General features: G+C 38.7%; 3 protein-coding genes across 6 annotated transcripts; 2 read left to right on the top strand and 1 right to left on the bottom strand.

The window, feature by feature from the left end:
• Positions 1-2,536: 2,536 nt before the first annotated feature.
• On the bottom strand, positions 2,537-23,489 carry CASP8AP2 (caspase 8 associated protein 2). The gene is made up of 9 exons (XM_084284306.1): positions 23,423-23,489; positions 23,082-23,162; positions 21,152-21,252; positions 19,911-19,985; positions 18,617-18,732; positions 13,667-16,191; positions 8,261-11,219; positions 6,482-6,581; positions 2,537-5,499 (listed from the first exon to the last, which is right to left on the bottom strand). Exons 1-9 carry the CDS (start codon positions 23,460-23,462, stop codon positions 5,443-5,445), a joined length of 6,054 nt encoding a protein of 2,017 aa, XP_084140432.1. The 5' UTR covers positions 23,463-23,489; the 3' UTR covers positions 2,537-5,442.
• Positions 23,490-24,138: 649 nt separating this feature from the next.
• On the top strand, positions 24,139-117,996 carry MDN1 (midasin AAA ATPase 1; the record flags this gene model as incomplete). 4 transcript variants are annotated; one of them, XM_084284878.1, is made up of 102 exons in its annotated part: positions 24,139-24,237; positions 27,852-28,078; positions 28,698-28,922; positions 30,024-30,131; positions 30,218-30,413; positions 32,248-32,457; positions 33,731-33,862; positions 35,362-35,465; positions 36,056-36,170; positions 36,887-37,080; positions 38,193-38,274; positions 40,153-40,248; positions 40,997-41,109; positions 41,700-41,848; positions 41,983-42,043; positions 42,567-42,775; positions 44,217-44,320; positions 45,316-45,460; positions 46,196-46,292; positions 47,184-47,297; positions 47,941-48,088; positions 48,273-48,383; positions 49,229-49,380; positions 50,044-50,222; positions 50,573-50,781; positions 51,314-51,460; positions 52,279-52,420; positions 52,561-52,695; positions 52,780-52,918; positions 53,852-53,990; positions 54,084-54,214; positions 55,733-55,877; positions 56,906-57,035; positions 57,606-57,836; positions 58,561-58,758; positions 60,141-60,349; positions 60,866-60,988; positions 61,501-61,698; positions 61,790-61,897; positions 63,079-63,267; positions 64,083-64,172; positions 64,282-64,542; positions 64,688-64,958; positions 65,309-65,468; positions 65,737-65,853; positions 66,986-67,194; positions 67,825-67,970; positions 69,720-69,922; positions 70,989-71,209; positions 72,207-72,320; positions 74,028-74,160; positions 75,152-75,261; positions 75,808-75,941; positions 76,653-76,813; positions 77,184-77,304; positions 78,408-78,618; positions 78,760-78,991; positions 79,660-79,786; positions 80,752-80,922; positions 81,055-81,269; positions 81,368-81,749; positions 81,890-81,999; positions 82,210-82,906; positions 83,397-83,558; positions 84,391-84,664; positions 85,660-85,895; positions 86,297-86,392; positions 86,633-86,727; positions 87,324-87,448; positions 88,551-88,697; positions 88,979-89,088; positions 89,516-89,589; positions 89,822-90,017; positions 91,301-91,457; positions 91,622-91,768; positions 93,690-93,816; positions 94,722-94,827; positions 95,943-96,058; positions 97,301-97,786; positions 98,245-98,471; positions 98,839-98,985; positions 99,203-99,375; positions 99,753-99,914; positions 100,055-100,192; positions 101,156-101,297; positions 102,164-102,336; positions 102,567-102,710; positions 103,407-103,545; positions 104,110-104,435; positions 104,669-104,830; positions 105,181-105,282; positions 105,476-105,677; positions 106,320-106,490; positions 107,715-107,872; positions 109,657-109,746; positions 110,722-110,837; positions 111,433-111,607; positions 112,275-112,348; positions 112,441-112,555; positions 113,509-113,572; positions 115,393-115,535; positions 116,984-117,996. In XM_084284878.1, 102 exons carry the CDS (start codon positions 24,139-24,141, stop codon positions 117,170-117,172), a joined length of 16,725 nt encoding a protein of 5,574 aa, XP_084141004.1. In that variant the 3' UTR covers positions 117,173-117,996. The 4 variants fall into 4 exon arrangements, with proteins under 4 accessions (XP_084141004.1, XP_084141002.1, XP_084141003.1 ...); XM_084284876.1 differs by having other exon boundaries at positions 99,197-99,375; XM_084284877.1 differs by having other exon boundaries at positions 91,298-91,457.
• Positions 117,997-119,169: 1,173 nt separating this feature from the next.
• Positions 119,170-121,130, top strand: LYRM2 (LYR motif containing 2). Its single transcript, XM_084283791.1, has 3 exons — positions 119,170-119,224; positions 119,439-119,579; positions 120,525-121,130. The coding sequence occupies exons 1-3, from the start codon at positions 119,180-119,182 to the stop codon at positions 120,603-120,605; spliced, it is 267 nt and encodes an 88-aa protein (XP_084139917.1). The 5' UTR covers positions 119,170-119,179; the 3' UTR covers positions 120,606-121,130.
• Positions 121,131-121,896: the final 766 nt, after the last annotated feature.

The raw sequence follows: 121,896 nt of genomic DNA, 5'->3' as shown, positions 1-121,896 counted from the left end.
TGACAGCAGGCTGCTTTGGGACAATTTACCATGTTTCTGCACAGTAAGTGGTGTTGTTAAAGGACTGTGCATATGCGAGCTCGTTCATGGACTGTAGAATTAATTGTACTTGAAAGGGAAGTAGGGCCATGACATGGGGAAACGTGGCAAAGAACAGAAGTGCAGGTAGCCCTTTGCCTTTGGATGTGAGCAAGAATTTGTGGTGGCTGAAGAAACTTCCTTGCTATAAGCATCTGTTTTAGGTGAAAACAGCTTACAGTGTGAATGCTAACATGCAGCAGATCTTATATGTGTGCACACGCATGAATCACTGAAGCTGAACTGTTGAACTCTCAGGCACAAACACGCCACTTGCCTGCTGCCACTTGTCAAGCTGGCAAAGCAGAAGCAGCAGGTCTGAAACTTCCAGGAGATGCAAGACAGAAGCACCACCAAGGAGACTGGTCCCCCATCGTGCTTCTGCACCTGACTATTAGAATTAGGAAAGGTAAGGGTTTGGGTGTCAGAAAGTGTGCCGAAAAGATAGGTTCCTAAAAAGTAGTTTTGGAAAGACAGGAGCCTGGAAAGAAGTTAGGAGAGTATGGTTGGAGGAAAGATCATGGAGGTGAGAGACGTGCATGGTGACAAATGCTGAGGGATGCCTCAGGATCTTGGCCAGTGATGCCTGAGATGGGAAACTGCGAACAGTGGCACAGCAGGAGCCAGGGCCTCCCTGCCAGGAAGTGGGGACCCAGTGAGCATAAATGCAGGAATGTGAGGTAGCCAAATAGGGTGAAAGCTGTGATCTTGGTTCTGCCACAAAGCCCAGTATTCAAATCCAGAATGGAGAGTTTGCTTTGTCTTACCCATGACAGCACCTAAATCATTGGTGGCAGCTACTAAAAATAAATAAATCAACAAACCTCAAAATATAGCTCAAAATATTAGGTCCAAATGCACTTCTTACAGCATTGCAACTTTTGATATGTGTGTAGGAACTGACTTTAATCTTCTTATAACACAGACTGTGTTTTCTTGTACTAATATACTGCTGTGAAATTGAGCCTGAGAAGAAGGAGGGCATGGAGGGAAGGTGGGTTTAATTTTGTTTTTATATCTTACTACCCAATTGTCACTAATGAGCAATAAATTAATCTTCTCCAAGACGAGCCTGTTTTGCCAATCACAGAAATTCACCAGCAATGTCCATGTTTTTATCTCAACCTTTCTTCATCGTCTTTCCCCTGTCCAGCTGGGGAGGGCAGTAAGAGAGTGTGGGAGGCACCTGGTGGCCAGCAGTGGTCAACCCACCACAACACTACAAGCAAAGCATAACCCCCTGAGTTAGAAAACTTTGAGTTCACTAACAGTCACCTCACTTAAACTTGAATATTTTTTCCATTTTACTACAGACAAGCATTTACCAGCACTAGATTTGTTCCTTTTGGGGCAAGTTACCTGTTACCATGCAAAATAAAGCAGGCCATTGGTATCTTTCCAGCCCTCAGAACTGGCAGATCTAAACTCAGCCTCCACGCCAGACAATTTTAAGGACAATTATGTTCCAGTTCTTAGATTCAAACCACGGACCTCTTTATTTTAACAAGAACTATGCATCGTCCTTTCTGTTAAGGTATTTACCCATTTTGTTTTGTGTATTATCTCTTGTGACTCAGATGGGTTTGCTTTCGGTGGCACACCACAGTATGGTTAAAATTCTGATGGCAGATGAAGTGTCAGCCACCCCAGAAAATTCATCCCTCTTTCACATAAAGCCAACTTTGGTCTTGACACACCTCTTGATTGATTCCATAGATTCCTCTAGGAAAGCTCAGAATTCCTTAAACCTGTTTCTTGATGTGCTTTAGCATTGCAGCCATACTTTATGAAGACAAATCGGTAAGGATTATTCTCCAGGTGCCTTTAGAATGAAGATAATGAGTGCAAAAGCAACGTAAGCAGCTATCAATTGCTGGATTGGCAACTAAATGACTTCTCTGGAGCCCAAAGAAATGACTTTTCTCCAGTCTACAATTAACCTGTATGGATGGTTAATGGGCAACAGACTACGCCTTAGAAAGAACCCCTCAAAATTCAATACCTGATCCCCATGATTTCACTGATGACGTAGATCTGTGACTCCTCCATAAACCCTGCTTTCTGAATTTCCATGTTGGAAAATTTTCCAATACCTGTGCCAATTAGGATTTTTTAAACCAAGTCCTGTAAAAATTTGCATGTTGGCTAAAAGCAAACATATGCCTCAACAGCGAAGTGCAGAGGGACTCTCAAAGGGCTGCCAGCTACCCCTCCATTAAAAAACCTTGGAAACAAAAGTGTCTTTGCCTTTGTGATGGTTCACTCAACAAATAAATAATGTTTTGGGGAAAAGAGAATCAGTGAAGACTGTAATTCATAAATAGAGGATGGTTTTATATAGTTGGTTAAATTGTTCAGTTTCTGATCCAGTCACGTTCCCTAAAAAATAAGCAGTCTGCAATAGGAGCAGTAATTGTATCAGAGCAGCAGCTGATTGCTTCCATGTTTATTGGCCAGGACATCAACAGAGCTACTAATTCATACAATCTAACAGAAGTCAATTTTAATGCTGCTTCACAGCATTTGTAGTTGTCAAGCCATTAGAAAACAGTTCTGGAAAATGTTTTCATTTACCTGAGGTTTCACAAATAAGACTGTAGATTTACATACAGTACTTTTTGCATATATGTACCAAAACTCTTACTGAAGAAATAAATTACAAACAATGGTACAAAAGCACTCCAAGCCAACTTTTGTTCAACAAGAACGTAACTGTGGGGATTTTACAGATTTATTTTTTGCATTACTCTTACAGTAAGCAAACTATTCAGTTTATACAAAATAAACCTGGAGTTTTATATAGTTAAAAAAAATCATCTTTGGCTAAACAAAGCTCTATATTTATACATATATTTTTATATATACATATACACACATCAGATATTTTACATGACCATGTAGGAACCTGTACAAATACTTACAGTAGACAGAACATTAAAAAAAAAGTTTCATAATTTACAAAATAGGAATCCAGGTCAGAACCAGAACAGTCCCATCCCCCCCAACCTGTACAGATAAGAAAGTAAATAAACACAGACAAGGAATAAACAATTTCATAATAAAATACTGTCTGCTTTTCTGAGACAGAGAGGAAGCACTTAAGTAGTGAGGCTACTTCCCTCAGTGCCTTCGATATTGTGCACTTTTTGATCTATAAGGATATGATTAAAAAAATACTCTTCGTAGAGTCTGATTTTTCCACAAACATAAAGGCTGCTCTGCCAGCTGACCATTCTGAGAACAAATTTGGTTAGATCTAAATCTCAAGTAAGTAAACAATTGTCACAAACGTTTGTTAAGAACAACCACGGATAGGTACAGAAATCCCCAACGATATCACTAGGCCTTGCCTACATAGCTCATCCGATCATCAAAAGCAAATGTTATAGAAGTATATGTGATGGAAGACTGCCAGAACAGGCATCATAACTTACTCAAGTAATTCCTTTTAACAGTTTCCAAAGTGCTGCCTAAAATGAGACTATACACTGTCTGGCAGCACGACAGTCGGTTCCACCGGTCATGTTTACAGTATTCCAGAGGTGTCAGTGGCAACATCACTGATGAATTATCTGATGGTTTATTAGAGTGAAAAGTTGGTCCCGTTAGTTACTACGTCTCAGGAAGGGAGCCAAAAATCATTACGCTGAAACTGAAGAAGTGTTCATTGGGTTCTGGAAAATATAATTTAATCCAAGTTCAGAGGCAGTGTGTTTAAGTGAGCTAATCTCAGCAGCTGCCCTGACTGAATAAAGACTACAGCAGTTCTGATCCTCAGCACTGACTAAAACCTCAAACATCAATGAATCCATAATGAAAGCATGACCTGTGCAACCCTAGAGGGGTGGAAAAAGAAAGCTTTTTAGAAATTTGGGAAAACCAGCAACATGTATATGACGTGTGTGTTTGTGCATATAGATACATAAACACACTTTCAGTATGTGCTGGTGAAACTGGAAGCATTTATAAGAGTCCTTTAGAATCAAAAAATACCACAAATTTCCAAACAATTTGTAATGATAGATACAACTGCTGTCAAAACATGTCTAATTGTCAAGCTTTTGAAATTGCCTGTTTTTACAAAAAAAAAAAATTCTCCCAATTAATTACTATAAAATAACATTTTGTAAGACTGTAAAAGTCTGTTTCTAAATTAGTAATAATATATATATATTTAAACAGAACAGAATGTTCATTATGCAGAAAACCTATGCACTTAAATTAATTTAACTTAAGCTAACTTAAGCACCTTTCCCAGATGTAGTTTGGAGAAGATAAATCAGCCTTTTCCAGATCAAAAAAAAAAAAAAAAGAAAAAAAATCCTTTATTTTTTTCTGAAAGAAAAAAAATAATCTGCTATACAAAATTCAATGCTAAGTCTTTTTGAGTATCAGCAGAACTGCAAAGTCTTTTAAGTCTTCAAGATGGTTCTTGATAAATGAACACTCATCAGTCTATTTCACAGTTTAAAAGAAACTGAGGAACCGGTCACTGCATTAACGACTGGCTTCATCGTCTCCCAGCAGCTGGGACTCATTTTACTTGACTTCAAAAACCCAAATGTTAGGAGTCTAATCTAAGCCAACTGTCTAGACTTTCTCCATTGTCAATGGAGACAGATGGGCACCCTGAAGGAGAAATTCATTCATCTCTTTCTGTTGAACAGGAGACAGTAAGAAGCAGCTTACAGAGCATGCTTGAAGTTGAAGGCAAACCCTACACTCTGCTAGATGCTCCCCTTGAAACCCACTAATGAACAACTGACAAACAGTAAAGAACCACCTAACCTTACCATCAGAATCTGATTACTGAATAAGCAGCTTCTGGAATTACTGAATTGTTGGAATCAGTGCCTTGACTTGTTTTAAAAGAAAAAGGCCTAACTTCTTAATGTACCACTTCTTGTGCTTCAGCATAACCGTAGCCTATCAGTCCCCAGGATTACCTACCAACCGGATTCCAAAGAACTCAACTTATTAAAATCATGTTTTGTTATCACCATATGCAGTACTTCTGCCAAGATAAGCAAGAGCCACCATTTCTATTTGACTGCATTTGCCTACGGAACACATAGAACCAACAGATGTCACGCCCTTGAAGTGATATTGCTCCACTTGTACGTGCACATTCTTTCTCAGCAGTTTGTTCCTGACGTTTCCTCTGCATTACTCTGTTGCTCTGACAAAACATTTCAGAGGAAACACGGACAGGGAGGTAATAATTAACAGTGCATCAGATTTACCAAACTTCGTACTCTGACTTGGATACCTCCCGCTAATCCCACCACACGAACGCAGTGGCTCTGGTCCATCACTGCTGGTAACAGCTAAACCCTGCAACCACAAAGCAGTTGGATGGTACATTTACTTGCACTTGGATTTCTTGAACAGCTTCATTAACTGCTTGAATCTTTCTGAAACCTAGTGGAGGACAAAAAAGGCACATTATTAAGGCCCTGGAATTTCATACCAAGACAGACTGATCTCACAGTGTAAGGTTAAAAAAAACAAACAAGAAAACAAAAAAGAAAACTTATTTTGTGCTTCTTGTTAGCTTCTATTATGTTTTAAGGGGAGAATTTTCAGAGCACCACACCCACATTAACTGGATTTGTACTCCAAAGGATTTAGGAAGTCTTCCTGCATGCACCTTTGACATCTGAAATAGCCTCCAGGTTCATCCCAGAGGCTACTAGTGGTTTAACACACATTTCTTTCTTACCAGGGAGAGGGTTTGAAAGGCAAAAGACAAAGGCTTCAAATCAATTAGACCTGAATTTTGCTTACTCACTTAACTATAGGATTCAAATGAAAAAAAAAAAAAAAAAAAAAAAAAACATTTTGTGCTACACAAAAAGCACACCTTGTTGGCTATTTTCTACCCTCTTGTAGAACTGTTGTTTCAGGTATTTACAGCCCATGGTGGTGCAATTTGCCTCCCAAAAATTTTACAAAACTGGTCTGCAGGTGAGAATCCAACATTTCTGAAGAATGCCATAAACACACAGACATCACTGTTTTACATATGCCAACCATCCACCTCAACAATTTCTAAATCCCTCAAAGCCATGTCAAGGCTATTGGTTTCTCCAAATTACTTTTCTTTATCTTATTGCTGCTTCAACACCAGTGATAGGCCCCTAGCCTATCACTGAATGCAGCAGTATCAAGGTGCCAATCAAACAGATACTGATGAATCCCAGGACCATAATACTCTGTTAATGTGTATTTTTAAAAAGCGACATCTGGGAGAATCAGAGATTGATTTTTCAAGAATTCCCCAACAAAAGACATGAGGAAAAAACAACTCCAAATTAACAAAGATCTCCAGAGGTCTCTGTTCAACCGCAATCATAAAAATATCAACGTAGTTGTTATCAAGGAGAAGAATGGTAATACCTACCTGATTGGGGCTTTTGTTCAGCCTGGTGGCTAAGGAAACAAAGGTTTTACTTGATGGTCCTTTTCTCTGACATTCAAGTAAAATTTCTCGGTCGTCATTTCTACAGCAGAAATGGATTTTTAAAGTTTTAAGACAGATTTGAGATGTGCACAAACAATAAAAAAAAACACACCTACATGAATATATAAAATTCTGAATACTTCCAAACTACAGGACATGAATTCAAATAGCAGCAATGAACTGATGGAGGACTCCCCCCTCTACTGGCACAGAACAAGAGTCAGTGCGAACAAGAAAGTGGCGGTGAGATTACGTTATCCTGTCAGGAAGGGCAGGATTATTAAAGGAGTTAGCCCCAAACCAACATGATTTAAAAGACTTTTATGCTTCTCAAGCAGAAACTTAAAGTTCAGTTGTAAGGAAGTCCTGAATTCCACAGGGGCCAGTAGTTTGAGGCAGACTTGTCTCAGTTTGCATGGCGAGGCAGCACCTTTCACCAAAGGCCCACAGAAGTTCAGAGACTAAACAGAGAGGTGTCTGCCTTCCATACATGGCCTCATACAACAAACACACAGAGTGCATCTCCAGTTCATATGAGAAAAACAGGACCAGGAGTCTATTCGTAAATGTGTCAATGATTTGCTCTTTGCCTTGTTTATCAGTTCAGGTATTTGTAAAATGTGTACAGATACTGTTGTTATACAGTAGCTACCATGGATCTTTTGGTGAAACATGCCACATTCAATGAAATGTATTTAATTTCCTTCATTTCACAGAAAAACATAATGGTTAGCCTAAAAAAAAAAAAAATCTATTTAAATAGCGTAGCTCAAAGATGGACAAAGACTGAGACAGAGAAACCATGGTCATATCCACAAGGGAAATTTTAACAGTATCATCCTCCCTCACTGGTTTGCATGTTAAAAATCATATTGGCTTTTAGAGTCTTTTTATCCTGAAGGATTTTATTTAAAAAAGCTACCTCAAAACTTAGTACACGTCTGAAGTTTACTTCAGAAAAACATCTGTCCTGAATCTTTTCAGAGCCTCTATATACGCTGTATGTACAGCACGTGTTCCCACACAGTGTCTGGGCTGAATACTCCACGAACAGAGCACACTGCTGCAGATGGAGCAGCAGAGACCCCAAAGCAGCAAACTGTTGGCTCTCGTGCCTTTTATCAGTGGGGGAAATCTGCAGCCACTGTCCTTTGTCCAGTCACCAGCGCCCCCAGGACTTGCAGGAACATCAAAGGCTTCCAGCCCTGCAGAGGCTGAGTGCAATTTTGGGGCAGGAGACCCAAAAATTACAGACAGTACAATATAGTAAAGGTCTTGTTACTTGAGCATATCAGCTTTAAAAACAAAAGCAGAAAATACCCATGCTTTGGTAGATCTGGGTAAGTGAAGGAATTAGTTATGACGTATGGAAGTCTGACTCTTTTTATGGCAAATCCAATTTAACCTACCCAAGAAATAATGAAAGATCATCCTCTTCCAAAGGCTGCTACATGAAGTAAATTTGTTTCTTATATTTGTTTTCCACAGGACAACAAGAGTGAAACAGACCGTGGTACCTTTCAATGGTACTCTAAGGGAAGAAATCATTTCCACAAAGCCATCCTGCACAGGCAGAAACTCCTACACCGCTATTTGGAGGATATAGAGCCGAATAACTTCAGCTGTCAGCTAAATATCCTCTTTTTCCCACTTTCCAGTGTATTACATAGCTTAAAAAACAAAAGGAAAGAAGAAACAGATCAAATAGGGAATTATTACCTTGTCCAGGAAACTACTACTTCTCCCTTTTTTTTAATGATGTTTTTGGCATACAGACTAGGCGATGTCGCACACGAAGCCAAAGGAGAAGACTCTTTGTTTTGCTGCAGCTCATTGTTCTTAACATAACATTGTTTGTGTCCCAAATTTATCTCTTCAGATTTTGTGTCACTTCCCTCGCTCTCTTCGCCCACTTCTTCTGTCTCTTTTCGTTGCCTTTTTGAGTTGGAATTCTCTCTGACAGCCTCCTTTTTACGTTTTTTATTACTTTTGTCATCTATACTTATCTGGGAGCCCACATCAGAATTCAGAGTGGGTTTTTCTTCAAGATTACATTCGCCTGTGACAGTCTCGTTGGAAAGCTCTTCTGTTAAGTCTATGAATCCATCAGAGCACTCTTCCAGATCTTCTTTCCTATCACAGATTTCTGAGTTTCCTGTAGGAGCTTGCTGACTCGTGTTCTCTGCAGCAGATCCCTCTACAAAGCATGAAGTTTCTTTAACAGCATCGTCTGTTAAGTCTATGCACGACCCTGCACTGCATCCAACAGGAAACAAAGCTTGGGATTCAACACCTGCTTCATTTAAGTTTTCAGATACTTCCAATTTGTGTGTCTGAGACTGCTCAGAGCCTTCATTTGAGCTTTCAACATTGCACTTATCTGCGTTTGAAGGTTTTCTACAGGGCCCAAGCAAGCCAGGAGTTGCTTCCCTTCCAGTGCTACTGTGAGACTCCTTTGGAGGCTGAGGCAAGGCAGAGTTTTGCTCTTGTCCAGTGCTGCCATAAGGCACCTGATCCGCCTTAATCAGATTGGGTTTGACAGTTTCCAGCATGGTGGCAGCTACGGCACCCTGCCTGCCCCTTTCTTTTTCAACACTTCTCACCTCTTTTTCACTCTTGGCTGAGGATGCCCGTGCCTCCTTCACTGAAGCCACCTGCTCAGAGGCTGCTGCGACGGAGGGCACCGCGCGCCTGATCTTCACGATGAAGTGATCGTTGGATTTCTCCATGATCACCGCTTGCATCGGCAGGCTGGGGCGGCACTGAAAGCCAGGAACAATCGGACGGCTGGTCCACGACGAAGAACAACTTGACCTACTGCTCGAGTTATCAGATTCTAAGGCCAAGTGAATGTCTTGTTCCGTGGCATCCTCCTCTTCAAGAAGCGCATCCTCGCTGTAATGTGCGCTGAGGACACCCTCGGGAGTTGAGCCAGAATTACTCTCAGGCTTCAGGAAGCTCAGGTGAGCATCTGATTTCAAAGGCGATGGGATAGTCAGGGAAACAGCCAGGTCCTCAAGGAGGATGGAGGAAACAAACGATTTGCTCTTTTGTAAACTGCATTCATCTTCTTTGCACGAAGTGGCGCCTGTAGGAACCTCAAACATGCAGCTTTCATCCAGCACGTCTGGATCGACAGACATCTGAAGCCTCGTGGTTAAAGAAGGAGCTCTCATGGGTGAAACAACAGGCCAGCTGATATCCTCCACCGATCGAGACTCCACAGCAGCCTCCTTCGGAGCAGCCTCTTGCACTAGCTCAGCAGCATTGCTTCGGCACTTCTGACTATCTGGAAACTGTTTTTCTGGTGTCCTGAACTCCCACTCGTGTCTGTCAATGTTGCTACCGACGTTTTTTTCCAAGAGATCAGAACCTTGCAACAAGCTTTTGAAAATCTCGCCCATCTGAGCATCACTTACAAGATTAAACGTAAGACTGGATGCTTGCTGTTCCGTGAGCAGCTCGTAACTCAGATCAGACTTGTTAGCATCTCTGGATAGCTGGAATCCTTCTTTGTCGTGTTTTACACCCTTCAAGGGAGTGACAACGCCTTGCAAATTATTCTCTTTAGAGGGCTGCACTTTGGTTAGGGAATTCCTTGTGTTATCAATGGAGTTGAGACATTTTGTAAAGGCGGTTTTTGCTGCATCTGTTTTATTCTTCTCATGGTGACCCTTAGCTCGGTGATAATCCACAATGTGCTTTGAAAGGATAAATTCTTCAGGTTTTTGAGATCTGGCTTTCAGAGACTTTTTTCTAGATCTTTGTACATCATTTTTATGGCCGATTTTGTGCTTTTGTTTTCCTGTTCTTTCATGCTTCCCTTCCTCACTCTCATTCCCCACCTTTACCATGTCACACTGTTTTACAATGATTCTCTTTATCTTGTCAAATAAGTAGTCAAGCTGTTCGTCTACAAATTTCCATAACTGTTTTTTCATATCTGATACCTGTTGTTCAAAGAGACGGTCCACTATGGCATTCTTTTTAACTTGCTTAAGTTTTGCCTCTATAATATCACATATGTTCAATTTTAACGCCTCGCCCGATGTAGACATTTTGGAAAAGTTCAGGTATTTTATTAACGACGTAAAATTTATGATAGCAGATTCGATAATTCTGTGAAAATGCTGAACTGGGAAGTGTACCTTGAACTTCATGTAATTTTTCCTCATCTGCTTTCGTATAGCTCTTAGCATCTGCATGACTTCTTGCACGCTCGAAGGTTCAACTATAACTTGAACTATTTTTTCAAGACAAGTGATGCTCACTGTTTTAGTTTTCTTCATATCCTTTGAGGATCTGAAAGCCTGGTTTTTATGCCTCTCTCCGTTCTTCTTTGTACTTACTTTCACAGAAACAAATTTTCCGTTATCTTCGCTGCAGCACACAGCTTTGTTCTTTTGATTCTGCGGACTGCTGGTCAAATTCCGTGTTTCAGGAGTTTTTGGTCTTGAAATTTTGGGATTTTCAGAGCTTCTTTCTGGTTTAGATTTTCCTTCATCTTCATCACTACTTATGATTTCTCCTTCTTCTATTTCATCCGAAGAGATACTCAGCTGGGACTCCATCTCTAGATGCTCATCAGACATGCTAACTGGCTTTTGATTTTCTTTATTTACCTCCTTTGACAAATTCTTTGAGGGGCAAACAGCAACTGTGCCTTCAGGAATTAAATCTAGAAAAAGAAAACAGTTTGCTAATCACCAGCAAGAACACAATTATAAATAGATGTTTTGAGAAAAACAGGATCCTATTCTGTAAAGTGACTCTGTCAGAGTTGTTAGATTGAAATCGCCACTGACAACTCAGGAAGCTTCAAAGGGCAAATAAGGACTTGCCATTTCACCAGAGACGCACGATCTACCTTACAAACATATCCATTGAGAAGAGAACAATCTGTAAGTTTCCATCAGTTTTGAACTTCTTTCCACTCCCTTTAACAAGTTTTATGAGCACTGCACAAGCTGAATTAACGTTGACATCGTTAGGGATCAACATTTGCATACAATACTTGGTTTTCTCTGAACAGTCTCACAATGAAAACAAAATGAGCAGTATGAATACCCTATTAGAGTCAGCATTCAGCTAACTTCTCCCCCACTGACAAAAAGATCTACTTAACCCTGCAAGTCTTCCAATGCACTAACCTACTAAACAAAAAGAGAGGACCATTATATAGTAGGTGCCGTACACACGATAAACTCCTTTCGCAGTTTTTGATGCATTTAAGATTGCCAGCACCACAAAGAAGCAAAGTTTTTGTTTGTTTGTTTAAATTAGGAGAAAGCCTCAAGTTCAGGTTCCTGAATGACAGAAATAGGGAATGAGATACATGAAAGGAAAAGCTGATAGTTCTGCCAAAGGTAGAAATCCTTCCTGTAAGTTTACGTCCCCCCTATAAGTTTATTGTTTTATATTTTTGAGATCATTAAATATGCATTTAATAATTATTTAAAATTCAAAATGCTTTTGTTAAGAAAACTAAGCAATTGCAGTTAGCTACAAAGCAGCATATTGCCAAAGAAGAAAAGGCAAGCGAATTGCCAGTGTACAAAAAATCCACTGAAATGCCTGTGTATTGGTTAATGAGTTTTGCAGCTAATTACAGGCTTGTCGGACACTCTAGTTAATAAAACTCCTGTGTTCAATCTCACATAGATTAGACTGCTTAACGACTTCTAACAAACATTTCATCTCTTTATGATCCTATCTGAATTTCTTCCCATAATAAAACAAACTTGTGATTAACGCTTTTGAGCAGTATTTGAAAATGTTCACACGGATTCTGCGGGAGCAAAAACGTATTTCTTTCCTGCCTCCATTCCAGTCTCACAACGATCGACACCTTCCCAAACTCATCAATGTGATGCTTTGACAAACTAAAGCACAAAATCAAAGTGGTCAAAAGGCACGATGAAACGTCCCCCTTCCTGCTCAACAGTAGAGATGGGAGTGCTGAATAGCAAAGCCAAGAGAAGCCAGAACCTCCCATCAATTCAGCAGATGCAGAACATTTGACAGGCATATTGCTAGTTAGATCACAAAGGAAACGAGGCATCTGACTTCACAGATGGAATCACTGCTCTGTGATACGGTAACAGGTTGTGGACAGGACTGGCTCCTCTAATAAGCGACCCAGGGAAACGGCACAATATGAGAAAAATACTTTGATGTGATGTTCAACTACTCTGCTCCCACACCGCCCCAGCCAGTTCAGAGAATACAAACCACTGCATGAATGAAACCAACCACTACAGCAGCTCACACTTGAGAGTGTAGCTTTCTGAAGTACAAGGGAGAGAATTTGAGACTACCCCACACTAAGATTCACAAAACAAAGCAAAGCAAAACAAAGGTTATGACCTGAAACATAAGAAAAAGGCTTTCAGTGTAGCTCTCCCATTCCTCTTCTACTAGGAAGTCAAAACTTCCAAGAAAACTTTTTACTGGTTGCAGAGCATTACAGGAAGCTTTAAGAATCACACAAGGAAAAGATTTAAATGTTGAGTTCAGCATTTTCTCTTCCTTTTTGTGCTGCCACCATATTTTCTCTCTTTGACATTATGTTTAGGAGTCAGCTCTTAATGGTGTATCCTAGTGTTCTCTGATTTGTTCTACTTTTTTGCCCCTGACTGTCTCACAGTTATAAAATATACCTTAAAATTCGGAGTGAAATTCACCCAAATGGAGAGTTCTCTTAGCTGACACTCTCAGGTACTCTTTCCAGTTTTCACACAAATAAATACTTGAAAGAATAGGATCCTAATTAACTTTTGCCTCTAAAATTTCAGAGAAATACCTGATGAGATATAGCCAGAAGTGACCACAATTAAGAAACATACATATATGATTTTTGAGAAGTTTGTAAATCAACTTATTTCAACCATTCAGTGTTAAGCAGTAACTCCAGTTTTGCTTGCCCTACAGTTCCATTGGCTACAACCTTGACTGTAGCATTACATGGTTCCATATAAACCAAAGGATCGTTATGACTGACACAGCTAAAGAAGCAACCTGTACTTCTGAGAAAGCAGTTAAAAAAAAAAGCCATTTCTGCTTTCCATGAATGCCTCTTTTAAGGCTTTATGGCCAAAACAAATTAGAGCACATATGTGTGAATACCTTTGTTATAACTCTTCCCGAGACCTTTGCAGGGACTCTCCATCCTAAGTGCTTTTGCCAGAGGGCGCATCGGGCTGTTGAGCGGGCTGATAGCTTTCGGAATGTACCTCAAGTGATTGAGATCGATGCTCAGTATTGAGCTGTCATCATCAACGGGTACCGGGTTGGTTTCTCTCTCTTTAGTTCTAGGGTGCACCTCACTGCTCAGAGATGTTGTTGGACTGATTTCAGTGAAGCCCGGCCCCAGAGCACAGGGATTCTGGTCGAGCAATGGTGCATCTGGATCAGTTGCTGCAGTTCTGTCAGGTGACTGAGACGTGCTCATGCTCGTTTCACAGACAGTCTTCTCCTCAACAGGAGGCTCCAGATTTTCTGCAGCCAAGTGATCGCCATCCTTCACTACTTCCATTAAAGAGTCTGGTTTTGTTTCACTGATGTCACCTGCAGACTCCTCACAGGACTCCAAGTCACCAGAACTTTGGGCTTCCAAGTCCCCTAAGCCAAGGTTTTGAGAGCCATGGTGGTCTGCTGAGTTTTCCATGTCAGCAGCTAGCCATGTTTGATCTTCCTCTTCTTTCCCTGTTGCTGACTCAGGAAGGGCTCCCAGACTTTCACTGCCCGGTTCGGACTGCACCACTTCTGCTGCTGGCACGTTATCGTCCTGCATCACCCCCACTGCCACGGGCAAGTTCTCACATGGTGCCACGCTCCCTGCCACCTCCAGGGAGGGAGCTTCAGGGTGATCCAGATCCATCTCAGCCACTGCTGAGGCTTCTGATTCAACCGGACCACAAGCCTCTGCTGCTGCTGACAAGGTTTCAGCCAGCATCTCCTCAGGAACCAGGACCTCTGCTGCTCCTGGCAAGGCCGGGGACTCTATCTGGCTCGCTACCAGATCTGGTGAGGTTTCTGAGCTCACTTCATCAGTTGTCACTGCTGGCGGTGCTTCAGGCTGTGCTGGATCTGCTGCTGCTCCTTTCAAGGCTTCATTTTCAGAACTGACAGAAGCAGGCACTGCTGGTTCCACGCTGATTTCAGCTGTGCTGTCCTGAACTTGTAGTGTTGAATTAGCCTGCTCTGCAGGAGCACAGTTAACAGGGTGGGCAGTGTCTACCATTTCTGCCTGCAGAGTGAGCTCTGCAGTTCCCTCATCTGTGGCCTTTTGGGAAGATGTTTTAAGTCCATCAGGTGGAGAAAGGCATTGTTTTTTTGCAGGCGATAGAGTTAAATTCAGCTTTTCCATAAAGCTAAGTTTTAAGTCCTTGCTTTTTGTCACAGTGTGATCTTTAGTTTTGGAAAATTTATGGTCTTTTAAACCGTCTGCTACTCTTGATGTTTCTTCTGACTTAGAGGACTTGTTTCGTTCACTTTTTGCAATGTCTGTACCCTTCTTGAATTCCTTTGTGTACTGGTGAGAAATCTCTTTTGTAACTTTTCTTTCATTCCTAGAATGTCGATTTTCATCCTGATTGTCCCTCTCTCTTTTCCTTTTTTCTTCGGTTCTGTGCTTCTCTGATTTGGAATGTGCTGTTTCCCATTCATACCTGCTACTGTTTTCCTTGAAGCGTGCATGTTTATGCTCTCTGCTGCTGGAATTAGAAGGTGAGGACCTCCCTTCTCGAAAGCTGTGATCATTTGCTCCTCTGTCTCTCTTGCAGTCAGTGTCTCTTCCTTTTCTAGACTCCTCCACGCGACATTTACGTGATTCATGAAGAGTCTTTGAATGTTCACTCTTTGAGTGTGGACTGCTCCCTCTACCAGACCTTCTTGGCTGCTCCTGCAGCTTCTCATTTAGTTTAATTTTTTGGCCAGAGGTTTTTTCGTCTTTATCATGTGTTTTAATGTCCTTTTTAATCGCATTTGGTGATCTCTCATCTGCATACAATTCTCTTGTTAGACATCTGTCTTTACCAGTAGCTTGTTTCTCCCAAGAAGAAACGCCCCTTTCTATTCTTCTCTCTACAGCTGGGCTGCTTTTGAGTTTTATGCTCTGACTTTTTTGTTGCAACTCATTTTTACTAACCTTCTCCGGAAGGGTCTTCAGCTTTTGATGAGGATCTGAATTCCCCTCTTCACTTTCAACACCGTTAGAGTTACCACTGTTACCAGTGCTCTGATGTACTTCTCTTTTGTACTTGGTGACAGTTCCCCTACTGTATTGTTCATCACTTTTCATTTCTTTTTTCTCCTTTCTGTTATCCTTGTTGCAACTATGGTCATGGTTCGGTAGACATAAATGAGCACCATCGCCACACAGCTCTTCAGGAGGGTATCTCAGTACGTACGGAGTGTTTCTTTTTTCGGAGCTAAACTTCCCGTTGTCCCCATTGTGAGATGAGTAACTGTGGTGCGTATCCTTTGAGCAGTCATTTTTCACTCTATGTTCCGTCTTTACGTTGTCACCTAAGTCAGAAGGTCTGAATTTGGATTCTTTAGCTTTACACATCTCCGAACACCGTCCGTTGGTTGATCCAGGAAGATACGCTCTGGTGAAGCTACTTCGATGATTGGGAAATTCCGATAGCCTGTTTATACAAAGAAAAAACACACCTCGTGTTAGTTTTGAAATGTATTTAAAAATAACTAAACCCAAATTACAGCGGCCAAAAGCCAAATTACAGTATCTCTCTACAAGCTTGTCATCCTTTCTTCCAGCTCCAAGTTGAAGAAAACATGGGATAAAAGGGAAGTTAAATAATTTCTACTAATACACAGTAAAATCGTATAATTTGTACACATATACCCCAAATGAAATTTGTGTAAGGAAAAAGCAAGATCTGTGGAAAAATACTGTATTAGGTCTAATTAACGCTTTTAATAATTTAAATTAATATTTCACTATCCAGCAAGAAAAAGAGTCTTTTGTTAGGAAAAAGTTGTTCTTTACATACCCATGGTTTGCAGTATCAGTGATTAAAAACAAAAAAAGAGCAATTCAATAGTTTACTACCCTGCAGACTGGCAGCCACAATAGGCACAAAACCGTGCTTACTCTACCCACCGAGAAAACAAACTACTGAGGTTGAAACTTGCTGCAAGCTATGGGAAGCAAGTAGTAAACTACAATAATCAAGCCTCATCAAGGCCACGTGCTACTGCTGCAAGGTCATCATAAGAAAAAAATACAAAATTAAAAAAGCACACGTAATCTGTATAGCCTGAACTCTTACTCACTACTGCAAGTACTCATTAAAGTTACCTCACCAGAACAAAAAACAAGACATTCCTGCCAGGTTCAACAAATTGCTTCGTAACAAGGACATGATTAAAGGCAGTGGTGACTTTCTTAAACACCTTCTACTATTCTCAAAAGAATCATAGATTGTGTCTAATCCATGCAGAAGAAAACAGAAATAGAAGTGATACCAATAAATGATGGCAGCAAACCGCCTTTTAATTTAGTCAAGCATAAAGTAGCAGTGTCCAATTGTAAGAAAGCAGTTCTTTACCTCCACTACATAACAGAATTGGTTTTGCTTTTTAAAACAGCACACTCCTTTTGGAATGAAGCAGTAAATTTAAATGTGTAACAATCAGCTTAACTACCGGCTATATTCCAAAATTGTGCAATTGCGTGATGAGAATGGAGCTTCCCATTGAATAACGCTGCTCCTGTTGTAATCCAAAGCCCTTTCCTATATTTTTGTTTAATTTTGAACTGTACTGTCAAGATTTTGCCATTAAATCTGTATTCATGAGTGGTGAATGTAATTGTGTAGAACAATTTTTTTTTTTGAGATAAACACTAACAATTTTCCTGAAAGATATAATCTTTGAAGCAGCCTTCACAGACAGGCTGCTGAAGGTGAGCTCATTTATTACAGATCATGCAACAGGCAAGGCGTATGTCTAAGACCTCCACGTGCCACTGTCCTTATGATTTTCCACAACAGATGCCTCCAAAACAGCTAGGTTAAGTATCTCATTCAAGAGTTTTCACCACCATCAGAGGGTACTGCAACAGAGTCTGAAAAATCTTTAGTGACAGTGAGTATTCAAAACAAGAATATACTTTAAAAAAATGTAATTTGGAACACTAAATACTATGCTCAAGGTGTGAAAGTGACGGTTATTGTTTCACAACCAATCAACTGAAAGAATTACACAAGGCAAAACCTCTTGGCTTCAATCTGATAACTTCTCATTTTCTTGATTTGGAAAAAAATGGCACAGTTAATACACATACAGCCTCTAGCAGGATAATAGTAAATAAACATTTTTATGACACTTTTGGTGCAAGAAAGCGTCAAACTGAAACACAGACAAACTGATGATGTGGCTGACGTCACACAAGTGACAAGCAGGTGACCTTGCAATAAGCTAGGGGTCCTAAACTGTGGACTATTAACTGTGGTTTCAAGCAGTCTAAAAACCTTACCCTCAATTACTGCATACTTAAATATTTCCAAACCTTCCTTACAGTAAGATTAGTAATACACAGAAATAACCAAAAACCCAAAAATCCTCTAGCTGCTGTCCTCCATCACTGGGAAAGAGGATTTTCACATCTTGCTTTAAAAACATTATATAGTTTCCTTATGTCTGTTCATTGACTATTTGAGAAATTTCATGGAATTCATCTGTCTGCGACTATAAAATAGAGCAGTTCCAAAGCTGAACCATGCAAAATATCCACTTTGAAACATGCAAGGTTGTTAGATAACCCAACACAAATGGGTGATTAAACAAATCAAACTAACAAAAAAAAAAAAAGAAGTGACTGACAAGGCAGTCACTCTTTGCATTGCTCCTTGTTTTTTCAATCAGAAACCAAAGATCTCACCAAGCAAAAAAAAATAAATACCTGCTTTCTCAGACACACTATTGCAAAACTAGTGTTATTTACTAGCTAATGATTTTACTTAGAATGCACACAAAGTTTGTAAGAAGTATATCAAGGTGATCACACAAAAAGCATGTTTGAAGTTCCACTGAAGTTCCTAGCTGTACCTTTGATGGAGATTACTGATTTCTTCATCCTTACGGTTAATTTCCACTCTTGCTGTTTTGATAAGTGCTGAAATATTCTTTTTAAGAGCTTGGTTCTCATTCTGTAGAATGATGTTCTGTTTTTTAAATAAATACAAAAAGAAAGTGAGAAGGGTAGAGAGAGCAGAAAAGAGAGAGAAAATGAGAATTAGTTTAGGAATCCAAATACATAACAAAACAGTACAAGACAATTGTTAAAAAAAGACTTATCATATGTACACTGACAAGTGAACATTAAAAAAAAATGTTTAGAGAAGTCAGAATTACTGAGATTCAAAGGATTTTTATTTTTTTTAATTATTACTTTTTAAACATCATTCATATTTCTGCTCCCATTTATGTTCCAGGTAGTTACTTAGAAAACAAAACAAAACAACAGAGCTAAAAACCTACAATCCTCCCTTTTGCTTCATTCGTTTACTCAATTTGTTGCTTTCATGGTCACTGCATCAAATAACAGATGTAGTTTTTAACAGCTTTCAAGAGATTGAGGGAAGGTATCAAACACAACTTTGGGTGCTCTATCGTTCTCACATTTCTAGACACTTTGTTCCAGAAGCCTGTCTGTCAATTCCAGAGACAGCCCTTCTTTTAATAACTGTCTTAAGCAAAGCCAGAATAGAGCACGTATGCTGTCCTCAGAGCAGCATACAGATTTTGCAGGAAACAATACAGAGGTGCCATAGAGCAGAAACTGCTTACTATTTCAAAGCATAGAATATTTGGGACTTATCTGTAACACACAGTAGAGCACGTAGCAGAATTGCCCAAGGTAACCGAATTATATGGGATGGCACAGCACAGGGACACCAGCTCAAGCTGAAGATAAGTTCAGCCTTATCAAAACGGCACTCTGCTGAACGCAGCCATCCTCTTCCAGCTCTAATGACAGCTTGGGTTCCTTGCAACCTGCTTCCTACTGCATTACAGACAGATTTTTATCAACCAGAAAACCATGGATTTTTCTGATAAACAGTTATTTAACATGCTTATTTTTTAATTAAGGAGACAGAAGGTAACTTTTTAAGCAATTCAAGTCTTACTGCATGCAACTCTGTAAAACAAGTCAAGTTACCTGGTGATTTTGTCACACGATATCCTAACAACTCTCCTGGCACCTACAGAGGTGTTTTACAATCCATCCGTGTAATGAATTAATTCTAGAGAGAATATGAAATGAACTCTCTCTCTTTCTAAGCAATATTCAGTTTGCTTCACATAAATCTTAACAATGTTGCCCTTTGAACTACTGTACCTGTGCCTGTATTTCCTTAAATTTCTTCATCAACTCTTTAATTTGCTGTTGACATTTTCCATACTCTGCCTGCAACTGTCAAAGAGAGAAGAATTCACAATACAGAAGTGGACTTAATCACATAAAAAAGCGACTCCTCTAGACTTACAATGTGCTAACACAGCAATTTATGTTACGAAGCTCTGTTTTTCCAAAAATACATTTTCAAAGCCATATTAAAACAAAAAGCTTCAATACACTCCAACAGGCATAAAATTCACTAAAACGTCACAGACATTCAGATAAGAGGGAACCTGTATGTGCTTGCCCAACAGTCAGGCTAGAGAGTAACAGGAAGTCAAAGTATTGTGAAATTAAAGACAAGATTATTGGGAAGCAGGAACTCTCTTAGCCCTACAGATGGCAACGTGTTTGTCAGATTATCTATAATACAAAATAGGTAAGGAAGAATATGACACAGAGTTAACTAAAAAACAGACTGCCAAGGACACGCTCTTGTCGAGATCACAACATTAAGTAAAAAGCATTTAGTGTGAGCCCTTCTTTAAAATTAGATAGCAATAAAACTTTCACACAAGAAGTGACGACTTCCTTATTTGCTGTTTTTGACAGTCAATTGTTTTCAAACTTTTGAAGTGGCATTTTCATCATTTAGCAGCTTACTGGATGTTTTGCTCCTGCTTCTCCTCTAGTGTGTATCTGTGGACTCTTTTCCCTTTTACTCTGAATCTTGAATTTATAGTTAAAATGTGTCTTATTGACCAGGATGCGTGATGCTGCATGAGCAAGCGTTCTGCTCATTTGCTAGAATCAGTCATCTACTGCATAGCTGTCTCCAGTCCTGAGTACATGAGTTCGATTCATGCCCTATTTGCATTAGACTGCTAAAATTTCTTGGGTGAAACATCAAGACCAGCCTTGTATCAGAAGGCTGAACAAACATTTACTTAGAAAGAAACCCTGGTAAATTTCTCTGTCACATAACTGATACAACTTGCATGCAAAAGGATGCTAAACGAGGACAGACCATGCCACAGAGACAGCGAAAGATTTACCGATTCTGATAAACTTGCTGACAACAGCTTTATGAACAAACTCTTGGTTTTATTCCTTTACTTAAAAGCAGTTTCCCTGTTTTCCCAATAATGTGAGCATACTGACAAACATTTTTGCAAGTTAAAAATGAAAATTGGGAAAAAAAACAGAAACAGTAAAATTATTTTTGTCATATTAATACCCACCTCATTGTAAGATGCTTCCTTTGCAGTTCCTTCTTCAATCAAGATCTCATCAAACAAGTTTAAACTGTTTCCAGCTGGTGTAGAATTTGGAGCAGAGTTGTCTGTAGAAAGAAAAATAAATTACACAAAGGAATTTTCCCAGCTAGACTGCACTGTGTCACCAAGGAGAAGACATGACATTATCTGAAGAAATTCCCATCCTGAATTTCAGCATTTCTGTTAGTTTTATTGGAATTATGTGATCCAATTTACATCAACATAAAAAGTAATGATGAAAATTAAAGTTCAACTGAAAGTACCACGTTAGAACAATTACAGAATACCCAACAACAAAGATGGGTGCATTTTGTGACTCACTGATAAGTTGTTTTGAGTCAAAGGAGAGCTTCCTCGCAGTAAAACTACCTCATTTACACAGCATGAAGGGCTACACCTAAGCAGTGATGCAAGGTTCCACAATTCTAGAGCTACCACGTAGCAGAAAGCTAGAATAAATATGCACATCCTACAAGTTGTTCAGCTTTTGGCCAGACTTGTCTTTGAAGTATTTGCAGTTGAAAAGCATTTTTGAGAAAAAGAAAACTCAGCTGCCAACAACCTACACATTCACAAACACAAATTAGTTGTTCAGAATAAAATGGGAGGAAGAAAGAAGGAAAGGAGCTACTGTGGAGTTGGTGTGGGGTTGAATACCATGCTGCTTCTGCTGAATAAATGTTCTGTGCTGCTTTATGGTCCCTCACAATGTAAATTCCCTTGTTTTAGTTCCAAAGACATTAAAAGAAAAAGAAAAAATACACCCAAATTATTTAGATGACAGTGCTCTTTCCTCAGTGAGCCTGTGCGCTCTGCTCACCTAGCACACATTACTGACAGGACCTGATTTACAACACCTCTGAAACATGGATGAATTTACAGCCAAATAAACGAAGTAAGATATCAAACCTGCGCTTCAATCTTTGGATGATACTGTAATGCAAGAAGTATTAACGCACTGCAAGAAGATGTGCAAACATGACGTGCTGTCATGTAGCAAAAATCTCACCCACCTTTTTTAAATAATAAAAAAAAAATCCCTCAGAACTAGACTGTATCAAATAATTTGTACCATGGGAAATGTCTGCATTTTGTTACCTCAGTGCTCCCTGCACCTTTTATTTTTACACAACAATGTATTTCAGTACCTGAAATATGGACTTATATATCTTAAACATGCTAACAAATATAAAATGGAAACTGATGTACAGATGCCTTATGGCTACAGGACGCAGTATAGTCCTTCCATAAGGATTAAAGGAACTCACAGAATAAGGTCATCACTTGTTCAAATACTAGAAACTGCATTTAATGAAACTGGACTTTACGACTCCTAAAAAAGAACACATTATGGGTCCATTTCTTTCTTACCTTAAATGAAATTATGGTGACACATAAAAGAGGAAAATAACCTACATTAGCACGTGAAATTACCAAGAATGTAGCAAAAGATCAAAAGGACCTACTGAATGTACTCTATCGCACAGAAAAAGTATGTCTTGGAGCTCTCACTGCTGATTTAGTGATCAGTGACTGTTGGCTCTGGTCCTGAAGCTATTTAGAAAACACAAAAGGAAGGTGCATTTTTCACAGTAATGCATCTTGTAGCGAGGCACAGAGTTGAAGTTTCTCTGCACCCTTCTATATGCCCCAGGTCTCTTAAAATAACCATCATCACGTGAAAACTGCCCCATAATTTAGCTAAAACATTTAAGAATTCTCAGCTGTATTTACACAGAGCATAACGTGGATGTCTTCAATTTAAACAAGTAGAACACTGAAGCATATGCCAGCCCAGCTAAACCTAAACCTGATGCTAACTGCTGCCTTGCTTGAAACCAGCCTGGAAAGCACGGTGGCTACGATTCTTGGAGCGAGATGCGCCCGTACCCACCAGGAACCGTCAAGCCGTTGTCCAACCCATCGTAAATATCCACTGAGCTCTCATCGCCTTCCTTGAAGGGGGAAGCTTCAGCTAAAGAGAAAAAAAGATAAGAAAATAAAGCAGACAGCGTAGCAGCGTAAACATTTAACACATTCTGACTTCTAACTTTGTTGTAGTTATAGCTCTGACCCTGTAAGAGCGCCAGCAGCAGTTGCTATGGAGAAAAAGGCGAAACCTCAGCCCCCTGCGCCCGGCCGGCCGTTGGCGACCCCCCCCCACAAACCCCTCACAGGCAGCACCCCCCCCTCCCTCCCCTCCTCTCCCCTCCCCCCCCTCCCCGCTGCCCTCACCGTCGCAGCGGCTGCCCGGCCCGCCCTGCCCCGCCGCCATGGCCCGGCCCGGCCCGGCCTCCCTACGGCCTCGCCATGGGCACGGAGCCGCCTCAGCAGCCCCCGCGGCTCCGACCGGGGGCGACACCGGCGCCCGGGACCCGGCAGGGACCTGAGGGGACCGGGGAGGGGAGGGAGGGGTGGGAGGGGTGGGGGGGTGGGGGGGCGCTGCCCGCCCGCTCCCAGCGCTCCGCCGCCGCCGCCGCCGCTCCGCAGGCCGGGCGCTGAGGGGCGGGGAGGGAGGGGTGGGGGGGGGGGGCAGCCAACGGCGGCGGCCGACGTCACGCGGCCCGCCCCCAGCCCCGAGCGCTTGGCGCCAAAGCGGGGCCTAGCGGAGTGGGTGGGTAGATGGTGGTGGGGGGAGCGCCTACGTTTCCCAGCGTGCAACGCGCTGCCGGGATCGCTGATTACAGGCGGCGGCGCGGCGCGGGGCATGCTGGGAGGTGTAGTTCGGAGCGCGGCGGTGGGCGGGGCTGCCCCCGCTCCCTCCCTCCGTTTCCCGGCACGTGACGGCGCGGCCGGGTGACGCCAGCGGGCAGCGGAAGCGCGCGCGGCTCCGCGCCGCACGTGGCTGCCGCCGGGTGCCGGCGGTTGGGCGCGAGCCCCCCCCGTGCCGTTACCGTTACCGTTAGTTACCGTTACCGTTAGTTACCGTTACCCCCCCCCACAACAAGAAGATGGCGGCGCTGCGGCTCCCCCTGGCCCAGCCCCTGCAGCTGCTGGCGGCCAGGAGCGACCGGAGCGGCGCTGAGCTCGGCGGGTTCCTGGCCAAGCCGGTGAGCGCCGCCGTGACCCCCCCGCGCCCCCGCTTCCCTCCTTGTTGCCCTCGTTTTCCCCCTCGCGACCCCTTTCTCACCCCCCTTTTTTCCCCCCATCCCGTCCCCGCCGCCATTTCGCGGCAGCGGCTCTCCCAGCCCGGCAGCCCCAGGAGGAGGAATTTGGGGAGGGGGTAGGGGTTTCGTGGGTGGAAGGGGGGGAGCTGCTGAGGGTTTGGACCTTTTTGGCCACGGTGTTTGAAGGCTGAAAAGCGAAGTTACCGTATTTTTCCGGAATATTGACGTTTTCACCCCAAACCGCCGTCTCTCGGTACCAGCTGGGGAAAACTTTTCATGCTGCTAATCCATCAGCAGACAGGTGGCTTTTCCCTTTTTCCCCAAAATCACGGGATCGGAGTAGCATTGACTCAAACATTTCTTCATGCCTGTATTTGAGAGCTTGTGCTGGGTGTGAACGGGGCCGTGCCCTCCGGCAGCAGCTGGCAGGGAGGCGCTTGGGGTTTAAATGTCTCCACAGCTGGAAACTGGTGCAGGCTGATTACCTGCAGAGCTTCCAGAACAGCAACGTATTCATTTGGAAACCAACATGCTCTTTCCAAGCTTTGAAGCTACATATTTAGTTGTACAACAGTCTTGTTTTGCTGCTAAACAGCTAGAGGCTCCGGTTATTTTTACCTCATTTTCCCACCAGTTGCTTTGTACGTAACTTAGCTCCAAATTTCCAGCATGTGTGTTTTCTCTTAACTGTGTTTTCCTGTCTTTTTTACTCAATATTCTACAACTTGCTCCTAATAGAACTTGCCCACAACCAAATTAAGGAATAATCCTCTGAGATTTGTGCTAAGATGCTCTTTGTGTGATGGAAGAGTATCCTATAGTATGTAGCAGAAATAGAGCCTTTTACTTAGGATATTAACGTGCCACTAACTCTGCAAAGGTGCAGCAAATTTCTGTGTTCTTAATGAGGAAAATGGGACAAAAAGTTATATAGAACAGCCTTCGTTTGCTGGCTTTCTGTCTTGGGATAATTTAAGCAAACTGTCTAAGCAGAAGGATTTGTATGCTGCAGTTTTTCAGAAATAGAACTGCAATTTCTGTAAATACCAGTGGTTTATTCACACATATTGAAACCGCTCAAGTAACTACGTATTGTGCTGCATCTCTTCAAAAGCTTGTAAGTAAACTTCCAAAAAAAAAAAAAAAAAAAGTCATACTGTTAATTCTTTTTACATGCGATCTGTTCCATTAGCACAGCTGCAGTAATGGTTCAGTATTTTACTGTGGCAGATATCCATATGCCAATATAAATTTCTGTACCTCCTAGAAAAACTGTTGGACTGTGCTTTTGGCTCTGTGTGGTACCAGAGATCTAACAGATTTTTTTTTTTTTAAAAAAAAAAAAAAAAAAAAAGAGGTGATGTAGCTGTCCTACATTTGCCCAGTTACTCACTGGTCGTCAGAAAAATGTCCTGGTGTCCTGACAGCTAAGGCAGCCTGGTCCTGTTTTTTCCTAAAATGTGGCTTCAGCTTTTTGTTTGAAAGTTTAAATAAGCTTTAAGATGTAACTCTTTTAAGATGTAGCTTTATAAGCAAGGCAAGGTACATTGCATTTGTCACAGAGTGTATTCTCATGTCCTGTTTCTAGTTTTTGAAGAGCTTTTTTTTTTTTTTTTTTTTCTGAGGCAATCTGCTAATAAGCACATTGATGATGCAAAAGCCTCGGAACATTTTTGCTGTCCTTGGCAATCTGTGCAACTGTGCTGACTGCGCAGTGCTGGAGGAGGTGTAGGAAGTTCTCTTTGGTTTTGCAGATGGCTGAAGTTATCACCACTTTCTCCTTGTGAGGCTGTATTCCACCTGCCTTTTCTCCCTCCCTCCCTTCCTTCCTTCTCTTGAGGCTTGTGGATTCAAGAGGAGTGCAGGTTCCAGTTTTCCTTTATCTTGCTGACCTGGAGAGCTGCCAAAATAAGTGGTCCAGCTCTGTTTTCTCTTGGTCTATATCCACATCTCTCTGTTGCTGCTCTTATCCTGGATCTAGAGAGCGTGCTAATGCGGAAAATCCCTTCAATTTTCCCTCCCAGTGGAAGACTTTGGGAGGGGGATTAGGTTGAATCCTCTTGCCAAATGGACTGCTAGACCTGATCTGAGGGAATGTGGCTTCTCTGTATTGCTTCTTTGGGTAATAAGACGTGACACGTGCATTTGTTGGGCATTTGGAGGGTCAGGCCTTTGCGATGCTTTCGTAAATCAGCTGCTTGGAACTGTGGGTGCAGGTCCTGGACTTGAACACTGACATTAAACACTTTCTAATCAGCTGTCCTTTCTTGCTCGCTAAAAGTTGTGTATTTCAGGAAATCACTGGTAGTTAAAATTCCTCTCTGACAGTATTACTCTCTTCCAAAAAGTTTTGATTTAAATTCTGACAGGCTGTGAAATCCAACAGACCGTCTCTTTATAGAATGAGAATTTTGCCACTGTGATCAGTTTTTTTATCAGTTTTACTTGTCCTAAGGGTGCTGTACAGAATGATTAAAAATTGCTTGCTCTCCCAAAATTCCTAATGGATTCTGTGCCCGGTAGTCATGTAATTACAGAATGTTTCTGAATCAGACTGGCTCATTTACGTTTATTTACTGTTTTACTGTGATTTGTTCCTTTTATTTCGATGTGGGAAGCTCTGGTTAATAAATTAAGCACCCTGTTGTGTGCTGAATGAAGGATTGTTTCTTTTCAAATTCAGGAGTAGATGCAAAAGAACTTGAACAAGTGCATACATGCTCTAAAAGATGTCAGTGGTGGTATAACCTTTGAAAAATGGTGTGAAGGACCTCTGGTAACAAGGAAACCATCCTTGCATAGCTGCAGGTTTCACACAGATAGTAAAAGTCTGGGTAAGGCAGAAATTGACAGCACATTTAGCTAAAATGTCACCACCTGAATTGTAGAATGTTTCTGTAGGAGTTTGGTAAGTGACTATTTTGTTTGGAAAGCTACCTTGCCTGGTTGCATTTACTGCTGTTTGCCAGGAAACACAAAAACATCTTGATGGGATGAGCACTTGCTTGGTCAGTGAGGAAGGGGAAAGTGGAGGGTCAAAGTTAGGAGCAAAACATGTAGTTCAGATCTTTAATCCTTATTTTTCACAAATCAGAATTACTTGCACTGAACGTCATGGGAGTGGAACGGTGCTTACATAATAACATGAGGTCAAAGACCAAAGACAAGAGCATAAAGGTACAAAAAATACAGAAAAGTAAGAAGAATGGGGAAAAAAAATCTCGACTTCAAAACTGTAAATACATGCATCTTGTCATTATTCACCATAATTGCATCTGATATGGAAGTAACAGCTCCCCTTTTTTGACAACGTGAATTTATAATTCTTTGTAATTCCTATGTATTGACATTCTTCATATCATATGTTCTGTTTCCCTTGTTTCTTAAACTATGGAGAGCTGTATCAAGTAAGTACTTGCACTGTGAATTTTGCCCCTTCTCTTTTTTTTGTTTTTCTGTAAGATTTGTTCCTGTAAAATTCACCGTGAATCCTGTATGAATAGTTAAAAGTCTAAATCATTCCATGTTTAACCTGTTCCTACCTTCCTTTCCTCTAGACTTGGACTCAGCATGACCGGCAATGCATCCTGGATACTTTAGCACAGTTATTACTGGATAAAGAATGTACTCTATTAATTGGCCGTCAGCTCCGACCAATCTTGTTGGATTTGCTGGAACGAAATGCAGAAGCCATTAAAGCTGGCAGCCAAATCAACCACGATCGGCATGAAAGGCTGTGTGTAGCCATGAGCAAGCTGGTGGCTGACCACCCGGATGTTTTGCCGTAAGTAGCGCAGAGCCGCCTTGCGCGGTGTTTGAATGTACGGGGTGTGTGAACGTCAGTGTTTGCTGGTGAGGAGGTGGTGTGACAGGGCTTTGGGCTGTCTCCCCCAGTAGCAAAGGTCTTTTCAATTGAAAGAATTACCTAGAAAGCACAAGTCTTAAACATAGCTTATTTAAACTGTTTGGTAATACCTAATGTTATTTTCATCATTATTCGATCAGAATGAGAGCAAAACAGAACAGCTGACTTGAAAACTGCCAACAATCAGAATGTCTGTATCTTATATTAGACGTGTAGGCCAGTAGAATGCAAAGTTGCCTGAGTGGAAATCAGTATTACTTTCTCAGTAAACAAGAGAAATCAAAAAAGATTTCACCAAAAAAACAGTTCTTGCTAATCAAATAATGATCTCTAATAAGGTAAAGTATCTGTTGACAGCTGATTGCTAAACTGGTCATCTTTCCTAGGCATGGACAAAGTTAAATACAAACCTCAGTTCAAGCTATACCATCAATCAGTGTTTCAGGACCTCTGAAATAAAACATCAGTGACTATTTTCTTTTGCTCTGGCTTAAATGTCCATATTCCATCTCTCTCTCTCTTTCTCTTTCATATGAAGATTTGCTTTAAGATATTTTAAGGACACATCACCAGTTTTCCAGAGGCTTTTCCTGGAGAGCTCAGATGCAAACACAGTCCGATACGGGCGCAGACGAATGAAGTTACGCGACCTCATGGAAGCAGCATATAGGTTTTTACAAAAGGAACAGTCAGTTTTCCGAGAATTATGGGACTGGAGCGTGTGTATCCCACTCCTAAGGAGTCATGACACTTTAGTCCGTTGGTAAGTTTAAAAAACCCAGATCATTTACAAGGAAAAGACATAACGGTATCTTGAATTGTACTGAAGTGTTTATGTGCAAAGAGAAAAGATCCAGACAAAACCAGAAAAATCTGTGACAATGGTATCTTTTTACAATTTGAATTATCCTTTAAAATAACTGCAGTTTACCAAAGTTGGATTCATGAGAGGTGGTGAATTTGGTGAAACATCACTTCAGCGCTGCTGGAAGAACAAAACATTGCATTAGTAACTCATTATTTTAAACTAAGATACTTAATTTAGGAAGGATAGAATGAAGATTGTCAAATATATCAGCCAGGATAATGTGAATTTAGATACTCTTAGAAAAAGAAATAGAATGACTAATATGGCTGGGAAGGATTTCCCTGGTATTCAGGTAATAATCTGAAGTGAATGAGCAGACTTGTAAATTTTGTCCTGAACCAATCTTCTGGGAATGCTCTACCACCCTGCCCCTCTTCCCTCTAACCCTCCCAAGCTCATTGAAAGCTTTGTTCTTGGAAGGTAAAAGCAGTGGTATAATAAATGAAAAGTGTATTTATGATTTCTATTAAATTTTCTCGTATTGCGAGACAGCTAGGCTCTATGAAGCCAAGACTTGGGATTTGTTTGCTTCTTTTGGCACCGAGTCTTGAGATCTGTGTATTAAGGTTATTTTAGAAATATCATGAAATAGCAAATAAGAAGAGAAAATGGCAGGAGAAAAATCATGCAAAGAAAACTTGGTTTTCACTGTCTTACACATTTACTTCCATTTGTTTGGGAAAGTGCTGTTTTTTTTTTTACTGTATTTCTGTTGAATGTTCAGTCATTCAAAGGAAAGCTAGCTAGTTGGTGTGTTAATAACAAGACAGTATGCCATGATATAATTGCTTTTATCTGGAAAAATATATCAGAAAGATCTTTTTAAAAAAAAAAATAAATAAAAATTAATACCACTAACTTTAAGCATACCAATTTCTGCAGAGAAAGTTTTCTGTGTGTTTTTCCCAAACTGGTGTTTTGATTTGCAAGTGACAGTTGTCAAACTAAAATTCTTAAGATTGTTTTGACATGTTTTGTTCCAAATAAAATTTTTAGGTATACTTCGAACTGTCTTGCTCTGGTTACATGCATGAATGATGAACATAAGTTGTCTTTCCTGAAGAAGATCTTCAATCCTGAGGAGCTGACGCATTTCAGGCTGAAGTAAGAACTCTTTAAATATTGAACACTACTTGTTTTTGTGGATTGTTTTCAGCTGAATTAATAAACATGGATATGGATTTTGACAGGCTACTAGAAGAGTCTCAAACGCAGAATGTGGAACAAGCCCTTGTTTTGGCCAATCCAGACTCCTCATTTTGGCAAAAGGAGAAAGAAGTGCAATATAAACAAGGACATGTTGTATCAGATGACCTGTCTGCAAATGTAGTAGCTGTATGTGGTATTGTGCTGCCTAGACTACAGCTTGTTTCAGAAGAGCAGCAGGTATGTAACCCAGAGTTAAGCCTGTACCTTTTTTTTTTTTTTTTTTTTTCAGGATTCGTAAATGCTATGAGCTGACTTTATCTTTATTCCTGCTTAAATGATACTGAGATGGGTGATTTGTATCTACTTTAATGTGTGTTGTTGTCTAGTGATGTATAATATAATATTGGCACTACGTACAAGTTGGAGTGGCAGCGGAATGAAGCAGTAAATATATAGTCCTGGTCATTTAATTTTGATCGTAACTGTTCTTGAAAACGTGCTATAAGAGAATAGTCAGTCTTGTATAGTGTCTCCATTCCAAGTTAGGGTGTTACTTCCACAACTGAGTAAAGCAAGGTTCTGACACGGTTTTTACACGTGTGAGGTAGTGTTTTGTGCTACAAGGGGATCTTATCAATAGCCTTTCTCCAAAGTTCACTTTTTAAAACACAGGAAAACGAGGCTGCTGCTTACTCTTCTAGAAGGCAGAAAAACAGGTGAAGAGGTAAGCAGGAACTTACTTTCTCCACTTCAGTGGAGTGAAGTGTAACACAGAATGTAGTGCCTTACAGTTTTAGCAAGTTGATCAAGTGCATAAATATGTTTCAGTAAGTAGCTTTTTTTAACCTCTTTTCTCTTGAGATGCTATTCATCTCAAACTGTTCAGGTTCTTCTTTGTAGCTGCAGTCAGTGTTCTTCACTGGTTCCCTCGCTTAGACAAACTTCTAGCTCTTAATTAGCCAGTGTATTGCTATCCATTTTTGCAACACATCTACAAATGAATGACAAAGATGGATGAAAACTACTAATATTGAGAATTTCTTGAGTAACAGAAGAATGAGAGCAGTTTCCTCCCAATTTTTCCATTTCCCGCCCCAGCTTTGGTAATTTAATTTTTTTTTAACCTATAGCATTGACAATATGGTTTGGAATTCACTGCAGCAAGGGAAACTGAGCTGTTTAGCGAGGTTTTTATTTGCATGGTAGTGTCACTGCTGCTGCAATTGCGCTGTCAAGAAAGATAGGTACTCTTTAAAAACTAGCATTGTTACAGGAGAAATATAGTTTCATGTATTTGAAATGAAGATCAAATTTAAAATACAAGAGATTGAATTTGGTTTCAGTACAGGATATATTTGGATTTCTTCTTTGTGCCTTTTGGCAAGAAAGCACAAGTTTTTGTGCCATATGCTGGTATTTTTCTCTCCTACAGTCACTAATATATTTGAGGCATGTCTGTCATATTGATAAATTACCGTTCAATGAAGTGTATTCATTGCAATGTGAATAAAGCAAAAATTCTACCAAACTTGTCTCCCCTGCCCTCTATATATTGAGTTTAATGATCTCAGTCTTTGGCCTGTGCAGAAAGAAGAAAATACAACATTAGAGTATTCATAAGTGCATCATTTCAGTCTAATTGCTGTTTGAATATTTTTCTCTGTGATTGAGATTCATTCTGACTTAATTTCATTTATATTGTGAATTGTATTTGACTGATGTGAATGCAATGATTGAGTAGTTACTGTGTCTGTACTGTCAATGTAGCGTGAACTCCCTTTGGGGACAAATTGTGCGTATACTATATTAAGTGTTTCACCTATAATAGGTTGTTGATAAAAATCTATTTTAATATCAGTCGTTAAATACGTTCTTTATAGTCCATAGCTCTAGCATTCTTTATTTTATTTGATGTGTGTTGACAGATCTGCAGGCCAAAATTTTCAAGTCATCTTACTCACTTTCCTAATTGTTCTGTGTTGTAAAACTGATATATATATATATAAATAAATAAATAAATAAAGGAATTCAGTGTAGTAACTCAAATTTTATGAATTTTATGTTTCAACAGGAAAGCACTAGCCATTTTGTTCTGGTTGAATCTGCCTGCACAAATCTTCAAAACCTTGCTATTGCTGTAGCATTTCAAAGTCCTGTTTTATTAGAAGGACCAATAGGATGTGGCAAAACTTCTTTAATTGAATATTTAGCAGCTGCTACAGGAAGAACAAAGCCTCCCCATATTTTAAAAGTCCAACTTGGGGATCAAACTGATAGTAAGGTAAGTGATGAAATGGTCCAATGATCAGACATGCTTACTTGAAGTATGGACTTGCTTTTCTAATAATATGAAATTTAACCCTTCCCTGAAGGATCTCACAACCCTCAATTCTTTGTAGTACTGCTCTGGCTATTGATAAGAATAATGAAGCTTAACTGGTTTTTCTTCAAGTGAATGATGTAAATTCTGCACGTAATTGTGCTGTATCTGATCCATTTTAAGATACATTTCCTCAGGGTTTCTCCTGTGTGCAAGAGCTCTGCTGATTTTGTATTTAAAAAAAAAAAAGCTTTACAAAAATTGATTTGAAAATGATGGAAGCTGCTGCCAAAGACTGTATGGACACTTTCATTTCCATGTTTAAATGGGTCATTGTCAGTTTAATCTGATCCCAGTTACTTTTTGGTGAAGATAAAATGAAGAAAGACCCTTTGAGGATGCTTGCAGTTATAGAATAGGGATCTAGATTTACCTGTAGAAATATCTTCACTTCTGGTGTTAGATTCACAGTCTTTTGGATTTGCATACTGAGCTTGTGAGTTTGAGTTTATTAATACTGTTTGTCTCAATTTATACTTAGTTTTCTGAGGTGGTTAACAGAAGTGCTCTCTGAAGGTTTTTATTAGCTATACAAAATCACCTCCTTTACCTGCATAGAGCAGCTTACTTCACTATTCAACAGCTATTCTCCACAAAAGTATCTTTTCATATACATGTACATGAGAGAGACAGTCATTTTAAGAAAAAGTGATAAAAGTTCAAGGTACAAAATGTGAAATAGTGAAACCATAAACTTAATTATTTACGGAATGCTGAAATGTGAAAGTTACCACTTCACAAAATGTAAAACTTGATTGGTTTTGTGTCTTTTGAAAAACTTCCTTGAGAACTCCTCTTATGTTAGCAGCTCAGTCAGAGATGGTTAAAATGCAAGATACAGTGCAGTGCAACTCCAGGCAGTTTAGCGTGTTGTGCTGTTGATTTTTGTTCATTAGTTATGGCAGTACAGCTCTGTAAATGCTATTCCAATGATATAGTTCGTTTCAGTTACTGTGCTTTGGTTAGGTTATATATTTGGAGGGGTGAAACTTAAAAATAAATAAACAAAATGCTGGGCACATATTACTGGGATTATCAGATAAACTGTTTAGTAATGTGCAGGCTATGTAAGTGTTTATGTGCCAACTTTGGTCATTTTCATGAGGTTTTTACTCTTGAGTTACGAAAGCATGCAATGAACAAGTCTCTCATTTGCTGATTGTTTCTGTCACAGACGCTGCTTGGAATGTATCGTTGTACAGATGTCCCAGGGGAGTTTGTATGGCAGCCTGGAACCTTGACGCAAGCTGTTACCAAAGGGCATTGGATACTTCTGGAGGATATTGATTATGCTCCTCTGGATGTGGTATGTAGGTTATTATTTGCTATAGAGTATTTGTCTTAAGAGCCATACTATACTAGCAATTTTTGGAGTCCAAGCACCGCGAGTTCTGCAGCAATGTGCTGAAAATACTACCCCTGTAACAGTGAGTTAAAAAGATTTAACCTGTCTTTGTTCAGAGACTGTTACACTGCATTTGTTGTTGTCATTGTTTTAGAGCAGTCATGACACTGGCTCTGATGCCAGACTTCAATATGAGGATTTGAAGTGACTCTGGTAATGAGCTATGTGTCTTTTAAATCGTGTTTCAATATTTGAAAACAAATGTGGCCACAGACACTGCAGAATACTAAGTTACTGTATTACAGCAGTGTTGATGATAAGATCTTCTAATGATTTTTTTTTGTCATTTAGAAAAAAAAATATTTCTTCTGTATTGGATATCAAAAATGTGTTGTTGTATTAAGTCGTTATATAGGTTATAGCTGGTTTCCTGTATTGAGCTCCAGAACTAGTACTAGTTAGATTTATTCCCCTTTGAAGTGATGGCTGCTGAAAGAACATCTCCGCCAAGAATGATGTCATAAAGATGTCTTGCTGTATAAGCCTGCTGGACATTCTGCAAAGAGTTTTCTTTCATATCTGTTTTGTAAAGCATCCTTTTCTGAGACCCACAAACCTTGACAGTTTGTTTATGGGATTCTACACTTCCAAAGTATAGGGAGTTTACAAGAAAGCCAAGAAACATTGCCTGTGTGTACTGGACAGTTTTTCATTGCCAGAGCGTTATGCAGTTGTTCGCTTCTGTGGACTCTGTTCGTTGCACTCATCATAAGCATGCCCCTAGTAGTATCCTGCATTCATCTCACCTTTCCTTCAGGTCTCCCCTGCAGGCATCCCATATTCTTTCTTCATATCCAAGTCTCCATGCTTGCCTTCCTCTGTGCCAAGGGAGTGTTGTGGACCTCCCTCCCTGTTCTCATTCCACCATTTTCACCATCCTTCTGCATGGAAGGATAGATTCTGTAAATCCATACCTAATTCTGCTAGGGTGTAGCAGGCTATATAATGAACAATGATAATGTTTTCAAATGAAGTCTTCTAGGTGGGTATTATCTTTGTTAAGGTAGAAGGAAAACAAACCTTCCATCTCTGCTGAGAACAACGTGGTAATTTGTTTGACAGCTCAAACACAATAGTGTTAGATTGGACTTACAACGTAAAGCCTCATTTCCATTTTCTTATTAAATCTGAATGTAGGAGAAAGTAGGGAAATGTTATACCTGCAACTTTCATTGCTGAGTAAAATTAACTGTGAGTCTACAATTCCTGTTAGTTTCACTTGAAAATATAGTCTGCAGGAACAGTAGTTGATGAAAATGTAGTGGTTCTCAGTGGGTGTGCTCTAGCATCATGAGCGTGGATGGGTAAGATGTTGGTTTCACACAGGCAAGAAGAGTTTTACGTTTTTCTTTTTTTTTTCCATTATTAATCTTTATTAATTTTTCATTATTAATCTCCAGATCTCTGTGCTGATTCCTCTTTTGGAAAAAAGGGAGTTGCTAATTCCTGGCCGTGGTGATTGCTTGAAAGTAGCACCAGGATTCCAGTTTTTTGCAACCAGGAGGTAGGCATATAAAATTAAATGAGCTTAATAGCACAGATTGTTTGATTTTATTTATTTATTTATTTATTTTTTTTTAAGTCAAAGACAGGAAGGGCAAAGTACTTGGTCATGAGTATTCTAGCAATTTCCAACTGACAAGTAGTAGAAGCTATGGAAGTTATGAAAGGAACTTTTTACATTTTAAAGCAATTTTATATTAATTACTACAGGGTGGATCTAGTCTTCGAACAAAAAAGTTACTTCACTGAGCTTAAAAGCTTTTGAGGTATGAAGCTTGGGGCAGGGGGCATACCTACTAAACCAGCCCTCCACCAAAACAAAATACCACTCCTAGCAGTTGTTGTGAGAAGGTTCATGATCAATATTCACAAGGTGTCTTGATTTCTGCATGGTGTTTCTGATAGGCTTAACTGATTGTCCGTCATCTTTCTGCAAGTGTCTCTGAGGAGAATTTGCATTAGAAGGGGGAAAACACTGATAAAAGAACAAATAATTTGGAAAGCAGAGAAAAGCAAGATAGGGTATCTGACAGTACTGAATTCTTCAGTAAGATAACAATATGTATGTTTATTTGTGTTATTTAAATTTAGAGTATTCAGTTGTGGTGGAGGTTGGTACAGACAGCAAAGCAGCCATGCCTCTCTTTTGGACAAGTATTGGACCAAAATACATCTGGATAACATGAGCAAAGCAGAACTCAAGGAGGTATGGTGTTGATTGCTCTATTGTGGTATGTGAATAATTATTTTAATTACGGGTAATGGATGGTTTTCAGTAATAAATTTGATCCTTATTTTTCTTCTCAAGTTTCTTCTCAGCAGTATACCCTTACCACTTCAGATCTTGAAAATAAATGTTCTGGCTAATCATAAAAGTCAGTTTAGCAGGATGGTATCAGTACTGGTTCCTGGCCTGTATCTGTGAAAAGCTGATTTTGGTCAGCAAGCTTTAGCAGAAGGTTGAGCTGTAAGGAAAGGAAATCATAGAAGAAAAATTAGCATTGTATGTGTCTTAGCATGGTATATAGGCAGACTGAGTGCTCTAAAAAGCCCTTACAAAGAGGGATAGGAAGCAAGAACTTTTGTAGTTAGTTACATTATCATGATTTGCGTTCAGATTGATTTTAGTTTTGAGTTTAGTTTAGGGTTGAATTCGCTTTTTGTTCTTCCTGTTTGTATTTGTGCAAAGGTATTAAATTGGAGTAAAGTTGAGTTGGGAAAACTCTCCTTTGGCATCGTATCAACATCATACAAGTCTCAATCACTTTCATTTGCTTCAGAAGAGAAATGACAAGAGGCTGGTTTTGTGCGGCTTGCTAGCTTGAGTGTCTGTTTCTGTTGAAGTGTATCCTGTTGAAATTTGGGAGGCCAATGCTTTCATTTCAGTGATTAATTTTTTTTTTTTTCCTTCCCCATTTTCAGGTTCTTCAGAGCAAATACCCCAACCTTGCTCGTGTAACTGATCACTTGCTAGACATTTTCATTCACCTTACGGGTGACAAGTATCAGGCATCAGAAAACAGTGCTTCTGGCTCCAGCAGTGTGTCAGAAGATGCATCAGAATCAAGATCAGAAAATAAGAAACCAAATCTGGAAGGACGAGAACTATCTCTAAGGTTGTCTTTTCTTATATGTTTATTAGAAAGAAATTTTGTTAGTTAGCTGTAGAGAGCAGGAGTTGTTACCTTTTTCATTTTCCTCTTTCCTGTTTTTTAAGTATTGTCAAAACTTTGAATATTTATGCTGGAATTTAATAAAAATCGGAGGTTTCCATTTTTAATTTTCAAATAATGTTTAATGCATCTTAAAACTCAATGTGAATTATTTGGAGCATATATGCTGTACTTCTGCACTTAATCTTTCTTTGAGAAAAAAAGTGTGTTTCAGATGCAGTGCTGAGAAATACGTTGCTATGAAGATGTGGATTACTTTTCAATTTATTTTAACACAAAATATCTGTTCTAGTTAAAAAAAAATGACAGAAATGTATTGTGAAAACATACAGTATTAGCATAGAATAACTTTTCAGCGATTGTATATATTTGCTCATCTAGATAATTTCATATTAGACATTCACTTGTAGCCTTCTAACTTACAGATGCCTCTGAATACTCAGGCCCTGTAAAGTACTATTTATTTCAGAATTTTTGTGATGAAATGCAGCTTGGTATTGAATTACTTCTTCCTCACTTCTCATACTGCATGTCAGTTCTGCTCACGTGGACTTATTATAACCAGTAGTGCTTTTTGAGTGTCAGCAAACACTAGCTATGGCTAGTAGCTCATATTTTTGTGAAACATAGGAAAGTCACTTATTTCAAAACTGTTGCTATTTTCCGAATATCAGATGTTTCTCTTTTCTCACCTTTCCAAAGATCTTGTTGAGGAAGAACTGGTATCCTGTAAAATAGTTCTTTGTACATTTCTGGATTAAAAGCATGCTGGTTTTCATGTTTTCAATTTCATAATTACTTATCCGTAATGGTTTAATGGAATATGTATTGCAAATTTCCAAGCAACCTATCAGAAAGCAACCCTGTGGGTCTGTGTGTATTCATCCAGTCTTTTAAATATAGCATCCTTCTTATATGTGGCTTTCCATGTACAATGTAAATAACAACTAGGTGTATAATTGCCAAAAGATGACATAATGAACTAAGCTGAACATGAGAGAAGATGCTGTACAACTTGGCTTCATTGTACCAAATCTTTTTGTTTTTCTTTTTAGAGATTTATTGAATTGGTGCAGCAGGATTGCGTACAACTTTGACAGTTCTTCGTCAACCACAGCAGTGAATATTTTTCAGGAGGTGCAGTAAGACTTAATTTGGAAATTGCTTACCTGAAATCTGTTACTGTGTCACGTATCTTAAAATACACTATTTGGGAGTGTGAGATAGGATTTTATATTTAGTTTTATCTGCAGCAGCTGAACTGTAGTTGGAATGTTTGTTATGTATGTATTAGTCTCTTTCCTTAGTAGAAGGAAAGCTATTTGCAATAATGTGCTGAAAGCCAATCTAGACTTACTACTGGCATACAAAAAGTATGCTGCAGCACAGTTTTGACTGATGTGAGCTGGGATTGTGTGTGATTGGGGAAGAGTAAAAATTTATGAAATGAATACAGTTTGACAAACATGCTTATCATTTAAGCATTCATTTCATTCACTTGCATTGCACATTTTATATGCAGGGCCCTATGTTTAGTTGAGTCTTTTAAATACTAGATGTACTTGGTGTTTGCTGCTTGTTACTCAGGAGCTGTATTTACTATCAAACCTTACTGTGGATATCTCAAAAAGAGGGAAAAGTAAAAAGTATTTATCAGAAGTGTTTCCAGAATTAGAAGGGTCAGCTGTCCTGGCTGTTCCCTCACAGCTTCTTTCTTGTCCATGCCCAGCCTCCTTGCTGGCGTGAAGTTCTTGGCTCTGTGTGAGCACTGCTCTGCAACAACTAAAAATACTGATCTATTATCACCAATACTTCCGTCAAAAATTCCAAACACAGCATTGTATGAGCCCCTGCAAAGAAAATTAGCTCTGTCTCAAGGTGGTGGTTTTTACTCAGGTGGGCAGCTAAACCCTACCACAACCGTGCTCTCACTCTACCTCCTCAAAGGGCAAGGGGGAGAAAATATGATGACAGGGGCTCAAGGGTTCAGATAAGGACAGGGAGATCACTCATGGTCAAAACAGACTCAGCATAGGGAGAGTACGGTAATTTATTACTTATCACTAACAAGCTAGAGTAGTAAGAAACTAAAAAAAAACAACAACAACAAACTAAAAACACCTTCACTGTTTAGTAATGAGGCACTAGTACGCTGCTGCTGAATATCTCTTAGGTAATGGGGATAGTGGGGAGCACATCACTTAGTGATGTCCAAAGGCATAGAATTGGTATCTGAGTCTATTCACAGCATTGGAGCCACGTTTATTTGATGATACAGCTAATGCTGAATCCATGGTACGTGCTTCATAATGCATGCATCCATACAGTGCGTGTGTGTTAGGTGTTTTATATGTTAAGTGTCTGAATTCAGTGAATACTAAGAGGTATTCACTTCTTCCCTCTGAGGTTAGTAGTGGCTGGTGTGCTGTTTTGTGATATTCACACAGCTCAGTGGTGGAGCTTCTTGGCTGTTCATGTTTCAGTCAAAGCTACATCCTAGTGATAGCTCTGTTCTCCTTAGTCTTGTGTCCTTTGTGAAACAGTATCTGAATCCCTCAGCAGAATTAGATATTTAAATTTGCAGGATAATGTTAAGGTACTCCCTTTTTGTTGAAATAAGGGACATCTTTCCTACTTCTTTGCTATACAGGAACTTATGCTCTAAGTTTGGATTTTTTTTTAGGTGTGCATCAACCAGACATTTTTAAGGTTGTGAGATCTTGGAACATCACTTCCTTCATTTTGCTCCAGTCATCTGAAAATAGCTTCTGTGACTGGCTGTGAAAAACTTTTACTTTTTATAGGGTTCAGTATAAACCCACTACATTACAGAGTTCAGAACTTCCTATTTCATCTCTTTTGAACTTCATTGCTTGACTTGATCCAACAACGATGAAATAATTGTATTTACCTTTGTTGGATTGGGTTCAGCCTCATAAAAATAAAGATAGTGCTTCTCAAATAATATCATATTCAGTACAAATCTTATAAGTTGTTTTGTTTTCCCCTTGACAGGCATTGGACTGTTTCACAGGTATGCTGTCAAACCAAGGAAGCAGACAGAAAATGGCAAAAGTTATTGGAAGCAAACTAAATATTTCCAAGAACAAGGTATGTTAAGACATAATTAACATGACGTTTATTGGTAATATTACATAAGTTGATTTTTTTTTCTTGTGGTTCATTTATATGTACTATGTTCTAATATTTTTCTTAAAAAATATGCCTATCTCTCTACCCTTTGCATACTTCTTTTGTTCTTTCTCTGCAGTCGTGGAGTCTGCTTTTCGTTCTGTTTTATTTTCAGGTGTGTTTTATTTTCCCTGAAAGTTGCAGTGAGCATATTTCAAATGGCTTCATGCAAAAGAAGCATGCCACAGCTGAAACTTTGTGGTTTCTGAAGCACATGACTGCTAGATTCACAGAGTAGTAAAAATGTAAAAAGTGTTGTCTTCCCCTTCCACCCTGTGTGGTCTTCCCTGCCCCAGTTGTTATTTAATCACTTAAATGAGGAGTCCAAAAACAAATGTGTCTATGACTTTTTTGGTAATAATCAATTCCAAAGCTGTAGAGCTCATCTATATACTAATATTGTGTGATATAAACAGCTGAGTTAAACTGAATGGTTATGTCAGTTATTTCTGACCATAAAAGTTTGATTATGAAGAAATGTCTTCCTTTGGTACTTCAGGACGGAAAAACTTCCCATCTCAAGGGACAGATGGATCCCTGAAACTCCTGTTTGTCCTTCTTCTTTCCCGTATTTCATTACAGAAATGTATTCTCTTCTGCCAAGGGTGTTCTCAGTGTGATGTTGCAGGCAACATTGGTATTGGTAACGTTGATTCTTTCTTCGCAGGTGGAGTTCTTTTGTGAACTGTACAAACCAGAGATTTTATTAAGGGACCAAGAAGTTTCTGTGGGAAGAGTGTGCCTTGAAAAGAAACAAACCCTGGCTCTTACTGTAAAAAGGTAGACTATCTTGTGGTTTTCATTTGAATTGAAACATTTTGTGTTGGAATAGAACAAACTGGAAGTAACACAATTAAAAAATGCAGATCAAATAATCTCAACTCAAATGCGATGAGTTCTTTCTCTTGTTGTCTGAGTTTTACATTGTGCATCTTTAAGGCTGTCTGCATCATAGTTCTTCTGGCAGCCAAAGCATAGGGATTTGCAGGTTCTTTTGTCCTAGAGATTTTCAAAACAGTTTGGATCCGCAGGTGTTGTAATAAGATTTTGACTCTTTGTAGTATGTGGGAGTAATTCCACTGGCCAGGAACTTCTTTGAGAATCCTGAATTCCTAGGTTGTATGTTGAAGAAAGTAAGTGTCTTATATAATGCTTACAAGGGTGTTTCAGAAGTAATTTTCAAAGCTTTATTTTTAATAAAAATAGTAATAATAAAAACAAATCCTCAATTCAACTACTTCTCTTAAAAAAAAAACAAACAAAAACAAACAAACAAAAAAAAAAAAAAAACAAAAAAAAACAATAAGGGTGAAATTGAAACGAGCTCTTGGATAAATCTTGGCTTTTAATAACTTCTTTTATTTTGTCAGAGCAAAGCAGACCTTTGCTGCCACACGGCCGTCAGCAGTATTGATTGAGCAGCTTGCAGTTTGTGTTGTCAAAGGAGAGCCTGTGCTCTTGGTTGGTGAAACAGGAACTGGCAAAACTTCAACTGTTCAGTACCTCGCTCATATTACAGGTAAATGAAATGTGAAGACTTCTTTGTAAAAAGATGATAAAAAGAAAAAAATAAAAATAAAAATAAAAAATAAGGCAACGACAGCAGCACAAAACACATAAACAAGTTGATGTGCTTTTTATTTCTTTTTCAAGGACACCATCTGAGGGTTATCAACATGAACCAACAAAGTGACACTGCTGATCTGCTAGGAGGGTAAGTCAGTGACTGCTGTTTGGTCTGTTTTGTGTAACAAATTGGCAGTATAAGAACAAGCTACTATTTAAAAGCATTGTTGTGTTGTCAAATAATTGTTTTTAGATGCAGGCCTGTTTCATAGTAGTGTAAATGTCTTAGCTTCGTACCTTTACGTGCAGAAATCTTGCTCTCCTTGCTGAAGAACACATGAAGATTCACTGAAATGTATAAATGTATTGAGTGTACGTGGTGGAGAGATTTAAAAGCAGAACCCGGTGCCGCTTTAAAAATGGCTAAGCGGTTCAGTATAATTCCAATGTAATACTCACTAGACATATTTTTGAGTAGAAGCAAAGCTACTTCACTTATTGAGGCAGTCTGGACGTAGCAGTTTAAATATGCGCAAAAAACCTTTGGAAACTTGTTCCATAATGCACAATACTGTTTCCATTTCAAAATCCTTTTGTTTATACACAAATGTTAGTTCCTGTTCCTCTGTGACAATGACAAACAAATAATTACTCTTTTTGCTTCTCTTCAGTTACAAGCCTGTGGATAACAAGCTGATCTGGTTACCTCTGCGAGAGTCTTTTGAAGAACTCTTCTATCAAACGTTTTCTAGAAAGAAAAATCAAACATTTCTGGGACACATTCAGACCTGCTACAGACAGAAACGTTGGCATGATCTGCTAAAACTAATGCAACATATCCATAAATCTGCCATTAATAAGGAAACAAAAAATGCATCTGGTGAGAATTCAGATGAACACAGACGAACCGTTGCAGAGAGTAGACAAGTAGTGGTGAATTATTGTTCATTGGTTGTCTTTTCTGTTTTTACATTCACCCCCCTTTATTACATATTGTTTCTTCTTGTTTTAAAAAATGCAGCCTTGGTCAACAGCCAGGCATTCAAAATAGCGTTAGAATGGTCTTTTTTTTCTAACTGATCACTGCTGTTTGTTTGCTTTGTCTGACAGAATTAAGTTTGGCTTGTCTGACCTATGATGCCCTTGACATCCCGTTTCCACTCACTGTGTTGCTTGTTTGCAGCGTTGCTGAACAGTCTTAGTTGCTTGTGTCAATATTGCATGTGAATCATTTATACTGTCTTTCAGACCTGGAACCTCATTAGGTCTCAGCAAATATCACCTATTTTAAAAGCTAAGCAAAACAAAACAGGAGGGAAAAAAAAGTAGTAATTTGCTTAGGGTAGTAATGACTTTAAAAACTTGATAAGAGCTTTCTGGTGGCTTGGTTTCAGTGTTGGTGAGGCTGACTTGACCAGTGCTTTGTTGTGATTTGCTGTCTTTTGTTTCCGAGTAACAGTTTTTCTTGTTTTATACTTCACTACCTACGTGGGACAGATGAAATACTGATACTGTGCCTTGCGTGGAGTGGTTTCTGGTCCTAGACCTGCTAAACAAATGAAGTTGTAGCTTTCATGCAGTATGGGCCAAGTAAACTTAAGAACCTCTTCTTCCCCATTCTTTTGACTGATTCCTCTGAATATGCAGATATAAAAACAAATACGCACAAATGTCAAAAAAAAGATAAAGCATTAAAGAGCACTTACTGCAATTATCGACAATGCTAAAATAAATAGAGGAAAGCTGAAATCTACTGTAACTTGCAAAGCTGGCAGTTTAAGTCACGATGCTGCAGATGCATCAAGCTGTGACTTTAAGCAAGTAACTGGAATAAGTACAACAGTAAACAACTCTATAACTGATAAGCAACAGAATTTTTAGTGATACTGAACTGTTCATTGTTAATTTGTTCCGTTGTAAGGCTTGTAAATTTGCTTTTATTTTCTGAAATGACTCTCTATGTCCTTGGGAATTAGAGTGATGTTGATTCAAGTGAATTGCCAGCATAAATGTTCTAAGCTAGGATACTTTACAAAGAATAGCAAATTACCTATATGTCAATAATGTTGTCTTCTGTAGAACTTGAATGTTTCTGGTGCTCAGCCAAGTTTAGCCTTGTCTATCAAGCTGTTTCAAGCACCAATACATGTGGATATTGATATGGTTTAGTGAAGGGACTTGGTAGGTCAGGTTGGCAGTTGGACTTGATCTTGAAGGCCTTTTCCAACTTAAACAATGTTATGATTCTATAAAATACTGTTTCTAAATATTTGTGTGCTATTGTTGTGTTGGTGCAAACTCAAATTTTGTTTTGATTACAGGTTCACCACTGAAGGAGAAGTGGGAGGCATTTGGTCTTAAACTGAATCATGCTCATCAACAGATGAGAATGACAGAAAATGCTCTTCTCTTCGCATTTGTGGAGGTATTTAGAGTTTTGCATTTTGATGCTGGGAAGAATGAGGAGGAATGTTTATAAGATGTTGAAAGCAGTATTATATAAATAAAATCCTGGCAAAAATCTCTTGCTGCAAAGTAGAAATTGTTTCATGATAACTATGTGAAACAACTTGAAGGGGAGGAAAGGAGAAAAAGAATGTTGGTGGTAACATGTTAAATGAATGCTGTATAGTAAAGGTTAAGGCTGGTATGATAAAAGAATATCAGCGGTACAGCACATAATCTTTTTAAATGGATGAGATTACAAATACATTTTGACCAATCTGCAGTAGGACATACTCATGCCTAGGGGTTCATGTGAAGTATTTAATAATAAGAATCTGTACTATGTTTCTGGAAGTAAATTGTTTTTGAAACAGTTCAAACCCATGGTATAATGGTCTAGTGGCATTGTATGCAATGGGGAAACTATAATGTTTTGCGCATGGCTATTCCCTGTCATCCTGGTGGTCTGAACACATGCTCTTAAATTTTGTATAAATGACCAGCCCTCTTCCTGAAAATGACTATATAAATTGTTGGGGAACCTTTGACCTGAGTATAGTTTTAATTTATAAAGTAGCTCACTGAGAAATGCAATACTCTGTTAGACATTCATTGATTTTTCTTTAGATAAACCATCTTATTCTTAGTGTTGTCAGTGAAGCTTGTGCACCACAGTGATAGATATCAGTGACAGGCAACATTGTACAAACCAGAAAGGTTAATTCTGTTATAAATGTGCAAATCTAAATGGTATTTAAGTGTGATAACTGTCTGGCTTTTATGACTTACAAAGTAATTGCTGTCATTGAGGGAGAGCAGAAAAACTGCTATTGCTGTAAAAAAAAAAAAAAAAAAAAATCTAAGACTGACATTCATCTAATCAACCCATAGATTGCAGTACAAGTATTTCCAATATGCTGATGCTTTAGATGAGATATTACTGCTAGTGATACGATTAACAAATCTTCTTTTTAGGGTACTCTGGCGCAAGCAGTAAAAAAAGGAGAGTGGATTTTGTTGGACGAGATTAACTTGGCTGCAGCAGAGACTTTAGAGTGTCTGAGTGGTTTATTGGAAGGATCATCTGGGTCACTGGTCTTATTAGACAGAGGAGACACAGGTACTATTTCTATATTCAAAAATCCCCATCCCTTCTTCCTCTGTTTCAGTTCATATTGCTGAACACGATGTTTTTTATGCCTTTGGCCCATTTGGGACAGCTGCCTTAGCTGCGTCACTTCTCAGCTTTGCTCATCCCCCGGCCACTTGATGAGATGTTGGGGGAGAATAACATAAGGCTGTGCAAGCACAATTCAGCAGCAGGCAAAACCTCAGTGTGTTATTAACAGTGTTTGAGACCCAAATACAAAACGCAGCACCATGGGGACTGCTATGAAGAAAGATAACTCCATCACAGCCAGACCCAGTACAGATGCAAAGGTGAAAAATGCAACTGCTAAATAGTATATTCTAGAGCTGCAACTAGAGACAAATGTTCTGTGAGCTCCTGAGGCTGTCCTTTCTTTCTGGCTGACAAAAGTGTTGTCCATTGTTCTGAAAGACACAAAAGGAGTTTCTCATTTTAGGGTTTGTATAACTTCTGAAATATCCAGTGTTGTAAAACCATGCTGCTATGCACAAGTCATAGTAAAGGTTCCACTTCCTATGGCTGTTGTAAAGATGCAGTAATACTTCTAAGAAATTCTGTGGTGTTACTCTCTAAAGACTTACCACCTTGGCATTTCAAGAAAACACTGTAATGCAGTAATAGAAAACCAGTTTAGAAGAAATTTACTTAATGTAATAAGTATCCTGTGTCTAACTAATCCTTTGTTGCATGCCTATTTTCCTTTAGAGCCTCTTGTACGTCACCCTGATTTTCGCTTGTTTGCATGCATGAATCCAGCTACAGATGTTGGAAAGAGAAATCTCCCTCCAGGAATAAGAAACAGGTAGGAAAAAAAAAATAATAAAATACTTAAACTCTGAAAAAGACCATGACTTTAACTAGCTTTATGAATTGACCCAGCAAAGAATGCCTTATTTGAAGCCTCAGGATAAGTCTGAAATCTAGCTTCCTGTGGTAGGTGAATTCCACATCATGGTGAAGTTTTTTTATGGAATAGTATCAGGAAAATACGTATGTAAAGCTGCTGAACATGAACAAAGGGTCTAGCAGTAGTGTGGAGTGTTGTGACTGGGGACAGGTTGAATGATCTTTTTTTTACAATTAAAATGTCAGTGCCTGGGAGTGCTTCTGCAGCAGTTCATATGCCTACTGGAGATAATAAAGGCAAATGTTTCAGGTATCTTCAGCAGTCTTACACATGCCAACTTGTAAGTGCTGATGATCCTTGCAAAAATCTATGTATTAAAATTTGTTCTCTCGGAAGAAATGTGGATTACATGGTAGAACAGATGCACGATATTTAGAATACTGGAATTTAAGCTGTGGTTGGGAAAACTGGAGTTGTGGGAAATTCATTCCTCAGTACTGTTCACGAATGCAGAGATCTTCCACTTGTATTTGATACAGTTTTTCCAGAAGTTGCACATGTAGTCTTTCATCAGTTTCACAAACACTGTGTGAAAGTATAAATATGCACTTACTACATGCAACCAATCATTTGCAGTTATTAGTGAGAAAGTAAGCTTTAATTGTTACTACCTCCCTGGGGTTAATAATGAAAAAAAAATGTGATGCAGAACAATGAAGCTGAAATATTCTGTGTGGCTCGTTAAGTTCAAATGAATTTATATTTGCATTTATCAAAAAGAATTTTCAGAATTTTTTCTTATGTTGTCAGATGTCTAAATGTTATGGATTGATTTGACTCTTACAGGTTTACTGAACTTTACGTAGAAGAATTGAGAAATGAAGGAGACTTGCAAGTTCTTATTATGGATTACCTTAGAGGCTTGAATGTGAGCAAAAACACAGTGCAAGGAATTGTGAAGTAAGTTGGTTGTAATATCCTAAAATCCTTGATGCAGTAAAGCACAAAAAGGAAGTACACAACTAATCTGTGGTTAGACTGTTTAAGGAAACACAATAGTGCTCCATACATAGCAATTCTCACAGCCCTAGAAAGCAGGCATCCTCTTCATTCTGAATGTTTCTGTACTCATGGGGAGGAAATTCGCTTTCTCTATTTCAGAAATGCTTTCTTGGTGACACCAGTTAAAAAACACTGTTGTTGCAACTTTATTTTCCGTCTTAGGGATGTAGAACAAAAACGTTTTTTTTCTCTAGGTTACATCAATTAAAATCTTGCGTGTTTAACAAGTAACCTTTGTTTCCCATAGAATAAGGCATATAATCTCACTGAAGAACTGTTAAGTGCTTAGGATACTTCTAGTTTATAGTTATTCTCTGTGTATCAAGCTCTCTCAAAAATAAGGTCCTGAAATGTTCTATTGCTTTGTTTCACTGACTATACTGATAGCAGAGCGTGGCATGGTTTTCCCAGTCTAGAGCTAAAGAAAGCAGCAGTTGGAGATAAGTTTGTGTTCCTCAATCTTTGGGACTACTTCCTTAGAGCAATGCTCTAATGAGTAAAAACACTGTAACTGAAACTGGTTTCACTCTTATTTTTGCAGCTTTTACTTAGCTGTGAGAAAGGAAGCAGAAACAAAGCTGGTGGATGGAACTGGCCACAGACCTCACTACAGTCTCCGTACGCTTTGCAGGGCATTGAGATTTGCAGCATCTAATCCGTGTAGCAGCATACCACGCTCACTGTATGAGGTGATTACCTATGTTGGGCTTTATTTCTGTTTGTATTCACTACGGACTCTGTTTGGGTAAAGGAAAACACTGTACTTCTGAGTACAGTGTTGAAGTCAAATGATTCTTTTAATTGTTTGGTTTTTTGTTTGTTTTTCCTCCTAATAATTTTTCATTTATTCACTGACAATCACTTTTTTCTTAGGGCTTCTGTTTGAGCTTTCTGACTCAGCTTGACAGAACTTCTCATCCAATAGTTCAAAAGCTCATTTGCCAGCATATAGTCTCTGGCAATATCAAAAGTCTTCTTAAGCAGGTATGTAACGAAGCCTACTTTGAGCAGATTGGTATTCAGAGTAGAATTTATTTTGAGTAGCATTCTGTGCCTTTTCTCCCACACTTCCTTCACACAACCACAGTCATGTTTTTTTCTGTATGAAAGAACTTAACTTTATTTTACTTCTAAGTGCATTTCCTTAGTAATTCTGTTTCTGTATTAAATGCTTATATGTTAGCTGGTTTATTAGTTCTTAAAAAAAAAAAAAAAAAAAAAAGGGACAGGTGATTTTGTCAAGTGTAGGCAGCTTACTATAATAGTGACTCCAATTGTAAAGCTTACAGGTTTTTGAGGAGCTTTCACAGGCTTTTCATTTTTAGATTCCAAATGCTGAACATATGGATATGAAGCAAACATCTTTGGTTTGTCTCTAGTGGGAAAGGAAGAACCTTACTAGTTCTGAGAGCCCAGAATGCGTTTGCATGGCTGAGTGGGCAGCTGGGGTAGGGAAGCCAGTTGTAAGAGATGTGTATTTGTTTCAGAATAAAAACCTTCATGGCAGCAACTATTATGAATACGAAAAGTTACACTTCCAAATGGCAAATTGTTTTTTGTTTCAAAATGCGTTGGGAGAATGTGTTGGGAAACTTATTTTTTCATGGTGCTGGCAAAGACTCCTGCTTCGTGACCTTGAAATAATATGCTCAGGCTTTTCGTGTAATTTGCATTCTGTGACAAGGGGACAGTGCTTACTGCAGGAGTGCTCAGGGAGTAATTTAAAATGACTTCTTAGAGAATGTTACGGTGGTATAACAGTAGTTGTCTTCATTAGCAAATTGAAACTCATTTGTATAATCTTTACTTTCGCTGTCATCTCTCCTCAGCAAATACCAAAACCCCAAGGAGAAAAATTTATAAATATAGAAGGATACTGGATTTCAGCTGGGGATAAAGAACCTACGATAGATGAGACTTACGTGCTAACCCCTTCAGTTAAGCTTAATCTGAAAGACATTGTCAGAGTTGTGTCTGCAGGGTATGTCTGTGTTGTTTGTTTTTTTCTGTTAGTATAAAGTTAAATATTATTGTGTCACCTAGTCTTTGTTTAGCCTTAGTAATGTCCATTTTCCTTTTATAGTTAACTTTTCATTATACACTGATTTGAATTTATATAGCTATTTTCTTCTTAAACTATTTTATTGCTATAATGAATTTTATTTAAGTGATAATCTAGAAATTAGCAGTTAGAATAACCTGCTTATTTCACACTGTCATTAAAAAACTTACAGAATCACAGAATGGTTTGGATTGGAAGGGACCTTAAAGATCATCCAATTCCACCCCACCCTGCCATGGGCAGGGACACCTCTCACCAGACCGGGTTGCCCAAAGCCCCATCCAGCCTGGCCTTGAGCACCTCCAGGGATGGGGCATCCACAGCTCCTCTGGGCAGCCTGTGCCAGGGCCTCAATACCCTCACAATAAACTTTGTGGGTAGCAGTTAGCACTTGGGGGTTAAGTTACTTATGTTACCATTTTACTATATGATCTTAGAAATTCAAAATGAGTTAAATCATGGTATTTTGGTAATGCTGTTACAAAAGGATCTATGGAAATTTTTGAATTCCAAATAATGCTGTTACCTTGTATATGAGGAAGATATATGCTTTTAAATTGCTGTTTTGGTTGTACCTTTTAGGACTCATCCAGTACTGATTCAAGGAGAGACTTCTGTTGGTAAAACCAGTTTAATTCGCTGGTTGGCTGCTGCTACTGGGAACCATTGTGTCAGGATTAACAATCACGAGCATACTGACATCCAGGAATATATTGGCTGTTACACATCAGATGCCTCTGGGAAGTTGGTGTTTAAGGAAGGTGAGTGGGGATATTACATTCATTTCAAATTCATGTCTTATTTCAGTGCTTGCTTTCTTTTCTGCCCAATGTGCCTGTTTTATCACAATGGAGAGAGGACCTTCTATAAAGTTACTAGTATTTGCCTATGATAGTCATGTGAATTTCAGTGAATTTTTGAGTTCACATTTATCTCATTGCTACTTGTCCTACTGCATATAACAAAGAAAGTAATCAAATGACTTAATACTGTTGCTTTCCTCTCTGAATTAATATTTATACCGAGTCAAAACTCATTGCTAAAACTGTCTCAATGCTTGCTCTGGTTTAGTTTGTTAGATTTTAACTAGAATACTTTGTTCCCTCTTAAGGCATTCTCATAGATGCAATGAGAAAGGGTTACTGGATTGTACTAGATGAACTGAATTTGGCACCCACTGATGTTCTGGAAGCTCTCAACCGATTGTTGGATGATAACAGGGAGCTGTTCATTACCGAGACTCAGGAAGTTGTCAAAGCTGCCCCTCGCTTCATGCTGTTTGCTACGCAGAATCCACCAGGTCTCTATGGTGGCAGGAAGGTCTGTGTAATCGTTTCCTTTGGGTAACTCCAACTCTAGGCCTTTGAGTAACTCCAACTCTAGAGAAATGAGTCCTTAAATGTAGACGTATAACGTGAAAACTTTCTGATGGATAGTACAGAATTAATATGAAACTCTCAAGAGGTACAGGGTTGAGGTGTTTGTGGAATGACTTCCAGTACAACTGGATTCTGTTCGGGTTAGATGCTTGTTCTGTAGATACTAAATCTCAGCTATTCAAAATGAATTAGAGATTTAAGTGCTTTACTGAATGAGGAGTTCAAATATGTTGTATTTGATGCCACATTTCTTGTTCAAGAGTGCTGGAGAAGAGACTTGACTTAAATTATTGCCTGGTTTTAAGGTCTTGTCCTTACCTAGACTGTCTCTTATGCTTTCTTCCTACATTTATGTGTGTATGCTAATTTGCATACTATGGGGCTAACCATATTCCTTAGGATATAAAGGAAAAGGTATGTAACATAAGCGATATTGAAGGAAAAGTTCAAGCAGTAACATTTTCTCATTTTAGGTTTTGTCTAGAGCCTTTAGAAATCGTTTCGTGGAACTGCATTTTGATGAACTGCCAAGTGCTGAACTGGAAACCATCCTGCACAAGCGATGCAGTTTGCCACCTTCTTACTGCAGCAAGCTTGTCAAAGTCATGTTAGACCTGCAAGTATGAGTCTTTCTTCTTTTTGTAGAAAGCGTTTCTCAGGCCTTTTGTAGAAGGTGTATTTTGGCACTAAGTACAGATCCCTTTTGGAGGGCAGTCTTGTGAACTGGCAGATGTAAAACCACAACTGAGTGAAGATAATCCACAACTAAAGTAATTAATTCAGTGGTTAGGATAAAGAAGCAAGGAAGGTGATATTGGATTTGGGAGAAGGCTAGCAGCAACAACAGTGACAAGAAAATTTATAACTGAAGGCCTTGTGATTTAAAGTATAAAATCATTCTTTGGCCTGAGTGGAAAATGTAATAATAGATTTGTAGCAGTTGTTTGGCCATGCTAAATTTGGTACTATTTTTAAGTGACAGTTTGGGCTGTGTTCTGATACTCCTACAAACACTTAAAACTTAGTAACTAGCTAAAACTATCTCATATTTTAAAGCAATTGCAGCAGCACAAATCAGAGCACGCTTTTCCTGTAGCTTTCTAGACTGGGTGTTCTTAGTTTATTTTTCTATATTGAAGTAAAGTAAAACTTAGAAGTGCTAACATCCATTTTGGTATAGAACCTAATCTTTTGCCTGGATCTTGTTTTAATCCATGTACCTATTTTCTTATTTTTACTTACTACTTAATTATATTATTTTGTTCCTGAGTACCTAGCAAATTGCCTACATATAAGTAATTTGGGTCTGTGGGTTGGTTTATTTTATTTATTTTTTTTTTTTTGCATACAGCTCGTTTGAATGAATGTCGTATTAATCTTGCTTAAAGCGGTCAGACAAGTTCCTGAAAAAATGTCTCATGTTTTGCTATTATGACAGTCTTACCGCAGAGGTTCAACAGTTTTTGCTGGGAAGCATGGGTTCATTACCTTGCGGGATCTGTTCCGTTGGGGTGAAAGGTACAGATTGGCAGAACAGCTGGAAAAGGATTACGACTGGCTTCAGCACTTAGCAAATGATGGTAAGCTATGCTACTTTCTTCAGTTTTTTTTAAAGTGTCTCTGCAGAATTGCTTTCTAGCCCCAATTATTAAGTGTATGTATATATTTTGTTGCTTATTAACCTGGTAATAATTGATTTTTCTCTTCCCTTGTTTTATAGGTTTTATGCTTCTGGCAGGCAGAGTTAGGAAAGAAGAGGAGGTGGATGTTATAAAGAGAGTCCTTGAAAAGCATTTCAAGAAAAAAATATATCCTGAGTCTCTCTTCTCAGGGGAAAGCGTCAAAAAGCTACTGGGTGAGTTTCCTAGGGGAAAAAAAAAAAAGTATTTGTAGTCCTCTAGATGTGCCTGAAGCTGACAGATTGCTTTGTGTTGTGCAGCTAAATTCTCCACACAGATGTCAGTGATGGGCAGAGATTTTAACCACGTTGTCTGGACTCAAGGGATGAGGAGACTGGCCATTTTGGTGGGAAGAGCCCTGGAGTTTGGTGAACCAGTACTGCTGGTGGGAGACACTGGGTAACTGTGCTTTTTTTGATGTAGTTTTTTTGTAGGGCAGCATCTCAGTCCAATGCAAAATGGTTAAGTAGGCTTCAGTGCTTCTTTGATCTGGGACATTTAAGCCTCTGACACGGCAGAATTGCAACTGCTGTTTTCCACAGTACCTTTTGAGGAGTGGCAATCACATCTTTCAGCCTAAGTCTTTAACAGGATTGTCTTCATTGTGTGTAACTACAAAGAAATTATGTAGAAAGTAGTAAAATTGAAAGGGACTGTCTTTTGTTTCTGCTTTCTACAAGTTGCCCTATAGAATCTTACTGTGTGTCACTGGCAAAGCCATTTGGGGGAATTGTGGCAGTTTGCTGTTTGAGAGCACATGCATGTTGCATGTCTTAAGGTGGGGAGAGAACATAGGTGTGGTAGAGGTTTCTTTCTTTTCCACCACTCCTGTCTGCTCTCAAGGAGGTCATAAAAATAGGTGCTGTCTGCTACTGTGCTGGTTTTAAATTTAGGGACTAGATTTTTATGAGAGAGAAAGGAAGAAAGACACCAGAAAAGGGAAAAGTAGTATCTTATGCAAAATGGGAACTCTGGGTACTCAGCAGTTTATTTCTTCAGACTTAGGCATGATCCAGACAGATAGTATCTCCAGTTCACTTGAAATGTTCAGACTGCTTCGTAGGGGCAGGCTGGAATAATTTGCTTTTGAGCCTGTAGAAATCCATCAGTGCAGATATTGATTTAAATTTTAATTAAATGTATCTTGTGCAAGTCAGCAACAGTTGTGCCAATAATGGCCTCACCTTCCATTCGTTTATCTCAAGGAAAGGAATAGAAGGGAATTTGCATGCTGAGGGCCTTACCTCATAGATCTTCAAGGAAAGTATGAATCCTGGCCAAAAGGAGCTTTGTTTTTACTCTTGCCCTTTCAATTAAATGACTTTTTTGCAGGTGTGGTAAAACTACCATTTGTCAGATCTTTGCAGCGTTAACAAATCAGAAGCTATACTCAGTGAACTGCCACTTGCACATGGAGACTTCAGACTTCCTGGGAGGACTGCGGCCAGTCAGACAGAGGTCAAACGACCAGGTTAGTCTCGCATCAGTAATAGTTGGTATTGTGACCATGGAAGCAAAAAGTAACAATTATAAATAACTTTTCACTTTCTTTTCCATTTTGTAGGAGGAATCTGATAATTCTAGACTGTTTGAGTGGTGTGATGGACCTCTTGTTTTAGCAATGAAACAAGAAGGTTTTTTTCTGCTTGATGAGATTTCTTTAGCTGATGATTCTGTTCTAGAGAGACTTAACAGGTATGTTGGTATGTTTTAAATGTGCTTAGTATTAAGTATCCTCAGTGAAGCATCATACAAGCTCGAGCAGGGTAAATCTAGCTTTTTAGGCATGCTTGTTTCTTGGCCCAGTCGAACTGCTCTCTTAATAATGTAATTCTTGCTGAAAGGAAGAATGACACAAGTGATTCTAGACTTGTTCATCTTTCAACTTCTGTGCCAGTTTGCTTTTTATTTATTTATTTATTCATCCATCTGTTAGAGGTGCTAGTTTTTATCATAGTAATTCTTAGACAATTTTTGCTGCTTGAAATTATAACTAAGGTAAGACAAGATGGAACCGCCTTGTCTTGCAGAAGTCTTCAAAGTCGTATTCTACCTAGAAAAATAAAAGATAATTTGATTGAAAAGCAGATATGTATAGGTTTGCTTGATGTGTTGGTACTGGTAATGTTTGTTTTGAATGTTTTAGTTAGTGAAAGCTGTTGCTTTTTGTTTGGCTTTATGGTGCTTTTACAGACTGATCTGCACACTAATTGTTGTCTTTGTTATACGGACAAAGATAAGATGATGAGAGGCTACAGTTATTCTGTAGCTCATGTCCCTAAATAAAGAAATGAACAATATAAAATACAGTTCAACTAAAACAGTTTGAACAGTATCTAAAAACATTATACAACATGAGGCAAGCTGGAAAATAAAACTACAAGCAAAATCGCTAGTTTACAATATTAATTTTTGAGATTGTCAATGAGTTCTTGAAAATGATGCATCTTCTCAAATACTAGAATCTAGCTTTCTCTCTACTTTTTTGCTAAAAAAAATAATCTTAAAATGCACATTTGAGTGTCTGCTTGCAGAAGTATTTCTCATTTTTAGTCTTTTTCAGTTATCCTTTATGTTGAGTTAATTAGCAGGTGTTTTCTCTGCCATATCCAAACTCTGTTACTAGATTTATTCTTCTATTTTTTCTTTTTTCCATTGTATCGTTGCAGCTATCCTTTCTTCATAAAGTTCACTTATCTTCATATTGTGGTTTAACACAAGTAGGTAGCCAAGCACCACACACACACACTCTCACTCTTACTCCACCTCCTCAGCCAAACAAGGAGAAGATATGATGAAAAAAAGGTTGTGGGTTGAGATAAGGACAAGGAGATGACTTGCTTGTTACTGTCACAGTCAAAACAGATTCAGCATAGGGAGATCTAGATCACTGCAGATTTCTTCATCTGATCCTGTGAACATGCATTTTGCCATTGTTTTTGGAAACTGGAGAGCTGTGAGTTACATACATTAGATAAGTCTATTTGAGGAATCACTTCAGCTGAACCTTTTCAATGAAGTTGGGTAAAGTTTCCTTTTGACTGAAAAAAAAGTTTGCAATTAGGAAAAACAAACAGATTATATTGCTTTTTAAATACAATTTCTGGACCAATGAGTGTTTAATCTGGCCAATTCTTGTGACTTTCATTCTTAAACAATTTCAAATGAAGTATGAAAAAATTAAATTGATTTTTTTTTAAACCTTCCCTTTAGTGTTCTTGAAGCTGAGAAGACGTTGGTACTTGCTGAAAAAGGTGGTCAAGATGATGAGGATAATGAAGTAGAGCTGTTGGTTGCAGGAAAGAAATTTCGTATCGTTGCGACCATGAACCCGGGAGGTGACTTTGGGAAAAAAGAGGTGAATGTCAAAGCGACTGGAAGTATAATATACATCTTCTGGTCATATTAACTGTTTAGTGATAGAGGTGCAATATAAAAATGCATTATCCCAGTTCTGTCATTCTGTGCTTTCTGGTTGGAGTCTGCCTCACAGCTCTAAAGGAGGATTAGGATACATCTGTTCTCTGTCACTACTGTGTACTATTATTTTTACAGTAGTGAGTCAATACTGAGCAGAATGTCGAAGAAAACTTAAGGCTTCTAAATACCCTAGGTAGGTTTGATATCAGAATATTGCAAGTTCGAGAAATGTGGCTCATAAAGCAAGCAAATCTAGCTCTAACATGAGTCTCGAGTAGTGTGAAGTTGCATAGCAGATTATTCTCTTTAATACTTCTCAGAGTCAGCTAGAAGTCATCTTTTCATTTTCAGTGAATATGAATATATTCATGAGGACCTTTCTCAATAAGTGGGAAAAATCAGTTTATGAAGTTCTGCTTTAAGTCATTTAGAAGCCAGGTTTAAAAACAACAAAACAACAAAAACACCTTTAAGGGATACTGTGACCTAGGACTAAGAAATGAGCTTTATTTTACTTAAAAGAAGGGCAGTCTATTAAGATGGTTTCTACAGTACAAAATTAATTCATTGTAAAACAATAAAAAGGATTTATTTCTGCATTGCATTTGTGCTAATGTATTTGCTTCGCTAATTCAGGCAAGAGTAAGAGGAATTACAGAAAGGAGTTGTAATTGAAGGTAAATTTCTATGTTAGTTTATTCCTTTAAGCAAAGGGACAAGAGAGCTTACATAGCCATTGTTTGATGCATCACATCCTGAAATGGAATGGAGCTTTGGTGCTTGCAAACCAGCTTGTTTTTGTTCCATATTCTTTCAAATTTTCTCATTTACCAGCTGATCCTGGATTGATGCCACTACTAGACATTTTAAAAATCCACACACACTCAAAATTTTTATCTAAAAAGTGGCACTGTAAAATGGGATGTAGTGTGAAATGAATTGCTATGTAGTTCTTCTTGTTTGCAGCTTTCTCCTGCATTGCGCAATAGATTTACGGAGATATGGTGTCCACAAAGCAATGGCCGTGATGATTTGATACAGATTGTAAAACACAATCTTCATCCAGGATTGTCTCTGACTGGAATGAAGTGTCAAGGTAGGTATTTCTTGTGTGTTGGACTTAAAACATTATTAAGGAAAAAAAAAAAAGATACAGATATACTGCTGTTAAACTTTTCTCAGAATTTACACAGATATGTACCTTTTATTGAAAGTACACTTCTCTCTGGGGACAGTTACAAAATATTATGGACTCTGTGCTTCCTTCATAGCGTATGTTCTGTGACTAGCCAGAAGTAAGAGCAAGACAGTATTTATTTAACTCACCAACTAGGTAGCTGAATTATCCCCAGCCCCTCAGTGCCAAATTTTAGTCTCAATGTAAGGTTATTGAAAGAGCTGGCGTTTTGTTTTCTGCCAGAAGCTTCACTGTTGATATTCACTTGACTCTGTCTTTGTACTTGAGTTTAAAAGGATCTGTAACATAGCACAGGCATAAATTTGCTCTTTGGTTATCATGCCTGTTAGGGAGTAGAGTACCTACCCACATTCATGGATTACAATTGTGTGTACTCTATAACAATTCTTATTATGGGACAATGTAGTAGATCTGACCAGTAAAATTCTTTTGATAATTGCATTAATTTTTAATTTTTTTTTTTTTCAGGGGCAGACATAGCAGAGCTCATGATGGACTTCGTTGAATGGCTGACTAATCAAGAGTTTGGTCGCCAGTGTATTCTCAGCGTGCGAGACATCTTATCATGGGTTAATTTTATGAATGTCATGGTAAAAGGTGAAGGGATGGATTCTGCCAACGAACATAATCTTTATATTTCTCCAATGATGTCTTTTGTCCATGCTGCGTGTTTGGTGTACATTGATGGAATAGGATCAGGTAAGTCTTTCAGCACTGATTTGGTAACAAAAAATAAGTTATTTGTATTAATATGTTTGGAATGCAGACAATTCTTTTTGGGTAACACTTAGGGTAGACGTTTTCACTTTCATTTGACAATATCCTGTTATTTTTTGTTTTAATAGTGAGATTGTATAATACAGCAAGCTTAAGTAAATTGCAGGTAGTAGTACTATCTCAAAGGTTAGCACATAAGCAAAGCAAGCATGTGTTTTTTATCAAGTCTTCTGAAGTGATCTATGATGATACAGTATTTAACTGCATGACCATGCGTTATTCTCTCTCCCCCAGCCCGGAGGCCAGCATGGTCCTACTAGCCAGTATCATGGGCGTAGCTCAGAACTCATCTCTGTATGTTTTCCACTGGTCCAGCTGGTAAATAGGAGAGAGGGGAAGAGGAAGGAAAAGTGAAAAGCCACCAGAAATGCAGGGGAAGGTTTGGGAAACTATAACAAGGGATCAGGATGATAGTGATAGCAGAAAAAAGACTTTTTGAAATAAAATGTCCTTACTGCTGTTGCTCATGGAACAGTTTCCCTGTTATAGTGCTTTTGCTTGCTGGTGCTTTCAGTACTAGCACCAAATATGTACCTGAAACAACTCTGTGCAAAATGGGTATCTGTGAATGAATTCAGTCTCATTAGTCATTAGATAAATGTGCCTAGTTGTGGTTCTGAAGAACACTTAACTTTCCTAATTACAGGTACAACATCCTGCTCAGCTGATACAGCTTTATTAGCTCGTGAAAAATGCCTGACATTCTTATGTGAGAAAATGAGTCAATTCCTTGAGCTGACTGGTTATCAGAAGAACGAACTAAAGATTTATGACAGAACAAAGGAGAAGGAGTTTGTGTGGATGGACGACTTCATGGGAATTGACCCATTTTTCATTCCAAGAGGCAAGAGACTGTGGGAGTGGGTGGACATTTCTTCTGTGCTTTTTTTTTTTTTTTTTTAAATCCCTATAGTTCTGTTAGTAACTATATCTAAGTAGGATGCTTAAACTGTTACAGAAAAGTTGGTAGTTTGTTCTAAAGTTTAGGAAAATGGCTTGATAATTGCAGTTAAGGTGTCTGTTAATTGCTTTCTTTGACTTCGTAAGATGACTAGTTAGTAGCCTAGTTTTAGTGAACTTGTTTTTTGGTGTAATGAAGCATCTTTAATTCTGAGCTATAGTTTTCTGTCACTTTGCATGGTCAGAAAATCCACTAACTTCAGCCTAAAGCTACAGCTCATTCTGGACCTTGCGTTCCAAGGTACAATTCTAACCAGAACTCCAGTGTTCTGCCTTGCTATATCCTCTCAAAGATTGGCTGTGATTTTTACAAAGTTACTTAACATCTGCATTTCAGTTTCTCACGTGTCAGCACAAGAAGAACTATCCAAATACTGTTTTCTGCTCCTAAAATACAGTGAGGGGACCAAAAAGTGCTAGAGATTCAGCTGTGAACTTTTGAAAGTTCACCTGTCTGATTTCTGGTAATACTGAGCTATGTAGTGTGTGTTCCTAGTGCTGTGTTCGTCATTCATCATTGAACATTTTGATACTATGGATTGTGTTAGTCATTTATAAAATTGTACAAGGTAATGCTCTTTGGAAATTTCTTAGTTTCTTCTGGGTCACTAGGGATCAGAGAAGGAAGGTTCTATTTCATACCAAACAGGTTTAAAGATCTGTAAAATGAATAGGCAATTAATATCATTTATAACCTGAGCAATGCTGTATTACAGAATTTGGGGAGTGGTGTCCCTGTGCATTATACTGGTTGTAATTTGACAGACGAGAAGCTCAGTACTCTCTCATTATAAGTCCTAATGAAATGAAAGAAAAGATGTGCTTAGTAGCATACTTCAGTTAAAGTACTTTTTCGCAGAACTGACAGTATATTGAACAGATTAATATGTTGTTGTATAACATGTCTGAATTGTATCCTTCAGTGCCAAATTTTGAAAAGCTGCTTTTGATTTTTAGATTTGTGGTGTCTGAAGTGCAAGAACAGAATTCTTCAGTACTAAATTTTCAGTTTTTTTTTTTTGTTTGAAAACTACTACATGAACAAATGGATATGGGCACGTAGTCCCACAGTCACTGCTGTGGGTCAAATAGAAAGTATATGTGCCTCATCTTTGAGAATAATTTACAAGCTTGATCTCTCATTGCTTACTGTAATAAGATCAGCAGTTAACAGATAGAATGACCTCTTTCAGAAGCACATTGTCAGCAGCTCCAGTAAAAATATTCTGGCTTAATTGTTCCTGGTTTTCTTTTCCTTTGTTTTAGGCCCTGTTCTTCAAAGGAATAGCATTACGGATTATGCTCTAAATGCTGGGACTACAGCAGTGAATGCTCAGCGACTGTTGAGAGCACTACAGCTTAACAAACCTATTTTGTTGGAAGGGTCACCAGGTGTGGGCAAGACCAGTCTAGTAGCTGCCCTGGCAAAGGCCTCAGGAAACTGTCTTGTTCGAATCAACCTGTCTGAGCAGACGGTAGAATAAAATACTATCTTTGTAACTTAGTGTTTATGGTGGGGGAGGTTTTGTTTTACTTAAAAAGCACAGTTCTTTCAACTGTGGCACTGAATCTGAAATGGCAGTGTTTTCCTCTTGGTCAAAGGGTTAAAGGGGAAGGGGGAAATGAGGAAGAACAGCTTATGTGAGTGAATACTAATTCCCAAATTTTTGTGTTCTTTGCAAGTGAAAATGTGTATCTTTGCCTCCTATGTTTTGCTTGGATTCTGCAAAGTTACTTGAAAGCAACTTGAAGGTGCTTTTTTGCTCTTTGTAGGTTTTCTTGTTGTTCCAGTTCAATTTTCTGTTGCTAAACATAGTAGCTTTTAGCATCTTGCAAATACTGCTTGTATTTATTAATTATTTATTCTTTTTTTTGTACTTCTACAATATGTAAAGCAGAGGGATAAAATGTGAGGTAAAGATAACAATGCTTGGTTTTGAACTTGTTTGCAGTTTTGTAATTGTTTCTTTTGCCATTCTTTACTTCCAAAGGATGTGACAGACTTGTTTGGGACAGACTTGCCTGTTGAAGGTGGGAGGGGAGGAGAATTTGCCTGGAGAGATGGACCACTACTAGCAGCATTAAAGGCTGGACACTGGATTGTATTAGATGAGGTAAATTAAAGTGTTGTGCACAAATGAATAGTCCAAGAGAGCAAAAGTCTTGATTTTGGCATGTAGGGTATATTCTGGCATGTAGGACCCCAAATACCTGGGAGGGTTGGTGTCTGAAATTAATTTTGCTTGATTTTAGTTATTTGCATCTTGTGCCTGGTTGGAGGTGATCTTTAATCCAGACTGCAGAGGGAGAGAGATTTTTGTATGTCACAAACGTATGAACATAAGTTCAGAAGAAACATCTTGAAAATGCAGATTTTACAATGGAGAATTGTTTTGTCATTGTGGTGAAAACACAGAAATAACATATGCAAATAAGGAAAGCGTTAGATGCAGTTTAGGTGCTCCAGTGTAGTAACAACCTAGCTGGAAGGTAATAATAACATGTGGCAGCACTGGAACAGCAAGGAAATTTAACTTTATATTCAGTATATCTCAGCCTGTTGTCTAGAGATTGTGAGAAAGTGTTTTGTAGAGCATTAACATTGTATCTTTATTTCTTTCCTCAGTTGAACCTGGCTTCTCAGTCTGTATTAGAGGGGCTAAATGCTTGCTTTGACCACAGAGCAGAGATTTATGTTCCCGAATTGGGAATGAATTTTCACGTACAGCACAAGAAGACTAAGATTTTTGGATGCCAGAATCCATACAGACAAGGAGGTGGAAGAAAGGGTCTGCCCAAGTCCTTTCTTAATAGATTTACTCAGGCAAGCTTATTTGTTTGATTCAAACTTTACCATGAGCTTGTCTTGTAGGTTTCTGGCTGTATCAACACACTGCATGTTCTTGATTCTATAGGTGTATGTTGATCCGCTGTCAGCAGCAGATATGGAGTTTATTGGGAATACACTGTTTCCTGCCATTGATAAGAGTATTATTGCTAAAATGGTTGCTTTCAATAACAAGGTAAATATACATTTTAATTTTATGTAGAAGTAAGCAGAATACAATAAGATTTAAAAAATAGCCTAACGTAATATTTCCCAGCACTTCTACAGAGAAGTGTGTGGGTGAAAGAGGAATGGAAATACATGTAGAAGAAAGTAAAGAACACTACTAAATACCATGTGAATTCTTCTACCACTGCAATCAGATATGATTACTTGGTTGGTAACTGAAGAGGCATTTATTTTTTCACAGAAGATGTATATTGTTAATATATACATACATATATAATATATATATATTAGATATATTTTTTAAAACTTTGTTTTATGAAATTTTGGACATAGTTATGGTTCGGTATCTTTAAGTTGAGAAAAGTTTTGCATGCATAATGGTTATTCTTAAAGCAAACACAAAATGAGCTCTCCCTTTAATAAGAGCTAACATGTATATTTCTGTTTCTGGTCTGAATTTCTAATCTGCTTTTTATTACGGGCTGTTGTTAGAGTAATTAGGATCAAGTGAAAGCAGCATCTGACCTTCTCAGAAGCAGAAGCTTTGAAGGATATGTAGCGTTTTTCTCAAACACTGAGACTAATAAAGGCAAAATCTTTCCTGATAGGATTTGTCTATGGTAAAGGATTCAGAGATGCTTATATCTAAAATTGTTCTAATTTTAAAAGGTTTTCAACAAGCATTAACTACAATAGATCAACTTACTAGCTAATTTTTGGCTTAGGGTTTGTGCAAAGTGCAGGATTTAAAATTCACAGCATGTTTTTTATGCTTATGCTTCTGAAATTGCATTTAATCGGAATTAATCTTCATGTCATGAAACAAAAAAAAGTGTAGTAATGCTAAGAGAAAATAACATTCTCATATAAAATACTTTGTGGCAGCATCTTACCAGTCGTTTATAGTACTGGGGTGTGAAGGTGAATTCAGGAATTTAGCTTTGACTAGCATGATAGAGAAATAGTACATGGGAAACAAACTAAATCAAGATTTAGTTCATGACATCTCCAGGAAAGTGAATACAGCTTTTCTCTCACTGTCTTAAGTGGTGCCAAAGGCAGAAATTCAGTTGAATTTTTATTTATTTTTTAATATTTGGAGACCAGTACATGGATAGTATAAAATACATATATAAATTACATTTTATATGTATATACATATAATTTTTTATTACTATTTTTTTTCAGATTGACAAAGAAGTAATGGCTGAAAAAAAGTGGGGACAGAAAGGAGGACCTTGGGAGTTCAACTTACGTGATCTTTTCCGCTGGTGCCAGCTTATGCTTGTTGACCAATCACCAGGTTGTTATGATCCAGGCCAGCACGTATTTCTGGTATATGGAGAAAGAATGAGAACCAGGGAGGACAAAGAAAAGGTAAGATGCGTTCTCTTTCCTCGCTGTTCAGGTTGCCAAGAAGTATTGCCAGAAACTGAAATGTAAATTTGAAAGTGCCTTGCAATTCATTTGTAGAGATTGCCTCATTCAGAAGAAAAATAGGTGTGTTTTGACTTTTTTGTTTTAATATCCATATCAGTTCCAATTGTCCTTTAAAATACCAATTTAATTATCTATTGGCATAAAATCAGAAAGCTGATGTAAATAAAGGCAAGTAGAATAACAAAGAACTTTAAACAAGAGCAAAACACTATATCATTCTGTGATTCAGTGTTAAATAATAACATTCTTACAGAAATGTTATGGTTTGCCTGCATTTTTGGGGGGGATAGAACAGAGGAGAAATAGCCCTTCGCCAACTACTTATCCCTCTGTTGCCTGTTTTTTAATTTCACACTTCAGTTGTATTTAACTAAATGTCCAACTGTGAGATTGAAAAACAATGTGACTGGATATTTTTCTCATGAGTTTACATTCCTTCTCCTGTGGTATTGTCTTTTTTTCATGTGTTATCAAAGGATTTACTTATGGAGTCATTTCTTCACTAGTATTTTGTTAGAGTAACATAACTTACAGTATTTCAAATTGCTGGAAGTATGGTAAATGAAGGAGTTGCTGTTGGTAGCTCACAGTCACTTTATTTTCTGCACGTTGAGTGGAATGACGCTTGTGACTAAGCTGTGTTAGTTAATATGACACTACTGTGAAGTCAAGAAGGGAAGGCTACTTGTGATGCAAGCCTTTAAAACAATGGGTAAGTTTATTAGTCACATCTGCTCTTTCAACTGTTTTAGGTTATATCTGTATTTAAAGACATTTTTGGCCAAGACGCTGATGTATATACAGGAACGAGAGATTTTCACATCACTCCATATAACATTCAGGTAAGTTGTTGACAAGACAAATGAGTGGTGAGACAAGGAAGCAATTTGTGCACCTGAGAACACACTTTCTTTTCTTTGTACTCACCTATGTGGCTTTCATCCCTTTCAGATTGGTTATTCAGTTCTTTCTCGTGGCAACTATATTCCTCGTCCTGGCAGAAATTTGTCACTTCTGCATCATTCGCTGCAGTCCCTTGAGTCCATAATGAAATGTGTGCACATGAGCTGGATGGTGATCCTGGTGGGCCCTGCAGCTGTCGGCAAAACCAGTCTTGTTGAGCTGCTGGCCCATCTGACTGGCCATCGACTGAAAATCATGGCAATGAACAGTGCAATGGATACAACAGAACTCCTGGGTGGATTTGAACAGGTAAATACCTTCTTGTCAATAAGGCACTGTTTTTACTTCTTACTTAACAGTGGCCAGTCCACTGTAATCTTAGTGTTTAACCACCAAGTGAAGCCTTAGGCACTGCAGTCTTCTAAATGAACTAACTCCATTGGCATGTTTACAGGTTGATATTAATAGGCCATGGCAGCGCCTGTTGGAAAAAGTGGAGAATGTTGTGAGCACACTAGTAAGGGACAGTCTTCTCCTGACAGAACTTTGTGCAGATGATGCTGAACTTGTGCTGCGTGCTTGGAGCAGTTTCATCCTGAATTACAAACCCAAATCTCTGGGTGAAGGAGGTAGAAGTGTTACAGCTGAATTAGTGAGCAAACTGGAGGGAATACTTGTACTTACCCAGCGACTGAACAACAAAATAAGTTCTTTCTCAAAGGCAGGTATGTATGATGATGTGATGTAAGACTGTATGTTCCTCTGAAGAAAATGAAAGACCTATGAACCTGCATTGAAAGGTTGAGAAACCGTAAGTTCTTTCTAACTGGAGAGAAGGGTTGGAGAAAGGTATCTGTCCAGTTTGTATTTCTGTGCTTGCAAAACCCTTGCAACCCTATGGGTTTTGCCCATGGGTGGCTACTTGCAGAGTCAGAGCCTCTGCTGTTATGTTCTTTCTCCTAAAAGGTAGGAAGCGTAGGTGTTTATTAACAAGATAACTTCACTTTTTCTTGAAAGGAACAGGAAACTGTGTCAGTAATACATGTCTTGATGTAAGTTTTATGCTTTCTTGCAGAGTTTGCTCACTTGGTAGAAGAGTTCCGGCGTTTCAAGCTGCAGCAGGCCCAGGCAGCTGACTGTAAAAGCCATGGCACTTTTGAGTGGGTGGATGGGATGTTGGTTCAGGCCCTGCAGTGTGGAGATTGGCTGTTGATGGACAACGTTAACTTTTGCAAGTAAGAGATTTTTATGGACTTTTTTTTCAATGCGTAAATTTCTTTACCTCCCTAATTTACTTAACCTCTTAGTGAATGTGTTTACGACTGAACATTTTTGCATTTCATAGCAATACATGGGGGAAGTAACTTTCATTCTCTGGAAGAGTATTTTCCTTCTTAAACTGTTTAGTAGTTGATAGTTTTCCTGTTACCTTAAAATTGTTTGGATCAGGAGGGGGTTGAACTGTTACCTCTTTCTAATGATAAATTTTTCTTTTGAATGTAGCCCCTCTGTGCTGGACCGCTTAAATGCCTTACTTGAACCAGGAGGTGTTCTTACCATGAGTGAGAGAGGTGTGATAGATGGCACAGTTCCTACAATAACTCCTCATCCAAACTTCAGGTGCTTTGCTTTTCTGCTTTTTTTAATTCTTTTTTTTTTCCAAATGAATGGTAGGTATAGGAAAAACTGTCATCTGTGAGACAGTCTTCTGGTATTTTGAATGCTACTCATATTTCAGTGTACTGTACTGGCACTGTTTGCCTGGCGAGGAAGAACGTGAACAGGGTGATGAACATATGATACAGATCTTAAGAGGCTTGGCTTTTTATTGCTGTTCCACCACAGACTATTACGCTGGAAAATTCGTAGCAGCCTAACTCTGTCTTGATTTTTCTAGGAATGAAATCCTCATTTCTAGTTGAGGATTTCAGCACTTCCCTATCTTACTGTAAATAGAGTTTAGGATGCAAATGTTAAAGATGGTGAGCTATTCATATGTGTTGATAATAAAAACTGGTCTGTCAACATAATACTTATTTTTCCATCTTTTTCCTGTTTTTCCGAATTCATGTTTCCTGCAGTGACAGAACTTAAAAAAAAAAAAAAAAAAAACAAAAAAAAAAAAACAACACACAACCAGTTGGTCTGTCTTGATTCTCTCAGGATTGAAATAATCTTAATCTCTGTGGGAGATGGGAGGAGAACATACGGAGTATTCTGTATAATTTCTACCTTTTTGAAATTTATGGAAGGAATATAGGCACTGATATGCCCAGGTTCATCTGAATTGGAAATAAGACTTTCAGAACTTTCAGAAACTTGTTTTTGCTGTGTTTTATCTCATAAATCTTTTCCTTTCTTGTTTGTAAGAGTTTGCTGATAGTATTAAGCATGTGGAAGTTACTTTGGTTTTTAAATAGCACAGATTTATCTGAAGCAATTGCTAAGAATTGAAAGCCTTCTTGATAGCTCAGAGGCACAGCTTAACTTCTGTTTTTTTAAGCTGGCAAATAATAAAGTAGACATAGCTCAGATGTAGCTAAGGAAAAAATAATGCACTATCTCTTTAGCTATCTTCAAAATTCAATTATACACATCTCTCATTTAAATTCAGCGGGTGTCTCTGGCTTTCTAGGTATCAGTGTTGCCGTTTTTATAGAGATAAATTTACGTTGTGGACAAGGAGATTTGGTGGTTCTAGAGTAATAGTTTAAAGTCCTAACTTCACAAATATCTTGTGAATATTTGACAGGCTTTTCCTTTCCATGGATCCTGTTCATGGAGAAATATCCAGAGCAATGCGGAATCGTGGGATTGAAATTTACATTCCTGGGGAAAATGATGGAAATGTATTGGACAATCTGGATTTAAAGTTACTGCTGCATGGCTTGGGGTTAGTGGGAGATAGCATCTGTGAAGCCCTTCTAGCTGTGCATTCAGAAACCAAGACAGCAATACCAGGTAAGAAAAGTCTGTTTGGTATTTTTACTAAAGCCAGCCTGGGCTCCTTACATGTATTTGTATTAATTATTTAATGTTAAAATTTGGTTATTACATTGTGCAACATCCAGATATATGTGAAGACAAACATATAATTAATTTCTTTTGAGGGTTGTGGGTGGTTGGTTTATTTTCTTTTTTGTTTGCTTTTTTGTGTTCTCTGGAAGTAGGCCCAAATCATTTAAAAAAAAAAAAAAAGGGGGGGGAAAGGGGGACAGGGAGGAACTGATGTACTTTGTCAGGAGGCATCAGACACTGGCATGATATATGTATTGTCTGTCGCTGTAAGAAAGGCAATATATTCTAAGCAAAATGCAGCAATACAGAGGGTTTGCACAAGGCCTGCTCAAGCTGTTCTTTTCAGCAAGGTGATAGTTTCATTCATCACCTCAGCTGCTTGATGTTTTATTTTGAGCCGGTCACTTGTAATTTTACAGTCTTGTCAGATTTTCTTAACCTTGAGAAGAACCCATTCAAATCTAAAGACCTGTTGGGGTCTTCAGGGACTATAAGAGTAGTGATTGTCCTCAGAGGGTTAAAGGGCTGCCAATTACTTAATATTCATTTTACCCTAAATGCTGTGTCTTCCAGGTTCTGTGTCATCTCTGTCACCTTTGCTTCAAGCTGCTGTGTTAATTGTGCAGCAGATAAAAAGAGGATTTGGATTAGCAAAGTCATTTTACAGAGCTTGTTGGGAAGTCTATGGCCGCTCACAACAGTTGCAGATTAATCAAAAGGTAAAAGTCCTGTATTTGAAAAATCTAACGCTGTCTAGATAAGCAAAAAAATATCATGAAGCATCAGATTTCATAAAGCTAGAGTTTGAGTCCCTGTTTCCAAAGAGCCCAAGCAAGGGGTTGATGAAGATGGTGCTCTTGGAGAGATGAAACAAGCCACTTCAAACACTCTTTCAAGGTGTCTGTCAGGTGGTGAAGAAGATGGATTAAAGGGCATTGGGTTATTTTCTGTACATCCTAGACTGAACCTTTTTTGTCTCCAGAGCAAGCACTACAGTTCTGCACGTATCTTACTCCAGCAGATCGGTTGCAGCTCCAGAAGTAGTTTACTGGTGTTGAATAGTAAAGAGCAGTGAATTTCAGCTGTTGCTTGCCCTTTCATGACTTATTTGATGACACCAAGCTGAGTTATGTGGTTGACAAGCAGGAGGGAAGGGATGTCATCCAGAGGGACCTGGACAGGCTTGAGAGGTGGGCCTGTGAGAACTTAATGAGGTTCAGCAAGGCCAAATGCAAGGTCCTGCACCTGGGTCAGGGCAATTCCAAGCACAAATACAGGCTGGACAATGAGTGCATAGAGAGCAGCCCTGTGGAATAGGACTTAAAGGTAGGTGTTGGTGGAAAAGAAATTGAATATTAGCCAGCAATGCGTGCCTGTAGTCCAGAAGGCCAATTGCATCCTGGGCTGCATCAAAAGCAGCGTGGCCAGCAGGGTGAGACCCCACTTGGAGCACTGTGTTCAGCTCTGGGGCCCTGAGCATAAGAGAGATCATGGTCCTGTTGAAGTGAGTCCAGAGGAGGGCCATGAAGATAACCAGAGGGATGGATCACTTCTCCTGTGAAGACATGCTGAGGGAATCGGTCCTTCAGCCTGGAAAGGCGAAGGCTCAGAGGAGATCTTATAACAGCATTCCAGTATCTAAAGGGGGCCTACAGGAAAGCTGTGGAGGGACTCTTTGTCAGGGAGTGGAGTGACAGGGTGAGAGGTGATGACTTTAAGCTAGAAGAGGGCAGGCTTAGATTAGAATTTGTAAAGAACTTTTTCCTTTAAGGATGGAGAGGCACTGGAACAGGTTGCCCAGAGATCTGTGGATGCCCCATCAAAAAGGCTTTGAGCAACCTAGTCTAGTGGAAGGTGTCCCTACCCATGTCAGGGAGAGTGGAGCTAGATAGCAATCACAGAATTGTCTAGGTTGGAAGAGACCTCCAAGATGATACCTTCCAACTCAAACCATTCTACAATTTTCTCAGACTGGTGGTATGCTACTAGAAAAAAGGTGAGGTGAGAGTTGCATGAAAGCTCTCTATCTGGAATTTGCTTATTGAGATATTCCCCAGGGATAAATACGGTTTGTTCGCCACTTCGTAGACAGTGGCTTGCTCTCCCAACATAAGGGAGCCAGAGTATATCCTAATTGAATTCTGAGGCTTGCCCTTTTTTAATAGCTTCAGTTGAGAGTTTGGGCTATTGATACTGATTAAACTGTAGCCTGAAACAATGTACACACTGTCATCTGGAGACAGCAATATTCACTTTGTATTTTAGATGTACAGTATGTTATTCCAGTTATGGTTGAAATTTTATGTTGTTTCATTGTGTAGGTTATGTAGTGTTTGTAGATCCCTTGATTTATAATGATTTGTTAGTAAATATGTTTAGTTAGAGCTCCCTGAGATACTGTACTTGAATGCATGTTTGAGTATGATTTTATAATTGCTTTTTGTTTTTCTATTTTGTTGTTGTTGTAGCTTGTGTTAGAATTGGTTACAAAGCATGTTTCATCTCTGGCTTCCCCTGAAATATGTGGTGACTCCCTGCTAGCAATGGGACTGTGGCCAGACTCCCTACCTACGAGTCTCTTTACAGCTGAAGACTCACTTCTTTCAACCGTCCGGAGTGATGGACAGGTCCTAATGTATTGTCTGAATAGACTAAACCTTAAAAACCACAGGTAGGAAAGTCTTTTTTTTCTTTTTTTTTTAATCTAATAAATTTATAAGAAACAAGATGTATGTGAATAGTACTGCTGACATGTCATTGCTCCCTGCAAAACTTTGTCTTGAGCAAATTGTATGGGTAGAGACTGGTAGTTGTACTCTGGTACTGAAGCTTCTGTTGTTACTTTTCCACACAACTGCTACAAACACAGGTTTAATTATATCCTGGTTTATTCTTCAGTCCAAAATAGGTAACTGTGTTCCATCTTCAGTAGTACACGTGACCCATTTTCAGTTGAGTTGGGAATAGGCATTTAGCAGGAAATGTGAAGTTGATTTACAAGCTGATAAAAGCCCCCCAAATCTCTTTGTTTCCTTCTGAGATGAAAAAAAAAAAAAGTATTTAGTTGTAAATATATTAATGATCCTTTGTACTTCTTGCTCTCATCTAAACAATTAATCAGCAGGTATTTTAGGTCCAGTAGCTTCAAATGAAAGAACAATATTCCTCCTTCAAGCAGAGCTGTCTGCAAGAACTCTTATGTATAGGGACCATATGCAAGATCTCATTAAATGAGTTCTTGTACATCGTAACAGTTATTTTCACAACACTGGTGCAAACTCTCCCTGTCTGCTTGCTTTGTTTTGTGACACGCTGGGGGCAGGTACTATGGTTTGCTTCTACTGACAGAACAAGTTGTGGAAGTTACTACTAAATTATAACGTGGAAATAGTTGAACTCTAGCAACGTGCTGGGTTTTTATCCGTGACATTCCTCTCCATATCTTTATCTTTTCACATATCCTTCTAGCGCACAGACTGAGTGATAATTTCTTAGTGAAATGATATGCATATTCACTTCTGGCGTTGCATGAATTTTTGGTAATAATGAGTGCCTAATATTAGACACGTCCAGATGACCTGAAGTTAGAAACTGCCTTTGGAGCTCAAGAAGGGAAAGGAGAAATTATTGCATTGTTATCTTCCTGCCTAAAGATGGTTGCATGGCAAACACTTTGCAAAGTCAAGGTGGTAGTTTGAGCCATTGGTTGCTGGTCTTCACTTCTTTTTGTATTTCAGGACACTACCACTGACTCTGCAAGATCTTCAGAAAATTATGCAGTCCACTAATCCTGAGAATCTCAGATTCAGTGCTGTTGAGATAAATGCAGACTGGATGGATAAACTGGAAGTCCTCCAGGCTTCAGTGAAATTTTTCATAGAAAAGGCAACCAATCAAGATTGGACATTGAGAGTTAAATGGCTTAACTACTTAACCAAAAATCTGCCACAAGGGCTAGGTAGGTAATTATTTAACTTCCTTTTTTTGTATCCAGGCTGATTCATTGTATATTCACAAATCATAAGTCTTAAATGAGAACATCCAGGCCTTTCAAATGATCTAGTATGGAAGTTCTCAGCATACTAAATCAAAGGTTTGAGGCTCCAGGGAGAGACAGAAACTGGTTGTGCGTGTTAGGGACAGGAGAAGATTTTGGCTTAAACATTGTCTTCTGTTAGTTGAGCATGCATATAACTTGTACTACTTCTAAAATGCAGTTATTTCTGGATGCCTCTTGGTTTATATAAGAAAATGGCATTCTCTTCACTTTTTTTTTGGTAGTGATAGTAAAAACAGTAAAATGCCTTCTGTTTATTTGGTGTTAAAATGCAAATGGTTAGAAAGTCAGGGAACTGCTGAACTTAGGTTTCCTGAAAATGTGTTGCCTGAATATTCAGGATAGCAGCTGAGGTGAGTTCTTCATTGCTTATTACTAATTGTATTAAACTTGTGGAGAAGTTAGGCATTAATACAAGTAATTCAGACAGACAACTGTCTTATGTTCCATGAAATCTCAGACTGTGTTGTCCCCACATGATCAAGAGAGAGCTGTCTTATACAGATGCATCTGTCAGGAAATAATAATAATGAAAAAAGAGTAGAAAGTTACTTTAATGATAAGTATGCTCTTACAGGTTTTTAATTAAAAAAAATCAAAAATACACTGAGGAAGATTTGAAGGTAAAATCTTACGGTTTTCTGCAAACCATATTTTTAATAACATTATCACCATTTTAACTAGAACTCTTCACTGGATTTATCTGTTTGGCTGTGATATTTTGACTGCTTTTGAGGACTCTTGTAACTAATTGAAAATATTAGCTCAACTGGCATATGTCCAGAGTTCATGCACAGATGAGGTTCAGGCTGCTTGTGCAGGCTCAGTTGAAGTTCATTTTATTTATTTGAACTAAATGCTCTCTCTTAGATGTATGCACTCTGTTCTTCATCTGCAGATCTAGTGCGGACTCAGTTGGAAGCGGGTGCTGTAGCCCTTGGTAGTTTCTATGCCAGTTCCCTCTCATCCGGAATCAGTAACATGATCAAGTTGCTACAGCCAAGTATGACAGGTACTTCTGAAAAAAAAAAAAAATTATGATAAAAGACATCAGTGCTTCCTTTCTTTGTTTTCTGAACACACTGCATCCCTACGTAGGAAATGTGTGCAATAAAAACAGGCTCAATTCTAACTGCACATCGCTATTGTTGGGGAAAAATAATCCAAGAACAAAGCTATTCTTCCTGTCAAGAACTGTAAATATGTCATTTAAATGCATTCACAGAATCACAGAATTTCTAGGTTGGAAGAGACCTCAAGATCGTCGAGTCCAACCTCTGACCTAACGCTAGCAATCCCCACTAAACCATATCCCTAAGCTCTACATCTAAACGTCTTTTGAAGACTTCCAGGGATGGTGACTCCACCACTTCCCTGGGCAGCCTGTTCCAATGCCTCACAACCCTTTCAGTGAAGAAGTTCTTCCTAACATCCAACCTAAAACTCCCCTGGCTCAACTTAAGCCCATTGCCCCTCGTCCTGTCACCAGGCACGTGGGAGAACAGACCAACCCCCACCTCGCTACAGCCTCCCTTGAGGTACCCATAGAGAGCGATAAGGTCACCCCTGAGCCTCCTCTTCTCCAGGCTGAACAAGCCCAGCTCCCTCAGCCGCTCCTCGTAGGACTTGTTCTCCAGGCCCCTCACCAGCTTCGTCGCCCTTCTCTGCACCCGCTCAAGCACCTCCATGTCCTTCTTGTAGCGAGGGGCCCAAAACTGAACACAGTACTCAAGGTGCGGCCTCACCAGAGCTGAGTACAGGGGGACGATCACCTCCCTAGCCCTGCTGGTCACACTGTTTCTGATACAAGCCAGGATGCCGTTGGCCTTCTTGGCCACCTGAGCACACTGCTGGCTCATATTCAGCCGACTATCCACCATCACTCCCAGGTCCTTCTCTGCCTGGCAGCTCTCCAACCATTCCTCTCCCAGCCTGTAGCTCTGCTTGGGGTTATTGCGCCCCAGGTGCAGGACCCAGCACTTGGCCTTGTTAAACTTCATGCAGTTGAGCTCAACCCATCGGTGCAGCCTATCCAGATCCTCCTGCAGAGCTTTCCTACCCTCAAGCAGATCGACACACGCACCTAACTTGGTGTCATCTGCAAACTTACTGAGGGTGCAAACTTACTGTGACTGCTGATAAATGATGGACAGTGGCTTGGCCAGCTCCTCTGCCAGTTCTCTCAGTACCCTTGGGTGGATCCCATCCGGCCCCATTGACTTGTGCACATCCAAGTGCCGTAGCAGGTCACCAACCAGTTCTTCATGGATAGTGAGGGCCACATCCTGCTCCCCATCCCCTTCCACCAGCTCAGGGTACTGAGTACCCAGAGAACAACCAATGCAAATTAGGTGAGAGTGCTACGACAAGGAATCCTGACTGTGTATCTTGTGACTTCAGCATACTACAGTTCCAATTTAGGATGTGACGTTCTCAAGAGTGTTGCATGTATCTACTGCTGTTCTGACTGAATAGTTGAGGCCTTCTGTTTTTTCCTAATACTTAGCATGCTGACCTATCTCAAACCTATACTGAGGCTTATAATTTTCCTTCTGTTATTTACAAGGAACTGACTCCCCTGGTTTCCTTTCCAAGCTTGTTAACTTTGTGAAATCTCTTAGGATTCCATCTTTGTCTTTCTAAAGTTCCTGTAGAGATGGGATTGAGGAAAGTCTTTCACCCAATAATGTTGTCAATATTGTCTTGTCTGCCTTTCCAGATGAGCATGTGATGCCTCTGGACCCAAGATGGAATATGCAATTTTTGGATATTATTAGGAATTCAGTGAACTTTGATACAGAAACAGAACACACAGATCAGCTTCTAATCCTTTTGAAGTCTGTAGCAAACCGGTGAGTTACCAAAAAAAAAAAATAATAATAATAATAATCTTGTAAAGACTCTCTTGTCCTGGTTTCGGCTAGGATAAAGTTAATTTTCCTCCTAGTAGCTGGTATGGCCACTGACTGTACTCAATATTTTGTAAACAGTTGTGGTATCTGTCAAGTATGTTTTTAGGTTTCAACAGATGTTCTCTAAAATACCTGGCAGAGGTCTTATACAGATATTTAAATTCTTTGCTCCTGCTTTATGTAGCTGTGGACTAAAAACAATCACTTGATACAAGGAAGCAGAATTCCCAATATTCTTTGTAGGTTGGAGTATCATAGAATCATAGAAGAGCTTGGGCTTGAAGGGACCTTAAAGATGGTCTAGTTCCACCCCTTCTGCCATGGGCAGGGACACCTCCCACCAGAGCAGGTTGTCCAGGGCCTCATCCAACCTGGCTTTGAACACCTCCAGGGTTGGGGCATCCACAGCTTCTCAAGGCAACCTGTTGCAGTGCCTCTGAGTGAAGAATTTCCTCATCTAATCTAAACCTCCTATTTAAAAATATGCTCCTTTGTCCTATCATTATCTGCCTGTGTAAAAAGTTGCTCTCCATTTCTAGGACAAACTAGAATTGAAGAGCAAAGCATGAAAACGGGGGAGCAGCAGTTTGAAATATCTGATATTTTGGACAAACTTTCCTAATAAGAAAAAGCACTGGCACACAAACTTTAGATTTACAGTATAAGGAAGCAGCTGCTCACTTATCCTACAAGTGTTAGCATTGTATCTGCTTAGTATCCCGCTGCTTTTTCCTTTGCTGAAGTAATGAGTCTGTTTTTTGTGAAGTGTGCTTCTGCTGAAGCCATATTCAGGCAATTAGTTATGCTGCTCTTGATAGGTGTTTCATGATATAGCGTAATACCTAATGTCACATTGTAGTTCGTCACTCTAATAAGGCAAAGGCTTTAAGTTAATGATGCTGGATTTCTAATAACTTTATTTTTAATTCAGGGCAGTATTATTTCTTGACCGAGAAAGAAGGAGGTACACTGAGAAGACTTTGATTACTAGCAAGAAGCCAAGAACTAGTGCCTTAAGAATGTCTCTAGATTTCCGTAAAGGTGGATTGATTTCTTTTTTCGCTGTTTCTTTTGGTTCTATAGCCAATTTGAAATACAGTTAATTTGCACTGTTATGAAATGGGCACTTTAAATACGGTGTATCCTGAAAGTGTGAAGGAAGACTGTGTGAATGTGAAGCTGTCAGATGAGGACTAAAATGATATATAACGCATTATTCTTAAATTAGATACACCTTACGCTGCAGCATTCCTGTCCAGCCTCTACTACGAGATGAGTGCATGTCTTTCTCTTAATTATCTAAACTTTATGAAGATAGTAGAGAGAAATTGGATTTGTGTTCTGTCTTTGGCTAATCTAAATAGCAGAGTTATTTTTACTATATTAAATGCATAGAGGCAATAGATAATTGTGCAAATAGCAAAGGAATATTTTGTTACTTTGAATCTTAGATCTTTTTGATTTTTCTGTTTGTTTGTTTTTAACACCAAGAATACCTAGTGATTTTTAAAATCACCCATTAAGTTGACATTTCATATGGATGGGTTATTCAGTCTCTTCCTTCTTTCCCTATTCCCCAAACTTCAGATCCAGGAAGTTACAACTCCCTTCCTCATGCGATTGTGGTCAACCTTGCTGTTTTCTTTGAACTTTGGGATGTGTTTGCACTTCACTGGGTAACATCTACTCAGGTGGCCTTAAGTGATGATGACATGCAAGATGTGAGTAGAGTTTTCTTACTACATTAGTAGTGTTCTGCAGACTGATTTCACACTACTTTGTAGTTTTCAGGGACCATGAAATAAACTAGGGTGCTTCTATTGGTATTCAGAATAAGCCTGAAATGAGGCATATAATTATGGGGTGCTCAGTTTATTTCAGTAGCTGTATTTCTGCACTGTCTTCTCACTGCTTTTGTATGGAATGTAGGTTATCAGCCTGCAAATACTTTGTGTAGGAGCTTTCCTTCCTGGAGTGTAGATATCCATTGCTGAACTTTATTGTCTGGCCTTCTTTGCTTGCTTAGGATAGTATGACTTGTGCTATAGAAGTGCATGTTTCTGTCCACTGATGATAAAGGGAGTATCCACACCCAGGTCGGATACAGCTGTCTTAACCTGGACAGCAGACATGCAGGTCACAGGGGTTGTTCACTTCTGCTCCCTTTTCACACCACAAGGATAATTTTTCTAAAATCTAACAGCAGCATTGTAAACTTGGTCCAGAGATTGTTTCACTTGTGTACTTCCTGCAGCAGAGTCACGCAGCTTTTTTAGAGAACATAGTGTTGAGTTGTAGTTGTGTATAAAGCATTGCATGATTCTGAAATGTTAACAGAAATGGCAGTGATTTTTAATTTTCTCTTGCTTGAGGTGTGAAGCACTCTGTTACATGCAGGGCTCAGCACATTACTAACCTTTCTGTCCCATCAGATTTTGTATTGCTTGCTGTGGCGTGACCGGTTCTGGACAGTCTCTGACACTGTAACAGTGGATTCACCGGGGCTGTCTCTCCTGTCTTTGCACTGGCACTGGGTTATGAAGCATCTCATTGACAGAATTCCTCAGATGCTTATCGGATCAGACCAGCACAAGTGAGTGGCTTTGATCTCTAGTTGTGTTAAATGATAGTGTAAATTGCCCTTCCTCTCTCCCTCCCTCTTTTTTTCTTAAGTATTATAGTTAATTAGTGTTTGCTGTTGGTGTCCAAATTATGTTCTGTTAGTAATGAAAGTACAATGTATTAAATAGCTGTTCAGTATTAAAATTCACATTTTTAAGCATTGGGATTCTCCTTGGCCATATGATCATCTAGAATTTCTACTCGTTTTCTGTTCTTGTAGTGGAAAGATTTTAAAAAAAAAAAAAAAAAAACCTTCTCATATATATGCATCCTTTTTTTTTTTTCCTCAAACTTTTACTCAAACTTCTGAGTTGTTTTTTTTTTTTTGTTTTTCCTCCAAGGGTTTCCAAGGAAATCCAGTCTGTTTCACAGCAGATTCAGAACTGCTTGGCTGATCCTGCTGGTATTTCTGCCAATATGAAGCTATTACAAAAGTCGCTAGGAAGACCTCTTCCTTTTAAGGTATTGATACTCTGCTTGCAAAAGATAAGAATTTCCAGTGATGTCCAAATACCTTTGAAATGATCCTTAGTTCTTAAGAAGGGAAAGCACTTCCTTTCCAGGTCAGCAAAAAGGCATTCCTTTTGGACTTGATAGAATGGTTAAAAAAGCAATTTCAGTGTATGTTAACATACATCTTTTTTGTGACATATATCAACTATCCAGGTAGCATTTCTACTGTTAACTATGCTTTTGTATAGATAGCAGTTATTTTCATACTTGTGCGTCACTACATTAAATATTACTGCTTGCTCAGATCTGGAGACTTGTGAATATCAGCATGCCACTTGCTTACTTAGTGAACATATGGGTGTATGGAATAGAACGTGTATTTCTTTTTACACGACATAAGACAGGACTGCCTTATGACTTAACAACCAAAGCCACTTAAATTTGAGAGTTTTTTCTCTTACTTCAGTAATTGGCCTCATCAAAAAAAAACTTGCAGTAAATTTTTCCAAAGATTGTAAGTCCCTATTTAAAACAGGGCACGAGGAGACATGTAGATTACCCGTTTTGGTGATTAGTATTAGATCTAGGTTTTTACAGCCTTATTGTTCAGAGATACTCAGCTGTTCAAAAATAGTTACTTCATGAGACTTCCAAGAACATTCAGTACTTACTGAGAGCTTTAGGAAATTTTTCTAGGTATCCAAATGTATTTAATTGCAGGTGTCAAGTGACAATTTATTTTCAGTGACAGTAGCTTCTGGCAATTTTGATTGATTTATATATTTATTGCTCTTAGTTTAGGTAAGTTGTCATGTTGAGGCATGGTTGGTCTGCATAACATATATGTAGTATTTTCATGAAGGAAAAAGAGAACAAGAAAAAATTGGTAAGGGGGAATAGTGGCCTCCCATTTCACTTTCTGTCTAGTGTATTGAGTAAGGCTGCAAAAGAATTGTTAAGCTGTATATGTGGTTGCAATTTGGTTTATGTGTACTTCACTTGTATGCTTATGTATTTGAAATCTTCAAGTTCTGACTGTAGTCACAGATTTTATTTTGTTAGCATTGCTGGAACAAATCGCCTCTTGTTCAAACAACTTTTTCATATTTCAGGATACACTGGGCATGGATTGTTTTTCTCAGTTAAAAGTTATCAGCAAGCCACTTAACATCTTAGAGTCAAAATTGGCCTTTGGAGAAAGTAGATTGCAGGAAAAAATGTGCTGTCTGAAAACTGCTGCCTCTGGATGGAAGGTGAAGAAAGCATTGCTGCAAGCTGATGGCCTGATACTTAGAGCTAATCATTTAGAAGATGTTAGTCTGGGTAGGTAACACTTCTGAAGAACATAACAAGATGGTTCTGCTGTCAGCATCATATTTATATAGAAACAGAAAGGATGTGAAGTGTTCTCTGGCAAGAAGCATAGTATATGCATTTATGTGCCTTTTACACTCTGTCAAACAGGTCAACTAAAGATTTTTTTGAAAGCTGTACATTCACAACTGAGAGAAGAGGGACTTAAATACAGTCATTCAGAGGAAATGTTCACTGAAGATACCATCTCCAACCAGTTAGACCCTGCCGTGTTAGTCCAGCTCTGCAGTCGGGTTCAGCTGTGGCCTGCAATGGAGCACATGGGTGTGCTCTGGCAGTACAAACTGACAGCCGATTATGTGGCTAAGGCTTGTGCAAGAAGGTAAGGAGGAGAGTGGAAAAAGTTCTGTGCTCCTTTCATGAGACTCTGAATTCCTAGCTAAAGGCTGCAACTTCAGTGTTTTAGATTTGCATGTAAATTTGAGGTTTTGTACCTATAACTGCCTTTATGCATGTATGTATCTGAATGTGTGCATACACGCTTGTATTTGTGTATAAATACACATATGCTCCTTGTCTGCATGCAGCTGTAAGATATGACGTTGAAAGAGTTGTTTAGTGTTCTACTGAGAAAGTATTTTTAACTGATTTTCATCATTGCAAATAGGGGAATGCTGATGTCCAAGCCCATTGGTGTAAAAACATTAAACTCCAGCAATAGCTTCATCAGTGGTAGAATGGATTATAAATGATCGAAAAATAAAAGCTTTTATGTAAGAGTCTGGTAGCAGTTTTGTATGTTTTGCTGAAGATTGTTGTAAAGATTAGTTGTAAATTTGGATTTTGCTAGCTTTTGCAAGGGGTGCAAGTGTTTTGGGTATTTACTAGAGGGCTTGTTCATCTCCAATACTTAAAATACTATAATTTTAACCTTCCAGGTAGTCTTTGTTATTCTTGTGGCCTTGTCTGCTGTTCTGAGTTTGTTTCATTATATAAGTGATTTGCGTGTCCTGCTTAGGCATTATGTCATATTTCTTTTATCTCCTACAGGAAGAACTTCAGTCAAGAATTAGGCACGTGTTCAGATCTAGTTCAGCTTATAGCTTTTGCTCTGAAATTGACACCAGCTGCCTCCCACCAGCTGTCTGGACTGTGGCACTTAGTACATCTTAGTGAAGTAAGAACAAGTTTTAGTTTAAACTAGTTTTGCAGAAGTTTTCAAAAGACTTTTCAAACTAAGTATCTCTAAGATTTTGACATGCAGTGGTTGGAGAGCTGCCAGGCAGAGAAGGACCTGGGAGTGATGGTGGATAGTTGGCTGAATATGAGCCAGCAGTGTGCTCAGGTAGCCAAGAAGGCCAACGGCATCCTGGCTTGTATCAGGAACAGCGTGACCAGCAGGGCTAGGGAGGTGATCGTCCCCCTGTACTCAGCTCTGGTGAGGCCGCACCTCGAGTACTGTGTTCAGTTTTGGGCCCCTCGCTACAAGAAGGACATGGAGGTGCTTGAGCGGGTGCAGAGAAGGGCGACGAAGCTGGTGAGGGGCCTGGAGAACAAGTCCTACGAGGAGCGGCTGAGGGAGCTGGGCTTGTTCAGCCTGGAGAAGAGGAGGCTCAGGGGCGACCTTATCGCTCTCTATGGGTACCTCAAGGGAGGCTGTAGCGAGGTGGGGGTTGGTCTGTTCTCCCACGTGCCTGGTGACAGAATGAGGGGGAATGGGCTTAAGTTGTGCCAGGGGAGTTTTAGGTTGGATATTTGGAAGAACTTCTTTACTGAGAGGGTTCTTAGGCATTGGAATGGTCTGCCGAGGGAAGTGGTGGAGTCACCATCCCTGGAGGTCTTTAAAAGACGTTTAGATGTAGAGCTTAGGGATATGGTTTAGTGGGGACTGTTAGCATTAGGTCAGAGGTTGGACTCGATGATCTTGAGGTCTCTTCCAACCTAGAAGTTCTGTGATTCTGTGAAGTTTTTTCTTCTTGTTCAGAAGAGATGCGAGTGAACCTTTGCAAATTTTAAACAGACCTTAAGGAATATCTTGTACTATCTCTACTAGAGAAGTGTCATGCTCCTTTTTTCGTCCTGCTTGATTCTCTTTCACTACCTGTAAATTATCCTCAACTCCGGGTTTTTCTTTCTCTTTAGGTGTCGCCTGAAGAAATGTCTATTCTGTCATCTCAACTGGTTCATGCTGCACTAGAATCCTTTTGGAACAGTACTTTCACCACAGATCCAGACTACTGGTTGACTTGGAGACCACTGCCTGCAACAGAGGAAAAGATCCCTTCTAAATCCTATCTGAATTGTTCTATGAAGGTTTGTTTCTTCTTTCCTATCAAGCAAGACCACTTTACTAATTTAACAGCTTTCTCAAACAATGTTACAAATCTTAGCATGCTCAGTGCAAGTTGCATCTGAACAATCTTAACTCTTCATCTCTTAATTTAGGGCCCAGGTATTTTGACCCGAGCAGTTTTCTCGAAGTGCTTCTTTGAAACTCTAACTAGTAGCAGTAAGACAAGCCAGTGGGATGTGAGTGGACATCCTGTTCTGTCTTCATCCCATGTGACACTGGGAGAATGGATGGAGAGAGCACAGCAACTTAACGAAGTCAGCACAGCACTGTGGACCAACCTGGCTGTTGCTTCAACAGCAGACTTTAGGTATTAACATATGTATGGAAAGAAGGTCTTATTTCAACCAGGCATATTGCAGAAGCATGCTTGCTATGTGTGAACTTTTTCCATTCCTTTGTCTCCAGATACACAGATTCTAGACTACAAGGAATAATGCTGTGCAGACAACTCTCCAGCCTGGTAGATCTGGTTCCAGCAGATCTTCAAGAGGAATTTTTGGAGTACTGTGAGAAGCTCATCCTCAAGGATCTTGTTGCATATGAGTACCTTCTCAAGATACTTAGAAGCATCGCTGATCAGGAGCTACTTCCTAAAGAATTCATGTTTCTCCTGCTCACTTGCTTGCAGCAGTTCTTTAGGGAAGGTCTTAAGGAGCTACCAGAAACAGCTTGGCGAGGAAGCCTCTGGGTGAACATTGGTTTGGTGCAGATCCAGTTGTGGCTTCCACAGACCCGGTTTGATCCAGCTATTAAAAGAGAATACAAGCTCAAGTATGCCAAAGAAGAGGTAAGCGTGGAGCTGGCCAATTCTTGGTCATGATTTTTGAACTCTGGGATTATAACTTCTTTTAATGTCCAAGATGATGCTGTACGTACTTGGTTACCAAAATCAGAACCTCAGAGAAAGCTTTATTCTTGTCTTTTTAGTTAGACCAGCTGGAGTGTGAATGGAAAACATACGATTTGTCATCCCAGCTGCATACAGGAAAAAGTATTGAAGACAAAGCAGTCAGCAACTATATTCATCCCCATCTCAGGTAACAGCTCAGGCACTTAACTCTTCTCTTTCAGGCTGGAAACTTTCTTTTGTTGCTTAGGTTCAGTTTTCCTCACAGCTTTACAATCTGTGTTCTTCTGTAGGAATGAGGCTTGTTGATTTGAAAGTAGCGATTTGTATATTGAGGTGGTAGAGAGAAATTTACATTTACATGTACATTGCTGAGCTGGTAACTGTTATTTCTTAACAGACTGTTGCAGGAAAGAATGCAAAGGCTGAATGAGCAAATAAGCAGTCTCTCCAGAAAAAAGGCCTTCAGGCCTCCAGCTCCACTCTACGACTGCTTGTACCAGGAGGCTCACCAGTACATCAACAGCATAGCAAGGGTTTCTGCAGTCCAAGATCTTCTAGCCCGCCTTCTGCAGTTCCTTGGTGGGGAAAGACCAAAATCACTCCAGGCAATAAAAAAACTGTTAAATGAAGAAACATCCTGGCAACAATCTCACCATCACTTCAGAAAACACTTGGCAGAGGAGTATGCTGCATTCCCTGATGCCATCATTCCACTGCAAGCTGCCATCTTGCAGTTACAACACGGCATGCGATTAGTGGCTTCTGAAGTTTATGCCACGCTCAACAGTTTTGTTCGTCCAGCTGATCTCAACAACCTCCTTACTTCTCTGTTGACGTTTCCATCTGTTGGTCATGCTTTTCCCACGTACTTGGCTCGTGCAGAAATTTTATGCTCAGTGAATTCAGTTGAGGTCCTTCATGGACTTAAGAAGTTTTCTCAGAAGCATTCTGAAGGAGAGTCTGAGGGAGTACAGAAGCCTTGCCCAACCCTGGAGCAGCTCCTGGTGAACGCGTTGTTGCATCTTCAATGTCATGTACTGTCCAGAGGAGAGATGGACCAGAAATCTCTGCGACTTTTTAGACATCTGTGTCAGGTAACATCTAGCGCTAGTGGCCAGGATTCTTGCACTGATACTCATCAATATCATGTTCTTAAACTTTTTTTCCATACAGAAAGTAATTCAACATTTTATGCTAGCTTATTTGGATTTAGTGAGGTGTGAACTCAAAGCCTGTAATGTTTATAGGCTTTAAATGTTACAGGCTTTGATAACGGTTACAGGATTTTGATAAAAAGCAACAACAACAAAACAAATTAAAAAAAATACACAAAACTTTGTGGAAAGGTTCTCTATGAAATGGTTAAGACAGGCTATAACTTGGCCAAGCACTCTCTTGCACAGTTTTAGTCTGTGAGAGCAGTTTACAAATCTTCATTCAGATTAGATGGTGTTGCTTTATACTGATGCAGACTGCAGAGGGGGAAAGAGCCAAGCACGATAGATGCCGCCTTACCAAAATATGAGGCATTGAGGTGATTTAAAACATAATATTGTATAATAATACGTTACTTTGTTTTCCCAGTCAATTATAAATGAATGGGATGAACAGGAACGCCGTGCCCAAGAACAGGAAGCAATGGAAAACAGTCTGTACAGATACAGAAGTAAGAATCATGGGAAAGGAAAAAGTGAGGAAGAGGAGGAAGAAGAAGAATTTAGGAGGAGATTTCCTTTTCATGAAAAGGTAACAGAAACTATATAATGAAGAAACACAAAATTTATGTCCGAAGTAGCTCCTGAAAATGCATGTTACAAGTAAGATGAGATGAAGAATGAAACATCTTCTTAAGCCAAAACAGAAATGTGTGTTAGATTTTGGGATGGATAGATATTAAGTACTGTGTTTTTTCGTTTATTTTCTTTTCAGCTAAATTATCCTAAGTTACACAGCTGAGTCAGAATACGATTACTAATGGTAACATTCTGGAATGTGATTCAATTAACAAGTAGGGTCTGCTGAGGTTTTGTTGCCTGTGAAAAACTTAAATCTCCTTGATTAAATATTTGTGTTGAAGCTGTGAGGTTTTTGTTTTTAAGTTTAACTGGTCTGAACAATTTTTGAAGTGACTTCACCAGGCAGTATTGTGCAGTGCACAAATCTGTGAGCCAGTTCTGTGCATCAACATGTAGCCAGGAGGTTGAGAAGTAATAGTTCAGATCTCCCAAGTGATCAAACAGCATTGAAGTGGTTTATCAGCAGGTATGACTGCTAAAGCTTGTTCTGGAAGAGGTTTTGTTTGGTTGTAGCTTGTACAATGTAGAATGCACTGTACTGCATTCTTCTGCCTGCTGTGGTTTATGCCCTTCATTGTTCTATTTGCCTGTGTTCTGTTTCAGACTGACATCTGGTTTGTGAGGCAGGCCATGTACCTATATGAATGCCAACTCCAAATCATTAGTGTTAGCACATTGTTGCAGTGCCAGAGAGTACAAAAAAAAAAAAAAGGGGTACAGGGGAGGAGGGGCATTAAAGGAAGAAACTATAATTGATCTCTTAATTATAATGCAATTTGTAGGATTTCGAAGATATCACAGCTGAGGCAAGTCTAGAAGAAAACATGGAAACTGAAGATCCATTGGAAGACCAGCTGGAAGTAGACAGAGCCCTTTTGTCCAAGAGCTCGATGCAGACTGTAATGGTGGTTCATCAGCAGTTGTGCTTAAACTTCGCTCGATCTCTGTGGTATCAAAAGAGTCTGCCTTCTCATCAAGCTAAAAATTATTTCACCGCATTTATTTCCTGCTATCAGACTGGCGCATTTCTGGTGTCACAGTACTATCCTTTAATTGGTAAGATTGCTAGCAATATTTCAGATGTACAAATTCAGCTTTGTGATGATTTGTTACAAATAAATTGTATTGCAAATCATAAAATAGACCTATATTATAGGCTGTGTGCAAAAATAGTTTCCTTTTTCCAAATAATTTGTCCCATTTTCAGAACTGTCTTGCAAGGCTTTGTTTTGTTTTTTTTTTTTGAAATTTTTTCATTTGTTAATGGAACACGGTTTAAGAGTAAAGTGAACCTACTTCATATTCAGAAATGTTGATCACTTACATCTGCATAATTCTGTGGAAGATTATGCACTTGCAGAAATTTCCCAGAGGTAAAATTTAAAATAAAGTTCATAAAGAAATTGATTTCAGTGGAACTTCTATAATTTAAATCAAACGAATGAACAAAACAAAGTGATGCATTTGCTTTGAATTTTGGCACAATTGATGTGAAAATCATAACAATGTGTGTGCAAGACCTCAATAATATTTTTCATCACTTCTCAAAGCAGAACTGTATTTCAGTTCTAATAAAGGTGTATGCATGCGGTTAAGAAGCAGATAGTGCAAGAGGACTGCTATTTCTACAGTAATATATTTTTGTGTTTATACCTGAGGTGTAATGTATGTGAGTGTGTTGATTTTTTTTGTTAGTTCGTTTTTGTGTCAGATTACTTTTTTCACAGAGTCTTGATAATAATTTTGTAGTAAATATCCCCTCCATGTGAACTTAGGAATGGAGGAGCTGTGGTTTTCTGCCTGGACTGCAGTGTACCTTTAGATTTATCTTTTTTATTGATAAAATAGAGGATGCAAACTTCAAATTTGCCTCTTTTCCTCTAATCTCACCTTATTGCTTATGCATGTTAAAGTCTTATCTTTTTAATACATAACATGCTAAGGTTTGGAATGCAGGAAACAAATTAACTTTTCCTGTTAAATTGGAAAAAAAAACAAAAACCAAAACCAAAAAAAAAACCACACAATGTCTTTATTTCTTGACTTCCTAGGTGCTGAAATGAATGATAGTCTTTTGGGAAGCCAACTTCTACTTAGCACACTTCTTCAAAATACCTTTTTTGAGGAAGTAACATCAGATCTTGTGCTACAGCAAGATGGCCCCTATGATTTTTACCAACATCCTAATATTCAGCAAGTCCGGCTGTGCCAACCTGTACTTGATAATTTTGCTAAAGAAGTAAACAGGTTACTGCAGGAATGGCCAGAGCATCCAGTGCTTCTGCAGGTAAGGATAACTCAACAAAAGTTTAGGAAAAACAAAAATATTTTAGCATTGTTTGTGTGTGTAAATACATGGAAAGATATGCATAGGACCTGTGCATGCATATATCTTTGGCAGCACTAAGGGGGGGCTGTGTGGATCTGATTTCCTGAAGACTAATGCAGAAACGTAGAATCAGTTGGAGCTCTTAGCATTATTAGGTCTGCTCATTTCCTTCAGAATGCTTTACTGAACTACTAGTGAGCTAATACTACATGTAAAATGAAGAAGCAGTTGAAAACAAAAAAAAATGTTCTTAACCTCTTTTCAGGGTAGAGTTACGCTAATAAAATCAGCTTAGTTTCATGACTGCTTTTGTTGAAGATCAGTTGCTGTAGGTTGAACACTTGTTTTTCATTCTGCAGCTCTTGGTTGTGATGGACAGAATCCGAAGTTTTCCACTATCTAGTCCTCTCTCAAAGTTCTTGAATGGCTTAGAAATTCTTCTTGCAAAGGCACAGGTAAGAAGAGAGCTAAGTGAAATTCTTTTCTCATTCATGCTGCTTTAGTTGTATTGGTACCATGATTTAAAAAAAATAATAAAATCTGAGTGCTTGCCAGGGTTTGGGAAAGTGAATTGCTCCATGCTGTGAGTTTAAGGAGTGAATAATAGTATTACAGTGCTATGCGGACACTGATTTCTGGCTTGTATAAAGATAAACATTTTTTGTTGTGTTTTTTTTGTTCTGTTTTTCTGCCAGGACTGGGAGGAAAACGCTAGTCGAGCTTTGTCCTTGCGGAAGCATCTTGATTTGGTCACTCAGTTGATTATTCAGTGGCGGAGATTGGAGTTGAAGTAAGAACTGTCCTTCCCTATTGCTATTTCTTAGAATTAAGCTTCTGTCTCGATATGGAGACATGTTGCAATGCATTATTGCTTTAATTGTGAAGTGTTTCCTTTCTTTGTATGTGTGTAGCTGCCCTTGTACAGGTATAAAAACCAAACAGAATGAGCATGTCCAGCCCCATATTGTCTTTCATGGTGACCATATGTGTATGTGTGTGTGCCTCAGAAGGGAGAGAAGCAGGACACAACTGGAGTACTTCATTCTGTTTTCCCAGCCTACTACTGTTTTTAATCCTGGGATCAGGAATCCACGATCAGGAATTCCAAAAGTCTATCTCACATTTTGTGAAAGAAAACTCTTTTTGAAACCTGGCTCTGACTGGTTTTATTTGACGGTTGTAGTTCCTTCATTTCTTATCTCATATTTATTACTGTCAAAGTAATGATCTTCAGTAGTTGAATGTGTGTATATTAAGGATATTTGCAGATTGTTTCATCCTCTAAAATCTTCCTTTAGTTTAGCAGAAACAGAATAAAGTCTGCATTGTTTTGGAGCCCATATGACTAATGAGCTTTTTTTTTTTTTCTTTTCTCACTGTTTTCAGTTGCTGGTCAGTAAGTCTGGACAATGTTATGAAGCAGCATGTAGAGAAATCCACAAAGCGTTGGTTCTCAGTCTATCAGATGATTGAGAAGTATGTGCAAGAACACACCGAGGCAAACATGGAAGGCAAGTCCTATCCTTATATAAACATGTGGCAGAGTTGCAGCAATTACTAAGGATGCATAATTAAGCTCTCAAATGACCAAGTTTAACCGTGCACTTCAAGGTGGAGTTATTGTCCCCTTTGCTCTGCAATAAATTCCATGCCTCTATAAGGTGTTTCATATAGAGTGGTATTTTTTCTGAAAACGTGTGTGTAGTTCATAGGACTAACATTGTGGGGGTGTAAAAGAGAGATGCTTGTAAAAGGCATCCAAAAGAAAGTAGAGTGGTAGTGATCATGTCAGGGACATATAAATATTGTAAACTGAGGTTTGGAAGCCTTCACCTGCAGCTGGAAAAGGCATCTCACTTTTTAACTGCACAAAGCACAATTCATATTCTGACTGAGCTGCTTGAGTATTGTGTATAAAGCATAAAAAATTCTTACAGTAAGTGTGCTTTAGGTATGCACTGTGCCTAGCAAATCTGTCCACAGGTGTTCAAATTATGTAAAATAAGAAAAAATGCTGCTTTCAGTCCCTAGCCCTCCCAGATTTTCTGAAATTGTGAAGATGAAAATAACATTCTTTGGAATGAGGCAAAGCTCTTCCAATCTCCTGACTAATTAATGTACTTGACAAATTAAGATCCTTGGGTTCTTTTTACATCTTCCAGTACCTTCTCCCATAGGCAGCACTCTAAAGACACTACTCTCTACTAGATTTGTCCAAGATTTTGTTTCTATCTTGATTTTGAGGTGTTAAGGAATTGGCAGCAACTAATTTGTAGCATGTAGTTTTTCATCATGGCTGAAAAAGTTTGTAAAGAATAGCAAGTTTTCTCAATATACTTAGTGTTCACTCAAACTGGGTGTGTAGCCGGCCTCCTCAGCGCTGTCTTACTACTGCCTATCTTGTCCTGTCTTCTCTTTTATGCAGTGTATTTTTTACTAGTTTTATTTACTAAATTAGAATTTTTCCCTCCTTTTTTCCCTAGTTTGTCTTGAAACTTCCTAAATAGAAACCTGATACTTAATTGGAAGGTCACAAAGACCAGTCAACAATTTTCATGTAAAGTTTTTTTTTTTTTTTTTCTCACCTTTTTATATTTCTGGTGCAATGTTCAGAAACTGAGCAGATGAGTCTAAAAATGCTGGTCAGCACACTGCAAGCTTTCATCGAAGGATCTACGCTGGGAGAATTTCATGCACGACTTCAAATGCTACTGGATTTCCACTGCCATGTCTTACTGATGCCTCAGGTAGCAGAAAAGGGTAAGTTATCAGTGTAATGTGTGTTAGAGTCGTCTTAAAAACCACCATATATTCCAGGCTTTCTGGACAGATGACTAAGAGCTCAAACAGAATGCAAGCCTATGATGCATTTATTCATTTTCATGAAGAATACTGTTGGTCTGTTAACCCCTTCCTTTGATATTGCTAAGCGTCACAATTACAAAACAAACAAACAAAAAAAACACTAGGCTACATTTCTGCTGTTGGTACTGAAGAATATCCTGTTTTGAAAGAAGCTCCTCATTGTTTGTCCCTTACAGACATCCTGTGCAGCATCCTGTGGAATTTATACAATTATTATAAGCAGTTTTCAGAGTGTGTTGAGACCAGAATCACTGAACTTCGTCAACCTATAGAAAAGGAACTTAAGGTAAAAGAAAATTTTGCTCAATCTGATTATACAACATCAGAACAGTAGAGCAGTTATTTGAATTTATGTGTAATAGCTCTGTTGGCCATGGAAATCCCTGCTGTACTTCACATTTTCTTTGTCAAGAAGATATTTTTTAGGCAAGGAGTTGGTGAAAGTCTTAGTGTTTGGTTGGTCCCATTTAGCCATGGAGGTTTCTACCAAGCCCCTTTGTGAAGCCCCTTTGGATTTCACACTTGGCTATGCAGCAGTTTTAGCATAAACAAGTAATTATTAGAACGAGACAACTATGCAGTTATTGGTGCATGCTCTAAAATGTAATGCATTGTGTCATCATAGCTGATCAGCTTTAAAGACCATCTTTTGTCTGCAAATACTTCATTGTATTAGTATAAGTAATCCCACTGTTTATTTATTTTCTTAATAGGAATTTGTGAAAATTTCAAAGTGGAATGATGTCAGCTTCTGGGCCATTAAACAATCAGTTGAAAAAACACGCAGGTAACTCGTACCTTTTGAATTAAGGAGCCAGTTATGGACTGATGATAATAAATAGCAGTATTTGTATGTATGACTGTATTTCAAATCTTCTTTCTAAATTTCTCTGATTTTAAATTTGAATGCAGGAATGTTTCTTGTACCCATAAAACAGTGGAAATGCTTATTTCCAGCAGCTGAGAGATTTCCTGGATTAGAACACCCAGTAACTGTTTTGCTTCCCTTTTGTAATTAGGACTCTCTTCAAATTCATGAAGAAATTTGAAGTTGTTCTAAATGAGCCATGTCGGCCTGCCTTGGTGGAAATTGGTAAGGAAGAGCAGCTGGACTGTTTGCAAAAGCAGGAGGAATCTGAGAACAAAGAGACTAAAGTTCAGAGGCTAAGCAACGCATTAAGAAAAATTGTGTCTTCTAGAACAGATATTGCCAAGGTGACTGTATTCTTTGTTCTAAGTGTGGGAAGGATATTTTCAATATTTTCATCTGTATGTTTTTCACTGATTTATGCAGAAAAATCTTACATAAATGTCAAGTCTCTTGAATATATTTTCAACTTTTTGGTCTTTTTTGTGTTGAGTGTTATGAAACACCGCAGGTGGGTGGGAATACAGCCTGGAAAGACAAGTATGTTCAGCATTAGTTTGGCACAGTATCTACAGTCTAACATAGAGGCTATAGCAGTTACACATTTCATCTCTAAGTTACTCGTATATTGTCTGCAGCAATGTGTTAACTTCCCTGCTGGTACAGTGACACTGACTAGGACTAACATTTAATATTGCCCTACTTCATAGTGCCTTGTTCGGTGTGTCTGTAATGAAGCTGTCCAGCTCAGAAAACAAGTCAATTATTTTCCTGAAATAGATACCAAGGAACCAGCCAGAACTCATCAGGATTTTCATGTGGGGGGATATTCAGTTACTCTCATTTCCAAGGCTTTAAGTTTATTTGGAGCTGGAGGGTGACTGATTCTGCTTTTGTCGTCTGACAGTCAGGAAGATGATGGATAAGGAAAAATAAATCTGAGGCAAAATCTAGTGTGGGTTTGGTTTTGGGACAGGGAGGAGCATTTTTTTTTTTTTTTTGCAAGCCTGTCACTGATCATTAACAGGGTTGCTGCTGGTTTCACATGTTTAAGAAATTAAGACTTTATGAAACCGCAGGGACATGCATGCAAACTTAAATATCCTAACTATTTCCTAAAGAATAGCTTTTGACATGCTGGGGGATCACTTCTGTAATTTAATTATTTGTATTTGTGTACCATTTTCATTGTTTCCCTAGCAGTGCAGTTAAATTTGTGTTTAGTGGAAAGTAAGAGGTGGTGTTCTTACCTAATGTCTTAAGGGCATTAATTATATAGGATAAGATGACTGCCTACCTTTGAGTTTGGAAGGCTGAGGAAGTTGACCTAAATGCAGTAGTCTCTATGAAAAAGAGGCCATGACAAACAGCTAAAAAAGTAGGGCCACAACATCTTTGATTTCTTTGGCTTTTTTCAGAGTTAATACATGCTTGACATACAGATATTGCTATTTTCCTCAAATGCTTGGGCTGAACTGTTCATGGGACTGCATGAGCAAGGTGTTGGGTTTGAGGTGAATGCAGAACTTACTCCTTGTTTTTGCAGCAGTTTACTCTGACTTAGTGGACAGGTAATACATGCATAATTCAGGCTGTCTAATTGGACTGTTTCTTTCATTTTTCTCAGCAGACACTAACGGAAGAATGTCAGGATGACATTACATTTCCTACAGAATCTCTTCAGTACCGCCTGCCCAAGCTTACTAAAAGAATGAAGAAAATGTGTGCAACAGTTACAGAAAAGAATCCATTCTTAAGTCTTCTGGAAAATCTTGACCAGCTCACGGGTTAGTTATTCTTGTGATTTTTATGTCTTAATTGACCTTTATAACATGAATGGAATCAGGAAAAAAATGCAGATGCATGGTTCCTTTCCCAGACTATATTCCCATGGCTGGTTTGTGTTCATTGACGTTTCATATTTTAACTTTCCCTGCTGTCTTCCTTGCAGGTGATATCATTGGTTCTGTAGTGGAACTGCAGAGTTTAACGTTTGATCAGACAGCAGATAAGGAGAAGCAGAAGTCAGAGGCCAAGCATATTCAGATGCAGAAGCAACGGGCTTTGTCAGATCTCTTTAAAACCCTTGCTAAAACAGGTGAGCTTTGAATTGAAATGTGCTTGTTTTAAAAGTTCTTAAGCATCTTACATTTTTGCCAGTACATGCAAATACATGATATAATATTATGTCTTTGAAGTCATTGAGCCATTAATACATACAGGCATTTAAGTCTTTTTCCCTTCTTCTAACTAAGAGGTCTGATGTGCTAGCCCATTCATATACCTTCTCTTCTTCGTACATTCCACTGTATGTAAAATAGTTGCTCTTCTGAAGCTGAAATCTATGTTATCTCCAGTCAGAAGTCACTGGTCAGCTTTCAGGAGCAAGAGAGAAGCTCATAGTCTTGTACCCAGTCCCTTATCCAGAACTGGAGTTAAATTAGCTTCTTTGAATGAGAGCCCATCTCTGTTGACAGACTGGCAGTGGTATTGCTGAGCTGTGGAGATTGAATAGTCTGTTGATGGGGATCATTAGAGAGACCCTGCTCAGCAGCCTAATCTCCGTTGCAGCCATTGCTAGTTGTAAGGTTAAGGACCTACCCAAGCTATTAACTATTGCCTTTTCCTTTGATTGTACAAAATATCATCAACTGTTCTTAGCCACTGAACACCTTAGAAACCAGCAAAAGCAAGCAATCTCGTTCCATAACAGTTGTCTGACAGCATTCTGCCAAGTCGTAGCCACAGGTAGAAAACTAACCAGAACTATGCCTTTTTTTTTTTTTTTTTTTTTTTTGGGTTTAAGAGTTTAGCATTCTAGTGCTTCTCACTGAAGCCACAGTTTCTGGCCTGCAGTGATTCTAAGAACTGAAAAAAAAAAAAAAAAGTCAAATTTACCTCCCTCTTGGTTGCAGAGAGAAGCTTGGAAATGGGAAGTTAAGGGTTCCAAGAAGGAGGCATGCTTTTGATAACAAACTTACACAAATGGGTTGTGTCATGGCACTTGGGCGGAGGGGATTAAATTATTTATATTTATTTATATTTATTTTATGTTTTTAGAGATATATATATATATATATATATATATAATATGCTTTTGGAGGGGTAGATTTTATTTCTGAGTATTTGTGCTACTTAAACCAGTTGCTGTGTTTGCTAAGTAGATCCTGGAGCTTTAAGGTCCCTTTGTATGTACATGACTGTTAACGCAGGTGTACTCAAGTGGGAGGTTTCTGGTGCGTACACTTTTCATGTATTTGATGTTTTTTTTGTACCCGCTGGTGTCAAAGTAATACCTGACATTGCAGCTCTGAGGCTTTATGCTGGAGAGAGGACGTACTGTGATGACTGTACACTGGACTTGAATTCTTTACTGGGATCTGTCTTTCATTTCAGATGACTCCTTTGACTTCCCTATTCATCATCCTTTTCGTATCTAAACATGAGGCGATGGTCCCTAACTCAGTATTCTGATGGGATCAAGAGAAGTTAAAAATCTTACTGTTTAAGACTTGTTTTCCATTCCATTTGGAAAAATGGCATAACTTTGGCTAATAAACTTTTCTTACAGACTTTGTTTGCTTTTAGGTTACTTTGAAAGGAGTTTTAATTTGTTCAAGGGAAATGAACATGCTTGATCCAATTCTAAAAATAACTGAAGTACAAGTGTGAAGACTGAATTTAAAAAGTATTTACCTGTAACTTTTTCCTCATGGGTTTTATTTCACACTATAGCATGCCTTTGAGTTTCGAGGCTTTTTTGTTTTTTCTCTTGGCTGTCACCACCAACTTTTTATACAAGCAGGTCTATGTCTTATTTCAGCTGTGTTCTTCAGCTGAAGATAGCTTAGCTCTGGTGTGTTATGTTAGAAAATTTGGAAAATGTTCAAAAGCTTGTCAAGATTAGAAAGCATGAGGAAAAAATCCTATGTTGGAGGCTTTGTATCTTAATAAGTCACACTTCTTTCCATATAAAAGAATGAGGGCATAAAAAGATACGTGTTCAAATGTCATTCCAGGTCTGTCATACCGAAAAGGTCTGTCTTGGTCCCGCTCAGAAGGCTATAATGAAGTAGTCCGCCTACATCCGCTGGACTTGCGTACTGCATTAACTGTAGTGAGTTGTACGAATGAACTGGATGCCACGTATGTATACAGCATTTTTAACCCTTAGATTGTATGAGTTGCTGCTCTAGTTCTTAAAATTTATTGCAGGTGGATTCAGATTGGAATTTCTGGACTTGTTGAATGCATTTTGGGTTTTAGATTCACTCCCATCTGTTTTCTCTGTTTGAAAATCCTGTACATACTGTACTGGTACATAAAACAGAAGTTTTTTAAACTTTTTATTTTTAAATTTGCACTTCTGATAACTTTGCCACTGGTTTCATTGGTTCTCTGAATTCATTTAACCCTTTGCTGTTCAGCTTTGTTTGGGACACTTTGTGAATATCCTTAGAAGGTAGACTGGTAATGATTTATTAAAGATTAGTTGCAATTTACAGGGATTACTTAGTCAACTGTTTTGTCTTCATCAATGACTAATAGCATATTTAGACTTCAAAGTGGGCATTTCTGGAAAAAAAAAAATTGCCTATGTGGAAGATGTTCTTTCAAATGTTTCTCTGCAACAATTGATTTTGTCATTGGAAGATGCTGGTTACTGTCCCCCTCAGATGTATGGGCTTAATGTATAATATCTTCCATGAAGACCAAAATAAATAGCTTCCCTATCAAGCTTGATTCAGCAGCATTAAAAAAAAAAAAAAAAAAAAATCAAAAATCACTGCTTTAGCATAAACTGATTTTCAGAGATGGAGATTTTATTGTTGCTCTAAGTTTTCCTAGGACTTATTTAAAAATAAAAAATAACTCATTTCTTATGACTTATATATTTGTGAGGAAAAATGAAGAATTGAAAGTGCAATGCATTTGCAAAATATCAGTGTGTAATCAGAATTTTTAGGTTGAAGAGCTGACCTGGTGGTTCTAGTGTTCTGAAATTCTGGAATTATTTACCTTTCTAATATCAAACATCTGTGCTTTGTCAGGTTACTCACAGAGGTTTCTTCTGCCTGGGATGGATGCCAGAAGTACTTCTATCGTTCACTTGCACGCCACTCTAGACTTCAGACAGCATTGTTAGCACCTGCCAAGGTAAAAACACAAAACCCAACCAGGAATCCTACTTCTGCTAATTTTAGATTACCAACTTGAACTGGAATTTTCTAGTAGTAAAAGAGTAAAGTGAAAATACTGTGTTCTGTAGTACGATAAAAAATATATATTTGGGGGATGAATATTAAATATAGCATTTCAAAGCCTGTCATTCTATGAATGAACTAGAACAAGCAAATTACTTGGTGAAGTTAGTAATCTGTGTGTTGTACAGTATCCTTCATCCCAGCTAATCCCGAATTGCTACTTTTTGTGCCTGAAGGAATCTTCTGAAATGCTGGATTAAAGCTTGTTAGGAGAACAGAATCAGGTTTAGTAGTGTTTATGAAAAATCTGTTCACATTTATAAGTGGCCATAACTGGAGCCTGTGTTTCATACAGAAGGATGCAAAACATTTTCTTGCTTAGAAATTGGCCTAAAAGCATTAGGAGGAACAAATGAGTTCTGACAAATCACCACCACCTTTTCAATATTCCAGGAAACAGGGATCTCTTCCAGATGTTCTTCTCACTGTACTTGACCCCTAGTTTTTTTACGATATAATCTTGTCAAATGGCACAGCTGGTAATGGAATAAAAAGTGGAACCTAACTGTGATAAGTTTTGCTTTTTATTGTGAACATTCATTCTGCACTTTAATTCAGGATCTGTTCATCTGTTAAAAAGAGAGAAAGTAGTTGTCAGTAAATCTGGTAAAATGAATTGTGGAAGCGGTTTTAGCAGTGGTCATGGATTTAAAACTTTAAGCTGGTATCTCCTCTTTGGATTTTACTTATTTATGCCAAGTGACTTTACTTCTGGAACTAAATTCCTGTTAGGAACTGCTGCACTGGAAGTGCAGTTTAATATGTCTGTGTTTGCAGAAACTATTTTTAAATTGTATAGTGGATATATGAAAGATGCAGACAAATGAAGAGAGCTGAAACTAGTAACTATACGTTGTGTGCATTTTAATACTTGTTCACTTAAACCATAACCTTTCAGTCTTCTGAGTGAAGTGGAATGGAGACACAGTCAATGTTGTTGCTTATTCTGCTTATTCATCTAACTGTTCTCTCCTTTCCCTACCACTTCTCCGTACTTATTTTCTTCAGGATCTTGGATTAGGTAGTATTGAGCGATGCAAAGGATTCGCGGCACACCTCCTGCAGTTGCTTGTCAGACAAAGACAGTCTCTTACTGCATTGACAGAACAGTGGATTACGCTGAGGTATTTTGCTTTACACCATGAGTTTTATTTAAATGTTCAGCACAGAATTATTGACAGTAAGCAATTCAGTTTAAGAAAGATGGAAAATGATAAGGTAGAATACAGTCAAATTCTCTCTACTTCCCTATCTCTCCCATCCCCTCAGTTATGCCTAGATAGAAAAGCTTTTTTTTTTTTTTAAAAAAAAAAAAAAAAAAAAAGGTGGTGAGCAGAAAATAAATATTGCTTATCCTGTCTTTTCAGCCAGCGTTTTGGAATCAAAATAATTGGGGAAAACCAAGTTAGGCATGCACAAAGCCTATGAAATACTGTAATTAATTACACTGTTGAATTTACAGATTGTTAAACCTCTCTCATTTAAACCTTTCCTTTTTTGGTATAGTCCTAAATTAATTTTGGCTGCATTCAAGTTTTTTTGATTTGGAGAAAATAAGTAATCTGAATGGCCACTTGGGCCAAAATGAAGAAACCTCAACAACCTAAGATGAAAAATTCTAGAAAGAATTAATACTGTGTTAAACACAACATAGCTGATGTTGTGTTGAAATGCTGAAAGGGAAAGGTGTATAGGAAATCTTTCTTACTTGATGGGATTTATCCCTTACAAGTTTTGCTGCAAATTCCACTGTTCTGTAGGTTTGTGATCATCACTGATGAAATCTATAAAACCCTTTGAATTTGTGTCAAAGATTATTTCCTTTGTAAAAATAAATAAATAATAAAATAAAAATAAAAATCATCACCCCAGCTTTTTGTTTGCAGGAATAGTAAAACTTCTAAAAAGCTAATCTTTAAGATTCTCATTGCAGAACAGATTAATCATTTGTTAGGAACTGTGCCTCTTATACCCTGAGAGAATAAAGGTGTGCTAGAATCCAGTTTGCTTGTATACTGGAGGAAAAATAACATGTCAGATCAGGAATAATAAAAAATAACAGTATCAGATCAGGAATTTAAGGGTTACTGAAATGGGTGATACAATTCTGAGAAATCTCACAAAGCCCGGTTTCCAGGAAGACTCAAACATTCAATGGAGAGAAAAAATTGGTAGCTAAACTTTTTTTTTTTTTTTTTTAAGATTATCATTTTAGTTTTTCCAAGAAGTTTGAGTTCTCTGGGTTCATATTATCTGGAGCTTTTATGAACTTAGTTGGAAGGTTGAACCTTTAAAAGGGGAAGCATACCATAAAACTCAGTTGTGGGGTTAAAGTAATTTTCTTTCCTTTTTTTCTTCCTAACCAGGAGCCTCCTGAGCAGCATCCAAGAGATGGACTCTAGGCTGAGTGCTGACAGAGAATATAATGTAGCATTTCCTCCTCAAGGCAGAGTTCAAGACTGGACTGACAAACTGCAGCACCTTTCCATGCAGTGTGTGATGGTTGTTGAGGAGATGCATTGGTTTATACAATGCTGTCCAAAAGAAGAGCTGATGAAGTGCAGTGACAGTGAAAGGACAGATGTCAAAGCAAACATTTCTCAGGGTTCAGGACCTGAACAGATGTTTGGAAATGTTCTTACGGGAATACCTGACCGAATTCCCTCAGAGCTAAAATACCTGTCTCCAGTAACAGTTGAGCAACTGCCTCCTGGATGCAGGATGAGACATAAGGATCAGGTATGGTTGCAGCTCCAGGCACAGTTAACAACAATGCTGACCTATGTAAAGGAAATGAAAACAGAAGTGGACAAAATAAGACGACAGTCACATGAAAACTTGTTTTATTCCTGGTGAGTTCTACGTCTGCATAAACTGAATCTCTGTGTTGTGTATTCATATGAGATGTGTAGTGTCATCTGAAAAGTGTTTGCCTTTACATAGTTTAAAAAGTATGTTTCAGATGCTCTTGAAGCTTGTTTTTATACACTTTTTTTTAACTGTGGTGTCTGACTTTTTAAACAAGTTTATGTGTCTTGTCTCACTCCCCTGACCAAAAATGGGTTCATCTTAGCTTCTAAGCTTGTCTTTGGTCTCTTGGGATTTCAGCTGATCTGTAGTTAGCTAATGATGTGAATTTCAAAATAAATTTATAGAAGAAAATATTATTAAAAAGAGGCCTGTAGGCTGCCTATTTAAAAAAAAAAAAAAAAAAAAAAAAAGGCATAGACATAAAACGAAAGAAAAAAAGGTTTAATCTTAATCTGAGATGTTCTTTCTTCTATCAGTATTATGGTGTATCTTGTTGCAGGAGAGATTTTGAAGTTTGCACTTCAGCTATGAGCTGTCTACAGGAAGTCTCATCTCAGTTACAAGACATAGAGTCCCTCTTTCATCCAAATGGGGAGGGCAGACAAGCTGCAAATCAGATGGCCCTAATCAAGAGCCTAAAGTATATACAAGAGGAAGTTAATAATGCATCTGCAGACTTCACAACTTGGAGGACACAGCTTCTTGCTTCCATGTCAGACCACAATGGTAAGGACGATCCCCAGCTGATTTTGTAATTTAGGTAAAGATGAAAGAATTCGTTGGTTTGGTTATTGTAGAAGATTGCTTATTTGTTGCTCCTTGCCACGTTCATCTGGATATCTAGAAACACTTAATGAAAGTCAAATTCAGAAAATACAGTCTAAATTTACATGGTGCAATGATGTTTTTCCCCTTTAGTCACTGTTGCTGTGACAGATCTTACATCATAGTAAGTCAAGATTAGTAAGGACATATTATTAAAACTATGTAGCAAAAACTGCATAGTGCTTGTTGTTTTCTTGCATAAAGGAAATATATGAACCAGTAATGAAATGTATTTCTATGTAAAACTGTCTGTGTTATGGTTCAAAAGGAAATAAAGAGTCCAATGAAGAGTTTGTGGAGCACTTCTCAGCACAAGTGGAAACTGTTATCCATGTTGTCCTGTATGCCATCCAGTGTTTGGTAGAGAGAAAACCAAAAGATGGAGAAGAGGAAGAAAAATCTCCAGAGGAAAACGGTAAGTTTGTTAACTTAGTCAAGGGAAGGTAAGAAGGTTTACACTCCACAAACCTAAAAATTCTGGAGCTATATGTCTACCAGAGGTGTCAAGGAAATCATCATTTTAATAGTTAACCATATTAACAGATAGGATGGATATTTCTAGATTGTTTAGTATGACACTCCAGAATGTCAGATTTTATTTCCATCTTTTTTCTTTTATTTTTCAGTCAAAGAGGATGCAGCTTCATTTGACGTGATTAAAAAAGGACATTTAACTAAGCTTTTGGATGAAGATATCTCTGCTGATGTGGATTCCTTGCATGTGCAGAAAGTAATTTTAACAGTTTCAGAACTCATGAAGAGTCTGAAATCTTACGGGGAAGATTACACCTCAGATAAACATAAGGTAAATTGTTTTTCTCAGGAGCTCTTGGCTTAAGGGTCTCAGTAATTGGGAGTTGTCAACTTTGCTGATCAAACGTGCATTGTTTCTTATTGCCCAATACCTTAGAGCTAGAAGCATGAGAGAGATCGTAGCCAAATGTAGTTTTCTTCTGTAGTGCAAAAGCCAGATGTTCCTTTAGTAAGAAGGGAAAGTTTTCGTTTCTGTGAAATGTGAAAGCCGGAAAAGCTCTGGGAACTTTATAGCTCGTATTTAAATGTGCTTACTGATACTTCTGGTTTGAGCATCTGTTTTAAGAATCTATTGTCACCCTCTCTGAGGTGTATCTCAGTATGTATGTAACCATGTTTGACAGCTGGTCTTTGTTTTTTTAACTGCAGTTCTTCAACCAGTCCTGCTATTTGCTGGTGCGTCTGAAGCCCATGCTTTGCAAATATTCAGAGCTTATCCTGTTCTACCTCACTGTTTCACTGGCTTCTCACCGGAGTACTGGAAAATTGCTTTCTGTTCTAACTAGCATTTTTACAGAGCTTGCCCAAAAGGTAAGTTTTTAGAGATAACTATATATATATTGTAAGCATATATTTAATTTATACACAAGTCTTGAAATATCAACTAAATCTAACGATGTCTAAGTCTAAAACTACTACAGAATGACTTGAGTTTCTGTTTGCTTTTGTAGGGGTTTTGTCTGCCAAAAGAATTACTTGAAGATGAAGCTGGAGAGGGAGCAACACAGTTTCACGACTATGAGGAGGGTGGCATTGGAGATGGGGAAGGCAAGAAGGATGTGAGCGACAAAATAGAAAGTGAAGATCAGGCAAGTTTTTTGGTGGAGGGGGAAATAGGGAGGGGAGAGTAAGTAAAATAGAGACTAAATGAAATATATGCTAAACAAAGGCTGTTTCCATTTACTTGCAAATATTTGTTTTGTTTCACTAGCATTTCTTTCTCGAGCAACATTCTTAACTGCTCCACGGTTAAGGAATAAACAGCAGTTTGTATTGGTTTTACATGTATGTCAATACTGGAGACTGGTTTGGGCATGTTACTGAACATATTGTTGTAGGTCTGAGTGATTTTGGGGAGGAATGTGTAGAGTAATGGAAAAAAATACAAAGCTTTAACTCATCTGTGACTTGATTGGAAACAATGACATGCTTGCTTGGAGAGACAGCTGACTTGCAGAAGCTGTACAGTGGGGTTAATGAGTTTACCTGGACCTTCAGGCTGAGAAGGTCTATTTAGAGTTACTGAAACATTCTGTGGTGGCTTTCTGTGAAGTCATGCTGAATTTAGAATGCTGATAAGAGGCACAAGATGGTTGACCTGTCTGGCTCCAAGCTGAACTTTAGAGGCTTAATTCACTTTGCACATATTATGCTTTACTTTTAAGACTAGTAATTTCATACAAGAAATGAAGAGCTGGCTCTAAAATGACCAGAATGTAGTTCAGATAACCTAACACAAGGTTATAGTTAGTCAGAACCCCTTAAAAATATCAACTGGTAGCTTAATGATATAGCTCCTTCTCTTGAACAGATGGGTTGAAGTAAAAATTATCCTAGCTTTAATGAACACACAAAAAAAATAATACTTGAGATCCATGTTAAGAAACAATGGGATGCATTAGATGCTTTAAGTAAAGAAACATTAAATTGCTTTTAGTCTCCCATTCAGGTTGGCTTTTATGTTTGTATATCAACTTAAAAACATTGTGGTGCTTTAAGATTTAATATATAGGCAAGGTCTGTTGTAACTTCTGGTTTTACCTACAATTCAGATAGAAGACTCTTTTCAAAAGGACAAGGAGAAGGAAAAAGAGGATCAAGATTCTAAGCCAGACATTGAAGGAGAAGACAATGCAATTGAAATGTCAGAGGACTTTGAAGGAAAAATGCATGATGGAGAACAGGAGAAAAAAGGTTTGGTTCTTACACAAAGGCAAACTTATAAGAAATGTAATAGATGAATCCAATAATGGTTGATACTTTCATATATTGAAGCATATGCTGAAAAAGTGTTCAACAGAAAAGAGTAGTGTCATTTGTATATGAATCCTAAGACGTTTACAAATTAAATATTTTCTCTCCTCTGTTACTCTGGTGGTTTTGGAACAAAGGGAGTTGGTTCCTTCTTCCTGTTGTAAGGTGACCCATAGATACTTTTAAAAAAAAAAAAAAAAATACTGACTTGGTGGAGCTGTTCACTTACAAAAGAATGTGGCTGTAGTTAACTTAAAAATGTGACTAAGAAAACTATTACTAACTTACAAGCAGTCTCAAAAAAACCACAACTTTGCCAAATGCTATTTTTTCAACTTGCTGTTCACGCAAGTTCTATCACTTTAGAAGGTAACACTTGGAACATCTGAAATTAATGTGACTTACAAACTACAGTATCATCAAGCTACTCAAAAAACTCTTGACCAAGTGCCAAGAATAAGGTCATCAGCAAAGAACAGACATTATAAAACTAATAGAATGGATCTTTCCTCTACCAGTAATGCCAAACATTTGGAAAATGGAGGAGGGAGAAGATAAGGATTGCAGAGATGAAATCATTCATATTTAACACCTGACACTCCTTAGTTTAAGGGAGAGACTGGTGGTCTGCCTGTCCAAAAGAGCACCCCGAACTGTGTAACTAGGCCCCTGCTCTTCTGGGTGTTGGTGCATGTGTTTTTTTTCTGCATGGCTTAATGTATAGGTTGATGAATTTAAGGTGTTAAGTGTGGCTTTTTGTTAGCTTTATCTTCTCTGAACTGAGACACATTCTGAACTGTACACAGAAAATGATGAAAAATCTGATGAGGAGGAAGAGGAGGAGCTGGATAAGCAAATGGGAAATCTTGATAATGCTGAAGCTGATGAGAAGCTGGATGAGAGGCTCTGGGGAGATGAAGATGATGATGATGATGATGCCAGTAGTAAAACAGAAGAAACTGGACCAGGAATGGATGAGGTAAAGAGAAAAGGGAGAAGAATAACAACAAAGGAATTAAACTCTTGAGATGACAAACTAGGAACGTACTTCCTTACATACCTGACTCTTTGGTCTTGGAAGGGCATAATTTGAGGATATCCTAAATTATTTAGTGTTTAGTGTCTTTTTTCTTGTAGGAGTTGTCTTGTTATTCAGACTTTGAGAAGCAGGTAGCATAATGAGTTTCTTCTGGATTTGTTGGTTGATAGGAGGATTCTGAACTTGTTGCAAAAGATGACAATTTGGGTACAGGAACCAAAGATAATAAAAAACAGCCTCCCAAGGATGAAGAAAAAGAGGATCAAACAGAGGATAACGAAAATAAAGAGAAAATCCACGAACAAATTGATGAGGTAAAAATGACTACTTAGAATGTCTTGCTGATGAACTGTATTCTGTTGCTCATGTCATGCATTCCTGAGAATTCGAAATGTTTTTTATGTAACAGTGAAGACACTTAATACATTCAGAAAAGTTAGTTCATTTTGGAGTAAAAAAAAATAAAAAAATAATTCATTATATGTATATTTTCTGATGGATAACTCAAAAGAATTTTTGTTTGAACTAGTCAGAATGTGTAATGGCTTTTAAGAAAGGCTTTACACTGAACTGATACTTTGATGGACAAAGCTAGAAAGTCCTTGTTCTGTTGTGTGTAGCGACAGAAGCATCTGAAGTCAGTGGGACTCATCCCAAAAACCTGACTGTAGTATGTCTGAAGATTCTCCATAGTGTGCAAGAGTGCATTTTCCATGTGCAAGAGTGTAGATTTTGTTCAGATTCTTTTATCTAGGAAAATACTATGAACACGTGATGCTGTTTTGAAGAAGTACCAGTATATGTAGATGCAGTTGCAAAAATTAGTCTTTTCTGCTATTTATAGGTGTGGATGTGTATCATCGAAAATTCATTTTTAATTGATCAAAATGTAATACTGTATTTGGTATTTTTGTGTACTAAAGAATTCACTTGTGGCTTATTTCTCATCTTTGCCTTTCCTCTCAATTACCATGTACCTGTTGTTTTTTTCCTCATTCTTTTGGTTACAGCGTGAGTATGATGAGAATGAAGTAGATCCTTATCATGGCCAGCAAGAAAAGCAGCCTGAAGTTGAACCTTTGGACCTTCCTGATGACTTGAACCTGGAGAATGATGAGAAGAGTGATGATGAGGAGAAAGAAGGTGAAGGTACAGCTGAAAATCTCTACAGATTCCCAGATGAAAGCCAAGTGGAAATAATGGAGGAAGAGTCAGATAATGAGCTTTTCTTCTCTATAAAGAGAAGTGATGGTGGTAGAATTCTATATAACAAGAAACTGCAATTTCAGCTCCACATATCAAAGTATCAGGCTAGAAATCAACATTACAGCATTTTTCTTTACTTGTCTTCAGTGCACGCTGTGGAGCATATTTTCAGATGTTAGCCAAGTGATACATCCTAACTTACTCTAGAAGCTCCTTGTTTCTTCAGTTGTTTTTGGTTTTGTTTTTTTTCCTGATACTTAGAAGAATTTGCACTTAAAATCAACTGACCATCAAATAAAATTAAAATTAAAATGTGTTCTCAGCTACAAACTAATTGCGACACTTAAATTACCTGCTATAGAAAACCATAGATTACAGAATTCTCAGTATTTTTTCTGTAAGATTTTTCTGTTAGGTTGCGTCGGTTTGTTCTGTTTATATCATTAGTATTCACTGTCTCTGTATTTCCCTGAAAGCTTTTTATACATTTCTGACTTTTTAATGCAGAAGAAGAGAATACTTTTGAAATAGATGACAAACCTGCTGACTTAAATGAGGCAGAGAATACAGAAGATCAGAATGAAGAGGATGCCGGTGAAGCAGAAAAAGAGGGAGATCAAAATGCAGAACCTGCTGAAGAAGGCATTTCTGAAGATAAAGAGGAAAAGGAAGATGAAGGAGAGAAAGATGCTGATGATCAAGAAGGAAATACTGAGAACACTGAGGAAGCAGAAGAGGAAGAGTCGCAACCACCTGATGAGGAAAAAAATGAATCTGCTGAAGAGGAGAAAGAGAAGGGAATCCCTGCTGGTGACCAAGGCCTTCAACCTCAGGTACAGAGTAATAAATAAAAGCCTGTATTTTTTTTTTTCCCTGAGACTTCATTGTCCTCTGTTACTTTGAGACAAACTTGATATTGCGGTGGGATGTTAGTAAGAATTTTTATGAAGGTGGCAGATCTGCTTACTATTTATCTGGTGTATTTCTACCTGTATTCCAGTTACTTCCTCGGCCTTCTGCTTCCCCATGCTTTTTAGAATGTTAAAATAAACTGATCTTATTTCAGGCAGAGGAGGACAAAGATAATCCAGAGACAGATGAGCAGATTCCCGAGTCTGAGGAAAGAATGGAGCACGAAACACAAGGGCAGACTGGGCAAGAAAACCTGCAGAGTGACAGTGCTGTAGAACTAGCTGGGGAGGCTTCAGAAAAAGACCAATCTAAAGAGGTAAGCTATGTGGAAGTGTCTGATTAGGAAATGCTCGACCTGTATGTTTTTAAGCTACAATCAAAGAACTGCTGCCATATTTTAAGAAGTGTCTAAGATGCAATTTTAGAACAGCGTTTAGAAATTCACCTAAAAAATGAAGATATCTTCCTAGCAGTGAAGTGTGTGGTAGGTTTAGGCTAATTCTTGGTCTGCAGAACTGTCTTGTCTGCCAGTATTTGCAGTTCTGAGCCTTTCTTCATTAGCACGAGAAGGCTGCACAGCAATTCAATTTAATTTCTAAAATTTGACTACAATGGTTGCTAAATACCTTTTCAGTTACAGTTTCAATTTTTTTGTGTGTGCCTCAGGAATATGGAAGTGGAGCTGCAAGTGCAAATCAATCAGAAGGTCATGAATCCACACGTATGGCCCGGATGGCTTCTGAAAAGCAAAGCAGAAAGAATACACAGGTTCATCTTGTTCTTTTTTTTAGTAATTTTATCTTTTTTTTTTTTTTTTTTTTTAAGTTTTGTACCTAATTTGAATGACTTGATATTAACCAGCAAATACTCAGGTCTGTTTCTCTTTGTTAGAACTCATGTTCTAATCTGTGTTTGTCTGCACCTCACCTGAAGTTCATGGTGGTTGTTTATTTTTTTTCAGAGTTTCAAGAGAAAACCTGGTCAGGCAGACAATGAGCGCTCCATGGGAGATCACAACGAACATATCCACAAGCGACTGAGAACCATAGAATCCAGCAGTGAAGCAAAGCAGAATACAACTCAACCTAAACAAAACGTGGAAGAAGCTGATGCGTTTGAACATATTAAAGAAGGCTCCGAATGCTATGATGCACAGACCTATGGTACGGTGATATTTCTGAGTGTAAAGAGTTGTCATTCTAGAATCAAATCCCAAAGTTCCTATTTGCTGTAGTTTTTTGGGTGGTTTTGTTTTTTTTGATGGTCACATTTAACATTCTTGCTTTGCAAGGCATAACACTATTTCGTTACAATGAATGCTGTCTTTGGTAATCAGGTACAGGCTAATGATAATGTTTGAAAATAGTGCATTCACCCATAAAATGGGATTTTAGTGTGTTAAACCTATTTAAAATCTTTTCTCTCGTTTTATTCATCTCATTTCATTTATTTTGAGGCCCACATTGTTACCACATGTTCAAAATACATAGATTAATGCAACAGGTTCTTTATTCTGTATCAAATGAAGTGGTGACTCTTCAAAAGTATTCCTCTAAACTGACCTTAAATTGTTTTTTATTAAAGTAATGTCTTTATTCTTCAGATTTTCAGAGCAATAGCTCATTGACACAACATGGCACAGCACGGTGAAAGATAAATGTTTTGAGACAATAGCTCAGCTCTGTTGTGAAGTTCAGTAAAACTTAAATGCAGTGGCCTCAAAGTGCTGTAGTTTGTCTCTTTTCTTTGTCACTCTCCTTTTTCCTTCCTCTCCCTCCTTAATGAGTCTTGTTGCCTTTGTATAGATGTGGCTAGCAAGGAGCAGGAGAAACCTATAATGCCTCTAAACGAAAACGAAGAGGGAGATTCTGAAGATGCAGCTATGGAAACAGAAATGCAGAACGATGAGGATCTCACAGCAGTAGACACAGAGGAGCTGAAGCCAGAAATGAAGTCTACTGCCTCTAAAAATCCTGGTATGTTAACTTAAAACCATTATAAACACAAGTGTTAATGTCTATACATGTATGTAGGTATTTACATTTGCATGTAGTGGATACATTCTATAAGATTAAAACATCAATTGGTTTTTCTGCAACAGTATTTTTACTCTGGTCTGGTAACCAGCATTAGCCTTTTTTCTAAATTGGTTAAGTGACGGAGTGGTTTGCTGCTTTCTTTCAAGTTAAAGGTCTCTAATCTTTATGAACTTCTTTGAAGAAGTGAAAACCAAGCATTTTTCCGCAGTCTTAAACACAATTAATGGGCATATAACAATAGATTGCAGTGATACCAGCATCAGCACCATGTAAATCAACTTTTTTTATTTGTAACTTTGGATAAAACATCAGAAAATTGAGGACTGAACAGTATCAGGTGACATAGCACTGTAGTGTCATTGTCTCACTACTTTCTTTCATAAATGGAAAATGAAATAAAAGTGACTGCCTCACACAAGTTTAATTTTGGTGCATTTAAGTAAATGACACTGCAGCCTGGAAGTTTGGATGGTTTTCATACCAAACAACACAAAAGCTGGCTGGAGACAGAAAATGAGTTTTACCAGCCTGAATTTGCCTTTTCCTCTCCTACTCTCTTCAGGTTTAATCTCTTCACTTAAATGTAATAAGAAATTTATGGTACAGGCATACGTGCAAGCAGTTTATTTTTCTTTTCCATGTAATTCTTGCTTTGTTCTTAGAATAATTATTCAAAAATTAAAAAAAATAGTTGTTTAATAGTATAGTATAAACAAGAATAAAAGAAAACCTTTAGTCTGGTCCTTTATTTGTAAATTGAATTCTGATTTAGAGGAAATTTTTCCATTACTGAAGTAGAGAGTAAAAAATGAGATAAGAAAAGATTGTTTTATTTTAAATTATCACTTTGTGAACGTTCTTAATTCTTTTCTTCCTGTCACTTGCTCAGAGAGGCTGTGTAGGTTGAAAAATGTACGTCACTAATGGAATTTTCAAGCATTAAAGATGTGTTCACTAGCACTTGGTTTGTTTTGCAAAATGGTTTATGTTCTTTGAGTTGCAAGGTCTTGTATTCACTCTGTTCCTCTGTCTTAATATTTGTGCACTTCTCTTAAAAAAAAATAATGCCTAAGCATTATGAAATATTGTGAGAGACTTTGAAAAGAGTCGAGATGCAATAGCAATTGCTGTATTGTGTGATCCACAATTTTGTGATTGTAGGACCAGGTGAAGTGGAGCCAGAGATACAGAATTTTGACTCTGAAGATGCCAGTGACTCTACAACAGAAAAGTTACCAAAAGCAGATGAAGAAAAACCAGAGAGAAGCAAGGACTCTACCATACATACAGCCCATCAGTTTTTGATGGATACTTCCCAGGTATGATACTTAATGCATCTTCTTACCAGTACAGGAACTGCCTGTTTTCATTGACCTGAGTTAATGACACTCTGTGAATACTGAAGTTTAGAATTGCTTTGATTCAGATAACTCAGCAGCGTGCTTTTCTTTAATAGCAAATGAAAAGTAACACAATACCTACTGTTGTATATGCAGCTGAATGATGCATTTAAAATGGAAATTCTTCCACATCCTTAGTAGCAAGATCCAATCCTCACTCCTAAAAAAGAAACCTTTTGTTTGTAACTGAGAACTGTTTTGCCCAGCTGAATCTCCTGATAAAATGTTTGAGTGGAGCAGAAAGCAGTAGGTGAGGGTGTGTGACCTTAAGATAAAAAAAGGGTTCAGAATGATGAGACAGCTATGTGTCAATGACCCTAAAATACCACTTTGGAGAAAAAATTACCTTCAGTTTCATCATTGCAACACACTGCTTCCTTAAAGCTAATTGCAAACATTCTGGAACACTTGCGAGCCTTACATGAGCTTTGCAATTAAAAAATACACTGTGACAGCCTAGATCATCTTCCTAGATCTTTGTACAGCACAGTTTTCCAATTGATATTGGTAGCTGTAAAAAGTGCATTTTATCATAGGGTTATGGCATAGAAGCAGCTGGTGGTGCATACCCAGTTGATGAAGAATTAATACTTCTAGTGTCTGTTTTTTAGAAGTACAGAACGTCCACTCGTAATAGTGTGCCCAGAGTATGTACTTTGAGGGAAGCATCTTACTGTTTCTACACACGCCATAGAAAGGTGTTCCTATATGCATTGTGTGTCGGCTAGACCTGATATTTCTACCTTAGTGCTAAATGTGAAATGATAGCCCTTTGGGAAGAGGCTGCTGAAGTGTGTTCTGCTTCTGTCAGAATAGATAGGTGCTGCAGTTGATAGGCAAAACCTCAAACAGGAGGGGGAGCTGTTGCAGCATCACTTCAAGAGTAAAGGAGAAACTTTGCTGGGGGAGAAGTGCAAATCTCATCTTTCAGCAGGTGAGGGAGAGGGAAGAAGCCCCCCTGCACGTACATTCTTCCTCCCTTCCTCAAACCTGCAGTAGGTGACAAGTGGGATTGTTGCTGCTTCTAAAGGATTTAAGTTGTTGATATTGTTGAATTCGCATTCACAGGCTTATTTTTCTTAACCCAGTAAACCTGTGGGTTATGCAGACCATACATGTCTGCTTGTCTAAGTTATGGTTTTAAAAGTAAGGAACAGAAGTCGCTGAAATAACAAAAAAAGTTAAAGAAATGTAATACAGCTTAGGTACCATTCAACAGAGTGGTTTATCAAACAGTAAGTGCTGGCATGTGAAGAGGAAGGTGTCATTCAATCCTTTTGAAGTGGTTTGAATGATGATTTTTTAAAAAATGTAATTAACTGAAAAATATTTTATTTTGGAAGATAACAGCCATGTAATATTAGTTTGATCTCCATTATACTGACACTAGATCTGGTGTTTGGCAGGATAGTTCATTCAAATCGTCTTGTGGTTCTGTACTTGATTATTTTCAATGTCTGTATAGAAGTGCCTAGCTTTGTTTATAGGTAGGTATTTGGGGGGGGGGGTATTTGTACTTCATGTACATGGAAGCTAACAAAAAAAGAGATTTAAAATGAAATCTTCAAATCTTTCAGGTGTTTTTGTGTCTAAAGGAATAAGAACAGTGCACTTTTCCTGTTCTATAGTTTGCTGAGGTTTGGGGACTGGCAGATACATGAACTTATTTTACTGTCTCATAAATCTTGTAACTACACTTCTAGCACATCGTTAGAGATCCTGAAGAGCTGAGAAAGGAACTTGAAAGGCAGTTGGAAGCTTGGCAAACACAGCAGCCTGGAACTCCAGAGGAGGTTAGTGACCTCATTTTAGTGTCGACTCTGTCTTAAGAACCCTACAATTCATTATTTTATATTGTTTTACTGCTGAAGTGTTGAGGAAGTCAAGCAGGCTGGAATCTAAACATTCAAAATGGTGTGATTTAAATGCTGGGTTTTGTTATGTTTAACTTAGCTAATAAAACAAACAAAACAACAGTGTTCTTAAAGCAGGGTCATGTTTCAGATCTTTTTTTGAACGTGCTATCTGCAGAAAGTTACTCTGTTGATAACTTCTAAAACTTACATCATTAAAAACATTTTTCTTGGCCCTGCCAAGCTCCTTCCATTTTGAATTATCACCTGTAGTTAAGTGCTGGATAAAGCTTTCACAAAATTATGATTAACACGAGCTGCCTTCTTCAGTTGCAGTGGTGGAGTTTGAGTAAGAGAACCAGAATCTGGTGGTAGATACTTACTCTGACTGTCCTAGTCATGAATAATAAGCCATGTTTGGAAGTCATTCCTGAATGAAATTGCCAGTGTAAAGACTTCATCATTTTGCTGAATTATAATTAATGTTATTTGTGAGGGCTGAGAGAGAACCTTTATTGTAGAATCATTTAGGTAGGAAAAGACCCATTCATCCCTCCAGCCATCATGTAACGGTACCAAGTCTACCACTAAAGCATGTCCCCAAGCACCCCATGCCCATGGCTTGCCTTCATGCAGTGTGAACTACCAGATGGTAGCCACTGCAAGATTTTCCTGTATCAGCAGCAATGCCCAAGTTCCTAGAGGAGCAGTCCTCGTGCATTGCGGTTTTGTAGCAGCAGGGAACGTTCTTATTCGAAAGCAAATTGTTGTCCTTACGTTTGTAGACCCCTGTATAGTTTCAGCTGATGCTACCTCCTCCTTGGTACACAGAGGTTTGTTTTTCTTTCAGGCGGTGCTTCCCAACTTTTTACATAATTCACTTTTTATTTTTTTCTGTGATGTACGATGTTGTAGGAGAAGGAGGCAGCCCAGTTGTGGCAGAGGTATTTAGTACTGACAGCTCCTCTGTCACAGCAGCTTTGTGAACAGCTACGGCTCATACTGGAACCCACGCAGGCAGCCAAGCTGAAGTAAGTTGGGACTTTTCTGAAGTTTTTTTAAATGCCTTTTGGGGGGGTATTTTGTATCTCTACAGTTAAAGTTCTTATTTTAGCAATTATTCCTCTTTGCAAATGCCTTAATTTTACTTCTGTATCGGAACTTCAGGTTTTTTATGAAACACAAATGTGATGTAGTGGTAAGTACTTATCCTGAGGATACTGCCTCCTATATTTTTTTTCTCCTGTGCAGCTGCTGATCAAACCAACTTCAACCTGTGAAATGCTGTTGAGTCACAGATGTTGTTAAATGTCAGAATGTAAATTGTATTGTTGCAAAGTGGAGGGGTCTAAATGCAACGTCTTCCATTTTAGGTACCTAGGTTTAAGAACTTTTAAGAGCACAGAACATCAATCTTGTATTAGAAATACGGGCATTTTATTTTGTTTTATTTTTATTTATACCTAAATACAGATACTCAAAAATAGTAATTCTTATTTGCTTATTTTACTTAATTTCCTAAAATATTGCAAGTATTTTGCTACATATGCTGCATATGTCAGGATCTCTGGAATGAGGTATTTATTGATAAGCTCTGTAACTATATTTTTCTTTCTTAACTTTCAGAGGAGACTACAGAACAGGGAAAAGATTGAACATGCGCAAAGTGATCCCCTATATTGCCAGCCAGTTCCGGAAGGATAAGATCTGGTTGCGAAGGACCAAGCCCAGTAAACGACAGTACCAGATTTGCTTGGCGATTGATGATTCCTCTAGTATGATAGACAATCACTCTAAACAGGTAAAAACAAACAGATAAACAACAAAAAACACTTTGGAAGGACTATAAAGAGACTATCCCTGGCTGATGCATATGTCAGCAGCTCACCTATTTCATGCAGAAGTGGTGGCTGTTGGAAAGCTGGCTGGTGGTTCTAGGGCAGTTATTTGTCTGATCCATGGGCTCGAATTCTTGTGACTTCATGCCTAAGAGACTTGTTGCTAAAAGGTCAGTGAAATTTAACTGAAAGGAGAAGATAATAAACTCATTAGACAGAGGTCTGCATATCCACTGGGAAATTATTTTTGTAGTTTTCTTAGTTGTCTTAGCTATGTAGTTCATGGGGGGGGGGTTAAATATTAGTTCATTATAGCTCTCATGTAGGTCTTCATGAAAAATGCATGTTTCCTCCAAAATAGTTACTTCAGTCTTTATTTCCCTAGCCTGTCCAAAGTGGTCTAAATCTAATCTGCTGTCTAAATCAGTCAGCAGAAGTCTTCAAGTAGAACTAGTGTATTTTTATGTCAATGACTATCTCACATAAATATAACAGGAAAAAAGATAAGCAGCCCCTTCACTTATTTTACTAGATACTGAAAAATAGTTTCAGTAACATTTTTCGTATTGAATACTGAACTGAGAAAAACTTGCAGTACCCTATTTTTCATTTAACTTCCTTCTTTCACAGCTTGCATATGAATCCCTGGCAGTTATTGGGAATGCACTGACTCTTCTAGAAGTGGGACAAATTGCTGTGTATAGGTGAGTTTCTTTAAAATATAGACACTTATCTTAAAGAGTTTTTAGAGCAGAATGCAAGTACTGGTTTCACACTATAACTTTTTTCTCTAAAGCTTTGGAGAGACTGTTCAGCTGCTGCACCCCTTCCACGAACAGTTCAGTGACCAGTCGGGGACACGGATATTGCGCCTTTGCAAATTTCAGCAGAAGAAAACAAAAATAGCTCAGGTACGCAAGAATGCCTCCAGGACACCAGGCTTGCAAATTCTCTCCAGGCCAAGACATCAGCAGCTTGGTGGTTTCATGATTGCTTTAACCTGTACCGGTTGTTGATATTTAAGTGTGTAATAACTCATTAGGTAACAACGAGTTATCACATGATCTGGTGAAAGTAGATTTTTTTCTCACTCATATTTCTGATTTATGTCACCTTCATCTTTCTCTGTGCCAGGTCACAAACATTTCTGGGTATAAGCTCTCAGTCTTACTCTTGTCTGTGCCGCAGTGACAAACCACCTAAGTTTCTGGGAGCTTGAAGATTTATGTCTTGGATTCCAGGAAGAACAACAGCTTTGTTTGTCAGCCTGTATGTTTGTCAGACTTGGCTGCTTCCTGAAGAAAATAACTTTCTGTAGTATTACTTCCTGGATTTCTGCAAAGTTTTCTGCTTTTAGGAAGGTTTTTGTACTCTTACCTTTCCAAATTTGAAGATGATGTTCTGTTAATACTAAATGAAAAAGTAGAGACCAAAATAGCTCAAATGTAATCTTAGAAATAGCAAAATTGGGAGTATTTGACAGCTGATGTCTTATTAATGGAGAATATGTGGCTAGATAAGTTTGTTTCAAGTCAAAGTCAAAGAAGTTCAGCCTAGAAATAGGGTGTATTTTTTTTAATGATGTCATTAATCACTTAAGCAGTTTACTGAAGTTTTGATGGCCTTATTAGCAATGAAAATTTTTAAATCCAGATCGAAGGATTTTCTAAAGATTCTCTAATTCAAAAGCATGTACTGAATTCAAACAGGAGTTAATGCAAGAAAATGCCAAGGAATGCATCTGTGTAGGTGGTCAAGCTAAACTATCTCGGCATTTAAAATACAGCAATGTGTTATTTAAAATGTTATCATTCCTATGTTTAGTATTTTATAAGGTAACTTTTATCTTATGTTTCTTCTGCAGTTTCTAGAATCATCGTCGAATATGTTTGCTGCAGCACAGCAGCTGTCTCAAAATATTAATCCTGGTGAGTGTTTTTATTAGTATGTTTGCTGCTGAGGCAGCACAATGTCCCAGAGTCACTACAGCCCTAGAGTAATACCTTGGCAGAAAGACTGGGATGACGCAGAGATGTCATTTGCCTTAGGGCTGCTTTGGGTTTTGCTTTGTCAAAAGGAATGTTTGGTTAAAGTTTAGCTCAGACCCCAGAAGACGCCTACCTCATATCAGTCAGTAGTTCACTGAAATTTTGTTTAAAACTTTTTAAAAAGGTGCGCTTTGCCGTACCCTGTTGGGTCGTGTTTCCAGATCATGTTTAAGCCCTAGACAGTGTCTGCTTTCTGGCATCATCCAGCCTCCTAGCAGCCTGAAATCCCTCGACATTTCTAGTCTTGACCTCAGCACTTTCTGTGAGCAAGAGCTTGACTCCCATAGGTACCCAGAAGCGTGCTTCTGAGGAGGGTACGGGTTTGCCTCCTTCATGTCTTTCACTGTGATGCAGACTTTGGTCATGAGCTGCTTGAGTTTCCAGGAAAAGCTGGGAGGCTTCTTACCTCATGCCTGACCCACAGTTAGAGTAGTTACCACTTTATGGCTGACCCACAATTAGCCTAAGAGACTGCCTTGTGCTCGTTAGAAGCTTATCATGGTGACACCCATATTTTCAAAAGTTTTTTTGTTAAAGTACTCCAAGAAGTGGGCAGTCTAGGATTTATAATCCGCGGCTGCTGGGATATTCTGAGTGGGGGCAGCATCCTGTCCTGGGGAGTTAGGTCAGAGTGCAGCAGCAAGCCCCAGAATCAGGGAAGCTAGCAGGAGAAAAGGCAGTGGAATATATCATCCCTCTTTGTAAAAAGAGCAAGCACTGTCTGCAGAAAAGGAGGAATGTTCTGCATCTCTCCCTAGATATTATGCTTAGGGGGATGAGAGGGAGGGGCTGTGACTAGTTACTGTAATTTCCATTGTCATTAAAAGATAGTAGGCATATAACTTAGGTAGAATACCTCTTTAGAGGGATATATCTCTGGCTCCAGAGGCAAAGTGAGCAAGTAAAATGTCTCTAGCAAAATGATTAGTGCTGAGGAACCCAGCATTTGTGCTGGGTATGTGTCAGGGGGGTTACTTCAGACTAGCTCGTGTGGTCCCAAGTCCTGAATGCCTGGTAGTGGTTGCCTTGGCTGCGCCTCCGGAGCCTGTCTTTTGGTTTAGTTTCATCCGAAAGTAATTCCTTCTGTGTGCTCCAGTATTGCTTTGTGAGGTGAGCCAAGCCTGGTAAAGAGAAGACACTATGGAAACCTGTCTCAAAGGCATAGTCTCACTGTGCTGTGTTCCAAAATGAAACGCTAATATAGGTGTGTCCATAGGTTCCTGATATTGGAGGAGTAGATTTGGACTCTTCCCATTTCATTGCAGCAGCTGCAACTTCACCAAGGCTGGACTCTTAAAATCCAGCCAGTATTGAACTCCTAGGCACCTACCGGGCATGAAAGAGAAGCCTATGACTCAATTCCTTATGCATATTTCATGCATTTTTGTCTTTCCTTGTGATGGACAGTTATTTTTTTGTTGTTTTTTTACCAGTTGATCTCAATGGTTTCATAGAGTGGGGAAAAAAAAAAAAAAAAAAAAAAAAAAAAAAAAAAAAAAAAAAAAAACAGATGTCTTTGACCCACCTGTATCTGCAACTTAATGTTAACTCATAGAATTCTACTTGATAAAGACTTAAGGAAGTTAAGAAAGCTCTGGGGATTTTCTCATTATAGCCACAAAACTAATAAAAAATAGTCTGTTTGCCTTTTAAATGCCTTACTCTAATTTACTGGATTTTTATTTTTTTCTGTGCTCAAGAAACAGCACAGCTGCTTTTGATTGTATCTGATGGAAGAGGACTCTTCTTGGAAGGCAAGGAACGAGTGACAGCAGCAGTCCAAGCAGCTCAGAATGCCAATATCTTTGTTATTTTTGTAGTGTTGGACAATCCTAATTCCCGGGTAAGTCAGTGAACAAGGGAAAAGTGTTCAAGTGCTGTGTGAAAACCAAAGCAAATCTTTTTCTTGTCTTTGTAGTGCTTTAGAGCTATTTCATCTTTTGCAGAGGTCAAAGGTATTTAGGCCAGCTTCAGTTTTTCATGTGTGAAATATTGTAGGATTTCTTCCTATTTTTATGTTTATCCTCTTTAGTGTTTAGAAACACACAAAAAAAGCTTCCATGTCACAAAATCTAAATCGGAACTCTATCTTAAAGTATAGTGGCTGTAGATTTTCTTCTCCAGAGAAGTAGCTAGCAGGCTGGTAAATCCAAAGTTTCTGTAACCATGGAATCACAGAACGGTTTGGGTTGGAAGGGACCTTAAAGATCACCTAGTTCCAGCCCCCCTGTAGGCCTCCTTTAGGTACTGGCACGCTGCTGTAAGGTCATCCCAGTGGAGCCTTCTCTTTTCCAGGCTGAACAACCCCAGCTCTCACAGCCTGTCTTCACAGGAGAGGTGCTCCCAACACCTTTATCATCTTCGTGGCCCTCCTCTGGACTTGTTCTATATCAGTGACCTTCTTGTGCTGGGGACCCTAAGGGATGCGTTCTTCTGCCTCAATTTTGATAGAACATGATCTTTTCTGACAGCAGTTTCCACTTGATATGACAGCAGGAGCCAGTATGAGATTAAACAAGGGACATAAAAGTGTGTGCGAGTAGTGCCTGAGTTGAGAAAACTGGATAGAATATTTAGTAGCTGGAAAAGAAGTGTTTCTGGGAGCTTTTCAGGGAGACTCTAATAAGTGAACGAAGTTGAGTTTCACTTTGAATTATGTGGTGAAGATTCTAATTTTGTAGTTCAAATTTGCTTTTTATACCTTTTTTTCATAGAAAACCTAACAACTATTTCTGATAAGCTGTTACAATACTCTGATTATACCTAATCTAGTTACTCTGGCAAGCTAAAATTCTGGGCAGTGAAATGTCCTTTTCCCAAGGGTTATTAATTTTCTGAGCTGCTACACTTGAGCAACTAAGTTCCTTTACAAGCAGAATTTGTGTTTTTTTTAGTGTTGAAATTAAAAACATTGCTAAAGAATCCTGTTGCATTCAGTCACTGCATAAATGCAAGTTGAATTTTTAGCCTTAAAATGCTTACAGATTACAGTGTTGGGTAGGCACCAAATGCACAAGGAAAGTGATAACAGTAAAATAAAGTTATAAAATACTAAGGAAGGCAGGATTTCTTTATGGAAATTGGTATTGCAGAAGCTTGATTAAAGCTCTTTTGTTTAAAAGGGCAAAAATATTTAAGAGCTTTGTGTTCAGCTTTTGACTTGATTTACTGTTGAATATTTGTGCCTTTCAATATTAAAACTTAACCTTTAACAGACGAGAATTATAAAAATTTGAAAAACAGAATAACTGATGTGTGTAGTTGTGTAGTCACGTGAGTTCTTTTTTACAGGATTCCATCTTGGACATTAAAGTTCCTATATTCAAAGGACCTGGAGAATTGCCTGAAATCAGATCTTACATGGAAGAATTTCCATTCCCATTCTACATGATCCTTAGGGATGTGAACGCGCTTCCAGAAACTCTCAGTGACGCACTCAGACAATGGTTTGAACTGGTGACTGCCTCGGACACTTTGTAGACTTTGTAGACAAAACGAATACCTTATTGCTGCTAAACTGCTGAAATACATGAAACGACGTTTCATCGGAGGGTTCCTGAGGTCTCTTTTTAAGTAGGATTAACATACAAGAGCTGCCCTCTGGCAGCCAGACAGCCTGAGAACAAAATGGTTTAGGTGTATTCTCCCATGCGGAGATTATGCAATGGTGAGATGGTGTTTTTTCATTGCTTATTACGTAAATGATGTAAAACTTTCTTCAGTTTCTCTTGTATTACTTTTTTTTTTCTTTTAAGTAATAAGTTATTTGTAATGTTCAAAGAGGTAAAGTTATTCCTACTCCTCTCTATTGCAATAAGAAAAATCAGTCTTGCTTCTTGGAAGGCATTTCTGTGTTAGAAGTACTTGAGCTGTCTTGCAAAAAAGTTCTCGTTAGCTTCACCCGGATGGTTGGCCACCTCTTTGGGAAGGGGTGAGGGAGGAAATGGGTGAAGGTTTTAAGCAACCAAATAAAAAAAAAAATAAAAATTAATGGTTCAGATGGTTTTAAGCAACCAAAAAAATTAAGTACTTGAATACTTGAAACTGTTCTGCAGTTAAACGCATTCAGTTGAATTGTTGCTGATTTTTGGCTGATAATATCATCAGGGAGTTTGATGAATAATGCCATATAGTAATCCCTGTGTTATCAGTTTACACTGTGAAGTTTGCCCCAGTGTCCAAGGCAGACATTGAGGACATGTTTCATTAAGGAGATGTCTTAAAGCATGGACATGATTTTTCATTGCAGAAGCTATGCATATTATATAGTAGGCTCTAATAAAAAGAGGTACCACTGTTTGTAATCATGCTGTCTGTCTTTTTTGTTAATTTATTCAAGCTTTGATCAACTGGATTTTCCACATGGAAGTAGACAGCATTCTCTAGCAGTGCACAAATCTGAATTTTCATGTGAAAATGTATCCTGGTTAATGTAACTTCAACATCTCTTATGAGGATATGCCAGCATGGAGCTTTGATTGGTGGTGGTCTTGTCTTTTGACTCCTCCCTGGTCTGTTTAGACAGTGAAAATGTGCGGGAAACTTGTTTAAATACGTCTACTCTACATCCTTTATATACAGAAATTGAAGGTGTCCAATCCAAAGCGTGGTGCAGGAGTTGATCAGAAAATAGATGGAAAATGGATGTGTTACCAAGGATGTGATTTGTTCTCTTTGCTGTACAGATAGAAAAATCTCAACCAAAGTATCACGGTTGCTGTTTTGAGATGCAGCTGTGCCAAGCCCCTGAGATGCGAGATAGATCAGGAGAGTTTTCTCACCTTACCTTTGTGGCTGTACCAGAGCTTTGCTCCACTAATACACGATGAGCAAATTTCAGAACAGAAAACATATCAGGGGAGTGATGTCCCCTCAGAATTTAAATGTCAGGTACTATATAATATCCCTGTAAGGTTATGTAGGTCTCTTTTACACAAATATGTTACGCATACAAATGTACAAATGGTTTGGGAAATTTAACTGTGGAAATAGATGTTTTTACATCATGAGGAAATTGTCTGGGCTGCATTGCCATTTCAGATGTATCCTGAGTACTTGTAGTAGGGAACTCGAGGAAAATATATTGGGAAGGGAAACAAAATAAAAATAAATAAATAAATAAATAAAAACACAACTTACCTACTTTTCCTAAAGAGGGCAAGGACACTGACTGTAAGCTATAATTTCCTAAGGGCTTATTTTTGGCACAGATGACTGCAGCCTGAGCCACGCTTTGATCAACAATGCTCAGAGCACAGTCAAACGCTTACACAAATCTCCTTTATTTCTCCGTACTTAGCGCAGGGTTCGCACTGTACTCGGCACAAGCGAGCACGAAGCCACCCCGGGCAGCCGCCCCCTCAGTTCCCCCTCAGTTGTTTCGCTCTTTTCGCCCGCCCCCGGCCGGCGGCAGCAAATGGCGGCCGCGGGGCTCCTCCCGCCGGGGCGGGCCCGGCGCTGAGGGCGCTGGAGGCGGAGCCGCGCAAGATGGCGGCCGGGCGGCTGCCCCCCGGGGCGCTCACCCTCAGGCAGGTGCGGGCAAAATGGCAGCGCCTGAGGGGGAATTTCCCTCCTCGCCCGGGGCTGGGTGGCGGGGCACACAGCAGGGAACCACCGCTTGGCGTGTTATGGAGGGAGGTGCGGGGCGTGGTGGTTATTTCTCCGGGCAGGACGGAGCCGCTGGCAGCTCGGCTCCTGGTGGCGGGGCCGGGGCCGTGGCGGCGGGCTGACGGCTGTGTGTTGGCAGTTCCTGAGGCGGCAGCAGGTCCTACAGCTCTACAGGAGGATCCTCAGGGCCCTGCGGGACGTCCCCGCCGAGGCAGATCGCCGCTACCTGCAGGAGTGGGCCAGGGAGGAGTTCAGAAGAAATAAGGATGCTACGGAGGAGGTGAGGAGGGGACATGGGCGATCCCAAGCATGCTGCCTGTGGAGCGCTGCGCGCTGCGTGCTGTGCTTGGCCCCCTGGTTTTGTTCTGGGGGTGGCACATCGAGGCTCGTAAGGAGTCTGCTGTGACTAATTTCTCTTACGAGGTATTTCTGTGGAGAAATACTTAAGCATCTCTGGATATCATCCTTACTTCATGGGGGTAGTAGTTCTCTGATTGCCAGATAACATCCTGGGATTAAGAAGCTAAAAACCCAACAAATCCTGCTTGCCTAAATCAAGAATCAGAAAACAAAAAATGCATTGAATAGCATGATAATAATCTAAACTTATCAATGCTCAGGCTTTTTTACAGCTTATTTTTTTAATCTTTAGTTTCATCTATATTTAAGCCAATAAAAATGCAATTGGATTTCCGTACTTATGAGCCTGAATTGCAGAAACCTTCTTATTTCTCCCGTCTTTTGTCCTTTGCTTTCTAGTTTGTTTCTTTTCCTAACCAGTGCTCAGGGAATTGGTGGGTGAGTTATGCAGACAAAGCATAAGAATGCTTAGAAAATAACGTTGATGGAAATATCTCCTTGTTCTGTTAAACATCTGCCTTCATAATGCCAGGAAGTAGTTGTCACGATATACTTGCAAAGGTAGCAGATACAGGCATAAAAAAAAAATACTACTAGGAGTTTGAATCGAGTCCAAATCTGAGTTTTAAAGCAAAGATGTAACCAACCCCCAAACACATTGTTAAGGAATTGGATAAAATTAATTACTTGGTGTTTTTTTTTTTTTTTTAACCATGTCAGCAACTATAGTGTTACTGTACATGCTAGAAATAGATCACAACAGTGCTGGTAAGAAGCTGTGCATACTTCAATGTGTTAAGGTATGTGCACTTGCGTAAAACCTGTGTGCATGTGTTTGTTCAGTAGCCTCAATTTTGTTTTACAGGATGCAATTAGGATGATGATCACTCAAGGCAATATGCAACTTCAGGAACTTCAAAGAACACTTAAGCTGGCAAAATCCTGAGTGTCATTTTTTTGACAGCTGGACTTTCATCTGCTGAAAACCAGAATTTGGTTACAATAGCAGGCCTTGATGACATCCTGGTAATCTTTGAAGATGGAATCTACCACAGTGGGATTTTGGTTTGTTTGGTTTTGTTTTTTTTCATCCCTTTCTTCTCGACTTGGTTATTCTTCCACATGGGAATCACTCAGACACAAAAGACCCCGAAGAACTGAATGGATGTTGTAGCAGGTGCTGCAGGAAAAGCAGAAAGCCCCCCAGATTACAACAGCAGTGTGTTGCTGGGGAAATAGAAAACGAATATAAACCCGATTATTTTGTCTGGTTCCTACTGTGGTGCGTCTAAGTGGTAACACTTGGCATGGTAGAGGAACAGCTGTTACCACCACAAGTATTTTTTTTCCTGAATTTAGAAAGAAGAAGCATTTGGGATAAATAATTGTGTCTAAGAAAATAAAACGTTACATTAAAAAAAAAGTTTTTAATGTAGATGTTGATTTTCAGTTACAGCTGAATAAAACTTAAAAAGCCACGTCTGTATGTATGACAATGAATGAGAGATTTTTAGCCCCGGGAATGGTTATTCTCATGTTAATAGGAAGTATCTTGAAGGTAGTATCAAAAAATCAATTTAAGGCAGAATTACAAATAGGAAATAACTACTTTTAATTTGTGTAGTTTGAAAATGCCTTTACCTCCCTGAATTGCAGCGTATCTTTTATTTTCCTCATATAATTTACTAATGAAAATGCCAAGGTGCAGCTGGGATTTTCTCGACATAAGTAGCTGGACAGCAGTAGATATTCCTCAGTAGCTGCACGCATTTCAGGTGGTGCTTTCAGAGTTTAGCCAGTGTTTTCTGGTAGAAAGGGCTGACCAAACTCCGTCAGTGAGGGGAGATTATTTTTCAGGTTTGCAGTGTTCTGATCATTCTGTTTTGTTTTCCTTGCTGTTAATGCTCCAAAAGTGAGCACCAACAAGCCCTGGGCACGCTGCTTGCTCTGCAGCTTCAGTTCCTGAGCCTGGACAGTGCTGGACTGGAGCTGGTGCTGCACGAGCAGGGCTGGGGCTGCTGGCGCCATTCTGTGGTCATCTACAACAGCCACGGCCCTTTGCTTCTGCGGGACATCAAATTCAAACGAATGAAAATAAGGTAAGGTAATAGGAAAAACGAGTTGGCTTTGGTTTTCTGCAGCTGATAGGTGTGGGAGAAAAAAGCTGTGGGTGGAAACGAGCGTTTTGTTTGTGGAGGTGGTGTCTGGATCTGTGTTAGCCATAATCCTGCAATCCC

This window comes from Netta rufina (genome assembly GCF_964035555.1).
Source record: "Netta rufina genome assembly, chromosome: 3".
NCBI lineage: Eukaryota > Metazoa > Chordata > Aves > Anseriformes > Anatidae > Netta > Netta rufina.
The sequence above is the reverse complement of the archived record's forward strand: the minus strand, read 5'-3'. Positions and strand labels throughout refer to the sequence as shown.

Excerpts from the sequence above, each read along its gene's own strand:
- CASP8AP2 (XM_084284306.1), bottom strand. The coding sequence starts at position 23,462 with ATGGCGGCGGGGCAGGGCGGGCCGGGCAGCCGCTGCGACG. Across the intron at positions 11,220-13,666 it reads CGGGAAGAGTTATAACAAAG|ATTTAATTCCTGAAGGCACA; the intron begins GTATTCACACAT and ends TTCTTTTTCTAG. Across the intron at positions 5,500-6,481 it reads TGAACAAAAGCCCCAATCAG|GTTTCAGAAAGATTCAAGCA; the intron begins GTAGGTATTACC and ends GTCCTCCACTAG.
- LYRM2 (XM_084283791.1), top strand. The coding sequence starts at position 119,180 with ATGGCGGCCGGGCGGCTGCCCCCCGGGGCGCTCACCCTCAGGCAG. Across the intron at positions 119,225-119,438 it reads GGGCGCTCACCCTCAGGCAG|TTCCTGAGGCGGCAGCAGGT; the intron begins GTGCGGGCAAAA and ends GTGTGTTGGCAG. Across the intron at positions 119,580-120,524 it reads ATAAGGATGCTACGGAGGAG|GATGCAATTAGGATGATGAT; the intron begins GTGAGGAGGGGA and ends TTTGTTTTACAG.